Genomic DNA, 101,597 nt, shown 5'->3' with positions numbered 1-101,597 from the left:
CCTTAAAAATCAAAAATTGGAATTTTTGCTTATCTGATTCTAACGAAGCTTTTGCTATTTCTGCAAAAAGGTCATCAAACCGAAATTTTAGTGTTCTCTTGGTTTGTCATAGACGAATTTTATCACAATGAGACAATGATATTATGTATACCCCAATAGATCGTTGATGATCAGAGTCCGAAAAATCAAATCTGAAAAAGATAGTTTTACTAAGAACTGTGGGTGTGTCACTTATAAGTGAATGAATCCAATTAGCAGAACGTAGAACGCTTGAAAATCTTCTCTTATGAAATAAAATGACACTGGAGGTTGCAATGATGTGCGCAAGGATTATGTGGAAATACTCATATCAATAAATAATCCTATAGCATAAAATACTCTTATTTATAGTACTACGCTTTCGAACTTTCTTCCCCTCACTACATGATGAAGCAATAAAAAGCACATATTTGCATCATACATACTCACACTTTTTTAATCACGCATATATCTCATTTTTAATAAAGATAAAGATTTTAATAAAGTGGAGAGAAAATAAATTAAAGGGGGTGTCGATCTTACCCCTATGGGGTGTCGGTTTTACCCGCAGTGCTTACAAAAAGTCACTTTGTTTTCCAAGTTTTACAACCAATATTTTTTTATGAAATTAATTTTTTGAAGCGCTGAAAAAATTAAGTCTTGTTAAGAATTTTCTGAAGAAGAATTCTGCATAAAAATTATAATTTTATTGGTTTTGTGGCAACTTAGAAAAAGTGTTAAGCTTAAGGTGTCGGTTTTAACCATAATTCCCCTACCGAAATCGTTACTGATACTTTTTGCATGTATCAGGCAACTAGCAGTTGGGAAAATGGATTCTGAGATGATTATGACTTTCATTGGTTTAGTTTTCGATAAAAATACACTGAAAAAAAATCAGTTTGGACAAAGAAAAGTTTTTTTCAAATAACTTTTTTTTCTTGAAAGAACATAATTATCTATCTTGGAACAAAATTTCATCCAAATCAAAAATGGGGTTTTTTTGTAAACAGACTTTAAATTTTTAAAATTGATTTTTTTCAGTGTAGGAGTCGATGAAGAATTTTTTCAATATTTTTATTCAAAAACTTGACTAATTTTGTGAAAATCACTTCTACAACATTTTTTGTAGGATTTGTCATTTTTAGACTAGACAGCCATTTGAAAAAAATTGGTAAAAAAAGTTTGGCCCTTTTCCAAAGGCAGTCTAGATCATTTTTGGAATAACAAAGCATGCAAAGTGGCTTTTTGTGACAAAGTTCTCATGTACAGGTGTTTCATTAAAATCTGAGAGGGTGCTGCCAACATTTGTTCGAGTTGGCGCTAAATTCGTCCAATGTTGTGCTAATTTTATAAATAACTATTCCAATATTCCGATTAATGTAGAATCATTTCACTATTCCATATGGATTAACATGGTATATGAGATCTATAAAAAAAACCTTACTCTAGTAGAGTTGTCCATACAAAGTTTGATAACAAATTACATCATTTAACAAAATTCATGAATTACGGTATATTTTCTATGAGGAAATAATTTTTAACTCCACAAACTTTCAAAATTACTTTACGAAATAGAAACAAGTATGAAAATATTTAAAAAAATATTTAAGAACCAAATAGAAAACGTTATTGATAATTCCATATTAAATTTGCAAAAGGGCGAATAAGATTTGTAAACAAACTTTTATTTTGATGGTTTCTCTTAATTTACTATAATTTCGAAGCAGAAAACAATTGAAATTACTTCTACGAAGGGTAAAAATTTACATTTACGCATATTTTTCATGAAATTCCACTCTGCAGCAGACTAATGAGCGAAACAAGTTTGTTTACAAAAAACACTTTCGCCCTTTTGACGAATTAATATTGAATTGTTGAATCTCGCGCTTGGTCAAATCCCCCCATGTTCCCCTATCCACTATATTGTACACCATGTAGTACAATATAGTAGATAAATAAGAGCTCTGCTCGAAAATGCTGAATTGTTTTGATAATTGCCGATAAACAGATGTGCTATGAAGAGCCAATTATCTTACCTCTCGCCGGGTGTCGTTCACATCCGCCCAAGATTTAATTCTACTCGACGCACCATGAACCACTTCACTCGATAAATACAGAGCTGCAATCACATTCGCCCTCCGCATAATTTGTTTAGTTCTGGATGGGAGACACTCGGCGCAACATTCTTTCCACGAACAAGGAGGGTGTGGCGATGATGCCCTTCAACATAAACAGCAGGCAGGTACCCACTCGGTCGGAATTCAAACGATGTTTGCTGATCATTATTGGCAATGCTAACAAATAATGCTATCAAGGATTCATGACAATCATGACCGGATCGGAGGGGTGCCAACCGAAAACGTGTGATTAGCCCTTGATGACATTGTTTTGGTTGATCGTTAGTGCCCTTCCCGTATGGCTATGGATGTGAACCAAAGGTGTTGATTTCGGCGTTAAAGCGTAAGAAATTGATTTCGTAGAACTCATTATTGGGCCATGGCATCGATTCCACCGCGTGCCGTGTGGCATGCCGACATGCACTGTTAGCTCTTGTGGGGATAATAAACTCAGTACGATACGACCGGGATTCGATTGATGATGGAAAGTGATGAAAATGTAATTCAATTGTTATGCGATTGTTTTCGAATCTGCACTTTATTGGCCTCTACAGGCTTACTGATGGTACGTGAGACTGAATCCTGATTATTTATTCAGTGCGTGCTATTGGAAATTATTCGTGGAATGCAATAAAATCAAAGCTCGCTCCAATCGATATGGCAGAGGTGAGCCACGTTCGAGGGCGCGAAAGAAATTGTTGTGAAATGCAATTATTTCAGCATGGATTTTTCTGCTTTCAATCATCCAGAACCACACACAGACAGCATGTTTGCATTTGTCAATCGGTAAGCTTGTCGGGAATGTGATTTTATTGTTTTAGTTGGTTTTTTCAATTGTTTGCTTTCTGGGAAAACAATTAATAGACCGCAGGCATCGTCATTGTTAGACAAGAAAACTGTTGGTTCGACGTCGATGAAGTATTGCAGAGGCTGCTAAAAATTGTTTGTTTGTCATAGTCTTCAATTGGCCGTCTAATCGCAATAAAAATGATATTTAAAATGGTTTGAGAATGGCGAGTCGAGGTTTCACTTCGTTTTAACACTCTAATCTCAATCCACTAGAAACTATTTTTTAACTAGTGATAATTGGTCCGTATTATTCGACGGAACGTGCGAGAATTACCGGGGCTGCCCTTTTGTTATCAAATTAACAGCGACACACGTAGGCATAAAGAATAGCTCATAAGAGAAATGCGTTTCTTGCAAACTCCATTTATGTAGTGGCACGATATTCCAGGCTGCCGAAAAGTATACGGGTGCTCCGGCACCGATTCGCTCGGCGTGGAGGCCATTTCTAAACAAACGATGGATTCGGCTCACAGGGAACTGGAGACCAACACAAACCGAGCGGCATTTTGACTTTTGCTTTACTTTTCCTTCTTTACCCTATATCATTTGTGTGGCGTTTGGTGTAGCATGACAAAAATCAATAATCAAATAAATAAATGTTAAAGAATAAGTTTGCACTATTGCCAAGACGTCTTGAACCATCAGGTCGCTCTCGCCGATCGAACCCAATCCGCCTCTCAGACATACCCGACGTTCCCAGTCAAGCAACCATTTGCCCATCACCATAAAAAGCAGTGCTAAGTGGGTGGTTTACGAAAGCATAATTTTACTGCTTCCCGAATTAGCTCCAAATACTTGCGGTACTGGGGATGATGAGCCATCTCTGCTCTTCCGCTGCTCGGAACAAGGAGCTAACGGTAAAGTTAGACCATGACGCTAATTAATTATTCAGTATGCACAATATTGATAATTTAAACAACATCAAATTACACTTTAACAAGATGATTATATGCACGAAATAAGCCGAGAGTTTGAGTCTTGGGTACCCCGCCCCGACCTGGCAGATCTCGTAGCTCCAAACTGCTGATGGTCTCTGGTACGTCGTTCGAAGCAGCATCACCGGAAAATTCAATAAAGCTGAAGCAAGAGCAACGAAGTGCACCTGCGGATCACTCGGACGATGTTTGTACACTGGAAGCAAAATTCGCTCCCTACCGTTCTGGGGAGCTAAGAATTAAGATGGAAGTGTCTTAACCGCGTACCTTTCGGAAGCGCCAGAGATGCAAAAACATTGCTGGTAGCACCACCCACTGCTGCCATCGGGGAGCTGGCATGCAAAGGGTGAAGATTAGTTTAGTTGATTGAAATGCATCGCTCCCGTCGTGGCATCCGATCCGACGAAGCGGCCACAGCGTTTTCCTTCAAAGAGTAGTGCATCAATTATTCACAACGTAAAACTTGGCATTTGTAAATAGGTATAGTATAGAAAACTGTTAGTTCCGCGTTCCATTCCTTCCCGGTCGGTGTTCAGCTGCAGTTGGCGTTGTTGGAGAAATTTCGTTGAGCAAAACCACTTCAATTTCGTAAGGTGTCTTCTGGCGACAGCGGAAGGAATCTGAAAACTGATTTTCTGTAATCAATCAATCACACTTGAGAGGAAGGATAAATTTCGCTTCACAGAATTTTCTATCGACTAATACATTTCCCTGAAAAATTAGGTTACGCAGCTGATGCTCCAAAGATGTATTTGATACGAAAATATTACACTTTATCAAAAAGGTTATATCTGATCAGAAACGGTACAAAAGCTGCGTTAGCTGAAAAAGGGATTCCAGGAGAAAATAGCTAACAATAAAACATGACCATCATGAATTTAAACCAAACTTTACGGTTTTGTTCGATTTATGAATCTAGACGTATTAGTTTTGCATGGAGCAATTTCCAAAAACACATTGTTCGATAACCGTATTTTGTACAGCAAAACCATCAGAGAACCAGTTGCAGGGAGTTAATCCTTGTTCGAAAGAAATATTAACTGAAAAAATAGGTTTTTTAAATCAAAAATTTATGTTATGAAATAAAAATATAAAAACCTATCTGTTCATAAATTTTAAAGGGGTAAGGTTTGCTATTGTAAAATGACCACACTCCCGAATCAGTCGGGACAGTCCAAGATTTCAAGGTCTTGTCCGGCATGATAAAACGTCCAGGAAAGTGTCCCGCATTTACCGAAATGTTGGCTTTTAGTTAAAATTAGCCATACTATACATTCATATTGTACAAAATAGGGGAGAGGGGGTAACCCATCTTTTCTATGATTTTGATTTGATAATAATATATGTTATTTGTGTAGCCAAAAGTTGTACATAGTGTCAGTCTGTTATTAATTAATTCATAGGGGAACTGGGCCAATTCGGACCTAGTAAGGTTTAATGAGCTAAAGAATACTGTAGAATGGAATGTGTGAACCGATTGACAAATAAATATTTTTTTCCTGAAAGCCTGATCAATTGCGCACATTTTTTTCTAAGGCGATTTTTTCCGATCTTTTACCGTATTGTGCATAAACGGTTCTGCAAAAAGTACATGAAAGGTCCGAATTACCCCAACTCTGTTCCAATTCGGACCACCCATTTCTTATCGATTTTTTGCAATAGAAATGAATTCCTATTTTAACCTTCCGGAAGTTGCGCTAGTGCACTGAGTGCAGGCTGCTCTGAAAATCTAGCGAAATCGTTTTAGAGCACCAGCGGCTCAGTGGGCCAAAAGCGCGACTTCCGGAGGGTTAACCTAAGTTATTCCCGTTTTATTTTCATTAAATTTAGAATTGTAAAATGAAAAGTTCTCTTTGATACATAAAACTTTGTAGTAAATATAAAATAAAAAAGTAAGAGCTGGGTCAAATAACCTAAAAATAGGTTATGAGTTATAACGTTGAAATCTGTCAACCGATTTGCGAAAACTTATGTTTTCCTGAAAGCTCCCCCGAATGCGCACACTTTCCTCTGATCCAAAATCACGATAATGTACTTGATTTAATTTGTTTTGCCAACAAAAATCATGTTTTCCGGCTTACACATTTTTCAAAAAATGTGTTCCGAAACAACATTTGCCCCTAGCGCACGCACACGTAAACCGCAAGAACCGCTAAATTTTGTGAGACAGAAGAGAGCTACATGACAGCCATGAAAATGATATATACGCTTTTCATAATGTAACCATATCTGAGAAATAGCTGGGGTCCGAATTGGCCCACCTTCCCCTATATTTTTTCCAGCTGGTAAAATTCACGGGAAACAAGTTTTTAAACAGTCGGTGGTTTATATAAAATTTCGTCTAAATGATATTACCACTGTGACTCAACTATTGACCCTGGATTCTACGTGAAAATCATCCGGAACATCCGCGCAGCTGGTCAGTTAATGAACCTTGTCAAAGAGCTCTGAGATATTTTCGAAAACATATAAGGGTATAACATTCGCATAAATTCGTATTTGTGACTGGGGCAGAGACCCGTTGACTTTTCGGATGATCAGGCGTAGAATTGGCAAGTTCACAAATATGGTCTTTGTTCCGGTCACAAATACAATTTCTTTGCAATACTAATACTAAAAAAAAACTTTCGAGGAAACTATAAACATCCAGAATCAGTTCCGGATCTTCTTCGAATAGGGTCTATATCCCAGTCACAAGTACACTCAAAAAAATTTAAACGTTATCCCTTTTGATTTTACACATGGATTTTTGCAATTAGTGAAGGCAGATAGGCACTATTTGCTGGCACATAAACCTAATGTGTGTATTTACAAGACATAATAATCTTACATTCACATTGTGTAACCATAAGGCACATAAAACCTGATTCTATAACAATAGACACATATAACTTATGTGTGCGCATACCTAGTTTATACAGTTGACACATAGAAGGTATGTGTGCACGTAATAACATTAGCATTTCTTCTTCATATGGATTTTAAGTGGTTTGAAGCAAATAGAATTAACGTTTGAATTTTTTTCAGTGTACGAAGTTATGCGAATAATAATCCCGATTTAATGCGAATAATATTCAAAAAAAAATGGCGTTCTAGGACAAGGTTCATAAATTGGACAGTACCACTGATGTTCCAGATCTCCCGGAAGGTCATTATGTAGCCAAAAAAGAACATGTGTAAGTCATAAGTACGAACTCGTTCAAATGAGAATTCAAGAAACACTAAAAACCCATGGTTCTAAGATCTGCTTTATTAATTGATCAGTTCAGCGAATGTTCCAGATCTTCCGGATTTTCTTTATGTGACCAATACGGTCAATTTTGCACTCGAACTAGAAATTTATGCCAATGCAACGTGAAAAAATGTTTTCAAAAAAAACTGCAGAATTCTAGAAATAGATTCACGAATTAGACAGTTCTACGGGATTTTATATAGGCTCTCAAGAATATTACAAAACATTGGGATCAGTTTCATTGATTGACCACATTGCCACTTGTTCAGTATTATGAGAAATACTATGGTATCACCGGAATCAGCATCGGAAGCGTAATGCGGAACATCCAAGGTCGGTCCAATCATGTACAAAACTGATATGTACATTCTCATTTTTGAGTTGGTTGTGCTTATTATTAGTATTTTGTCAATAAACTTGTGATTTATGATGACGGTTCTGCATGCCAAACAGGACCCACTTCGGCACCGATTCCCGCTGGCCAACCTGGTCAAAAACGATAATATTTACCAGAAACTATAACAATTTGGGTACAAGTTCATATAGATTTGACTGAAAATGTGTCTCAAAATAGAATTTGAAATCTGGGTCAATATAACCCACCTTATTCGTAACTTTTTTGTAGTGCCCTTCATGAATGTCCTAATAAAATCGCCCTTTTAGGTGGATAGATGTGAAAAAATTATCGGTCAATGTTTCTAATTGTTAGTTTGATATCTCATCTACATTTTGGCGCCATAAAAGTTCATTTACATCACTCCATGGCAGCGCTAGGCGACGATTTGCAAAACTCCACATTTTCCCACCCTTGTACAATTTAGGAGTAATTCGGACCTCCCTACGGGGCAATTCAGGCCGTCAATTTTATTACAGTCTAATTATGTTTGGCTATGAAACTTCTTAACCAATAAAAAATGAACTGCGCTACATAAACTTAATCTGGTTAGACACAGAGATCGATTGGCGCATTATGTATTTTTTTGCTGTGGCGATCGCAATGGTGTGCGCAGCCGCAAGCCGCTGAACGGTGGTTGATGGGATAGGAGGTCACTTATTTCGCACAAAAGTCGTGAGCGTCTTGAAAAGATCTGTGTTTTCACCCAAACAAAAATCATTCCATAAAATTGGAGCCTTAAGCTATTCAAAACTCTTACCTTTTATTTTTTCAACAAATCAATTTAATCACGGCTTTACGGTTATAATGGTTTTTGTTTTGAGGATGGCAAAAAATGAAACATGTTGTATGTCCTTTCTAAGAAAACAAAAAATGAGATTCATCTGTCAAAATTAATGTTTTATGATAACGAATCTGTACGACAGCCAGAAAGTCTTACAATTTCCTAAATAAAACGAGGGGGTTCGAATTACCCCCCACGGTCTTAATATTCGAAAAGGGAGTTCTAAGAGTTATAATAAATGTCTCATCACACTGATAGGTAGATTAAACGTGTTCTTACATTTAATCTTCGTTGACATATAAAAACAAAAATTGCTTTACAAAAAATCTTCAAAAATGTGATTTTTTTACCATTGTATTACTTCTTAGGAATGAAGCAAAGATGTTGAAAGTAATTTAAGCGCAATCCAGTGATAGTTGGCCGAATTATCAATGAAATAGTGTGACGTGCTGACTAATGATATGAATAAGGGGTCGTCTACCCTATGTTCTCAAAATTAAGCAAAACGAGATACCAAGAATTGTTATTCTAAGAACATTATTCTTGTACAGACATAACATAGGGGAACATGGGGAGACTTGACTAAGCGCAGAATTCTTTTGTTTCGGACCCTTAAGGTAATTTTAAAAGTTTGGAATGAATAGGGGAACCCGGGGCTATTCGGACCTACTTAAGCAAATCGCCCTTTTGGGTGGATAGATGTGAAAAAACTTACCGGTCAAAAGTCCCAATTGTTAGTTTGAAACCTCAACTACATTTTGGTGCCATAAAAGGTTCATTGGCACCACTCAATGGCAGCGCTAAGCAAGGATTTGCAAACTTCTGCGTTTTTCCATTCTTTTACAATGTAGGGGTAATTCGGACCTCCCTACGGGGCAATTCAGACCGTCATTTTTCTTTCACTGTTTTACAATGTAGTTATGTTTATCTATGAAATATTTATAAGAAATACTCCTTAAGAATAAAAAAAAATAATTGGTTTACAAAAACTTAATCTGGTAAGTCACAGCTGTCGATTAGCGGCCCATGTATTTGCTTTGCTGTGGTGCGTGCAATGGTGTGCGCAGCCGCAAGCCGCTGAACGGCGGATGACGGAATAGGGGGACCGAATTGCCCCGTACGCTCATTTCGCACAAAAGTGGTGAGCGTCTCGAAAATATCTGTGTTTTCACCCAAACAAAAATCATTCCATAAAACAGGAGCCTTAAGCTTTCCAAAGCACTTACCTTTTATTTTTTCACTTTTATTTGTTGCTTTAATCATGGTTTCTCCATTATAATGATTTTTGTTTTGAGAATGGCAAAACAACGATACACGTTGTATATCCTTTCTACAAAGAACAAAGAATCAAATTCAGCTCTCAAAATAGTTGTTTCAGAATAGCGGTTCCACGAATATGTACGATAGTCAGAAAGTTTTGCTATTTTCTGAGAAATTGAGGGGGTCCGAATTATCCCCACTGCCTTAATAGCCCCGGGTTCCCCTAATCCTTCCCTTATAGAAAATATTCCGTAATTAATAAATTTGCGTTAAATGATGTAATTTTTATCAAGCTTTGTATGGACATATCTACTCAACTAATAATTACTTTTAAAGTACTCATACATTATTTAATTCTTTATGAACTAGTGAAATGATTTTACATAAATCGGAACATTTTGATGAAGTTATTCAGCAATTCCATGAAAAAAAGTTATGCGATCTCTCAGAATTCTGTAATATTTGATAGAATCGTTCCTTACCGAAAAATATTAGATACGAATTTTTTTAGTTATTAGGGTATCTCTTTCCATGTTAGACTGCTGCAAAAAATCGTGAAAATGATTTTTTTAAATTCATAACTTTTGAACCGCTGCACCGCTTTTTATCGGTTGTAGGTCAATTGAAAAGTGTTTAAGTGTAGTTTCAAGAAAAAATGGCAAACTTTGAAAAATATTGTGTTTTGCATGAACAAAATATGCATTAATTGATTTTACTTGATTTTCACTGCGAGGGGCCTTAACTCCTCCAGACTTTTATATTTCTATTTGAAAGACCATTCAATTCCACATAACATATTCAAACATATCAGACCGCTAGATCTAGAGGTTTCGGAGATACAATTTTTTTAAATAAAAAATCTATGTATACACCGCACATGCATGGAAACGATTAAACCGCATTGTTGACTACGCCCCGTCAGCAACTAACGCTTCGTTGCCCCCATTAAATTTTGAGCCACTACACGCCGCACCCGACCTGATGAAAGGATCAGGAACAACCTGAAGGACCTAAACATAAACATATCGTCATAGTAAAACCTACTCGATGCTATATCCTACTGCTATACAAAATCAAAAGTGAACTAAGCTAAAACTTAAACTAATTATTTATAAATCTACTACTATGGCTAATGTTAAATCTACCTAGTGAATAACCTAGTAAATAGCAACATAAGCTAGGTAAGACTTAGTGTTAGATGAAAACAATCTATTCTAATTTCTGCTCATTTATGCTACCTTATTCTAGACGAAAAGGGTGAAGTTGAGATCATAACCGCGTTCGATTGACTAATAGCTATTATTGGCATAGGTCAGTGTAAGCATTGAGGTAACACTTTATACCTAAATTCGACTGGAATCACAACATAAATCATATACAATGTATAGGGTACGATCGCTCGGAATAGACAGTGTTGCCAGAGAATTTAGCCGAAGCTAGATCGCTAAAAGTATGTAGAAAAGTTGATGAATTATTGAACACTGAATTAGAAGTAACATTTTACAGGAATTTTATAATTGAATTCTACCACGGAATAAATTGTTTTATTTAGATCCAGTTTCGTTGTCTCCGCAACACGCATGATAGTTCACCAGGCATTGTAATTCTCTCTCACTCACGCGAGAAGAAGCTTATCCGATGTCCAACTTTTCCGAGATGAGTCGCAAAATTCTCCGTCTCCACAAATAGCGTGAGAATGATTTTCCGGATAAAATTTATTTGACTTTTTCCTTCTCACCGGAGAAGGTGATAAAATTATAATTTCGTGGAAATCAATAAAAACTTCAAAAAATACACTTAATTACAAAGAAAAGCGGCAAAGAAATATGATAGACTTGTTTTGTCGTGTTTTGGAATAACGACAGGAAAGCAGCGAGCGAAAAAAGAATACCGTGATAAACTCATTCAATCATTCTCCGGCTGTTTTATTTATCCGGAGAAATAACACGTTGTATTTATCCAGAGAAGTTGTGTGAGTGCCAATAACTTTTCGTGTGAAAATGTGAGTTTTTATTGTCGCAGTAGCAAACTATCCGGGAGCATTTACTCATATGAGCGATAAATGCAATGCCTGTACTGCCCATAACAGCATAAGAGTCCCATGTTGAAAAACAGCAAGCCGAGAAAAACGCTGTTCAAGATTGTCCCATCCATTGAGCCAAATGGATGGGACAACCATGTTTTGGTATTTTTTTTATATTTTCTGAACAAACCCGGTAATCTTATTTGTGCAGCGGGATTCAGTGGTGATACAGAATACAATCCAACGGATAACTCATTTTCGACAAAAATCCACATGGGACTCTTATGCGTTTATGGGCAGTGTAGTTCACCATTTATCTCCAGCGAGTCACAGCAGCTGTGAATAAAGAAACCCATCAGTTACTTACAAGCTGGGTGCAACAGAAAAAATTTCAGACATTGCAGATCCTGTCCTCGCGTTCAAAATAGCTGATCGTCATCTTTGGTTAGAAATTCCACTTCAATAAAAATTCAGGTGGTTTTGAAAGGATCATATTTCGGCATTATTTATTTTTGCATCAAAAATCCAGAGGAAGCATGAGGAGAAATAAGTAAAACACTTTTTTAACTTTATTCGTTCTATTTTTCACAAGGCTTTTCTTTTCTCTAGCTACAATTTAACACATATTTCTTTCGTCGAAAATGAATACCGTTAGACAATAATATAGTTTTCATTTTGAGGCTTCAGACTATGGAATCACTGTGTTCCCGAAATTTGCTTTACACGTGTATAACGATTTTATTTAGCTTTTTTCCATTTTATTGTATTCGGATTCCGAAAAAAAACTGATAGTGGATTTTTGAATCAGGCTTGGAAATAGTTCTTCGGTTGTTGTTATACGGTGGCCTTGTCAACTCGCTTTATCTGCGTTTCGTTTCAATACTCCAACATCACAAGGACCCTTTTCATGACAAGTTGCGAAAAATTCCGTATCAATGCCAAAATCTCACGTCTTTTTGCATGTTGCACAAATTAAATGCCGTCATTTTATTTTTGTATTACTTTCCTGATTTATCTGAGAAAAAGTAAATCTGTTGTTACCCTGGCAATTTACCTTTTATGAACGCTAAACAATGAGTCAAAAATGACTACGTTTAGTGAAGTAAGCAATTGGAATAAAACTAGTACAGACACCCAGGGGTCGAACAAACAAGTTTAAAATACTTTGCTATATAGACTGGTTTTTACCAACAAATTTTCACCCTAGTGAGAAATTTTGGTTTTTACCAAATTTTCCTCCTTAGGGTGAAATATAGCGTAGTGCTTTCGCATAGGCCTGCTAAGCCAAGACAAGTTTCGGCTTCACTTGTGTCTCATCGGCATAAACAGAACTTCTGCTCGCACGGGACATCACGTTTGATCAGTCGTTTGATTGAAACACATAGTGTGTTTTAGTTTTAAGGGATTTGCGTCAAGCCGGCGCTAATCTATTCCGACAATGTGTTAGTGTCGGTTTCTGATGAGGCGAAGCCGAAACGCAACATAGTATTAAAATACCTGTTTTTCTATTTGAACGAATCTCCGCTAGACCACTACGGTTATCATATTGGTATAATCCAGTATAATTGTGATAGTCACGGGCATCAATTGTGTGGTCCCTTGTCCATTCAGTAACACTCACGCACTAAATGAAACAACGGTAAAATCCATCACAATTTTCTTTGGATGGACCGTTAATTTTACAGTATGTTTTATGTTATTATTTTTTGCACTGATTTTTTCAAATTCTCTTGCCGTGTGATCGTTTTTTATGACCCCCCCCCCAGGCATAAAAAACGATCACAGAAAAATCCTAATTTTTTTGAAAAAATGAATTAAAAATTCTGCAAAAAATCATTAACACGCACACACAATACCTTTGTACATTATATCTTAATGACTTTGGAAGGATTGAAAACTTTTTAGAGATTTGTGCAGGTTTTACCGAAAGTTTCATGTTCCCTTACAATCTGATTTGACGTACATTTTTAACCGAAAATTTCCTATACTACCCCTCTACGCATAATTGTCCCATATTAATAGGGACTCCCATAGCACATGGGACAGTTATGCGTATAGCGGCAGTATATTGCATATATTACTACCGCACAACAGTCATAAAACGTGTTAACATTACCACGTATAGAAACAGCTCAATTACACGCTAACGCCAGTCAACTGAGTCAACGCCCATTTACACAATGCCGTAAAAAGAATAGAACAACTTTTTTACCGCCTCAACTTTTACACATTGACACCTGTGCATATCCCACAGCCTCGGTTAGTTTCAACATCGCCAAGTGCCATTCCGGTGGAAAATTTGTTTTAATTTTTACTCAATTTAGTCCCCCGACACACATACACCACACGACAGCACTTCCGGCAATCTTGTAACGATTCACTTTTATCTCTGACGAAATGTTCCTTCATGCTACTGCTACCGCTACTCGCCGTATTTCCCATCTACTTCAGTACAGAACAAAGTTCTCCAGTAGCAAAAACCTGCTGCCGTAGCAGAGCTCTACCAGAATATGCCGCTGAATTACCTTTCCTCGGAGAAAGCTTTCCATTCAGGATCTTTCGGCATCCTTTACTGTTTTCGTTGATCACATTCGATTAAATTTTAATAAGATGAGCAAAAGTTTAGGTAATTGCTTAAATAAATTGGGTTAAATAAAATTAAGCGGATTAAATGGGAGGCCGTTGGTTGTAGCTCGGCGAGAGAACACTTTCTATAGCTGGAGCGCCCGAAAAGGAGCGAGAGAAACAGTGGTTTCGATGCGACGTAAAAAGCCTGTAAAAGTGGATGGTTTTCGGCTGGAAACTTTGATGCTTTGATGTGGGTAGGTGCACTAGTGGCCCAACAGATTGGCAGTTATCGGATAAGTTTCCCTTGATTAGGGTAGTGCGGGAAAATTTAAAGAGTAACCGTACCGGGTGGTGTTGGAAGATTGTCTGGAAACTTAGCTTTTGAACTTGATTATGTGTGGCAATGTAGCTAGTATTAGATTAGCAACAAATTATTATTTTATTCGTGCTTACCAACTATTACTTGGTGAAGTGAATTTGTAGATAATTTATCTGTTTCTTCCGGTATACTTTATGAGCGTAATATATCGAATTTCTAACCCGATGGATTGCTTCTATTGAAAAGTATTCACCACATGTTGCCACCAGATAAATATTTATTGCTAATAATATTTCAGAGTATGTATGAAGAAACTGACAAACACAGTTACATCAAATCCTGTAAAGTTACATCCTTCCGCACAGCGTTGTTGTAGCCTTCCTTGTAGCGATACCAGATAGGGCTTTTAACAATTGTGTCCGTTCCACCTAATTTAAAAGAAAATACATTAGGATAAACCAAAAACAATATGAGATTTGAGATGAATGATTTGAAAAATTGTAAACCAATTAATTGTAACATACCTTCTTGAACAGATATAGTTGTTTCCCTTGTTGTAATTCTTCCAAAGAAATCCTTGCAGACCTGAAAAAAGAAATTATTTTTGTTATCCAAAACTTATTTTTATATATTAATCGAATGAGAGCAAAGGTCACGTAAAAATTCTCTCTCTTATTGGAGACTTAACAGCTATCTTCATAATTTATAGCTGATCCCCATCTCAAAGTGCAAAATTGCCGAACACATTCCATTTCTTTGTATAAGTCGCTCAATTTCCTCGATAATAAAACAGAAAAGATGAGTAAGCAGACTTGATTTAAAATATCAATTTTAGTTACAAAACCAATCCTATCAAACCAATCAAAAGTAAGATTGGATCTATCTTTTCGATCCACCGAAAAGAAATAGGAACCAGGAAGTTCTGTATCTCGAACGAGCAGGCAGACAAGCAAGCACACCAAATGCTCACAGAGTGGAGTGGATAGAGTTTTTCTATCAACTGTTCAATCAAACTTAGTCCTGTAGTATTTCAATTTTGTTCCGACGAAAAGCAGCACACATCTTTCGCGAGCACGACGTTACCTCTCCGCACGATGCAATCAATCTGAATAATAAAAATATTTCCAAAATTGATCCTTGATGGCATGAAACTGGTGTGGTTTGATTAGTTTCGCTTCTTTATTGATAGGGTGGGTTAATAGCGAAGATATGATGATGCTACTCGGTACCTACTAGTGAATTTTATTCTGAGTTTCTGTTAAGGGAAGCAGGGGTAAATGTATGTCCATTTTTGGATGTGCATTAATTAGTAACTATTTATCATAATAAAATTTGCATAAAATAATAACTTAAGGACATAAAGTGTACATCTGACAATAACTTTGTTCGAAAATAAAGTACCTTATGGAAACCATATCGTTGTTTCTGATATCTTTTCTCTTAAACGGATTCATAAAAATGCCGAACGAATATTTTTTTAATAAAATAACAACATTACTGAAACAGTGGTGTCGAATCGGTTAAAATGGTCTTATTTTGACGTTAGAATATAAAAATTCAGTTCATCGTGCGAAACGTCATTTTGGCTAAGATTATTATTTTACTGCATTAGCCGCATAATGAAAAATTTGTTTAAGTAACTTTCGTTTAAAAAACGCTTTTAATCCATCTAACAGTGTGATGAGACATTTCTTATAACTTTTTCCTCGGACATTATATCAATTGAAAACATTTAGAGCATGAAGTTTCGCGATGTTTTTGATAACGAATACTAAATTGGCAGAGCTCAGAGAAACGATTAAATCAACATGGGACAACATCAGTGTGAAAAATCTAGAAAGTCAAATTAAATCAGCGATAAAGGGAATTTAAAATAGATTGACAATCAAATTATTACTAATTCTTTGTTTTTTTCGAGAATTGTCCTACTGGAGCTGTAGAGCTAGGTTCTCGGAAGGGCTCCCCGTCAGAATCACATACTACAATTTGCAGACGAGACAGGCAATGTCGCCCACTAAAACACTGCTTTAGGCCAATTGTAGCGGGCCGTGATTCTGAATGTGATATTCATTGTACGGTTCAGGTATGTGCGGGCGTAGGGACTCGCGATCGTGTGTATCATCGCGAAGAGCTCGAGCATTTGTACGTTAACGTGTTCGATCGCGTGTGCGTTAGTATGTCGCGTGTGCTAACATGTATGTAACTTCGCGTGTATGAATTCTATTTTATAACCGTGTGCCTTTCGCATATTCGTGTGTGTTCTTGGATAATCGCGCGCGGACCGTGAATCTAATACTTATTTTTTGGTGTACTGCTAAAATGCTAAAAGAGTGTGAGATCTTCCATATCACTAGAGTGCCCGGTGATGTCGCCATGGAACGTGTTGTCTAGTGGATACGTGCTTTATTCTTTGTGAATAAAATATCTTTATTCTTTGTGAATAAAATATCTCAATATTCCTTAATGGGCTATATATGTTGTGTTGGGCCCACAAATCGAGGAAAAAATTATTACGTACTTATATTTGAGGTACATATCTCCAACAGCGTGTATTTGAATTTTCAAATGGCATTCTAAGAACTAGAACTGAAATTGCACATTTTAATAACACACTACAGTCATACCTTGTTATATAATAACACAAATACAAAGTAACTCAATATAACGTGTTTTTACCTCGATAAAACGCGATTTTTAAAAAATTTAAAATGTATCATAATAATATTTATTCAGTTCGTTTATTTGATAGGCACAAATGCGTTAGCTTGGCGGTGCCGAATTCTTTTGTTTTTAGGTTTGTTAGGTAATCATCGAATTCGCAAAATTTTTATTTATCTGGGGATTTTTTTATTGGTAGACAAATTGTCACGGAATTCGGGCTTCACCATACTAATTCATGTGTCAAACCGTAGCTGAATTTTAGTTATGATGGCTCCCAAAAAACGTATGCTGTACCATCTGGAACAACTATACAAAGTCGTGGATAGTGTGACGAAAGGTAGTTATGTCCGTGCTGCGTCTCGTTTGTATGAAGTTCTGCGATAAAATGAAACAGCGATATTCGACTTCTACACGAGGAGCACCGCCCATAATCAGACTTGAAGATAAAGATCGTATGGCCGGATGGTTGATTGGCATTGGCGAATCAAAGCGTGATTGACTCACAGATGGCGTATGTAAAAATGATTATGGTAAATTTGACATTCGTCAAACTACGGTGATTTTTTTGATATTTACGAAAGCTTCATATCTTCAACACGGAATCCAAAACGGCAAGAAAAACGATAGGTAAGTTGTAGAAATCTATCAAAGATATAACTGCAAAAATCTGACGTTACTTAAATATTTTTTTGTTTTAATAACCGCTGACATTGGTTATTTTTCAGAAAAGAAGAAATGTGTTGTTCACGCGTGCCTGAACTATTTTGGTGCATCCGGAAATTTTACCACCTTTTTCAAAATTCCCTATCCAGTGTTTCATAAATGAAAGCAGCTCTTGCACTTCTCCGGTAAGCGCCGAAATTATATGTTGAGCTCATTTTACTTCGGCAGATATTATTGCAAGTAAGAAAAGCTGCGAAAACCGCATATAATAAAATTTCAAAAGATGATCAAATGATTATTAACTCACAATTCTGGGAATTGGACGATACAGATCGGGCAAGCTATATACGGGAAAGAGTTGAGAGAGTCTCTGTGAAAAAGCGTCGTTCAATGAAAAGTCGTTTAGAACTAAAGAAACTTAACAGCTACAGCTGTACTTTAAAGGTAGGAAACGATGAGGTAATAACCGTGTGTCGAAAGTTTTTTCTCAACACGATTGGCTATGGAGAGCATTGCGGGTAAAGTATTCTTGAAAACACTATTAAGTCTTGGTTAACCTTTTCAAATATTTCTCTAGAAACATGTTGTACCGTTGCACTGATGGAGACGTGGAGTTCAAGAGATCTACCTCAAGACGTGGAAAGCATAAACGCGGCACTGCCAAACGTGAAGCTGTGAAAGCTCACATTTTGTCGCATAATCCTACTTGTTGTTTCTACAACGTGCAGGGAAATTCCGTGATTGTAACGCTTTATTCGGGTCGTTATAAATCTCCTAGAAAATACAGTAGGTTAGCTCATATACAAATTAGTTCATAAAGATTACGTTTAGTGGCGTCCTACTATCCAAGTTCTCGTTCATCAGCCAGATTCTAACCTACTTTCCTAGTACCTAAGGTTATGTTAAATTGTAAATATATTTTATAGAGCAATATTAATTTTTCCTACCAGAATTTCAATATCCTTCAAAATTCAATAATACGCAGTACAGCGTACATCGGCGATAAATCTTTTAAATAAATTCAATAGCAAATAAACAATAATTCAATCGTGATAATTTTCAGTGCACTAGTAGCGCGATCTTTTCTTCTGTCTTCTTTGCGTCGACCAGTTATTCCTCCTCCTCGTTTCACAGCTTCCGCTTATCTGACGATCGTTGCCCAGTAGGGTTGTGTTTTGCAGTATCTTGACGAGGGGCTTGCGAAGGATCGCAATACTCCCCCTTAGTAAGACGATCCTCACTCAACGGGTTACTATCATTTGTAACGATGTCAAGAACTGCTAACTTGATCGCAGGACGTTCGTATATACCGTGTACAGTTTGCACGGTTGCAGATCTCACCTGACCATCGTTCGCCACTCTTGTATCGATTACTCGTCCCTTTGGCCAGCAGTTCCTCGGCAAATTTGGATCCACAACGATCACCACATCTCCGACAGCTATCGGCTTAGTTTTAACGAACCACTTTTTTCTTCGTGTAATTTCTGGTAGGTAAGATTTAACCCAGTGCCTCCAGAATTCATTAGCGCATACTTGGGACATCTTCCACCCATTGAGTACTCCCTTAGCACTGTCGTCGAATTTTGTTAAAGGCTTGCATCCACTCGACGAGCCCAGAAGAAGATGGTTGGGCGTCAAGGCAACGCCGTTCTCGAGCATAGGTACGTGGGTAAGTGGGCGGCTGTTGATAACGTTTTCGATCTCCGTCAAAGCGTTTTGTAATAATTCGTCGGTAAGCTTCTTACTCGCCACCACCTGCATCAAATTTCGTTTAACCGATTGCACAAGGCGCTCCCAACAACCCCCCATGTGTGGGGAGGCCGGAGGTAGGAAAGTCCAACGGGTGTTAGTGCTAATGAATTCTCGCATTATTAGCTCGTGATCTACATTCTGGTACGCAATTTGTAGCTCCTTACTTGCGCCCTTAAAATTAGTGCCCTGGTCGCTGTAGATTTCGACTGGCACGCCCCGCCTTGCCATGAAATTGCGTAAAGCTATTATGCATGAGCTGGTAGTTAAAGAATGAGCGACTTCAAGGTGCACCGCTCGCAAGGTAAGACACGTCACTAATACCCCCCAACGTTTCTCCGTTCTCCGACCAATAGATACTACGAAGGGACCAAAATAATCTATGCCCACGAATGAAAATGGGCGTGAAAAGGCTGCCAATCTTGCTGGTGGCAAATCTGCCATCGCAGGAGGCTTTGGCGTTGCACTCCGAATTTTGCAAGCATTGCACTTTCGTTTGACTTTTCCGTACGCGACTCTGATTTTTGGAACATAGAAAAGCTGTTGCACTTCATTAATCACCGTCTCATGGTTTTGATGATGAAAACGTTCGTGAAAATCTCGCAGGATTAATGCGGTAAGTATGTGATTCTTGGGTAACAGAACCGGGTTCGTCGATTGTACGGTAGCAAATTTGCATTTAGCGGTTCTTCCATGAACTCTCATTACTCGTTGCAAATCTAGGAAGGGCGACAAACTGTAGAGTGAACTTGTCTTTGGCAGCTCTACTTCGTGAAGCGGCTCTACGCTAGAGAGTATGGAAAATTCTCTAGGAAAGGCCTGTTGCTGAGCTGCCCGGATCATGTAATTCTGGCCCTGTAATAGTTCGTCTTGCGTCAGCGGTCCTACAGTGCCTTGCTGGATTTTAGAGCGGGTGTTGGCAATGAATCGGAAGACCCAGCAAATCACGTTGATCAGCCGTCTCCATTTGGAAAAATGTTCAACATTCAAGATTGGTTCCATGGCAACTTCGTGAATCAAGAGGTATGGGCGACTTTCTTCTTGTGTGGAGTGTTTGTCGTAATCATGTTGTGGCCAATTTTCCTCTTTACTCCAGATGAAATTTGAGCCGCGAAACCATCGGCTTGAAGCACTCATGTCGGGCTCACGTTGCCACTTAGTTCCATCATCGGCGACATTGTCTTTTGAGGGTGTCCATCTCCATTCATCAGTGTCCGTTAACTCCAGAATTTCGTAAACACGATGAGCCACATATTGTGAGTACCGTCGCGAGTCGGAACAGAGCCAGCTCAGTACGTTTTTAGAATCTGTCCAGTACACCCGACGAGAGATACGAAAGGTGAGAGAATTTTCGATCGTTCTTGCAAGCCGTGCTCCGATTAGAGCAGCTTGCAGCTCTAGGCGTGGAATTGAGACAAATCTTAGTGGGGCTACTCTAGTTTTCGATCCTACGAGTGAACATTCAATTGTGTCACCGTCCTCAAATCTGAGATATACAGCAGCCGCATATCCCGTCTCGCTTGCGTCCACAAATGTGTGTAGGTGGATAGTTGTTGTTTGTGCAAGAGTAGTGCGTATGCGATAACAACGTGGCACTCGAATGCTTTCTAATTTCGGTAATACGTTCAGCCAACGATGCCATTTTAGTTGCTGAGCCTCCAATATTGGTGTGTCCCACCCAACTGCTGTTCTCCAAACTTCCTGAAGAAGAACCTTTAAAAACATTAGAAAGTGCCCAATTATTCCAAGTGGATCGAAAATTGACATGAGCACTCTCAGCATTTCACGCTTTGTGGGTGGACGTATACCTGATATGAGCTCTTGATTGCAATTTGGCGAAATCTTGTAAGTGATGGTATCCGTTGACGTATCCCACCACATCCCAAGAACTTTTTCGGTTGAATTCACAGCACCTATATTGAGGTCTTTTTCTGTAGATGAGACATCCTGCAGTGCAGAGAGTACTTGGGGAGAATTGGATATCCAATGATGCATCTGGAATCCTGCTTGTTGGTGTATTAACTGGATTTCTTTGGCTATGCGAACGGCTTCGTCTGGAGTTTCTACGCTTATCAACAGGTCGTCTACATAGTGGCCTTTCACTATAGCGGCAGCAGCATCGGGGTATCGTTCAGAAAATTCGAGAGCGTTGTGATTTTTCACGAACTGCGCACAGCTCGGAGAACAACTGGCACCGAAGGTCATAACGTTCATTACGAAAACATTTGGCTTTTCATCTTCCTTATCCCGCCACAAAAAACGCTGGCTGTTCCGATCATCTTCTCTCACCAGTACTTGGTGAAACATTTCACACACATCGCCCCCCACGGCCACTCGGCGTTCGCGGAACTGGAACAAAACTGATGCCAGCGATGTTAGTTGGTCAGGGCCCGTCAAGAGCATTGAATTTAGCGAAACTCCTTGAGCTGTAGCGGCGGCGTCCCAAACGATTCGTAATTTGCCAGGCTTATTTGGGTTAAAAACAGGAAATATTGGCAAATACCACGTACGCGGATGTTTACACGAAACTTCTTCAGGCGTTAGCATACGGATATAACCTTTCTGAAGGTATTCTCGAATTTTTTGGCGCATCATCTCGGCGAGCACAGTATTTTTGCGCATTCGTTTTTCCAGGCAGGTTAGGCGTTGCATGGCAACCGACTTGTTATCGGGGAGGCGAACATCATCATATCGCCAAAGAAGGCCAGTTTCGTAACGGTTTCCTGTACGATGAGTGTTGTTACGCAATAAGGATAGAGATCGTTGGTCAGCATTCGATAATATAGGATTTTTTGGTTTGGTTATACCGATCCCTTCAAGAGAAAAGTAATCCTTCATTAGTCGGTGGAGATCGGTTTCATCTGGATGTTCGCAAAGAGACACGTGCAGGCTATGATGCAGTAGATTGTTATGCTCCTTAGCAGTATCGTCGTTACAGTTTCCAAAAATTACCCAGCCGAGTCGCGTTCTGGAAGCGACTAGACCACCACTTCCCTCCATGCTCTTCAATGAGTTTCCTAGACGACAATTGTTCATGCCGATTAGTAACCGAGGACGAGCGTTTTTGAAGGACTCGATTGGTAGCCCTCGCAGGTGTTGATGCTTTTCCACAAGCTTTTCAAAATCCACCGATTGACTAGGTAGATTCAATCCTTTTACCGTATGCACATTTTGCATATAATACCGCTTAGATGAAGCTCCTACTCCAGACACTTCAAGATCTACAAGATTCGAGTTTTCTTCATACCGGCACGTGTCTCCTGTCCATTTTAACCAGAGTGGGTGTGGTTCACCGTGCAGTTGCAGACTTTCTGATATTTCCTCATCCATTAAGGTAAGGGACGATCCATCATCGAAAAGGGCGAATGTTTGAATTTTCTTATTTGGACCATATAACGTGACAGGAAGAATTCGAAACATCACCGCATCGGCCTTCCCGCTATGGGTGTTACATTGTTCGATTCGATCGTTACTACTAGGCGTATTTTTGAGTGCCGGTGGAGATAAATTTGTGTTTTTCTTATAGCTGTGCAACAAGGTGTGGTGCTTGTACGAGCAACTGTCCACCTCGCATTCTTTCCGGGAACGACATAACCCTCTATGACTGCGTAAACATCGGCGGCAAAGCCCACCTTCTCGCACTACCGCCCATCTAGAGTCTATATCCAGGTTGTTGAATTTTATGCATTGCTCCGCGGATGAACAAGTTCCTTTGCAAATGAAGCACGGTTTCACATGACTGGAAGAAGGTGCTTCATTGCATTCATGATCGAACTCAGCACTTCCAGAATGTGCATAAACAAATCCGTCGTTTTTTCTATCCTTGCGATTAGATGACGAGTCGGTCATCACTCCTACGGGGAGAACAGAAACGGAGCTAGCGGCTTCAACCAACGTGTACAGCCAGGAGCTAAACTCGCTTAGACTAACATTGTTAAGGCATCTTCGATGTGTAGCCCAATTCAGTTTCACCATTGGCGGGAGCTTCTCAACCAATTCGTTGAGCAGGGAGATATTGTAGAGGTAGTCGTTCAACTGACACGCTTCGATTGTGGCTGTCAAATTTGATACTGCAATTCCGTAATCAATCAATGTGCCCAGCCGGTCTGCCCTTGGCGCTGGCAGGGATTGGACTTTTGCAATTAGCGATTGTACAATAATTTCAGGTCTACCGAAAAGCATTTTCAATGTATCAACTACACCATTTACGTTATTGGGGTGCATAAGCCGACTTCTGACCGCATCCAGGGCCTTTCCGCGGAGGCATCTTTGCAGTCGAACCGTGTTTTCTGAAGCGGAAAACCCACACATTTTCGTTGTACTCATGAGTGTAGCGTAAAACATGGGCCATTCTTCGGGATAGCCGCTAAAGAGCGGTAGTTCTTTTGATACTGCTTGTCTTGCTGCAATTTGAGCGCTTGTCAACACACCTTCATTATTCACTTCGTTCCCAGGTTGCTTTGACTCAACGCCCATCGGAGGGGCAGTGGGGATTTCCAATGTCCTTTCTCCATTTATCTTACTCAGCCATTCATTCAATGCAGAATTAGTGTATCCAGATACCGAAGTCGCTTCGCTTTCACCTGCCTCTGATTTTGCCATGTCATTCAGTAATTTTTTCTTCTTCTCGAGGAATTCACGGCGTTTGGCGCGCGCAATCGTGGCTGCGCGCTCCTCTTCCTGACGTAATTTTTCCTCCTCCTCCAGCTGTTCTAATTCCATTTTGATTTTTGATGTATTGGAGCGTCGAGTTGAGCTCTCCGGATTCGGTGCTTCCTTTTTGCTTAGAAACTTAAGTTTTTCCAACATCGTTTTGGTACACCTTTTGCAGCACCAGTCCATATTTTCAATTGCCTGAGTGACGGCTGCACAAGTGAAATGGGACCATTTTTGACAACTGTCGCATTGGACCATCTCCTGATTGTCCGGTTCGTCACATTCTTGGCAGCTTGTCCCAGCTGCTCCCAGTGTGATTCCCGTATCGTCTTCGATAGCACCTTTATTCGATTTTCTCGGCATCTTGTGGTCGAATCTGGGCGTAAACGAGATTTATAATTTGTTGTTTCTACAACGTGCAGGGAAATTCCGTGATTGTAACGCTTTATTCGGGTCGTTATAAATCTCCTAGAAAATACAGTAGGTTAGCTCATATACAAATTAGTTCATAAAGATTACGTTTAGTGGCGTCCTACTATCCAAGTTCTCGTTCATCAGCCAGATTCTAACCTACTTTCCTAGTACCTAAGGTTATGTTAAATTGTAAATATATTTTATAGAGCAATATTAATTTTTCCTACCAGAAGTTCAATATCCTTCAAAATTCAATAATACGCAGTACAGCGTACATCGGCGATAAATCTTTTAAATAAATTCAATAGCAAATAAACAATAATTCAATCGTGATAATTTTCAGTGCACTAGTAGCGCGATCTTTTCTTCTGTCTTCTTTGCGTCGACCAGTTATTCCTCCTCCTCGTTTCACAGCTTCCGCTTATCTGACGATCGTTGCCCAGTAGGGTTGTGTTTTGCAGTATCTTGACGAGGGGCTTGCGAAGGATCGCAATACTACTATATCGCACTACCGGCGAGAACAGGCGCCCAGCCGTTTGTATCTGCCATCCGATCTTTGCGAGAAACGAATGCACCAAGAGTTTTCAGAAACGTGTAACATGAAGGTCAGCTATGCTTTCTACTGTCGAGTTATGAAAAACATGAATATATCACTAATTAAACTAGGACATGAGCAATGTGAATGTTGTGTAGCTGCTATCCAACATCGCAAGCAATCCGGTCATCAGGAGCAGTTGACAGAACAAAAATTTTCATGTGCGCTATGTGTAGCATTTACACAACATATACGTGCGGCCGGCGAATCACGATCAGCATACCGGGAGGATGGTGAAATCGTTTCACCGAAAACAGTAGTACTAGCTGTGGATTTACAGAAGGTTTTAAACATGCTGAGCTGTTATATCATAGTTTAATAATCATGCATTACAGGTCATTCAGATACCTCGATTGGAAGGGCTTAAATCCGTTGTTTTTTCACAACGACTACTTGCTTTCAACGAGGCATTTGCTCCGGTTGGAAAGTATTCACAGAAGTATCCCGTCATTGCGTGTGTTTGGGATGAAGCAATTAGCGGTTGGTCGGCAAACGATATACTTAGTTGTTTTCATCAAGTCCTATTAAGATTCAAAGATCTGGACAAGGTTACACTGTGGTTGGACAATTGCTCCGCTCAAAATAAGAATTGGAACTTTTTCATTCATCTCACTCTATTGATTAATTCATCTTTAGTCCAGTTGAAAGAAGTTGTTCTTAAATATTTTGAGTCGGGTCATACATTCATGGCTGCTGACAGCTTTCACGCAGCAGTTAAAAAAGGAATGCACCACGGCGGGCTTGTTATTACCACACCCGATTTCATCTCTGTCGTCGGTAAAGCCAAAAAAAAATGTTGAGGTGATCAGTTTGTACCCAAACGATTTTTTTCAAAGCTCAATAACAGCTTCGCAGTACACACTGAATTTATGCAGACCTCGTCCTTACGTAGAAGCCATAAAAAAGTCGTCTTGAAGAAAGGAAACTACGAGTTTGAATACAGCAGCAGCCTTGGTACAACAGCTCAAATGAATCGTTGCAATCTTTTTTCGAAGAAGCAGCAAAAGCTGGTGATTGATAATTTCGTAAAACGGCATTGCTGAATACATTACGTCAGCTATTAGACGAGACAAAAGCAGAGTTTTGGACTAACCTTCCAAAATCGAAATAACATGTAATAATCGAATTACTGTCTCTCACTACTTTTTAAATAAACAAAAATATGTTGGAATATCTTATTTCCTTTGTTCGTTTTGTTCTTACATATATTTTTTTTTGTAAAAAAATATCTTACCAACATTTTGTTGCGCATGTAAAATGGGACTGTTTTGCGGTTATTTTCAACATGGGACAAACTTACTTGTGATTTTTTTTAATGTTTTTTTCAGAACAATTCTCTTCTCTTGTATGTTTTTTCTGAAACTAGATGTAAAAATGTATGGCTTCCAAAGAATATCTCAAAACGAACGAAAGTCACATGGGACTGACTTGCGATTATGGGCAGTGCAGGACGTTCATGGTCGCAATATGACAAAAATAATATAACCTTTTATAATTCAGAGTAGGTTTTGCAATACTTCAAAACTTCATAAACTATAACATTACCAAATTGCGCAATAAAGTAAAAGTAATTTCTTACCATCACTTTTATATTACATATCAAAATAATTTGTATTTACCTGTAAGAATATAGTTTAGAAATTGATGATATAGGATAGATGTTCTATTTTAATTGTTTTAAGATAAACATTACATAATTTCACAAAAAGTTTAATTATAGGCGAAAAGAAAACACAAATTCTTTCGCTTGACACCAAAACATTCAGTCGAACTCTATATTTTATTGCGAATTATTGAGATCCGGAATTATTTTTTTATTGTTGAGGTTAGGTTGGTTGTTTTAGATACAGAAAATGTTTACCCAAAAATCAGTTTATAACCTCGACTGTGAACACCTGCACTCTTTAATCCAGTGATTTTTGCCCATCATCGTGTTTTTTTTATAAGATTTTGGTCTCTCAATTTCATTTTAGTATAAACTGAAACCGGAAGCACGAATTATTAGTGATGTAACAAGAAATTTACCATCTAGATATTTTTCAGAAGTAGGAAACACATTATCTTCATCAATATTACTTTTCATTAGAAGAAATGATATTTAATTATAATATTGAGTGCGTTTATAAAATTCAAAATTTACTTATAGATGCGTTCTGACAGATGAAAATAAAAACATCATCATTGCACGTTCGTGCCACCTTGCGGTCTACATCCAGCTTTAGATCACGAATAGGCTCCCCATAAATATACTCCAGCTATGGCAGATTATGCACGAGTACGGATTCCCGGACAAACTGACGCGATTAGTGAAGGCGACGATGGATCGGGTGATGTGCGTAGTACGTGTCTCAGGGACGCTCTCGAGTCCCTTCGAATCGCGCAGAGGGTTACGGCAAGGTGATGGTCTCTCGTGTCTGTTATTCAACATCGCGCTGGAAGGTGTAATAAGAAGAGCAGGGATCGACACGAGTGGTACGATTTTCACAAAGTCCGTTCAGCTACTTGGCTTCGCCGATGACGTTGATATTATTGCACGAAACTTTGAGAAGATGGAGGAAGCCTACATCAGACTGAAAAGAGAAGCCAAGCGCGTCGGACTTGCCATCAACACGTCGAAGACAAAGTACATGATAAGAAGAGGTTCACGAGAAGAGAATGAGAACCGTCCGCATCGAGTTTGCATCGGTGGCGACGAAATCGAGGTGGTTGAAGAGTTCGTGTACTTGGGCTCACTGGTGACCGCCGACAATGATACCAGCAGAGAGATTCGTAGACGCATCGTGGCAGGAAATCGCGCTTACTTTGGCCTCCGCAAGACACTTCGGTCGAACAGAGTTCGCCGTCGTACGAAGTTGACCATCTACAAGACGCTGATTAGACCGGTAGTTCTCTACGGGCACGAGACCTGGACCATGCTCGTGGAGGACCAACGCGCACTTGGTGTCTTCGAACGGAAAGTGCTGCGTACCATCTACGGTGGAGTGCAGATGGAAGACGGCACATGGAGACGGCGATTGAACCATGAGTTGCATCAGCTGTTGGGGGAGCCGCCCATCTGTCATACCGCGAAAATCGGACGACTACGGTGGGCCGGGCACGTAGCCAGAATGTCGGACAATAGCCCGGTGAAAACGGTTCTCAATTGCAATCCGACCGGTACAAGAAGACGTGGCGCGCAGCGAGCACGATGGATCGACCAGGTGGAAGACGATTTGCGGACCCTTCGCAGACTGCGTGGCTGGCGACGCGCGGCCATGGACCGAGTGGAATGGAGGAATCTTTTGTATACGGCACAGGCCACTTCGGCCTTAATCTGTTAATAAATAAATAAAAAAATATACTACGTCCTCGAACTTTTGTTGTGAGATACATCAAATTAGCCAATATTAAAAATCCATTCAAAGATGGAGTTCCTAAACCGCGATGGGTCACTGGTTTTTTGAAACGTCACCCAAATATTTCGCGTAGGGTTGCGAGCTCATTGTCGGAAAGTAGAACCAATGCAAGCCCGAGCAAATCAAGATATGATTTGGAGAAATAACATCTTTTATAAAGGACAATCAGTTAGATTATAAAACCTCCAAAGCAAATTTTTAACATGGATGAAACTGCAGTCGCCACGATTCAAACTTGAGACGTAGTGCTAGCAGAATCAGATGGAAGATAAGTTCATACTCGGGTCGGAAATTCAGATAAAGAATCCTACACGGCACTTTTCTCTGGCAACGATGCTGGCATGCTTGCACCAACTATGATGCTACTCCGTTATAAACAAAGAGTCCCTAGTGAAATATTTCGAATACCTTCAAAAGAATGAACAGCTGGGAAAATTGATTCTGATACATTTTACATTACAAAATTTCGTGCACGCGTTCAACCTCAAACTTTCTTTCCGTTTGTGTACAGGTTCGCCTCGAACACCGAACCCAAGCGAACGATGTGCAAACTTAGGTTTAAACACCGTGTACGTACACCGTGTGCGTACACAAGAAGTACGTACACCGTGTGCGTACACAAGAAAGGCATACACAAAACAGACTGAGTCAACACTAGTGATGATGAGTGATAGAAAGAGAAAACTAGTTTCAAGAACCTGTGTGTACGAACACCGCGTACGTACATGGGGTTCGGTTGTGCAGACGAACACGTGTACGTGTTTTAGTACGCATTAGCGCGTTCGAGTTTGCACACGAAGTGTGGGTTTTAAGATGAGCACAGAACTAGAGCGAACATGTGTTCGATGTTCATTTGGGAAGTCTGACTTGTCGAAACGACACCATTAGATCTGTCTCAACGTACCGCCGAGCATCTGATTCTGAACGCAATGGGTGAAAAATGTTGCCCTCCTAAAACGTTACAGAAAGCTAAATCAAAACCAAGATCGAAGTCACATTCACCCTCGGCCGCAACTAGTGTTGCTTATGATGACTACCTGGAAAATATCGAGAACATTAAAATGACTAGGTTGAAGGAAAGGGAAAGAAAGAAAACTGAACAAATCCAGAGAAAACTTCTAGGCTCAGCTAAAAACTAAGCGCCTAAAACTAAAGAAAATGTATGATAAGAAATCAATTCTGCAAAAATTCTGTTGGTTTTCACTCAAATTTACACAAGTATTTAGTTCATTTTACGGTACACGGTATTAGGAATTATTTTGCGCGGTATTCGGAATCATCCCCCTGAGGTGCAGAGTATTAGGCATATTGGCATGTCGTTCGTCAATGATTTCTTCCACGGGTTTATAGACAGCAATGAGCAGTTTATTTTTTATTTTTTCATAACAAATATAGTCGCAACCATCTATCGAAAATTTGAATTTTTAGACTCACTTTTTACTTGAAACGTTCCTAACCTCACGGCGTTGGGGCATGTCACGGTACCAAAAGGTTACAATCGTATGGTAATTTTGACGTAGGACTTACGTCTTTCTTTACTATACTGGGTGTCATTTCAAAATTTTCAAAACGGATGCGTTACGTACACTTTGAACCTTAATAACGTTTCTCCTACTAAAGGAATTACTAATATTGTTTCATAAATCGAAAGGAAAACGTTCAACGCTTGCTATTGATACCTTGTTTTCTATGTAAAACTTGTTTAAAAAGTTCAAAAACTACTTTTAATGCGAATCAACATTAATGCTAGAACCTATAAATATGGGTGTCACAGTTTTACTTTAAGCCAGACGTGTGTAAGCCACAGAGCAGAACGCACGTACGTGTGCTGCTCAACGAGAAGCTGCATTTTGACCACCAACCAAATCATACACCCAAAACAAATCATCTGGAGCGAAAAAGGCTGAAATTCGCAGAGAGACCACTCACAATTTCAAATCGTTTGACCGTAATTTCAGAAATTTTCGCCATAATGCTAACTAAGGGCCTAAGGATGTTCACAATGTTGTGATGTAAATCTGTGATAAATTGACGAGCAGGTGTATAACTCATAACTGTCAAAAATAGAACTAGAACACGGCGATCTCTATGCGACGATTTACCTATCTGTTCTAAATATTGTTTTCCCGATTTCATTTATCATTTTTGTTGAACTTTTCGTTTTTTCAGCTGTCAGTCGTCACATACACCAATGAAAATTTTTTTTAATCAGGGTTCTATTCGTTTCGAGCTGTTCTAAATATGTTTCAAAATAATAGTTAGTCAGTGATTTGTGGAATTGTGATTTGCAGAGATAATAGGAAGAGAGATAGAGAGTGTAAATAATCGTCGCGTCTCCTTCGGAAAAGCACGGAGCAAAAAGAATAATAAGAGACGATTGCAGAAATAAACCAAAACGTAATCACTTCCGTTATTGTTATTGCAACATATAATTTATGCAACCGCTTCTGTAGGTATCACTTTAAATTACTACAACTATATTTTAGAATCGAGAAACTTGTTTTTTAATAATAAATGCAGGCTAGAATGCACCTGATAACTACGACTTGTCAAAATACGCAGAAAAATTGAAGTACAACGTACAATACTTTTTCTCGTTCAATGAGATACAGTCATGATTCGCTGGTTGGACACTTTTTAACTGGACCGCTTTTCAGTTGGACCTCCGCTAGTTGGACATTGTCCAACTAAAAAACATCTGACCGTCAAAATCTCATGTCAAATTGACTTTTACAATCTATCTAACAATCTTTTATCTTATTCTTTCTGACACATACCCGGTCAAGAAGTAATATCTGGTGGATAATGGGGGCCTACTTGCCCTTCAATTTGCTGGCAAATTGGGGGCTGTTTCAAATGCAACATTTTGGCGGTTTGCCACCATTATTTTTTAAACACCCTTAGTACCATTTAATCGCCCAAAACGCCACCCCCACCAAAACTGCAAACAATAACTATTTCTGGATTCACCATGTACCAGAATATCACATAATTTTTGCAATCATGTTTACAGAGCAGCTAATTAAAAAAAACTCGCTTTATCGTTTTTTATCAAAACATTCAATCGAGGTCAATATTTTGGGACAAAATATGGAAACCAGAGAATAGTGATGTCTTTTTTATGTCTTTTAACGCAAATAATCGATTAATTTCTAAAATAATCGAAAAATCAATAATCGATTACAAGCTTTCGGTATAATCGAGCAAATCGAGTAGCTACTATCAATTAATCGAGAGCATAATTAATGAAGGGTGGCATTGAAAATGAAAGTCGCAGAGCAAAAAAATTAGACCAGACTTCTCCAATTTTTTCAAAATGTGTTGAGTGGCCTTTTTTTTTGGTTGACAAACTAGGATTTACTAAGTAATCGATTATTGATTTTATTCGATTATCTTGGTCGATTAATCGAATGAATCAATCAAGTTCTCAAAAAATATTCGATTAACGGATAATTGATTATTTGAAAAAATCAGACATCACTACCAGAGAACATTTTCTATTTTTTATGTTAGGTGTATGTTTTAGATATGGAAAAAGTTCACCTAGCTTTTGGATTTATTAATGAAAACTTCGACTAACGACACCTCCTATCTCTAATATACCGATTTCCACCCACTATTGTGTTTTCTTATAAATTTTAACCTGGATAACAACCTAGGGGCTGATCACTCTAGGAATGTATAACAAATTTGCATCAAATTAGCAAAAATGCATTTAATTTCCATTTTTGTATCAACTTTGCACTCCCTCGCAGAAAAATTTGTTCAACAAGCATCCTACGTTGATCCACGTTGTTCGACGTTTTGTTGAATGTAGGGCAAGTTTTTTGATAGGGTTTTGTCGTCTTACACGCAACGCAAAATACATTGCACGCAACACAAAATACATTGTGAATTTCTATTTTGATGAAAACAAATGCATTTAATTTCGCTGGTTTTTATAAAAGCATCACAAGTGATCTGCCCTAGATAACAACCTAGTATTTCTAGTTAGTTTAAGCTGACACCGAAAGGACAAATTATTCGTGATCAAACTATCTTGCCATCTGGTGGTCGACATCCAGTGGTAGATCGCGAATAGTAATGCTCGATTTTGGCAAATAAACGATTATCCGCTAACAAAAGAGATTATAACTACTAGAGGATGTCGCTGTTAACACTGATAATTTATCATCTCGCTCTTACATATGCTAGGCCCATTAGTTTGACGCATATTGCCCCGGGAACACACATGTCAAAGTAATGGGATACAGTATGCTAGAGCGAGACCCCATGTTTCAGTTCATGAATACATCAAGACAGTAGCGCTTTGCTCCCTCTAGTAGTTATAACCTCTTTTCCGCTAACCAAATAATTTTCGAGAGCTAGTATCAATAGTTTTGTTCCAGTATCAAGAGAATTATTAAAACTAGGTAGTAAAGATTAGGTTTGTTCCAGTACACGGAAGTCACTTCGGAGTAAACAGGAGCAAAAAATCTTTGCTTATTTTTACTCCGGTTTGCTACCAGAAGAAGAAAAAAGAGAAGAAGAGAGTACAGGAACGATTTTCTCCGGAGTACTTCCAATTTCTCCTGGTACTGGAACAGACCTATTAGTTACCCAATCAAAAGTGAAAGAAGTCGCTTGGTATTTTTGTAGTACTTGTTCATTTTGTGGAGCGTTTTTGTTATCTTTCACTGACAACTCTTTCTTGAATTTAGTGGTCGAATAATATAGATTATAAATAACAGTTAATGAATTTATTCGATTTACCGGAAACGTTTTAATCGATTAGTGATTTATCGATTCTTTTGGGGATTAATCGATTATTTGCGTCTGTCGAGTAAAAAATACATCGCTAAATGGGTATAGTTATTTTGCCGTGTGTGAACTTGATATCTGACGTTTACAACAAAGGCGATTGTATAAAATATAGAATCTATAGAATCATCATCTTTGGTTAAAATACACGTTGAGAGCTCGCATTTTTATTATAACAATACTATATTTACTATAATGCAGCAGGATTAGTCTCTAGCCACCTCCCTTCATTTTGATTAAGTGGTTTATCAAATTACAAGCTGGCTGTAATACGAAAATTATCGATATTAATCCCAATGGAAAACGCAAAATTGCACCTGCCTTCGACAAGGTAAGTTTCTTTGATTTGATTCAGAAATTAAGATTGATTAAAAATCATCCTGCCTTCAGCACTGTCTGGTATACAGGAGTCTATCTGCACTGAACCGATGAACGAATTACGTCACAATCGGACCCACAATGTTTATTCATTGAAACAACATACTGTCATGATGTCACTGTCGTTCAAACTTGAAAATAAAAGTGATTTCGTGACCAAGACGGACAAAATGCTACATCTGACAGGTAGATTATAATACATTGGAAAAATCAATGTACTGTAACCAGTAGGATTACCAGCAAAGCATCGCTAAAATATTAACTTACGGATGTTTTATCCGATCGAGTGATTAAGCTAAGCATGGCTTACGTGCAACTCACGAATGGTCCGTTGATGACGGGCAAAAGTGTGCAAAGCATTCTATGTCATATCTGCAGTAGGTAGATCGTGATTTTGCTCTAATTATGGGCGCTATGTTGTATGTGAAAGCTTGGAACAGCAAAATCTGCAAGAGATCGAGGCTGTGACCTTTCCATTTATGAATATTTTAATGTAACACTATAACTTACGTTCGAAACATCATGCTCCCATGTGCACAGGCGAGATTCCATAGAATAAGGCACAATTATGCGAACGGAAGTAAAAAGCTATCTACATTTGAACATTTTGTCAGAGAACATACAATAGGCTAAATCGACATTTATTCACTTCTATGCTGAATACTAAAAGCCAAAGTTGTCAAATATTTGCTGCTTTCCAAATATTCGTTTGTTTTTCCTATGGTCTTTCTAATTGTTGAAAAGAAAGTAAAATCAGACATTTCTTGAGCGTTTTTTCAAAACGTCATATCTACAATGAGTTACTCTCTTTGTTTACTTTCTCTTCTGTTAATAATTCGGTCACTTTAACATTTATCCCTCAACTCTTTGCATAATATGCTAGTTAAAACCACCGCCTTTCGATCTGTACTGTAAAATAAGTGTTATAGTGACAAAGAGAGTAACTCATTGCAGATATGACGTTTTGAAAAAACGCTCAAGATTTGATATTTCATGTGGAATATAAAAAACAGTTTCGGGTCAAGAGAAGGTAAACTCTCATAGTCGTTCGGGATTTCTTTAAAACTCAAAGATATTTCAAACATATTTTTAAATAACTGGATGTTTATCATTGGGCTATTCCGTCTAACTTTAAAGACAAAATTGAGGATTGATAGTGAATTATTCGTACATTCATATTCCGTGTTTGCTCGATCTCAATACTACAGTTGGGGTTGGAAACTGACTCAGTTTTGCGTTACACAAAAATGACACCAGTGCATCAGTGATGCTGAATATGACGTCATGAACAACTGACAGTATAATAGGTATTAATGATGTCATTCTAGTTTGACAGCGTATCCAAAAAGTATGTTGTAATCCATCTTCATATTGATCACAGAGTTGCTACCTATTGAAACGATGAATATTTTGAAAATATTTTTTTTATTTAGAATAGGCTTACTAAGTCTGTTATGCATTTTATGGCATTGTGCTGAAAATTTCCAGCAAATGGTGAGGGAGGAACTTAAAAACAATGCTATCGCTGCCTAAATAAACTTCTCCGGGTATGAATTCTTGCTCAAATACAGCAACCAATTGAAATGAACATGGTTGTGACAATTTAGTGGGAATCCATACATAATCCGTTCAGGCATCCGAAGGTTTTCTGAATGGTTTGATCGGATATATGATGATAATCATGTGAAAAGGGACCATCGTACACTATGCCCTTTTGATATTTTTCAAGGAGATTTACTTTGTTATTGATTCTTTTCATCATATAATTTGTAGAACGCGGTAATCAACAGAAATATATTCATCAAACATTTTAATGCAAAATGCAATCTTGGGTACTAGTTAATATATGAAGTTTCATGTAAATCGAAAAAATTTCAAATCTGTGCTCGTTTTGAAAGGAGACCTCTAGAGAACTTGATCTATTTTGTTTTATTAGTTACGGATAAATTACCAATGAATAAATCAGAAGACATTCTGGAAAAAGTTCAACAGTTATGTTAATCGTTGCTAATTTAATTTCAAATAATAATTTAAACAATGAATTATGATTTCAGCTGCCAAATTACGACTTAATAGTATTGGTTACAACAATACTAAAGAAATAATTAATGCTTGGGCTGGTTGTTACTCACTTCGTCGGTATGAAATTATTTCTGGTAATTTTAAACTAGACGATTACTCTGTACTTCGTAATTTTAACGGTGTAAACGAACTGGTAAGTCAATGCCATGGACTCAACAGTCGAAACTGAACCGATTCAATATTTCAGATTTTTCGTGATTTTCGTACTATAAACAAAAACTTCAACGATCTTCAGTCAAAACTGCCCACATTTTTGAAAAAATTTAAATCTGTGTTCAATGATTATCGATCGCTTGTGGAAGAAGACAAATTACTGACAGACGAAATAATCGTGACGTTTCGTGAAACAGTGGATATTAACGGTATGTTCTCTATATATTTGATTTCTATATTCATAAATCATTAATATAGTGTAAGAGTTTATTTTAGTTGGATTATTTAATTTGTAATTCATATATTACTTTGATGATACATTACAATTCACATATTACTTTAATTGCAGATCGATCAGTATTTCTTGCTTTCTATGCGTTACCTTTAATTCTGCGTCAAAATTTCGTTTACAAGGGCGCGAAACGTACAAAACTGCCGCTGTTGATGTGTCGGCAGTCTTATATTACAATTTTGGCGGTAATTTTATCGAAGGCAAACAAATTTTGTAAACAAACTTGTTTTTTGGTTTTATTACAATTTTATCAAAAATTTAGTATTGAATATTCATTGAATATTATGAATAGAAGAGTTTCATGAAAAGATTTCATTCAGGTGTGAAATGCAGACCAAAATATGTTTGTTTGCAAATACCTGTGTTGTTTGCTTTACAAAGTAGTAGCAAAGTTTGCTTAATAATAGTATACAACATTTCTTTTATTTTTAGACTGAAGCAACGCTCTCAGAAAAACTGGCTGAAAGGAGAAAATTTGCGATTGAGTATAAAACCACAATCCAACCGTTCATTTTCGCCGTAGGTGCGATTAATACATCAATTGAATCGTTTTTTGTGGCCTATGATGATATACTTTTCAAATGTCAATCAGCAGTAGAAGCAATCGATCTTCATTTTAAAATTCATGAGACTTTTCATCTGGAGTACGCAGCGGAATGTGAAATGGTGCTCAAATTCATTCAAATTTATTTTTATGGTATACACTATGATGGGCAGAGAGATAGTTCATCCGTTGCAGCTTTGATAACCGATTTAGATCGATTGTAAATGTAATCGGTGACGTCACAAATGAACTGAGTGTTCATTTTTGACAGTTTGCTTGTACTGTTTACGTGAACTTAGAAAAAATTTTTACGATTTGCTTCGAGCGAATCTAGTCGTCCACAAATTTTTCTAAGTCCATGTAAACAGTACAAGCGAACTGTCAAGGTTAACTGTGTCAATAAAGAACCTAATACAGCACTGGAATGCAAGTCCTTTATTAAAAAAAATTAAAATATGAAAAATAAGGTTATTGTAGTAATTTTTTGTTGAGAATTGGCCCAATAGTTATATTAAAATATTAAAAAGTCGTAGTAGCCCACCTTCTGTTATCCTGTTATGTTAAAAAACAGCGATTCATATACAATTTTCGGTTGGAATGCGCTGAAACCGTGAAGTGCACTGGTTTTGCATTATTAAGCAGAAGTGTCAATTGAATACGTTTGTATTTTTCCGTTTTGTTAAGAGTGTAAAACCAGTGAACTTCGTCACTCCGAAGCACATCTATCAAAATCCTTGTACATCTGGATTAAACAAGCTTACAATATAACTAATGTTTGAAATTGTGAGATTATTCTAGAAGCTTTTGTTTGCTTTCGGGAAGACACATTCAACACTAAAAATATGTTTTAATATTTGGTAAGGAATATGCTGCACTAACACGTACGCATGGACGATTTTTCTTACTTTTACTCACACATATGCCATATCATTACACTTATACATCTACAATCTATTTGCATGTAGTGGTTATGAAAAATCCCAATACTAAGCCATGAATAATTAAAGGCACCAATACTAGCCAACCAACGTGTATGTGGGGGTGAGATGGCGAAAAATTATGTGGGAGCGTTGCGCCCAGTTGAATTGTGAGCGAATCTCTCTATGTTCAAAAAGGATTACTTTTGGGCATGAGAAAGTGAGCTAGAAAACAGAAAATCTGAGCGGGCCGTTTTGGGTGTAGCTACTGCCTTATCGCTGCCAACCAAGAACTGTCGTCGCCCTGCGTGAAATTCATCGCTCTCAGAAGTGGACAGAGTTACTAATTCGCAAGCTGCTCTTCCAGTGCCTGGTCTGTGAGATTGCACAGCATTCCAAAACCGATCTACTCTTCCGGAGCTCAGCCGTAATGGCCCTCTAAGAAGCCAGCGAGGCCTGCCTGGTTAGTTTGTTGGAAGATACCAATCTGTGCGCTATCCATACCAAGCGAATAATCATCATGCCGAGCGGGAAACGGCGAAATAATATTCACAACAAACGGTTCTTATTAGGACCACAAAATCGAAGAATTACAATTGAAATTTCCATTTCGTGCTTTGGAAAATAACTTCCCTCTTATCGGGTTAGTTATTTTCTATAATAATATCCGAAAAATGTACGATAAAAATAATAAACTGACCAATTGGACGGAAGCAAAAAAATACCTACAAAAATTTGAGTCAGAAAAGTGACATTGACGGAAAAATGCTTCGATCGTGTCTAAGTGTTTGGCAGCTGAAGTTGCAGATTTGTTTTCCAACGTCAATTATTTGCGCTGTGCTGTACGGAACAAACAGATATTTGCGCGATTCGTTGGGAAATAATCAAAACAATTGTGTAGTAGATTCCGTAGATTTTACCGTAAATTTTGATAGATTTTGTAAAAGCATTAATTAGCCTGCTTTGATTGGTGTTTTTTGCAATTTTTTCAAGAACATTAGTGAATGTGGCAACCCTGCTACTAAGCGAAAGCCACACCAAAAAGAATGATGAAAATATTTCCATTTGTCGCACAAAAGGATGGACTTCCATTTGCACTAAGAAGTTTATAAAAGAGATCGCATTGCGATATACAATGCTCATTCGATGTGAGCTGCGAAAAGGGAATGTTCGTGTATGTACGCAGCAGAAACGAATTCGGGCAAGGTTCGAATCGTTAGAAAGAATTCTCGTCTGGTATCACCAAAAATAGTTATCTGAAAACCGTTCTTATTAGGATGAAAACATAATAGAGAAAGAATTGAATTAGAAAGTTCCGTTTAATAACTTGGATTGAGCTTGCCGCTGTTAATTCTTCTGTACATGTACCAGTGATTCATATAAGCAAATGTTTATCAAATTAATCTACAAACCCGAAGGTTTTTGCAAGTCCTAGAAAATCAGTGAATGTGGCAATCTCATTCGACATGAAATTTCCAGTAAACATTCATTCAAAATTGGCATTGGCTCAAATTATCCATGAATGTCATGATATGCCCAAGTTTAGTCCTACGTCAACACCGCGGTTATGTCCCGGACATTACCCACTCCTAGTTTTTGGTAAAACTATACTATTGTACTTGTTTTATCTTGATCTATAACATTGCATGACTGTAAAGGTAGAATAAATAAGGTAAAAAGAAGTGCGACAAAAAACACTTCATATCCTCTGATTTGGTTAATTAAAAAAAAACTAACAAAATGTGTAAAAACGACTTGAGTGTACATACAAAGCTATCTCGGATTTAAACATATGGTGACAACATGCTGCTAGAAGGGAGGCGATTGTTGAAATTTTTAAGTCCTGCGATGAAACTTTATACTTTATTCTTTTGCAACAAAGCATTTGGAAATGACTATTTTGCTCCCGCCCTACCTTTTTACGAAAACAAAATATTGTAATGCAATCCATGTAATCTATACCAGCCTTTTCAACTACACACACGACCATTTAAATTTTCCTATCTTTCATGCTTAAATGAAAACACAAACGCAATCAATCGAAGGGTATTGATAATCCTTCAACGCAAAAAACTAAATTGCCTCATTTTTTCATGGATACGGTAATCAACAAGAGCAAACGATAGATTTCATCATCGCTACCAGGTAACGTAACAATACAGGGAAATTCCCGGGTTAAAAAAATGAGAAGCACTTGATTATATTTTCATTGTTTTTCATACAAATTGGAATTTGATAGCAAAATTCGCGCATCCGGTTATCTCCCTCTTTTCAATCGTGCTGCTGTTGCATACCAAACGAGCTCCGAGCATAGCAAAATGAAGCAATCAAAATTGAAAATGAAAAGCACACTTACCACCTGCTTCACTTTCTGGATGACGGGTTTCGGTTTGAGGGTTTGCAGATGATTCGGTAGCTCCGACGATGGCGTTTCATTTTTTTTCGACCCCTGTTTAGTTTTGCTCCGAGACCCACTGGCTCGTTCGCTGATCTCGGTAAGTTTAGCACTGGGAGCTCTCGCGATGGCCGCTTTCGGTTGAGCTCGTCGCATCTGTTCCAATTCCACTTCTCTCGCGACAATTTGTTTTCCAAAATAACTTAGATTTTGAATCGAAGCACCCTGAAACTGACCTAGCTGATCAATATCTGGATTCATCTGATATTGATAGGCTCCGTCGGCTGATTTTAACTGGATATAGTTCAAACCGAAGTCAGCCATCACTTCAACGGTATGTGTCAGGTCTGATTTTTCCCTTTGGATATAAACATCGTAATGAGACTAGTGGACAGATAAGGTAAAGGAAAAACTTACTTGGGCGTCAATAACTGTAGCGATACTGATCGTAGCGCGGGATTAATTACGCGCTTCAAAAGCGGCACAGTGTCCAGCAGAACCGTGGGTCCCTCACCAATACCTTTTAGCTGCGCTGAAAGGCCCTTCCGCAGCCCGGTGAGTATAAGCTTACAAGTAGCCAGCTTCTGAGAAGTCTGTGGAAAAGGATAAGTAACGGAGGAGATAGGAAAAAGTGAATAAAAGATTTTATTCCATACCGGAGATCAAAAAGAAAATTACAACGAGAAAAATTTAAATCTCGAACGAGTGGATAAAAAAGGGTAGAGGGTAAAAAAGTAAATGAATATTGAATAATTAATGGAATCATTTCATGAATCATTTTTTCGGCTGGGTTATCTTAATAATCATCAGATTTTCGTTTTCCCAGGCTTAGAGAAAAAATGTTATAATTTCCTTTATGGGTTAAGCTCAAAAAAGTGTAGTAGCCAAAGTACAAAAGATTTAGCAACGCCCGGTATCAATCCTATCAGAGATTCAACAAACACCATTTATGCCGAAAAAAACAGAAGCGTGCTAAAATCAGAAAACCTATTATACTTAGTTGAACACGGGAGAACACTCCTTCGGGATGTGGCACACACGGCGAACGAGAGCACTGTTATGCAGCTTTATAATTGCTGCATAAATTATGCATGTACTACAGAAAGAAACCACATTAAGAGGCCGTTATTTACTAATGCACGAGCGAGGCCGCCGACCACGCTTTCTGAGCTGGAAGGAACAGGCGCCGATTTGTTTGACATAAAAACGTTTGACATAAAAGAAATGAGAATTGTGTTAGTAATTTGACCTGTTGTAAATCGGATTGCATTTATTTTCCAAGGTTGTTGAAAATAGTTCAACTAAACATTTTGGCCAATTTAAATTGACTATTGTTTGAGGTCAAATTACGGGTAGGTTAATTTTTTCAAAAATATACCTTTCAACTGTTAGGGCCATTCACACATGACCAGAGCCGTAGCGTGGTCTTCTGACGAACTTGGCAGAATGTCACTTTTGCGCCCCTTTGGTATTTACTTTGGCTTTATTTTTCAGTTCGACCTTCAAAAAATAATTTGTGTACATGGGGATGGCTTACCTACTCCCTACTTAATTCATGTTTGACTGTCGTTCATGTCACGCAAATTCCAGCCATAGATCTTTTACTGTATAAATTTTGAAATCAGTTGACGCTAAGCGTTTGAAGGCTACGGAGGCAGCATCTATTCAGAAGACTGTATATTACACACCAAAAAAATCTGAATTTTATTGTTGACGTAATTGCAAACATGACACAATTCAACAAACCGTAATTTATGAAATGACGCAACATTACCGTGTTCCGTTTAATTTTACATGAAATATATACTTTACATGCGCAATAACATAAAATTACACATCCTACCGTTCAGAACAAATGCTGTATGTGGAGTAAAATTACATGATTTACGAAATTAAACGTCATGTAAAATTAAAATCAAGCGTAAAACTAAGTCATTTTTGATGCTCGTATATGTCAGGGTCAGGAGACGTAAATTTACACTATTTTTTCTAGGTGTGTAGGGTATGAATGGCATGTATGGAAAATAAGTGATCATCGAATTTAATAATTAGACGCACCTCTACAGCATTAGCACCTACCAAAAAGTCTTTTTGCAATATTTCAGCTCAATCAGACACGGGGTTACGCAAAACGGCCAAAGTATAATAATTTTGACCCATGAAAAAACACAAATGGAGCCTGCCTTAGAATAATTCAAACTTTTAATGCTAAATGGCTTAGGATGTAATAAAACGTCGAGATCTACTGCCCCCAGATTTTTTAAGATAACCTTTATGAAACTTGGGAAATTCTATTTTTCGATTACAAACCCGAAATGATTTCACTATAAAAACCTTTTCCACAAAATCTACCAACTTCTAGGACAGTCATTACCTGGCCTATAGATATATTCATTGTCACTCCAATAATATTTGCAAAATTTCTCCAGTTATGGGGCTCATGAATTATTAGGCAAAATATCAATATCATTTTATTTGGGTAAAATCTCATGTTCAAAAATTATGATTTGAGTTGGGAATCGTTGCTCAACATAACAGAAGAAAAGACAAAAAATTATTGATGTGTACGCCCTTAGCGTAACATCTTTCCAATACCGTAACGCACGTTACGCTCAGCAGTCATACCTGCTCCGATCATCCGATCTCCTCCTTTAATTCTTCCAGGCGGTCACGGTAGAGTCGTTGGTGGTAGATGTGTGCGCCGACGCATTTTTAATCGGCGGCGGCGTAAGCGACATATTTGGCCGGCGGCGTCACACCGTTGGACCCTATAGGCGGCGGCGTGCCAGCGTATGTCGGCATGACGAATATTGACGCCTATGTAACTAAAAAAAATTCTTGGCAGTACAATTCCTTTCCCAAATTTTCGGTTTCTATTGTATCAGGTACATATAAACAGACGTTACAGCTTGAAGAAGATTCTAAAAAAAAACTATCGACCACAATGTACTAGCGACATCTGTTGAACACATTGCACAAAATGTAATCCTCGTAACCGCATCAAATTTTTTTAACTGAAGCTCCAATAGTGTCCACCCAGCTTGCGAAATGCAAGATAATAAATGAAAGGTGGAACTATTTTTACAGCTGTAAAATTTGAACAACGAAATAGAAAAATTGTCGATGTCGCATACTACGACTTCACATGAAATAATGATTGCAATGGAGAAATTTAAAGAATGCAGAGTAACGACTGTATTTCAATGACCCATAATAATTATTTATTGTTCTATATTTGAAAAAAAAATAAGCAACGGTAAAACTGTTGTCGTTTCATTGTTTTTTGTTTCTATTTAGTATTCTTTACCGTCGCTCTTTTAGAATCCCGCAGATATCAGGTACCTTGGGCACTTCGACAAGAATGAATTCCATATTTCCAGCCCATTTTGTTTGTTTTGGTTTGAATGAGATTAAAAAAAGGTAACATATTCGGGTGGGTGCAGAAACTAAGTAACGCATTTAGTTCTGTGTCAAAACCCTTTCACTAACGTTCGCTAATATGGCGCATTTTTGTAATTTAAATCGACCGTTTTTCCTACGAGTGATGAAAATTTATCTCGTGTTACGTCCTGTTTGTCTGTGATACCGGGCTGATGCAACTGACACTGAAAATCATTCCTGAGTGGGGCTAGATCACGCGATGAATAATTTATGAGACCAGAAATCTTACCCTCTGCATCGCCACATCAGTGCACCAACGTCGCGAAAAGTCAAGATCACTCTGCCTAACTATTCTTCAAGAAAAAAAAATTCAAAATGAGTCACGATTCAATCAATGATAAATAAACCTCGTATTGAAAATAATTTTTGTGTTTTTACAAAACTAGTTCACGCAAAAAAAAAGATTCCATTATACTCAAATGTTTAGTAGGTGGTTGTATCTGAATATGTTTAATATTTTTATGATTCTAGTTCATAACTTGATGATACATTGATTTATATTAACTTTATTGACTAAAAAAGTCAAGAATTGTACGATGTGCACTAGGAGCAGATCACTTGTGAAGCATTTTTAAAAATCAGCTAAATTAAATGCATTTCTTTCCATCAAAATAGAAATTCATAATGTATTTTGCGTTGCGTGCAATATATTTTGCGTTGCGTATAAGACGTCAAAACCCTACAAAAATTAGCTTTACATTCAACAAAACGTCGAATAAAGTGAATCAGCGTAGGACGTTTGTTAAACAAACTTTTTTGCGAGAGAGTGCAAAGTTGATGCAAAAATGGAAATTAAATTATTTTTTTCTAATTTGATGCAAATTTGTTATACATTTCTGGAGTGATCTGCCCCTAGGATGCGCAACGATTTTCGCAAATTCTCGTCGTGTTATCGTGATATTTTAGTCTTGAGCTTACCGTCGGATTTTTTACACAGAGTCACGTGTCTTATAGTTTTCTTAATTATTTCACGGACATTTTTTTTAATTATAGAGTTTTTAACCTTAGGGTCATTCGCCTCTATTCGGGTTAGAGAAATCTCTTTTGGAAAAATCTAACCCTATGTGCGGGGTTGGGAATCGAACCCAGGTGAGCTGCATACAAGGAAATCAATTTACCAACTACGCTATGCCCGTCCCCTTTTCACGGACATGAATTGTGGTTAGGTAATGTATTTTTGGTGCTCAGCACAGTTTCATTTAATTTCGAAAATTACACTGAATCTTAACAAAAGAATAACAGCCCAAGTAGCATTTCTAGTTTTATAGCATACAACAAGTGCAATTTAAGTTTTAAGAAAGTCTTCAAGAGTGCCATAAAACCTTAATTGTTACTAGGGAGGGTTCCCGATCAGAAACACATAACAAAAAGATTGTTGACGAAGCAAGAATGGATACATGAATTATACTCCGAGTGTCGTGTAATGATTTTCGAGAAAATATCAAGACTTTGTTAATTTTGTGATCTAATTCACAACCACTAATACCAAATAAAGATCAATATGTGACAAAATGAATCAGTTAACGTCGTATATTCGGACCATAGACATGTTCATGATTTTCGAGTTTGCGAATTGTCGGGGCGAGAAAAAAACGCCGGCGGCGCGCCGCCGGTCTATCTTTCGGCATCGGCGTTTGTTGAAATTTATCGGCGGCGCACAGGTCTAGTTGGTGGTTTCTAGGTGAGTTCCAGATATCGAGGGGATTGTTAATAGTCTCCGTATAGAGACGGACCGAAAGGAGTTTCTTTTTGGATATGAAAACTGGCGACGAGGACAAAGTGAAGTGCATATAATTAATACCGCCGTCAAACGGCATTTTCTTTTCGCATATTCATTTAGATGTCGGGCAGTGTAAGTGTGGCCGAAATCACCTTTAATATTTTTTTTTATGGTGAATTTATTTTCTCTGGAGAAAGTGCAACGGCCTTAATTGCCGTGTGAAGGTACTAAAAAGAACGGTATAATTGACTCCCGGCAGTTTGCGAGTGGCGTGGTCTAGACACATCGTAAGGAGGCGCCATTTTGCTTTTCCTGTTCATTTCCAAACTGCGTGTACGCTTAATAAAAAAGGGTAAACTTACCAATTGTGGCCAATATTAACAAAAATTACGAGGAAAAAGTTTTTTAAAGGTTATACTGGTGATACATTTAGAGATAAAGGATTTTTTTTCCTTTTGTTGGACTAAATGCCCTTTTGTGGTACGGCGTTGTAGTTTTGTTTATGTAACAAAAGGTGTTTGGTTTCACTAACAATAGTAATTTAGGCATTGTTAGCTTGAATTACTTGCATTATTTAATTGTTACCGAATACATCGTCTTATGCCGGAATAATTAATTGTTCTTTTTTCTCAATCCGGTATAGCTACAAAACCGACTGGTTCCAGTGAACAGACCGAAATCGGTTCCGGTATACAGGACGGTGAAAAGATACCAGTCAGAAGTGACGTGGAAAGATACGCCGCAAGAAGAGGCAAAGGCACTCGCAAGGATTTAGGATAAAACCGGCAAAGGTCGTCCGTGATAAGTCAGCTGAATAGCTTCCTGGGAGACTGTTTAATTGGATTTGTAGGGTGAGTCAATCTGTTTTCCTATTAATTTTTTATTCATTTTTTTGTGCAATATTGTTTTTCCCAAAATTTGGTTTTAATTTTCTATTCCATTTTATTTTCGAATTGAAATAGAAAATATGTCTCAAATGAGCATGGCTTCGCTTATCGAGCCTTACAGAAAGAGCACTTCCTTCTGTGATTGGATAGATCGATTGGAATATTTTTTCGTGGCTAATAAAATGGCCGATAATCTAAAGAAGGCCCTTTTTATTACATTGGGTGGCCCGCTTACATATGCGGAGTTAAAACTTCAGTACCCTACTGGAAATTTAAACGAGGTGTCGTATGACGACATGATAAAAAAAATTAAAAACTCGACTTGACAAAAAGCCATCTGGTTTAGTTCAACGTCTAAGATTTTTCAATAGAACTAAGCACCCTGATGAATCCCTGGAGGACTATGTTCTCGCGGTCAAGCTCCAAACGGAGTTTTGTTCCTTCGGGACATTCAAGGGCCAAGCTGTGAGGGATAGGATAAATTCGGGTATAGCGAATACCGCATTGCAGCAGAAAATTTTGAATGAAGACGAGGATTTAAGTTCGGATGCTGCTGAAAAAATTATTATAACGTGGGAGATGGCCAAATCAAATGCACAATCCCTGGGTATTGGGAGTAAACCTGAACCAATTGCATCAATAAATCCTATTAATAACCAACCGGGAGTAGCGTTGAAAAAAAATTTTGAACGTCCTTGAAACTGCCCAAGCTAATAACTGCGAAAATACGCCGAGTCCCTCGAGAGGCCCAGTCAAGTCTAGACTAGGATATAATCCATACAACCGAGCGGATACCTCTAAACCTACACTCAAACCGGCTATTTGGCCACGTGGGCCCGAGCGACAGAAGGCAGATTATTTTAGATTAGCATGCGATTTTTGCGGGATTAAGGGGCATATAAAAAAGAAGTGTTTCAGATTAAAGAATCTTAAGAGGGATACAGTAAAATTTGTTGATAATTACGGGAAACCTGGAAGCAGCAAGGACAAGTCACTGAACGAGCTTTTCACCAGGATGTCAACAGAGGCTGACAGCGACGATGAACCCGAGGCAGAAGAAACGCAATGTATGTTGGTAACTTATGTAAACAAAATTAATAATCCTTGTTTGATCAATGTTTTTATGGAGGGCAAAACACTCCAAATGGAGGTTGATTGTGGTTTATCGGTAACCGTTATGAGTAAATATCAATACGATTTAACCTTTTCGATGCCACTGAAGCAATCAGAGAAGAAATTAGTGGTGGTAAACGGTAACAGCTTAAAAATAGTTGGTGAAATAAATGTTTCAGCAATGTTCAATGGAAGACAGGCACATTTGACTTAGGTTGTTTTGAATTGCAGCAACAATTTTATTCCGTTATTAGGACGCGATGGTTTAGATGTTTTTACTCTAATTGGAGACAATTGTTTACAAATTCTATTAACGAAATCAAACAGGAAGGACAAGGAACCGAATTGATTCGGGAAATTAAACAAAAGTTTAAGGAAGTCTTTATCAAGGATTTTTCTGCACCTATTAAAGGATATGAAGCAGAATTGGTTTTAAAAGAAGACAAGACAATTTGTTATTTGGATGATGTGCTAATCGCGGGTAAGGATTTGCAAGATTGTTTGAAGAAATTGGAGCTAGTTCTAGATCGATTGAGAATAGCTAACATCAAAGTAAACTAAGAGAAATGTAAATTTTCGTAAACGAACTACCGTATTTAGGACACATCATCAGCAAGCAAGGTTTATTGCCATGTTCAAGCAAAAATGCAACCATCCAAGAGGCAAAGCGGTCAGAAAATTTGGCGGAATTAAAATCGTTTCTGGGCCTGATAAATTATTATCACAAATTCATACCGCATGTGTCCGTTAAGCTTTATCATTTGTATAATCTTCAAAAGAGTGAAGCAAAATTTATTTGGGATGCGAATTGCGACAAGGCATTCAGGGAGAGTAAAGACTCGTTATTAAATGCAAATATTTTAGAATTTTATGATCCAAAAAAGCCCATTGTTGTTGTATCTGATGCCTCTGCCTACGGCCTTGGAGGGGTAATTGCCCATATCGTGGACGGTGTTGTTTTCGCTGAACACAGCACAAAAATTACCCCATTCTTTTTGGATATGGAAACTCTAACATCCAGGTTGATTGCATATTGAAAGTCCATTTTTACCCTGCACTTAAATAAGGTTAAACTACAAAGTATCAACTCTCTTACGATTATATAGTACAAATAAGGGATCCGTTTTTTTGAAAAAAATCTACCGTTCTATTCGGTTTTCTTTATTACCTATAGGTTCGTCTTTTAAATGTTTTGCGCTGTCCTTTTACCAACGTCGATTTTTTAGCAATATTGTGCCACTGAAAGCGTCTTGTTTATATTTATTTATTTATCATCTGACCTAGTTGGTCTTAATGAATATGGGGATGGGGGAAGTCAATTTGAGTGAAACATTAACTCTTCACAAATTGGCATAAAAACCTCATATCTTTTCAATCGAATACACAACACAGAACTTAACAGTAATCAATAATAATTTAACAATAAAAAGAAATATTTTTCTATTGAGAAAGGCAAAAAGTAACAAAACAGGCTAATACAATAGAGTAAACAAAGGTAAAAAATATAATAAAGCAGCAAATAAAAATACAGATTAAAATAATCGGTAAATATCTGTCGTCAGCCGGTTCTTGAAGGTAGTGGATGACATATGAAAATCGAAATCCGCAAACACATCGTTGAATGTGGCAGACATTTAGCGAATCGGATCATGACCACCATATAGGAAGTTCCTATGTTCAAACAGCAAAAAGCTTCGTTGACGGAGCACACGTTCCGGTGCATAGATGTGGAATTGACACAATAATTCAGACGTATCTAACTCTCCTAGAAGAATTTGGGCGACGAAAACAGCTTGGGCTACTGTTCTTTTCGTTTCAAGCGTGTGAAGACCTAATAATCTACAGCGGTCTTCGTATGGCGGAAGATTAATAGGGCCCTGCCACGGAAAGCGTCTTAATGCATAACGGACGAATTTTCTTTGAATTGATTCAATTCTTACTATCTATGTTGCTTGATACGGACACCTTATTATGGAGATAGATTCCAATATCGACCGTAGCAATACGCAGTACAGTGAGCGAAGACAAAGAGGGTCGTTAAATTCATTCCAAATTTTAAACATGAATCCCATCTGGCGGTTTGCCTTGTTAATAATATAGTCGAAGTGAGGTCGGAAAGTGGGTGCAGAATCCAAAGTGACTCCAATGTTACTTGCCCAAGAAACCAATAAGAATTATAACGTAGCCTAATATCTGCTTTAGATCCACATATAAAGCAGTCTTATAGAGCTGTGAAGCCTTATATTGGCACTACTAATGCTATTAAAAAGCTTCAGCTGGCTGTCATTGTCCGCCATGGTTTTAAAACCATTTCTTATGTTTCCTTTCGGTATGATGAGCAAAAAAGAAGAAAAAAAAATGTTCTGTTTAAACCGTGATTGGCATTTAATTAGCAAGTGACTGGAAAGTGAAGTATATTTTTCAATATTAAGAGCCATAGTACTCAAGGGAGAGCAAGGAGTTGAAGGGAGAAAGTTTGGAAAAGCCTGAGTCTACATGTCCGGACAAACGTGAACTAACAAGTTACTTTATGCTTGTCCGGACATGCCGTAGGCTAAGGTGATTCGCATTTCTAATGCCAAAAGATCTTGACTCCTACGGTAGCAGACAAAAGGTTAAGTCGCCGGTAAACTCTAAGCTTGCACATATGACCCTTCCACGCTTTTCTAAACTTTCTCCCTTCAACTCCTTGCTCTCCCTTGAGTACTATGGCTCTTAATATTGAAAAATATACTTCACTTTCCAGTCACTTGCTAATTAAATGCCGTAACAATAGTTGACAAATTGACTCAATAGATCGTTAAGAAAAAATGGTTAACAAAAAATAGTAAAAATACTATACAATTATTATTTTAATTGGATGAAACTGACTTGATAAATTTCCAACCATTTTTTGTTAGTTTACAGTTGCAGTTGCTTAATTTCGTCATGCGTATTTTTTAATCTTTGGAATCTTATTCATGACACCAATATCTGGATATGAAACACCCGGTGTGCGTCAATAAATGGAGAAGAACAGTTATGCATCAAAAATTGCTCTCCAAAAAGAGAGCGGGCTTTACACTGGGATAATCTAGGCACGCATAAAGTCACTCCAAAATCCAACAGAGCCGTAGGATGATTGTGGTCATAATCACTCTTCATGCCTGCCTTATGTCTAATGTATATTATGCCATACGGCCGCACCCCACCAGACCATCTATACTAATTACTTTTTCGCTCAGTACAAAATGTGTCATCCACTTTCGCGCTTTCAAAGGATTCAACGCCTTTATCCACAAGGACGCAATTGCAGCGCGGCTTGTCACCGTACATCCGGATATGCCAAGCTTCCATTCGCTGACACAAAAAGAATTATTTAAAATGGTGTAAATTATGTTTAAACTGTGTGTATTCCATTAACAACATCATCATCGTCGTCCTCCTCATGGAATAGGATGGACTCGTGTGTCACAAGCAAAGGATTTCTGCCTTGTTTCGCCCTTATACCCGAAGGCGTGGTTGAAAAGTGCGGTTTGACTCTGATGCACACATGCGACGTACGTGACGATGATACATCCCCATTGACAGTAAACGAGATACCGTCACAAGTTCGCCCCTTCAAACCACTGCAGAACGATGAAAGACTAAATGTTGCCTTTTCCCCTAAATGTTATGGTGCAAAATGGAATACTAAATTAGAGATTGCACAGATTGAAGAATGAAAAGGAAAAATAATTGGAAGCTTCCATGGAAGAAAGACACTTTCAACGAGTTGAATGCATGGGGTACTTACTCTATTCACCACTAATAGCCACCAATAAAGTTTTCTATACGTCTTTTAGAAGACGTTCATTCATTATTGTAAACCACATAATATGTTGCAATAATCTTTGTAATTGATTTCATTCAACACCTTCACATCGTCTATTAGACACAGAACGGAACTCACCTCGAATCCCTTGGTAGGGAAATTGATTTTTGGCCAGGCCAGACCGGCAAACAGATAGTGCCACACGACGAACCCGTACGCCAAATACGGATAGATGGAATAAATTTGCAGATGGTTGATCTGCTGCTGGATACGATCGTTGAAACAGAACCAATCACCTGCATCGGCCACACCGACCATGTTTGGATCGGGCATTTTCTGGTGCAGATAATTTTCGAACACCCCTTGCATCAACCGGTCGTAGTCATGGCCCATGTGAATCGCGTCCAGAATGTTCAGCATCCGGGTTGCGGGGGACATATCCGTTAGGGAGACGATGGCTTCTGCATTGGAGTTTTGATCTTCTATAAGCGTTTTTCTCGGTCGCTGGATCTGAAAGGAAGCAGAAAGGTGCCATTAATTTATAATTTTACTGATACAAATATTATTAAAAAAAATATGTCCAAGCGCAATTTTGTTTCTTGATGGGAGGGGTTGGGGGTGTAAATAAAATATAAATATATTTTTTCATTAAAGCAAAACAATTCTTTTTATTTTACATTTCCCTTTAATTTTTTTTATTCATTTCGTTTATTTGATAGGCACAAATGCGTTAGCTTGGCGGTGCCAAATTCTTTTGTTTTTACATTTTGGATATTTTAAAACTAGGAGGTTACAATGGTGAGATATTTTTTTTTTTCATTTTGGATATTTTAAAACTAGGAGGTTACAATGGTGAAATATTTTTTTTTTAAAGAAAAATTTTACAGCTATCTTAAGACTAGAAATAAGATTCTATATACAAGAGAGGGAGCAAAAGATTTTTTTTTTATGAAAAATTTTAAAACAAGGAATTCAATAGTAATAGTTTTTTAGGAAATATTTACAGTTATCTTAAAACTAACAATATAGTTTGGTACACAAAAGGGGGAACAAATGTTTATGAGAAAATTCACCGGTGTTTTAAAACTAGGGATACAATTCTATTTACAAGATGGGGGACAATAGTTTTAACAAAGAGGTAAAATTACAACTATCTTAAAACTAGGAATACAGAATACAAATTTGAACTTTTTTAGCGAAGACTTATGCTTGGTCAAGATATTCAGAGGGGGCTGTAGAAGCAGTTGTATCAAGGACAGGGGAGAGAAAGCGTAGATGGTGACCGGGAGAGAAGAGCAAAACTTGCAACTTTCGGGCAAACGGGAGATCAGCGAGACAAATTAGCGCCTCAGTCTAGTAGGTCGGATTGGCGGATGGTATTCTTCGGACCCGCGGGGAATCCTTCAAAAGTCATCGGACCTCGAGTCGCTCTCGCTTCAGTTTCCGTAGTGGTAAGTGCGACGGCGGTTACATAGTTGCAGTCTGGAGCTGATCGGTCCCAAAAGGCAGGAGAAAACTTCTAAAACGAGAAATAAAAAGAGAGGGGCATTTCCCTTTAATTGTTCTCGTGGATGTTTCCGCAGGGCCATTTCCGATAGCGGAGTGGAGCCGTTTGTTTTACTTAAGCAGTTCAAGCAAACATTACTTTCTAAATCAATCAAAAGTTCATATAAGATAGGAATGCTTAAGTTGAAACTCCCAAAAGCGGGTTAATCTTTTTTTCGTGATTTGTCGTACTGGAGCTGTAGAGCTAGGTTCTCGGAAGGGCTCCCCGTCATAATCGCATACTGACATTACAGACGAGACGGGAAATGTCACCCACTAAAACACTGCTTAAGGCCAATTGCAGCGGGCCGTGATTCTGAATGTGATATTCATTGTACAGTTCAGATATGTGCGGACGTAGGGACTTCGCGATTGTGTGTATAATCGCGAAGGACTTGATCGTTTGTACGTTAATGGGTTCGATCGCGTGTGCGTATGTATGTCGCATGTGCTAACGTGTACGTAGCTTCGCGTGCATAATTTCTATTTTATAACCGTGTGCCTTACGCATATTCGCGTGTGTTTTCGGATGATCGCGCGCGGACCATGAAGCTGATACTTAATTTTCGGAGTACGGTTTAGACCCTCGAAGAAAGTGAGATCATTCATATCACTAGACTTCCCGGTCATGTAACGTGTTGTTTAGTGGCTATGAACATTTTTTTGATTGGTCGAACTGAATGTAAGTAGCCTAAGTAGCTAGGCCGAAGGGTTAATATTTCCGGACGTGATCGATACATTATCCCACGAACACGAGCGTTTGTGGATTCGCTTTTGAGATAGCGTTTGTAACTTCGTAAGTACTAAAGCGTAACCTTATTGCCGATTCTAGCAGCGCGGGTTTTCCCGTAACAAGAGGCCATTTTCGTAGGTTCCCACTTGAGACCGCGTTTTAGAATTTATGAAAGCTCAGACGTTCACTTTATCACTGAGGTGTAACCTTGTTTGCGAGATCGCATGCGCAGGTGAGCGTGGGTGATCGCGGGGAGCTCAAGCGTTTGTTTGCTAACGTGGTTTTCGCGTGTGCTAGCGTGTATGTGACTTCGCGTGTACACATTCGACTTGGTGACCGTGGTATATTCGCGTGTGTTCTTAAATGATTCGCGTGTGTTCTTAAATGATCGCACGGGCCGTGGATCTGATACTAAATTTTTAGTGTGTGGTTCAGGTGCTAGGAGGAAGTTCCCTCGTATCAACTAGAGCTCCCGGTCGTGTCGCCATGAAACGTGTTAACTGGTGGATATGGGCGTTTTTTGACTGGTCCAGCTAAAGGCGTGTGTGGACTCGAAAAGAAGAGATAAAAGGCAGTAGACGAGAGATGTAATAGATTAGACAGGTACAAGATACAGCTAAAATTACGATCATCACATGACAAATATACATCAGTACTTCAAACACTACTAATTCTTGAATAGCAAACCACCACACATACAATATATTTTCTCATTTACCTATTTCATTCTTGGTTGATTGTTGGTTGTAAGTTGGTAAAGAGAGGAAAAGTATAGAACGGAGGAGCCTCCCGACCTCCTCGAAAAAACCACTATCGAGGCGAATTGTAATCAACATCTCGAAGCGGGCTTGTTATACAAAATAAATCTTGAATAGTCATAATGATTGGTGGATTATTAACATGAGAACTAATTAACCTCTAGTAATAGAACTTGGTGAAAATGGAAACTAGCAAGAGCCGAGGTTCTTATATTTAAATAACTATTAAATCTATTGTGGCTTTATTATGTTTACAATACCGTCAATCCCATCAACCTGCGAGAGGGATATTACTTGGCACCCAATATTAGGGCATCGCAAAAAATATCGTGACAAATGTCAAAGTAAGCTCAGATGCCAAATTTCACAACATGTGGACAATTCTAGACCCCCGCCCACCTCGCTTGAATTTTTTTTTTAGATTATTCAAAAATTTCTAAACAAAACTCGCAAACCCTATGTACGGGGTTGGGATTCGAACCCAGGTGAGCTGCGTTCAAGGCAATCGATTTAACAACTGCGCTATGCCCGTCCCCTTCGCTTGAAATTTTTGAATTTGTGCTATGGGAAAATATGTAGGAAAAATATATTAAATGCTATAACCTTAGAAGTAGCACTGCAATTCATACCTCTTTTTGAAGGAAATAAACTTAGTATTTGAATTGAGATATTTCTATTTCTTGAAAAATACGGGAAAGTTGGGTACTGGGTCATTTTGCCCCCAAAATCCCCTCTTTTTAATATTTTTTCTGCTCCGTGATGCTAATCATACATATTTTGCTGTTTTTTTTATTGTAAAATAATCTCAGAAATCGAATGGAACCATTTTTACTTTTCTCCGAACACGAGAAGTTAGGGTTATAGGGCCTCTTGTTGATCGTGGAAAATCCTTGAGATCAAAATTAAAACAGATTCGTTAGCAGTTTTAATTTAAAAACATCAAATTTTCTGACATTTAGTCTCGATTCCTGCATCCATTTTTTTCGCATTTTTTGGGGAAACAGAAATAGCTCCATTCAAATACTAAAGTTATTTCCTTTGAAAAGAGGTATGAATTGTATTTTTCTGAGTGCTACTTCAAAAGTTATAGCATTTAATATATTTTTCCTCCACATTTTCCCATAGCATTAAATTCAAAAATTTCAAGCGATGTGGGCGGGGTCTAGAATTATCCAAATGATGTGAAATGTGGCATCTGAGCTTTCTTTGACATTTGTCACAATATGAGAAAAAAAAATTTTGCAGGGCCCTACCAAATATATAGAATCAAAAATGGAATGAAAACTAAAATATAAAATTAAAAGACCGTTTTAATCCACCTAGTGAGATGAGACATTTCTTACGCATGTCATTGTTGGATCATTCATTAGTTTGCAGATCTCAAGCGAAGTAAGTACCCAACTACAGGTGGCATGAATACAGCTTCGAGTCCTGCACTAATAATGCCTCCAACTAAATAAATTATAGAAAATCCATAAAATAAATCAAATTAAAAAATAGTAAGGCAAAAAACTGAAAATAGTTTCCAAGTTCAAAGCATGATTAATATAAATCGAATTCAAAAAAGAAAAATCAAAAATATAATTCGAGTACAAAAAAATCAAATTAGTTCAGCCCGCTAAATGCAAAATTAGACAATATTAAAAAAGGTTATAAATTAATAGAATAAACTTTGTTTTAAACTAACAAAATGGTTGAAATAAATAAAAGGAATCAGTTAACAGAAATAATAAAATTAATAAAATGAAGAAACTGAATCAAATGTATGAACTGGGAAAAAATCACAATATCAATAAATAAAAAAGAAATAATAAAATAAACAAAATAAATTTAATGAAAAGAAAAGAACGAATAAAAAAAATAAACGGAATTAAACGATTGAAATTAAAAATAAACCTCGAACCTTGAAATTAAAAATAAATAATGTTTTTAAATATAAATGAAATTGTGTCGAATTAATTATTTGAATCAAATAAATAAGTTGAATGACTGAAAAAATACTTAGATTATTTAAATAAAATTGAAAATTGAAGAATATGTAAAAAATAAAGAAATGCTTAAAATGAAAACAGTGCGCAAAACAATTTAAATGAATGATATGAAAAAAATGCATACAATGAACAAACTGATCAAAATGCATCAAAAGATTGAAACGAATAAAATAGATAAAATGAAGTCAAAAGAACAAAAAAATGCGGAATTAAATAAATGATTAAAACAAAATGATCATATATTTAAAATTAGTCAAATATCCGAAATGACAAAAATAAACAGTGATTAAAATAAATGGAATGAATAAGCAGATAAATTGAGAATATAGAATGAAATTAAAAAAAACCCTGTTTTAATCCACCTAGTGGTGCAATTGTGCCTTTCTCATTTGTCCAAATTACAATTCCATGGCTGGTTATGTTCAAAACAATGATCGAAATCTATATTACATATTCAGTACGACTTGCACATACATACAATAGATCGATAGCCATGATCTTGAGATACTTTGTGTCGACACTGAAACATCGCTTGAAACCAGCGGCGGATTAAGGAGGAAGATCCGGGGGGGTCCGCACCCTGCCGAAAATTTTCAACTTGTGAAGAAGTTTTAAACTAGTTTTAATTTTAAAGTAGCAACCCCCTTTAAGTAGCCTTTATAGGTCAAAAAATTAGGTTGACGATTTTTAGAGCGATTGCATAACCTTTCTATATGAGAAAGGCAAAAATGTGCCAAAGTCCAAAAAAGTCAATTTTCGTAAAAAAAATTTTTTTTTAAGATTTCATCAAATCTCAACGTTTTATGCATTTTAAAGTCATTTGGCATCAAAAATGCAAATTCGATTTTGAAATTTTCCCTTACTCCCCCCTTTGAGAATTTTTCATTTCAGTTTATAAGGGAATTTGCTGTGTGGTCGCACTCTTCAACCCGTAACTCCGGAACCTGCAAGTCCAATCAATGAATAATCGGTCCAGCCATCTCTGAGAAACAGAGTTGAAATTTTTTTCCACACACACATACATACATACACACAGACATTTTCCGATCTCGACGAACTGAGTCGAAAGGCACATGACATTCGGCCCTCCGTGCCGGGATTAGGTTGACGATTTTTAGAGCGATTGCATAACCTTTCTATATGAGCAAGGCAAAAAAAGATTTAAATGACGTAAATGAATAAAACGAATTCTACCAATTCGAAAACCATCGTTTCAGAAAGTTCTGTAATATTCGTGAAAAATGTTTTTATTATAAAAATGGCTTATAAGGATACAAATACATTGTTCATTCTAATGTTTCATTCTTTTTCGTTTTTTTTTTTTTTTTTGCGGCGTTTTTAGAATTCTATGATGTCTTTTTAGTCACAGATTTCTGAAAAAAGACAAAAAGTGGAACGGAGACATTCACGCTTCGTGAATGTGGCAGGTAGGTATTTCAAAATAGTAATTTGCATTGAAGGAAGTGTGAGGTTGTTGATTATTTTATTGACAACAGCCTAAAAGCCGTGCATTTAGTCGATTACAATGCAGTCTCTTTCCACTTTCCTTATAGCCTACAAATTGTTTCGTTCGGAATTCTCGTTCTGGGAGATATGAATTATAAAATCCTACGCAAACCAATACCAAGAAAAAGAAATGGTTCAAACTATCAGAATAAGTATTTAATATATTGGAAAAGCAAGAGACCACTGAAAGTGCCCCTGAACATATAAACTGTTTTTGAGACATGTACATTCCTGAACTTGATTTTTTACTTCACGGCTAAACGCAACGCTTAATCCAAATGGTAAATACATAAACTCTGTAAAAAATTAACTTTGAGGTGCACTTTCATAGTAATTTTCGAGTAAATTCACAAAATGTGTTCGGAATCGAATTCCCTGAATCACGTAGATGTTTTTTCATACCCCGATATTCAAAATCGGTTTAGCTTTGCCCCTAATACTACGTTCACACTACGAGTTAAAACGTGTTTTAACGCTATCTTGATGACATTTTTCTTGTTACTAATTATTATAACGTGTTTTAATTCTGTAGTGTGAACATGATGCCCCTAAACCACCAATAAATCAATACTCTGTATGTAGTCTCAATGGAAATTGGTAAAGCAGGAATAGAAATATAAAATGTTTAATATTTCCACCGTTCTTGCACAGATTTTGGCTATCTATAGTTATAGAAAGGTATTTTTATAAGCTTCCTAACTATGTGCACACATCGCTGTGTTCGAAAGTTATGTGCTTAAAACATGGGCTGTTTTGACAAAATTACCCATTTCAGAATGTAAACAACATGTAATAGTGTCACGTTAGGCATTTCATCTGAAACTAGTTTTGTTAAGATCGGTTCAGTCATTGCTGAGATAATTACATGACATTCATGCACATACATACGCTCACACATACATACAGACACTGTCTCAATTTGTCCCCTCCGGGCCAAGGAAAAAGTTTTTAAAGTTTAAGCAAATTCTATACAGTTCTTTTGTAAGAAATCGTTTTCAAAAACTGGATACAAATTTTGTCTTCCCAAATACTGGAACCATAATGTAATACTGCGTGCTGACCAAAAAGCTTATGCCACCATCATTATTATCATTTGTATCGTACTTATCGGCCATTAATTTTTTTTGAAATTAAATGAATAATTCCAACAGATTATTCAACAAAAAATTATTATTATTGATATTATTGAATTCATTCGTTTCGTACCGCGTGGCCGCCGCCCCGTTCAAGCGTCCAGACATATTAAATGATTGAAACATATATTCCTCCTATGCAAATGCACGAGAAATCCTGACTTTCTTCATGAGTGTGTAAATAACATACATGTTTTCAGTTGCTTGGATAATAGGTGGAACATAGCAACCGCAAAAACAACCAGCTGGAAAATAGCGGAAGCCAAGTTCACCGCCGATCATTCTAGTGCCTTTTGCCGGGTGGTGGAGTCGTTCCGCGGTACAAAAAAAGTGCAATTAAACATGATATCTAATCACCTGAAAAGCTATTTGCTGGAATCGAACACCAATCTGAAACCGCTTCTTTATGAGATCGTGAAACAATGCGAAAGGAAAAACATTCGCTACGACAAACATCTGATTACGTTCGTCATGAATCTGGTCAGTTTGGATCCAAAGTTTGAGATTTACATGGAAACGCTGAGTGCCGATCGACAGAATCACGATGACTTTGTGGAGGCATGTGTTGAAATAATTTCTGGTATGGCGGATTAGTCACAATAGATGAGTTTAAATTAATACATGTATGTTTAATTTTTTCAGACGATCGTTCACCTGGGTTAATCACACTTAAGATGCAGCATTATTTTCTGCAAAATTTCTTCAACAGAGATGAGGTAGTCGAAAAACATACCAAAAATTTGCATAAGAAAACTGCTCATTTGCTAAAGGAAATTACTGAAAACGATGTCATAACAAAGGATGAGCAGGATGATATTTTCAACAAAGTAATTGTGGATATTATTTTAAACATGGGCTTGGGAAATCCAGAAAACAGAGAGGTGTTTTCCGAAACCACAAAAGCGTTGAATTCGGTTATGTCTAGAAGTGATAAAGCCAAATTTGTCACGCTGGACAAGAAAGATAGGCTCCTGGCGCTTAAGGATATCAGGGAGATTGTATGTGGTATACGAATCTTTAACAAACATGCTGGAAATTCTGCCAATGGAATGTCGGATCGTAAGTATGTGTTGTTTAGAGACATTCTAGTATAAATAGGGATGTGAATTTTACAGTTCCACGAATTTTGGAGCAGTCTCACGAATCCACAAAATCAATTCTACAAATCACACTGTGCGAAATTATGGACAAGGTTAATCTACTAACCAGTGCACTCAACTCTTCAATCGCATATGATCTTCGAAATCGAGCTATCGTTACCCTATTACCGGAGAACATATCCGCTGATGATTTGGATATGTTAAAAGATCTCCTAATAATGTATCGTCAGCATGAGGTCTATACTCGAAAGATGATTGACGAGTTGGCTTTAATCAAATTCAACATCGACACCTGCAATCAGGAGTATAAACAAAAATTGATCAAGCTACATGAAGCCGTGCAATATCGTACCGCAATCCCGACTGATCGAGTGTTTGTAAGCCTGAAATATGAATGATTCTATTGCTCAATACTGGAAGCGTTTTATTATAATTTTGCAGCCAAAATTCTCCGAATTGACACACATTTGGTTGCAGTACCAAAACCAAATCTATCTGCTGTCGGAAATCAATCAGATAAACAATACTCTCATCAATTTAACGGAAAGGTGTCTCAGTTTTGACGATTTAGCCTATCGTTTGCTGGGCGAATGCCAGGTTCAAACTGACCAGGATAGACTGAACAAAACGAACGAAAAGCGACTTATCGTCGATACCGAGGAAAGCTGCGAAATCATACCCTACACGTCATCAATGAAGGTATATTGCTTTGATTAAAATCAGTTATCAATTTTTATTAAAATCTGAGTTTGAGCATATTCATGCACCAGGGTTTGAAATTATCTCTTTTGAACAGAAATAGAAGATATTTCACCTGTTTGAATCTGAGTATTTCGAATCATGATGAAATGTGTTTTAGACTTCCTGATCGTAAGTCTGTTAGTACGCCCACTGCTCTGGCATCGATTGCACAAAACGAGATTAGTCGTTTGTTGGTTCGTAGGTATTTTTGAAAAAGGCCCTTTGTCCTGTGACGCAGCTATGGTTACTCATCAATCAATGACCCGTCACTACTACTTACCATGCCCTAAAAACCCAAACCTACTATTTACCATGCCCTAAAAATCCAAGCCATGCTTTGCCTTCTCGCCACCACTGTAGTAGATGCGGTACTTGCATTTGGGTTTACTCATTCTCCCAGATGGCAGCAATGTGGTTTTTTGTTATTTACTTTGTCGTTGGTGGAACTGGCTGTTGACTTGGAGATAGTAGACGCATTACAACGCACTACTGTCCTAGAGCAGTATTTAGGAAGACAAAACTGTATGCACCAAAACCGTTGGAACGGTTCAAACAAAAGAGACAAAAACTTAGTTGTTTCTGAAAAAATATGCGATAATTAAAGTTCTAAAAATCTCCAAAGCAAAGAATTTACGAGAAATTAACACACAAAATGAAAATATAAGAAAACCGATTTTGGAAGAGCCACCCTACCCTATATATTCAAAAACTCATAACACATTGACCATTAGAGATAAGTTTATGGAGCAAAGTTGGTTCAATTCGATTATTTTACAACTTTGTAGAACGCGTAGCTTCATTTTACATATGAAAACAGTTGATACCGTCGCACAGAGGAGTAACTGGGGTCGAATCCTGGCCAAAACTATTTTTTGCGGCTTTTGCTGTAATATGAACCAAATATAGAAAATAGCTAGTTTTTGGGACAGTTTGGCATCTCAATTTTCTAGATCCTTCCAAATACTAGTATTTTCGAGGTGATCTTTGTGAATACATTGGTTTTTCCCGATACATGAACAGTTGGTCAGTGGAAAAGGGAGAAGATAAGGGATACCTCTGCACATATTCATACACTGCTGGTCAATAAAATAGGTGTGAGATAAAAATACATGAAATTTTGAGTTTTCTCTAAAAATATTTTTATATTCAAATATTTTATAGTTAGGCGCAGTCGTAAATATGAAAAAGAACACTTTTATTTGTAAATTAAATGTAATGCTTTATCGTAACTCTTTCTTCTCCATGAAATTCAAAAAAGTACCTGGTCAATGAAATAGGTGTATTGTAATCCATTGCATTAAAAAATTTCATATCCAATGATTTTAAGACTTCAACATTTTTAACAACTAGTAACCTGTGTAAACTCCTTAATTCAACCAAATTTTATCCCTTTGTGTTGGCATTGAGTCATTCAAACGCTAATAAGTTTCCGTTGGTATAGAGTAGCATTCCTTTTAAGCTGCTTCCCACAAACGATCCTTATTTGTGAAATTTCGATCAAATAACTTCTTGTAAAAAAAATTACTCAAATTTTCTACGGGATTGATGACAGGAGATTGGCATGGTCCGAAATTATAATGAATTTATTATCCCGAAATCATTTCTGTACATACTTCGATGTGTCTGTTTGGTCAATATCTTGCTGAAACTGACATGTAAAGACACGTTATCTTTGGCAGAGGACTGCATGACATCCTTTAGGATGTCCATCCTTTAGCCTTGCATTCGAATCATGCCATTATAGTGGTGTTGCGAAGAATAGGACCTGCGCCATTCCACGAAAAGCAAGCCCCAAACCTCATTGTTCTCGCCTCCGTGCTTTACCATATTTTGCGTGTGTCGCAGATCAAACTGTTTGCACTTTGGACGTTTAACGTTTCGTTGTGCATTAGAGGAAAACAGGTTTACCTTTGATTCGTCCCTCCGAAGGATAGGGTGATGAGCCTATTTTGGCACCATTAGGGAGAGGGTCGCACTATTTTTTGAACAACTTTAAAAGAAGCCATATTATCTATAACCTTTCTCAGAATAAAGTATCAGTGTACTGTTTCTTAAACATCTATATAATGCTTATTTAGCAGAATTGCCTCAATTTTCAGCATAAATGAAAATAAATGTTCCATTCTATGCATCTATTCCCACCCCAATGATTCAATTATCGCCTCATGGGTGTGCCAATTTTCACCTCATCGAAAAACAATCTAGTTGAAACGCAATGCCTCATATTCCATTTGCGTCGATTCTAACTAGATGTCCAGATCATGGACGCCAACGTGTGATTTGTAAAACGAATCATTCTGCTTTTTTCAGCCGATCAAAACAAACGTAAACATCACGCACATCAATGAAATTCATCAGCTGTTAGTAGAAGAGCGCCCAGAATTGCGCACGCAGAAAAAAACCATTCGAAGGTTAGCAACTGGAATGACAAGTTTCACATCACACATTGCTTTCTTTCGATCCGAATTGTATGTGCAGATGAAAATAAAATATCTGCAATCAACAATTAGTTGAATAACTTGAAATAATTGATTACTTATACCTGAAATTGCATTACATCATATTTACAAGTTCATGTTTTGGTTTGGCCGCACTGGTGATTCTTTTCTGTATGATGGATGCAAAAAGTTGGTTTTGATTGTGGTAGTGTATCAGCAAAACATGCCAATAATAGGAACCCCCGTATTTAGTTTTATCCTATTATAACACTAGGCCTATTCTAGTGTTTGACGAGTGATTTTAAAGTGAAATTATCGTAAAAAGGTTTTCCAGCTAAAATAAAGGTATGTATCAATGCAATGTTTAGTATATTTGTGCAGGAATAACGACATATGAGGCGGTAAATGCTGGCTCGTAAGTGTTTATTTTGCTAAGCGCCGTTGCATCCAGTTTCGGTTCACTACGGGAGTGAGGCGGATTAGTAGATATTTCAATAAGGTGATTTTGTTTTAATTAAAAGTTGGATTTAGAGGATAGTTCTAAATACATATGTGCACAACAAATAAAGAATATAACTATAGCTTATTTTTTCACACCTGTTTTAGCCAAATCGATAGTGTCATTATCTCATATGCTTGGTTCGAAACCAAGGGGTACGAAATAGGGTCACAATAGGCTCTACTGCCATAATAGGCACATCACCCTATGTAGCCATTTTTTTATTCCTTCTGAACTAGGTCCATTAACGCTGTTGAAAAGCAAATTTCATTTTTCTTCAAAGGCTTTGGCTTCGAAATAGTGGAACCTTCATAGCAATTCTTTCTGGAAGATTGAAATTTTACGGCCTACAGCGAACTATTCTCGGACCTACTACTTTTTCAATTTGTGCTGAATTGGTCGGTGTTAAGTCATACCGGACTAAGTCGCGAAACATCAAAAAATGAGATAATTATAGCAATGGATACAGAATTTCGTCAGCTACATTCGACTCTTGCCAGATTTGAAATATGTAACAATAAACAAGAATTACGGCAAAAATTAATTTCCAATCATAATGTAAAGGATGCTGCGATTCAAACTCTAAACTCGTTTTTCTCGAAATCAATATTTTGTCACTTAGTCCGGTCTGACTTAACACCGACCAATTGGTCTTGGATGACGCGAATGGATCAGATTTCGCCAAAAATTGCAATACGATGGTCAGCTGCTGTAGATGTTTTCTTGGGTTTTTTGCTTGTTTCCTTTTTTAAAGGTTTTAAGGCATTTGTAACGAAGTTTTCGGAACGCCACAGTGTATTCGCGATTTATTTATACGTCTTATCTTCTTGAACAAAATTTCTTAGCAAAACTCGTTCCACTTGAGTACAGCGAGATGCTTGACCCATTCTATAACAAATCTTTGACTTATTCAACATTTAAATACATTTATTAACACGCAGAATTCAAACTTCACCAAATAAAACGTATAATGTAATTATGTAAAATAATAACACGTTCATATATTTGACACACCTATTATATTGACCACACAAAAAAGCCTGCGGTAGTCTTGTTAAGCTGCTATCTTGACAAAGATAGCAAATATAATCAGCGCCAACAACCCAGATCCCAAGACTTCTGTGTGCGGTAGGTGTGATTGAGACTGCTGCAACTTGGTATGCGTAATTGAGAGAAAAACAAAATAATCTATCACACACCTATTTTATTGGCCAACAGTGTAGATATACATTATGCCAAACATAGTGGAAATACCAATACTTTCAAATCGCTTGGAATTTGTGGATCGGAAAAGATCGGAAAAGATAGAATGTTTTTCGGATAGCCGGAATCTTGTTTTGTAATGTTGATTCAGCAACTTTGCCGGATCTTGCCGTATAGTGTAACTTTTTTATCGTTAAGCTGAGGTTACACTAATAGTTGTGTTCAATTACGTTTGTTATATTATTGTCTTATTTAATATAATCATCATCATTAGAAAGCGATTTTGCTGGATATATAAAAAAAATTATTAAAAGCCCCTTGAAATATTACCATTTTGAATCCATGCAAAAATTTTTTAGCAATTTTTGGCATACTCTTTATTTTGCCACAATATGCAGTATGCTTTTAGGTATCTAGAAAAAATATAACTAAATAAAAAATCGAAAAAAAAAATTTGGCCAAGAATTTGTTCTAGTTACTCCTCTGTGCGTCGTGCGGGGTATTTTTGCGCTTTTTTACCAATTTTTCAACTTTGACAAATTATAACTCCTTCAATAATCGATGGATTTGTATCATATCAGCACAGATTTATCGTCATCGTGTATGTATCATCTATGCCAAATATGAGCAGAATTAGTTCACACATAGAAAAGTTGCTCATATAGCGTTTAAAAATATTTTATGTGGACTAGCTGGGGGCTACTTTGCACACTTATTGAATTCCATATAAAATAAAAATTAACCTGTTTTATTTACTTTTATTGAAATATCATTAATTTATACTGATATCAGAGGTTTTTTCAACAATAAAACAGCACCCATTTATCACATATTCTAAAATGAGGGATTCATTTTAATTTAACATTTACAACGTTACTTGTCAAAAAAAAACTTGAGTGGGTTGAGACTGCATATTGTTTTTCGTAGAGAGAAAAAAGGAAAATGATGAAAAATGGCGATATCAGTAGTATGTCAAAATAGGTTTTTATGAGCATTTAAAGATTTTTGGTCAGGTCAGGCAAGGGGGTTTTGGGGGTACTTTTAAAAAATTTTAACTTTCTGTTCAGGAAAAAAATATACTGCAAACCGTTTTGACACATAAACTGTCATTTGAGTTCGGTCACTCTAGAAACAAGTCAATGAAGAAACCAATGACGAAACTTTTCGAGGGTGGCTTCTCTGAAGGATCGGTTCACGTTTCGACAATCTTCGATATTAGCAGCAATAGTGTGTAGACAGCAGATGTCGGTCAGCGGACTAGCAATCGGCAACTAAGGAGAAAAAACACGAAGTTGGAGAAAATCGGGATATCGTTGTCTAGAGAAATTTTACCGCCGATGATTATTCCGTTGGAGTGGCAGCAAAATAGATCGCGAAAATAGGCATCGGTATAGGGTGTAATACCACCGCCGAGAAGTTCTCAGCACCAGCTAGCAGATAAATAGGAACGACTAGCACCAACAAGGATAAGAAGCTCGGCGAAGGTGGTTGTAAACAGATGTAAATTCTTATGGTCGACACCTCCAGATCGGTTCATGTGTCAACAGGTGACGATATTTGCAGAAGACCTTAGCAGGTCAGATATATCGCGAAGGTTGGACAGCAAGTAAGGAAAAGTAGCTATGGATAAAAACATGACGATTAACACAAAACAAGCAAGCAAATAAGCAAGAATACAACCCCTACTAAAGCAGTACCTAACGGTTACCCCGGATGGATGAGGATTGCGAGATAAAAGAGGTTTAGGTTTGGTCGGTTGGCTTAACAACTACTACAAACCAATCCGAATCCACCACGAGCCAGCAGGCAGCGCACAGTGGTCGTAATGCCAAAAACGTCACTAGAGGCCAAACCATTGAATATATTCATAGGGTATCTTTGGAGGAAATGTTCGTATGAACATTCCCCACAATCTGATAAAAATTAAATGGAGTCGTGGCTTACTATACTGAACTAGAAAAATTAACTTTTTATACTGACGAGTTAGAAAGTTGGTATCTTCGACAAAGTTTTAGGAATGCTCATAATGAAGAAGTTTATTGAACAACTTGAGCTTGTAGGACTTAGTGTTATCGATTTATAAAGCGTTTTCTAAGGCAAACCACTTAAATTTAGCTTTATAATATAGCTTTTTACGCTGTGACTTTTCGTGCAAACGATGTTCCAGACAAATGTTGAGGTATTAAAACCACATAATATTGTTGAAGACTGCATGTAAAAATTAAATTATTGTTGAAGACTGTATGTAAAAATATTGTTGAACACTGCATATAAAAATTTCACCTGAAATCGGCGGCGCGGCACACACCTCTTGTAAAAATACTCATTCGTTTTAGAGTTATTGAAGAATTTTAATTTTTTTTACACCAAGTTCAACTGCGTATAAGAGAGAAAGGTGCAAACCAAGATGGACGAGCAGCACTATTTTCAATGTCCGGACTACGCATAATAAAGGTAAGAAAGTTATAAGCTCAATTTGTAATGTTTTTTTACTTGGGTATTTTTACTTACAGTCTTCAACAAGATTATGTGGCTTTAATGCCTCCACATTTGTCTGGAGCACGGTTTGCATGAAAAGTCACAGTGGAAAAAGTTATATTTAAAAAACTAAATTTGAGGGTGTTGCCATTGAAAACACTTTACAAATTGATAACATTAAATCCTACAAGTTCAACTAGTTCAACAAAATTCTTTATTACGCGCATTTCTAAAACTTTGTCGAACCTCGTCAGCATAAAAAGTTTTTTTTTAATTTGATCGTAGTAAGCAATGCCTAATTTTAATTTTTATCAGGTTGTGGGGAATATTCATACGACCAATTCGTCCAAAGATACCTTGTGAATATATTCGATGGTTTGGCCTCTATTGAATTAAGTTCTCGTTTTTGGGTCTTTTGATGACTCCTTCTCGATAACAAACATTTACCCAATTTGTTGAGCAGAATTGTCTGGTTCACAAAACTAGGTCTAGGCCTCTGAAAAAATCTTCAAAGTTTGGGGGTTTCTGTACGATTCTTTTACAATAAACGTTAAAAAATCAACCTCCCCCCCTTGAGAATTTTCTGCGCACGGGCCTGGAATAATCACTAAACTCCTCGAAACTCGCTAATTTTGAGATATTATGCTAGTAAACAGTCATTTAGTACTTCGAACCCTCTGCTGTTCAAATTTTTATTGTAGATTATTTTTGTAATGAAAAAAACCGAAAAATATATTTATTTCTGCATCGTTTACAACATAATTTCACAGCTACAGAGTAGTACTATAAGCTTAGCAACTCAACAATATTTTTATATTTTCCAAAAAATTGAAAAAACATTTCTCCAAAAATTTGAAAAAGCATAATAATTTTTTAACTAAATTACACTGCCATACACAAAATAGCTTTTTTCGTTTTCCATAAATTATCCCAACTTTAAACGTTGAATATGTTGGCAACGCTGGGCAGTAGTGACTGGCCCTTTTTAGAAAAACGATACATGACAGTGTGTCATAGCGGTATGACAGCGAGTACAATTGTGTAATCGAATGATAGTTTTTTGGCGGCAAATAATAAGATCGAGGTGAAGTATCAAAATTATATGTGCCTAAAATTTAAACCTAAAATTAACAATATCTATATCTAGTTAATACAACTACTTCCTTAATTGAACTTAAAATTAGCTAAGGCTATTTATGCATTATATACATTATATTTAAAGGATTTATGTGAGCTATTGAGCGGCTGGAAGTGCCCACTACTGAACTTAAGGAAAGATTTATAAAAAATCAGCAAAATTTTACCATTTACAGTGGAACCTTTGAAAAAATGAGTTTAAACAATTAATTGAATTGAAAAATATTATTGTATTTTACGACTCAAGTTAGGATCACGTGCAGGATAAGCAGCAACTAAAAGATGTTTGAACATATATCACTAGGAAATTTTCTCAACTGCCCAATGGAACCTTGGTAATAACGATATAAAGCATATTTTTTTAGACTAGAGTCTTTTAAGTACTTGCAAGTCGACTACAGAAAAGGTCTAATAATGAAATTACAAAGAAACGAGAAGAGATAGCTATATTACGTTGAAGAACAAATTATGGATCGTTTGTAAACACAACTTTTGGATGATAGATATTGCTATCATCATAATTCATTTTGAGAAAATAAACAAAAACTTCATCAAAAACACTAATTTTCAAATATTTTGCAACTAAAAAGAACTTAAACTAATTAACTGAAAGATATGAGAACATCATTCAATAGAAAATTTTCTCACCTTTCCAATGAAACTAAAATATTTAAAATACAAACTATACTTTTTGAGTTAGAGGTATTTTAAGGCAAACAAGTGGTTAACATAGACAGTTCAATAACTCTGTAACGGTTGAGACTTGATGGCATGTGTAGAACGATTTTCCTCTCCAAATATGATAGTCTATGACCCCTCAACCTTGAACCAACAACACCATGTATATCTAAAATTAGCAGTTTGAGCACAAATAGTTTCGTTTTCCTAAATACGGCTTTGGTATCCTAGTGCAACGGTCGGTGAGCATAACGTAGGCTCTGTTGTTCTGGCATTCGTTTGTGCCTGAATAGCAACTACGATTGTTTGTGATTTAGTTGATGTTGATAAGGGCTGTGTGCTTGTTTGCTTGTTGCTGGTTTTGTGCAGGGTTTCCCATAGTATGTCTTCTTGTTACGCAGACTGTCAGGTAAGAAGCAATAGGTTTCGTCACTCGCAACTTCACAACCAGGGTTGTTAATACGATACATTTTTCACGATAATTTATCGGCGTTACTCGTTAACGATAATGTATCGTCGCATTTAATGTCATCGTCGATAATTGTATCGTCGTATGCAGTCATCGTTGATAATTCATCGGTTGTCGCGATACTTTCCCGTTTATTGGAGTTTAAGTTGATGCGGTTAACTTTCAATTGTTTAGAAATAAATGCCTATTGAAGGACATGTTGTTGGCAGTTAAAAATCAATAGAGTGATGTGGACAGACGTGGGCCACAGGTTGGAGTGGGCCACCCGAATAACTGTAAGATTAGTGACATCTATGTCAAACCGCGAACATCAGTTATCGTATTTTGACACTAGCTCATTTTTTATAAACATTCAGAGGTTATAAACCTATTCTCGCACTGTCAAGAGAAACGTGCTGAGAATTTCGGCAAGAAAGTTTTCGCGATCGTACGCTTTAATGCGAATCACCATCGCATTTTAACGAGAAAAACTAAGGTAAATATTCAATATGTTAGTGAAACGTATAATTTACGAAATGCAAAGTGATTTTTGCCTATTATTCACATTGAGTTTCTGTTCGATCCATATGCAAAAAACGGCGCTTGTAGATAGAAGTGGGCCACTTTTTGTGGACAGACATGGGCATTATTATTGGACATTATTGGACCGCTTAATTACGTCACACCAAAGCAGAAATCTAACCGTGGCCGCAAACCGCTGAGAAGCAGCATAATTACATCCCCTGAAAATCGAGAGATCGCAGAAGAAGCGGCACTGTGTAGAAAAGCGCAGATACTAATAAAGGTCTCAAAAAAGTCCAATACCTCACAAGCAGCCTTAAAAAAAAGGCAAGAAAAGAAAGGCGTCTTTTTCTTCGGACGAATACGTTGATTTTTGCATGATTTGCAACAAATTAATGCCGGCAAAGCTGACTAGAAAGAACTCTATCGAGTGCGATATCTGCGACCGACCCTTCCACTTAAAGTGCGTCGGTATGACCAACCGTTCACATATGTCACGTTAATAAAAATTAAAAAAAAAATAAAAAAAAAAGCATCACTTTCACATGCGTCTATTGCGAGTAGGATCCGTGCTTGAACACTTAAAATGTTTTTTTCACTTTTTCGCAACAGTTTTATTAATTTTTCTGCATTACTCATTTTTTTCAGATAATAAACTAACATTATTACTAAAGTTAATGTTTTTTTCAATTTTTAACCCTCTTTTAGCATCAACTAATTTTTATTTCACGAATTGGACAACGGATTCGTGTTCAGCGCCTTTGAAAACCCCCAGGACAAGAACTCACATCAATCAGATCATTTCTTCAAATAAAAATTTAGGTGGCCCACTTCTCCCTACAATTTCGGAAAACGCGGAAAATGCACTTTTTTTGCAAATGAAAATAAATTTTTTTGGAAACTTAATTTCACAAATCTGCTTTAACGAGAATTTGCGTCTTAGAATATTCTTGCGATCAAAAAAAAAAACAAAAAAATTTTAATTTTTCACTATTTTACAACCAAAAATAAAAACGTGGCCCACTTCTGTCTACAGCACTCTAGTTTTGGTCGTTTTCAATGCACAGGGCAGGAGAGCGACGATGTGTCAAAATAGATTTTTTCAACTTTTCTGGAAAGTGTTTTAAATTGGCACATACATATAGTAAGTAACAAAATCATTGAAGCGGCCAGGTCAACTGTGCAGCGTACAATATGTAACAGATGATTCAAAATTGTACGGTTATCAAATTATTTATTGAATGAAGAATTTAAGCAACAAATCATTTTGAATCTTAAAGAATGAAAAAGCGTATATAACCGTACCGACCGTTTTAGTTTGAAGGGGATTTGATAAATCGTTGGGAGGGTTTTGGCTAAGGAGGTTATTGTCACTCCTTTGTTTCCTGGGATGGGACAAATGTAAAACCTGTACAGGGTAATGAGCCTAGGTTATAGCGCCTTTATTCACTCTTTGAAATTGAAGAAAGGAAAACGCACAAGGAATAGGTTAAGAATTAAACATAGGAGAAAGTGAGGCAACATGAGCACCATAAGATTGAAGGCAAATATATCTGCAGCAAAACATACAAATAATCCCAAATTTCCCTCTATTGGTAGAATACAACATATTCGTCACATGCAGTTATTATACGTGCTGCAGAAAATTAAAAATATTTGAAAATAATCGTCGTTTGTAATGATCGATTTTTGACTTGGTAAAAACCTTGTGGGGCAATATGAGCAATCTTATGGGGCAATATGGTCTTGTCGCAGAAGATTATATTTTATTACAAAATTTAAAATGTATTTCACTTGTAATTAATAACAATCATATTTTTCATTGATTTAGTGACGATTAGTTGCCAATGAAATTCATCTTATAGTTTTTAGCAGCATTTTCGGAACTATTAGATATAAATTTACATTTTGTTTTAAAAATATTTTTTTGAGTAAGTTTCTCGAGAAAATATTATTATCGTTCGTAGTAGCTTCGGATATAAAATGTTTACATAGGGATAACTTTTCGGAATTTAATGCATAAACTCATATGAGATTTAGGCTGTGCTCATTTTTCCCCATGCTGTAGAGCTATTTTCGCTGATTTTTTCTGGAAACTAGAAAGTCTTGTTAAATTATGTTTACGTTTAAAATAGAAGACGTTAAATATTCCGAAGATGCATGCATTTTTCAATTACCGCCCACATAGGTCATGCGAATGCTTATTTCATATAGTTTGAATCTTATAACATTTTCAGTTCTTTGACATCCCGTCAAATTTTTGTATTTTTTGTGATTTAAGATTTGTTTTATATCGCAATTGAAATGTTAATCATCTAATGGAGATTGACGGAGTATTCGTTTATAGATTCTTGGAAAACTAGGATGCTCAACTCGCCCCACATGGCGATATTGCCTCACTTTCCCCTATCACAAATCAATTTCTCCGAAGCTTAAGCTTTTTTGCTATTGAAAATTAAAACAAATAGATAATTTTTTTTCGCACCCGATAGCTACTATTAAAAATGTTCAGAACATCAGCTCCATTATTCTTGATATCTACTATTTTCCAAATGGTTATTGATATACTTAAATTACGCAATTTGTAAATATTTTGCTAAGAAATAAATAAATATAGTAAAAGACGATAATTTCTTGTATGCCGCACCTTCTCGAAAATGAAAAGTTAATTTTCCACTTCATATTGGCTCACTGTCATTCAAATGCATTGGACATTGGCGTGCACAATTTTCCCGTTCTTCATCTCCGCCACTAACAGTCAAACGGAAGGAAAGCGCAGCTGCGATCCAGTATGACACTGGAACAGTTTCGGGAACCAACACTTGCTTTTTTAATTCGTTTATTTGGCACAGCTCAAGGCGTTAGCTTCACGGAGCCGTGGGTCTTTTATATATTTACATGAAGTGATGGGTTCCTGAGTCTTCGGCTTACCAGTGTCTTCGATAGCGATAGCGTGGACCAAACTCAGCATCCCAACATCGAATAAATATGTTTCCCCGAAACAGTGGAATCCAACCGGCTTCACAGTTACGCCAGCACACGCCAAGACTTCTCCGATTGTAAATCACAAAACTTTAATACGCACCATAGTTTATTGCACATCAACAATTATAATTTAGCTTATCCGAAAAAGAATATTTATTCTTAAAATAACACAATCGAACATTTATTGTAAACTACATGTCTTAATCCTAATGATAATTTAATGCCCACGAGCGGGCCGCACGGTGTTACTTCGGCGCGATTTAGCTGGACACTAACTCACAGCATCGCAAGACCGATCTTTATCAGTCCGTTCGGGATCGAAGCGGCAGCATGTGGTAGTGTAATCAGCAGAATTCTCCTTATCTTGCTAATCTCTCGGAGAGTCCGACAGATTATTGATGACATCACCGCTTCTCATCACTGGTTCGTTCTGTATCAAGGGCACCGGACGATCGATGCGGTATTGTTTAGGATGTCTAGACGGGTAAGGCAGAACAATGCACTGTTTTAAAACTGTCTGCACCAGGGATGTAGTTGAAGGCAGGTCGCAGACATCCTCACCCACCCTGAAATATTCGCTATTTCTGAAATAAAGAAAAGAAACTCCTCTCGACTAGGATGGGATAGGCAAGGCTACTGCTGCTGGCGGCTACTAGGTTGTTCGTTGAATTCTGTTGTAGGCAGCAAACACAGCTTCTCCACCGGACGCTTCAATGTTCCAGAAGCGGTCTTAAGAGTGACCACTCTAACGATACCGTCTGGTCCTGGATGTAACTCCTGTATTCTACCCATTTTCCAGCGAGTTGGAGGTAGGTTTTCTTCGAAAATGACGACTAGCCTACCGATTTCGATTTCTATTGGTGGTCGCCAGCGCTTCGTTCGACCCTGCAACTGACACAAGTACTCCCTCTGCCATCTTCTCCAAAAATCCTGGAGCATCCTTTGCATACGTTGCCAATAGTTTAAACAGTTTATGGGAACTGCTTGCAACTGTTGTTCTGGAAGTGACTGCAATGACGATCCAACCAAGAAATGCGCAGGAGTTAACGGTTCAAGATCATTCGGGTCGTCTGATGTAGGTGTAAGTGGTCGAGAATTTAAACAGCCTTCCACTTGCACAAGAAGCGTGTTCATATCTTCGGGCGACACGACGCTGTCCCCAATCACGCGCAAGAGGTGATGTTTGGCCGATCTCACAGCCGCCTCCCACAAGCCTCCGAAATGAGGTGCACTCGGAGGACTAAAATGCCAGCGAATGTCCTCTTCTGCACACTTCTTGGATACCTTCTCCTGATGCTGTTTATCCCGCAACAAACGTAGTACTTCTTCCAGTTTGTTCCGAGCTCCAACGAAGTTAGTACCGTTGTCGGAATAAATATCGGTTGGCCTTCCTCGACGGGCAACGAATCGACGCAAAGCCTGCAAGAATCGATCCGTAGATAAATCCCCGACAAGCTCTAGATGAATCGCCTTCGTGCAAAGGCACACGAAAATTGCCGCGTACGCTTTTACTGCTGCGCGTCGTGGTACAGGGCGCACGTAGATAGGTCCGAAATAGTCCACTCCCGACCTTGAGAAAGGACGAGAAATAGTTACTCGCGCTGCTGGCAAATCTCCCATAAATTGCTGCAACGGAGTGGGCTTTGATCGGAAGCATTTTTGACAACGATGAACAGTTTCCCTGGCTACATTGCGTCCTCCTAACGGCCAGTAGCGAAGTCTGACCACACTCAGCAACAATTGCGGCCCCGCGTGGAGCAAACGTTCGTGGTAGTGCTTAAGAATCATGCGTGTCAAGCGATGTCGAGCTGGGAGCACAATGGGATGTTTAGCATCTTCTGCTTCATTTGAATGAATCAACCGCCCGCCAACTCTTATAAGCTCTTCCGTTTCTGACACAAATGAATTGAACCATCGCAGAGGAGATTTCCTTGGAACCATATCCCCTTTTAGCAGTGCTTTTCGTTCATCAGGAAAGGCTTCCCGTTGCACCCGTTGTATAAGTATATATTCGGCTGTTTTCAGCTCCTCTGTAGTAATCCAACCGGATCGTCGATCCTTCTTCGGGGTACGAAGTAACGAAATCAATCGGAGCCATATTGCTGTACGGCGAATTAAATTGGAGTATGTAGCGAATTTGGATAAATACCATTCATTGAATTCCGCCACCACCGAGGCCGTATTAGCAACAACTGTGCGTCTCCTCTCTTCCTCAACCCCCTCACTCGATGAATTATCGAAACTATTTGGCCATTCCTCATGGTCGTGCGTTAACCAGCTTGGGCCATTCCACCAGAAATTATTATGAATTATTTCTTCTGGAGAGATACCCCTCGAGATAAGATCGGCTGGATTGTCAATTCCTGGAACATGCCTCCATTCATGCCCCTCTGTTATAGTTTGGATTGTTGCCACTCTATTTGCGACGAATATAGTCCATGTGGCCGAACAAGCTTGCAACCATCGAAGCACACACGTTGAATCTGTCCAAAAATATGCACGTACGATCGAACGAGTTGCCTGTTGCACCTTTTGGAATAGTTGAGCGGCTAAGACCGCTCCGCAAAGCTCCAACCTCGGGATCGTCATACATTTAACCGGAGCCACCTTTGACTTCGATGTGAGCAATTGAACCTTCACCCTTCCTGCTGTATCGATGCTTCGAACATATAGGCACGCACCGTAGGCCTTCAGTGACGCGTCTGAGAAGCAATGGAATTCCATCACGACTGCCCTGGGGATGATTACACAGCGATACACGTGTATTTGATTAAGTAGATGAAGCTGCTGATGGTACTTCCGCCACGTCTCACCCACCATCGAAGGTAACGGCTGGTCCCAGCCAAATCTCTGATCGTGTTCGTCACGCAGCATCCAAGATTGCTGCATGAAAAGCTTGGCCATTGTAATGGTTGCACCAACCAGACCCAGAGGATCAGAGTCGCAATGATCGACAAAAGTTGCCTCCTGGTAATAAGCAGACTATCGTCAATGGAAGGTATGCTGAATTGAAATTTGAAGACGTCTGTTCTAGGCTGCCACACTAATCCTAGTGTCTTGATCGATGGGTCTGGATCTAATTCGATTTCTGAGCCACGGATCGCCAGATTTTCTTCAGGAATACCACGTAAAACCTCGACACAATTGGATGCCCACTTCCTGAGCTGGAATCCCCCACTAGCCATCAACTTGTCCAATTGTATCCTCATCGTAAGTGCCTCCGCTGCATCATCGGAACCCGTGAGTACATCATCCATGTATGTGTCTTCCGCTTGGTTCCGTAAGTAACGGTGTTCAGCTCATAGGTAACTACTTCATCCCTTGGTGATGAGCGCCATAGAATCGATTGAAGATGTCGTTCGTCGGGGTTCACATTAATTTGACGAAACATTTTCTCGACATCAGCAACCAGCATTATCTGCCTTGTTCGGCAACGGAGAATAATCGACCTCAAGTCCTCTTGTATTACTGGCCCTACCAGCAATGTATCGTTCAGCGACACTCCTGAGGCCGTTTTGCAGGAGGCGTCGAATACTACCCTAACCTTGGTGGTGGTACTCGCCTCTTTAACCACCGGATGATGTGGTAAATAACACCGTTTATCCGTGTTGGGAATGGTAGTATCGACTCGCTGCATATGACCCAGACGCACATATTCGGTCATGAATGCCTTGTACTGCTCCCGTAATGCAGCATCCCTTTCCAATCTCCGCTCCGTGCCTTGGAGACGTCGGAATGCGATCCCCCTAGAATCGCCCAATTGTTTTAGTTTGTCCTCATCCTTTGGCAATGATACAGTGTAGCGGCCGCTTTCCCCACGCTGAATCGAACGCACAAACAGCTCTTCACAGCGTGCTTCTTCCGGTGAATTGTTCCTGGTTGATCCCATATCTTCGCAGGTCCAAAATCGAGCCATCAGCTCTTCCAAGCCTTCCGTAGTAGAAACATTGCAGCTAATATTCAATGTCTTATCGGGCACAGATGAACCGCCACACACAACCCATCCAAATACGGATTCATTTAATGAGGGTAATCGTTCTCCCAAAGGAATCTTGCGTCCGGTTTGGAAAAACTCGAAGAATGACTCGATTCCTAGTACGATGTCAATACTCTGAGAAACACCGAAAGCAGGATCTGCTAACTCAACATCTCGTGGAATCGGCCAACCGATTGTGTCGATGTTAACCGTTGGTAAATTTACCGTCACCTTCGGAAGCACCAAAAAACTCATCGCCCGAGAGAAATCAGTAACTCGTGACAACACTGTGGCCTGTATACGCTGCTTTACCTTGCTAGTCCGTTGACCAATCCCTAATATCGAGATGTCCACCTTATCTCGATCCACCTTTAGACGTTGACTCAATCGCTCCGAAATGAAATTGCTCTCTGAACCTGAGTCGAGTAGAGCCCGTGCTGGGTACTGAGTGCCACCATCATCCTCGATGATGACCACCGCTGTAGCCAACAAAACCTGCGACGAGTGTCGATGTACTGATCCAACTAACGAAACTTCAGTGGCTGCCATGTTAGCCACTTGCGAGGAGGAGGAGGGTGTAGCGATAGAACTACTTGAATTGTCTTGTGAAACGGAAGTATTGGAACCTTGACTACCAGCTGTATCCTTGGGCTTTTCATTCCTCCCAGCACGGAAGCAAACCAATGTATGGTGACGTCCTTTACAATGGCGACAGGAATATTTTGATTGGCAATCCTTCGCATGATGCCCATGGCGGAAACAGTTGCGACAGAGTGAGTTGTTGCGCAACAACACATCTCTCTCTGAAACCGGCATTTCTTGGAATTTACCGCACTGATATAGTGGATGGCTACTCTTGCACGCTACGCAGTTTGCTTGAACCGTGTTGAAACTATTTTTAACTGCAAAGGGTTTCGGCTTCAACGGAGGTTGTGATTGCTGGACACCCCTAGTGTCCACGGCCCTTGAAGGTAACGCCTCCAAAATTTGAATCCTCCGATGAAGAAAATCCGTCAAATCATTTAGCGAATCTTGATCCTTATTCGATGAGTGCTCCTCCCAGCCTCTTCGCGTGATCGGGTCGAGACGTGCAGAAAGTAAATTTACCAATAGAAGATCCTTATAATCATGCGGCTGCACAATTTGATCCAGTGTTTGAACTACCCTTTGGAAGCCTTCCAATAGGGAGTGGAGATCAGCAACGGATTCCCTTGTTAGTGCTGGTAGTTTGAAGAGCGATTGGACCTGACGCTTCTTCAATTGTTTACTGTTATTATAGCGTTTTAACAGCATTTCCCAAGCCACCTGGTAATTAGCTCGAGTGATTTGTAGCGGTTCGATCAAGCTTTTAGGTTCACCCTGAAGGCATCCTTTTAGGTAGTGAAATTTCTCCACCTCTGGTAAATCCGCCTTCCAGTGTATAAGTGAGGTGAAGAGATCCCGGAATCCTAGCCATTCGTCAATGTCGCCGTTGAACGTCTGCAGCTTTATTTGAGGCAGCCGCACATGGTCCATTGTGCTATGCACCGACGTATCACCGACCCGTATCGATTGTTCCATGGCTGGTGCCTCTTGTCTTTCTTTGGCCATATCCACAAGAAACGATTTTGCCCTGTAGTATCGATCGCTGAAGTCCAACCTTTCATCCTCGTAGTCATCACCCTTTGCTGCATAGTCGTCGTGAGATTTCAACTCTATAAGGGTGTCGCTGAATTTTTCCCACAGTTCGTCGAGTTTTTCCAGTCGCACTTCAATCTGGGTAGTAGTTGTATTTTCCTTGAAGTCTTCGACGAAACGATAAATATCGTCAAAGGAAGATTGGACATCCTTCAGCTTGGTAACGAGCAACTTCAACGATGGAGACTTCTTCGTGCTGGATGCGGCAGGAGGCATGGTCCTTATTTCACTCAGGAAACCGGTAAATGAGAGATGATTTCAGTGCAATACCCTGTGAACGGCCCTAGCTTCGCTAGGCATATACTATCTGCAGCACTGACCTTACAGGAACTATAGATGCGCCCCAGAGCGTTAAAATGCCAAACTACAAGCAATGCAATGACGTCACACTAACTCCATGCAGATGTAACACTTGGTGCACGATGTATAACCAGCCAATGTGCGAGGACAGAGGAGAGGAAGCGAGTATGTAGTATCAAAGAGAATGCCAGCGACGGCTGGACATATACTGTGGTCACTCACCACGAAAAACAATAGAAGATTCGAAGTTCCAAAATATTCCGATGAAAGATGACAACCAATAATTGTGAATGCACAACCGTGCTGCAGTTATGCTCAGGGATCAGTATGGTACAGTCGAAAGTACGAAAATTCAATCACCAAATGTGTATTTATCTGATGCCTAGACAACGGTGGGCATATACTGTGCATTTACTAACCTGGAGAAAAATATGTTGGGGCTCCCAGGTCTTAGCATGCATAAACGTCTTCAGGATGCCGATGAAACCAGCAACAATACTCTCAGCATATATCGACGAACCGATATGGGACACGCGCCCATCAAACTCCAGATGTAGTAATAAAGTTGTAATCCACATGCAGCCTTCCTTCCGTTGTTGCAGACCGGAGCATCCCCCGTGATGAGATTAGGTTGCAGTGGTCCAGATATCGAAAGATGGCATTAGTTTTGTAACAAGAAAGCTTCGACCGGATATACACCTGAACATGTAATATTTACCTGGAAGAACAGGTTGATTCTCCTGTTCAGGGTCCAATCGGCGTAGAAAATCCAATCGAATATCCGAAATCCACCGCAACGAAGGAGTTTTCACTAGCAGCTACCGTCCGTCACTACTTTCCAAATTTTAATGTTCACCGACGTCAAATTGCAGCAGCACTATGATGTGTTGTTCCTCCAAAATTGATCATGCACTATCTCCATCCAATAGATGCCAAGCCGTAAAAGGACGCCAAGCCGCAAAATGACGCCAAGCGCGCGGTGTAATTGAAGTCCAATTGTCCGAAGGTACAATGTCCGTAATAATGGGCGCTATTTAATTGTTCGGCGTGTCGATGGCTCCATATACCCGGATACAATAGCGGTACGAGATGAATAGGACAAAGTATCCACGCGTCCAATGCCCCTAGCATCGACGGCGTCTTTCCAAGGTCCGACCGAATTGGATCCGGTTCGAAGGACCAGAATGATGGGTTCCTGAGTCTTCGGCTTACCAGTGTCTTCGATAGCGATAGCGTGGACCAAACTCAGCATCCCAACATCGAATAAATATGTTTCCCCGAAACAGTGGAATCCAACCGGCTTCACAGTTACGCCAGCACACGCCAAGACTTCTCCGATTGTAAATCACAAAACTTTAATACGCACCATAGTTTATTGCACATCAACAATTATAATTTAGCTTATCCGAAAAAGAATATTTATTCTTAAAATAACACAATCGAACATTTATTGTAAACTACATGTCTTAATCCTAATGATAATTTAATGCCCACGAGCGGGCCGCACGGTGTTACTTCGGCGCGATTTAGCTGGACACTAACTCACAGCATCGCAAGACCGATCTTTATCAGTCCGTTCGGGATCGAAGCGGCAGCATGTGTTAGTGTAATCAGCAGAATTCTCCTTATCTTGCTAATCTCTCGGAGAGTCCGACAGATTATTGATGACATCGCCGCTTCTCATCACTGGTTCGTTCTGTATCAAGGGCACCGGACGATCGATGCCGTATTGTTTAGGATGTCTAGACGGGTAAGGCAGAACAATGCACTGTTTTAAAACTGTCTGCACCAGGGATGTAGTTGAAGGCAGGTCGCAGACATGAAGTAAACAATAAAAATAATAAACAATTAATACTAAGATCGATCCCGTATGCGCGACTTGCCATTGCGCATGGAGATCCGTTTTCGTGTCGGGGAAATATTTGTATCCACGTTAACTGTATCATGATGTCATTCATTTCTCTGTCGTCACCGCTGACCAACACTTGCTTGTTACATGTAGAACACTTAATGCACTCACAATTTGTTTTTGTTTCTCACTCTCGAAAGGGTTTCAAATTTTTCCATCGCGCATGGCTACTACGATGCATCTCCCAACTGCCAATAACTTTCCCTCATTATGAAACCTTTTCCCGAAAAGTTGACGCATCGTCGGCTCCCCTGGGCATTGAAAATGTCCAAAAATTATTAATTTTCAACTGCCAACAATGGGTCATTCAATAGGTATTTATTTCTAAATAATTGAAAGTTAACCGCTTCAACTTAAACTCCAATAAACGGGAAAGTAACGCAAAATGTATCGCGATAACCGCCGATGAATTATCGACGATGACGATAAATTATCGTTAACGGAGTTTCCGATGACGTTGACGGGTGGTTAACGTTATCGAGGATGACGATGAATTATCGATGAACAACCCTGCTCACAACACGAAGACCGTTGCAAATACCAAACCAACGGCGTACACGCAAACAAAGCGAAAAGCAAGCATGACTGTATTTAAATGCTAAGATGTGTACCGATTCCGAGTTAAATACAGGCAACAGGTGCTTACCACGCAAGCAATTTAGCGGTTGCGGTTTTATGACGTATTCTGTAGTTAGCTTAGGTTAAACCCAGATACGACCGATTATACCTGGACCAACGGTTTTTAGTGATGGCACAACCTTTCTATATGAAAATGGTCAAAAATGACAATATGGGCCCTTTTTACCCACCAAAAATGTATCATAATTGTTGGTTGAAAATAAAATTATTGAACTTACAACCCTACGTGTATCTTTCCTACGTCTCTTCGATTAAGTCCCCGTCATTACATTTGCACTTTTCTTTCATTGCAGATTGAATTCCTGAAATTTTGCGTATGGCATTTGGCGACAGCGAATGGATTGTTGATGCCGGGAAACGTAAATATGGGAGTGTGCCAGTATCAGAAAGAGTTGTACGCTTTCAACATACCCGAACCTGCGGTATTTTTCAACGAGGATCCAGATATGTAAGTTATACTGCGCTTTATCGATCCTAGATTTAGACGTTGCAATTCCATGAGACATGCATTATATGTAGGTATCTCATTAACAAAAACAAATACATTTGTCAATGGTAAGGTGCCCGATCATTCGAACGAATTCTAATTGGTTCCATAGATTTTTTATTGTATTTTTTATGCCAAAATGCATTTTTCGATAATTGAAAATTAACACTTGCTTCCGATTTCTATTTGAGTTTTACAAAATAAATAGATGTGTGTGTGTTTCTGGTGATACAATAGTGGTTTTAGAGTAGGTATGTCAAAATAGCGCATGGTATTTGGCTTAACCAAAGACTGCATATCAAGAAGACTGGCAACTCTGTCCACAATCTGGAGACAGTAACAGCAATGCCACTTGCGGGTAAAGGTGGTACTTCCCATACTGATGCGCACACACATATACACTTTTACATAAAGCTTCCTACCTTCCTCCAATAGAGGCGCTGTAACCTGTGTCGCTTCTCGTTTGTATGGGGGAAGGAAAGAGGTATCAGTCTTCTTAATATGTAGTCTTCGGCTTGACACAAGTGAATTGAACGAACGTTATTTGGGCATCGCTCAATTTTTGTACTCGTATGTACGAACACCTCTATTTGCTTATTCGAAAATTACTGAACAGTTACCGATTCTACGACATAGATCCTCGATTACTGCCCGATACAATGATATTCAACTTGCCTGGCTTGACGTGGTGTGCGGCAAGTAATTGATTTCAAGAATTGGATACCGAACAATGTGCACTTATCATTATCGCCAGCTGTATATTAGAAGTCTACAGTAGCGCCCCTCTTCGACATACATTGGAGCCGACAGCATACACTGATAAAAATCCGAACGTTAATAGAATTAACATTCACTGCTTTATTTTTTCGATATTTTGATTTTACGCGAAACGCTGAAAATATTGTTAAAATCGACACCAAATCGTTTATTTTCAAAAACTACCATAAAATATTATTATTATTATTATATAAAACTGCGAATATCTCAAAATAACCAATACAAGGTCGGTTCAAGTTAATTTCAAGCAAGCTCGAAAAAATAGTTTCGAGAAAAACGTGTTTAAAGTATTTAGTAAATTTGCGATAGAATTGAAAATTTAAACATTTAGATATTTTGATAGCATCCAAATTGTTTGGTTTCATCTGCGAGGAATGTGGTTTTTTGATATTCCGGGAAATGGTTTTCCGGGAAATTATACATTCCGGGAAACGGTTTTCGGGAAATAGTACATTCCGGGAAGTGGTTTTCCGGGAACTGGTGCATTCCGCGAAAAAGATTTCCGGGAAGTGGTATTCCGGGAAATGACATACAACCGTCCACCGCAGTTGGATTATTACTCGTGATTTGGATTTTTACTAGTTTTTCACAACATTTTGCTTGGGTAGTACGCTGTTGAATATAAACTGGGACGAAAATCTTAACAACAATGACGTGAACGATGCAGCAATGTCGTTTTCTAATATTCTTCATTATGCTAGGGTTGCCACCCCTCCGGGTTTGATCCGGAGACTCCGGTTTTCGGGAGCGATCTCCGGGTCTCCGGGTTTCACATCAATTTCTCCGGGTTTGGTAGGAAGAAAAATAATTTCATTTTTTTGGAATTAATTGATTCTTTACAAAATATTTAAAAAGTCTAAGTTAACTATTACTCGTTCAGTTTTTTTCGACTATCCTTCGTTTCAAGGTGGCGACGATAAGTTTCACAAATATTGCTGATTTCTTTCACAAAGCAATGAATATGAAAAACAAATCAAATTTACTACAAATTAAGGAAAGTAATATTTCGCTATATGTAAATGTAGCATCCTACTAAGTCGCTCAAAATGATGCAAAAAAGTCATTTTGCTGCAATTTTACCAAATCACTTCACTGTTAGTAGTGCTTATCACCCGCTGCACCAAGGTATGGTAGATTTATCCAACTGACTAGGTCAACAACAAACGAGTTCTTCTCGTGTTGTTGCTACTCCTGCAGCAACCCTTAACTGTTGGCTAGGGAGGTGAGTTTTGCCCCTTTGTGGTGACCTCTGGTGATGAATAACCGACACCACATAGTGATTCCCATATGATGCCGCAGCCTCCTTTGCTCTCCTTTTCCTGTTAGTTATGGAGGAGAGCAATGCTCGTTCCACTTATCCTCCACAGCGAAAGTAGCAGATGTTTTTGTATTCTTGGCACTTAGTCGGGGAAGTGAAATACTACAGATTAAACCGACAAACCGTTCATATTTGTGAAATTTATTACTACGTTACAGTAAAGCTATAAATTTACTGTAACGTAGTAATAAAAAGCGATTTAAGTGCTCTAAAATGCAGAGCAATCGCTTTGACTCCAATTTATGCATAGTTCCACTCAAAATCCACCACCCTACAGGTCTGTGAAAATCTCCGGGTCAAAGCCTCTCCAGAGGTGGTAACCCTATCATTACCTAATCGATCGGCATGTACCAAAACGAACAATTAGCGCCAATACACATTCTCCCTGGCAATCAACTGTCACAAAGCAATTAAAACATTGTCAAACAACAGCATTTGAAAAATTCTCGAAACATAAGACACTAGGATTATGAAACCATTACTTTCAACTCAATCACGAGTACAACAGTAAAGCAGACATGCCTTCTCCAGACACCTGCGAAGAAGCGTCAACGAAAATCTAAGTATGTGAAAGAGCGGCGAAAAAATTGTATGTCATTGAATGGAGTTTGCAGCACCGCCACTAAGCAACTCTGCCAAAAGCTTTCAGACGAATTTTCCAGCGTTTTTTTCGTCGAGCGTCTTACAGCACAAAAAGTCGCTGGTGCTGTGAATCTCACTCCTTCTTTCGGACCCATCAACCGGATTTGCGTCGATACTACACCTATTCTTGCAGCAAACTCCAAGCTGAACGTATATAGTTCTCCGAGCCCAGATAGTACATGCTCGATTTTTGTGGGCTTCTTGAATCACTTCAACGAGTTTTCAAGTTTTCTCTCGCTACTGGAATATGTACTTCCTGTAGAAAAGGGCCCACATGTTTCCAGTCCACAACAAGGGAAACAAATCGAAAATCGATAATTGCACTACATCGCAGATGATCAATGAGATGGTTTTATGCCTAAACGATCGATAACGACCCACCTGCACTCCCTCACAACGTATGTACTCGATGGATTTGGCGATGCAATTTACAAGATCTATCCGCGACCTTCGACGAAATCAACCATGATATCTCAATAGCCAAGCTATACAAACTCGGTATTCTCGAACAACTTATTTACTGTTTTCGTTCCTATCTAGATGAAAGGCAACTCCAAATCACCATTGACGAATATTTGCACACTTTCTCGCTACATCTCGAAAAAAAACGCGAATATCAAACTACAAGGCTTTTCCTTAGCTGACAATATGAAGATTTTTCGACGAGTACGCCTTTCAATCGATTCCGAATCTCTTCAAAGTGAACGTAATATGATCTAAACAAAATGGTTCACAACCCGAGCAAATGCTTCATCGTCAGGTTCGCGCGGAAACGCCATCCGATCCAGTTTAACTGCCGTTTGTTTCATTCGAGCATATCTAGACACTCTCACAACGATCTCGGAGTCATCTTGGATTCGACAGTAACGCCCCAACCACATACTTCATACATTGGCATGAAGACAGTTGCGGTTCATTTTCCGGATAGCATAAACTTTAGGGACTTATACTGTCTTAAAACATGGAATGCGTAACACCAGAACGGAATTTAAAAAACCAAGGCTGACCAATGTCGGCTTGGCTTTTCGACATTCCCCATGACGAAACAGATTCCAACTGCCGAGCGACGAAAACCATTGTCATTGAACACACCTCTATACACTCAGCATCCGAGTGGACTGCTCCCGAGCCCTATTCGTTTTGAACTTATTGTCTGTCAGAGTACATTACTCTAAAATTTTCGAACGCCAGGATCTTCAAACCCACATTTGAACTCTACGTAATAATTCTGTTCTACGACTACCTTTCAAAAGAGCCAAACTTGGTAGCAAGAGTGCTGTTACTGGATTTCAGCGAGTTTTCAACAGATTTGCCACCGCACTTAACCTTGACGAGAAATACGATAAAAGTTAAGTTTTTGTCTGTCCTTAAATGCAACAAGTCTATGTAACCATCTGTGGGGTTAAGGGGTCTGTTGATGTAGATAAAACAGATAAACAAATAGGAATTCAATAGCTGGAAGTGAAAACAGTACTCCCAAAATATTCCAGAAAATATCAATATCGTTTCCACATGCAAAAAAAAACTGAACATCTTCTAGCAAAGTTCCAAAACCTTCAATTTACTAGGGACATGGTAGATCGCTAAAAATCAACAAACAACCAACTCGTACAGACTCAAACAAACTGAACAACCTACTATGAAAGCGAGAACCCCGAAGATCACTACATCTAACAAAAACCATACAGCCATAAAACATACACCACACCCTTACAACCGGTGGGTTGACCGGAAAAAATAGGTGAGTCGATACAACACGTGGAAACGAATAAAATGACGGGTTCGATGTTGAGTGCCAAAGAACGACGGATAAGGGAAACCAGGCCGATATGAGCGATACGATGAGCTGAGAGCGGCCGAGAAAAATTACATTGACGTTTAGAAGCTTAAGCACGATAAGGCACTCGCTGGTGCAGAGAAAAATTTTGCCAGGAACTAGACCTTCATACGAAACTCTATGTAAAGAATGATCTAGTTTTTTTATGAAAATTGTATTGAAAGTGGATTCTTTTAGTCATCCAACATGAAACATGAATTCAGTGGCCTAAATTAACTGTAAAACATCCAACAAAAACTTGCCCGTAAAAAATACTCAAAGCCAATATTCATAAAGCATGTAACTATAATAAATTAACTTGTTGTTATTGCTATTGTTATTTGTCAGTGTGTAATCGGGCTGTCTCAATAACCAATTTCTGCAACCTACATACATTAACTTACACCATTGCAGCTGTTTGTTATGTGCAATACTTTATGACCACAACTATGACCGCGCACCCGACTTTTCGTGAGCGTTATGGCGGCTCAGAGGTTGTCCTTCCATGTTTCTCAGGAATACATTGCTCGTATACACATCCACACATACAGGCATACATTCATACATACGAATTCAGACAGACATACATGACCGTACGAATCGTGAGCGCGAACAGACTAATATTGTTGTAGGCAGTATTCGTCATCGCTGTGAGAATCGATTCTTAGGCAGCAGGAATGGGACAATACGGAGAAGGGATGCTGGACCTACCTACTCATATCACACCCGTCGATGTGGGTCAATAGAAATCATGGAAAAGTGAGCTTTATCGGTTCGAATATGCAACGTCACCGTTGTGCCGGAGTGTGACGTCGTCGAGAAGAGCATATGGTCTCCGAATGTCCGGAACGACACACAGTGGCTGGATGCCGGACAAAACTTCAATAAGCTATGTTTGAAATATCGATATTTCATATTTTTCTTAAATTACTCGTGTATTAAATAATATATATTCAAAATTTTATTATCATAGAAATGTTTGAAAACAATTTTTCAACAGCAGTTTAAACGTAGCAAAGTCCGAACTTTTTAATGATTTTTAATTCCGAAACCACAATTTCTATACTCACTTCAAATTTATGTTGCTCTTTTGATTTTGGTCCGATTTTCTCACAACTATAGTTTCATTTTATAGAGAAACGAGAGAACTTTGTTTGCGATTATTTTATATTACCTAAGGTTGCTGGTAACTATGACTATTTCATTTAATTATGTTTGAGGTGGTCAGATCAAAAATACTGTTTTCACTAATGTATTCTTTACAATCCGTCGAAACACTTCGCAACGGTCACATATTATACATTCTATGGGAAATGTGGTGACGCAGATCATGACCGACTTAGGGGAAACTCGGCTAAGACGGACACCTTGCGTTTCTCAAACTAAAACTCAACTACAAAATTAAATAAAAAGGTATTGATACGGGATAGATTTCAAATGCGTCTGAAAGCAAAACAATTTGTTTTTTCGACCGCATAGTAATGGATATATATTTTTTTTAGTAGCAGAAAATAACGATTAAAACCTTAAATCGTTGAGCTCGGAAAATATATCTAAGTGGGCATAAGGTGCAGTGTATTTAACGCCTGATTGGCGAAAAATACAGAAACTTTACATAATCATACTAAGTACAAACACATTTTTTTTTAAATTTGCATCATGTTGGGTACGACGGACACAGTACGATAGGAAAGATGGACATATTTCTTACGCCAATACAAAGGAGAAACCTGTCAAATTGCATACCCTTGGGCTAGTTTTGTTATCGCAACATTGTGGTGTACTGACAGAAAACAAAATTTATTAGTTGAGAAGCGTCTCACTCTGCCCTTATCCTATGTCCATCTTTACCACTGCTGCATGTTTATCTTACCCACTCCAGGTGTCCATCTTTCCCATGTTTGAAATTTTATTGGCATAAGTTCTTATATTGATGCAACATGATCTCAAATCACGATTTACGTGCAATTTGCGAGCAAAGCATCCATGGATGAGTCGAATTTGCTATTTAATCTTAAGGTGTCCGTCGTATGCACCGTTCCCCTACAACAGAAATGGCATGTTGAACAGCGAGCAACGCACAGTGGTCTCAAAGAGCAAAAACTCAAGACGTGCTTACAAAAGTAAGAAACGCTAATTATTGCGACTTTCAACCTTCATTTCAGAATTAATAGTAATATATTATATTAGTATAATACTAATGTATTTTATGACGGAATGAGAATATGTTTATATGAGAATGAGTATATAAGACGTTCAAAGAGCTGGCGTTAATACCAACTGCTTGAAGCGAAAAAGGCATCATATATCTAACAAGAAGGATATCAAGAATACGTCAGACAGCCTTAAGACTCCCATCGACATCAGTTTGATCTCCCAAACCGCAACGCGGTTAGTGGCGTGAAAACTGCCGAATAGGACTTGAGAGCAGCTTGAAGCAACATCTTATGTTGCTCCAAATATGTGTGATCCATGACTGACTTGGATAGTTCCGTCGAGGCTAGTTTGCATACATTACATAAGAAGACTCACTGTTCTCCATTCACCCACCATAACAAATTAACTTATTTACAAGAAATCCTGTCCTATGAGCTAGTTTATTAAAGTATGAACACAATTCACAATTGTCCATTCCATTTTCAGGTACTTGTTCAAAATTGTTAAACTCGCCCGCAAGAAAGTACAATTGGTCGCATTTTTGGATATTTTCTACAAGGTACAAAATGCCTACAACTCCAAAAGTATGGACGTTTTCCGTATCAAAGGACCGGTCACGTGCGAACAGGAAGTTCAGACCGAGCTGCACCCGGTCCCGTCGAATATAAACCATCAATATCGTTGGAACATTTGGGATCTGCGCCGGGAAGCAATCGGTCTAACCAATCTCCGAATGAAGCAAACCAGTTCATCGCAAACGACAAAAACTAAGCAGACGCAGGTGTATTTGCCGAAAAACCAAACCACTCAAACAAGAGTCAGCCGCACCACGGAAACCGACCAGCGGCGAATGAGAACCAAAAAAGTAGAAACGACACCATCGCCGTTACAGATTTATTCATTAACTATCGAAGAGCTAAGTACGGCCCCAAGAAGAATTTTTCAAATCAAATAGGATTATGATGATCGAGAGTTGCTTAATATAATAAATTTTTTGCTGATTCTGACATGGTAAAATCAACTCACCTGAAAGATGGCCGACCATATTCCGAACAGTCCCTTATGCCGATCTTTCTGGCCTACATTGCACTTTAGAACATCGGTTAGTCGCAATGGTTTCTTCAGTGAACTGTGGAACTGTAACATGGATAGGCAGGATCTGACATCATTACCAGTTTTATCTGCCAGTGCCAGCATTGAAGTTAAATCAGTTTGAATTTTCTCTTGCTTGGCAATCAAAAGCAACCTACAAAAAATAATTATTTTTAACCAGTAACCATTTAAATTAATACTCGTTTACCTTTCTGCCAATCTCGCCGATTCCGTCGGGGGAAAGTTAACAACAAAAGCCATCTGTCTCAATTGTCTAAGGGCAGGCACATACATATCGTTACAAATGCAAATTATTGGCCTCTTCAATATAAACTTGTCGGTTTTATCTGACTTCCCTTTCTTGGCCACTGTACCGGAGACAAACCGTAGTAGAAAATCTATGGTCGCTATCGGCGCACCGTCAATCTCATCCAGCACAATGCAGTTTGGCCGCTTATCCTTGTTTAGCACTGACTTCATCTGAGTTCCACTTTCCAGTGCAAGTCGAAACGCCTCCGGACTTCGATCATCAGACGCGTTAACCTCTCGCACCACATAACCAGCATGACGTGCGATGGTATGCGCCAAAGTAGTTTTACCTAAACCGGGAGGACCGCAGAGCAAAGCCACCTTCTGCATCGGACGACCGTGCTCGTCTAAATCGGTGTTCAATGCTGATCGATTCTTCCGTTTCCAGCCTCCATTCGATTCGAACCGACCGGTTTTCTTATTGAAACTGTTCAACTGTTTTGAGTCCGTTTTCTGTTTCGGTTCGCGACCAAAGACCACTTTATCCCACAGTTTCAGCCACTGAAGCAAACTACGGTTGGTGGTTTCGTCGGAGAGCAGATCTACGTAGCGATTGGGACGATATTTCTCTACCCATAGGTCGGTGCCCTGATCGGGAACTACTACTCGCACATCGGGATCGGCTTCAATCGCACGAACCGGGGCATCGAGACGCTTGGAAATCTGGAAAGTGATGATAGCGGTCAGCAATGGGTGCTGTATGTATATATCAACACGGAAAACTTGAAAAATGGAATAAGTAGTTACGAAAATAAATCGTGCCTTTCTCCGTTACTCACAATTTCGTTTGCTTCATTCCAAATCCTTTCCTTGGCATCACCCAGTAATCCGTTGTAACCATCCTTGAAGCAGTTTATCTCGGCGATCTCTTTCGACTCGTACTCTTCAGAATGAAATCGAACGTAAACTCGCTCTTTGTCACCACGCACAACAGTCGCGAAAGGCCACCTAAAATAAGCGTTCAAAGGTCAGTAAATTTAGAGCTACGACGAGAACCTCAGATCATACTTGGGATATGAATACGACAGATTCTGCATCTTAAATCGGTGAAGGGCTTCCGCACGGTCCAGACCAGTGGATTTTATCGGATTAACAACTGCCTGAAATCGTTTCCTAGCATCGAGAATTTTTTCAATCAGCTCCAAATCTTTTTCTTCGTCTGTTTTCGTTTTCTTTGTAAGAGCCGGCTGGCAGTAAATGAGCTCATTTCCTTCATCCTCAATATCTTGAATGTCTCCAAAGAGTGCATCTAAACGTCTTTTCCGTGGATTCAGGCCTAGATTTTGAATTTCAACCAATGGATCAACTGCTGCGGTTGCTAGGCTAGGAAATGGAGTAGAAGCAATTTGTGAGAACGCGGGACTTCTTAAGGGACTATCCTCATTAATTTGTGAAAGATGGGGGCTATCCAGTTGGCCACGGCTGTACTGGGAGAAGGAAGTTGATGCACGTGGAGGATCCGTATTATTTTCCTTCGCTTGAGATGCAGCTGGAGTGGCTTCGGTCACTGAAAGACGCGTAGGCTTAGTTAATCGAAAAATGCATAACAAAATACTAGGTATTTACTTTCGAAGCCCATATCATCCATAGCATCGAGCTCATCTCCGTACATCAACTCATATTCTTCCTCTTCCGTTGGATACTGGTCCATTTTTGAAGATAACACTAGACACTGTAGAAACTTATTACAATTAACTAAAACTACTAGTTTATCGTTAATTTTCTATTGGAATAGATTTAAATCAAACAACCGGTCACGAACAACAAAACAGATAACAAACCAATCACACAATCAACGAAAACATTTAGCTGTCATTTTTTCGCGCTTTTTCGTTTGGAATACCAGATTTCGGCATGAACTGAAAACCGCAGGTTGCGACATCTTTCGGAATTCAATTCAAACCTGCGCAATGCAGTATGTGTATATGAATTATCTACTCAAAGGAGGATTCCAATATACATTAACCCTTAAATGCGCAATGTTGTTTTAAAACAACATTGCGAAAACCATCTCAAAATTATCATAGTAACGTATTAAATCTGTCAGACAATTTTCAGAAAATTTGAAAAAAATTGCTTTGCGCCTTTAAGGGTTAATAGAAGTCTAATATTCCTATGAATCGTATGGAAGAACACATTTATCATAAATGTTACTATTTTTAATTCTTAAGGGTAATTTCCACTTTGTTGGGCCATTAAACCAACATTGTTTAAAAAAGATACTTTAAGAAAAGTACATAACATACGCTATTGAAAGTCTGTGTACTGTGTGTAAACGGATTGGCGTAAATAAAAACTATTTTGAATGGGTTATAGTTAAGAGTGATGCAAAGGGCTTGTTTCTCGAAATCACATTCTTCAAGTCTATGGAAGTCCTCCAAAGCGCTATAGTTGAGTGATCGTTGCACATGATCTGAGATGTGCATCTAGAAACAATTTTCAGGTAAGTATAATCTGAGCAAAGCTCAGACAATTTTCTAATAGGGCAAATGATATCAAGTGGGACTATAGAGAAACTGGTCGAGATTGGGACTATTTGAAAAATATAGAACAAGACATTAAAATTAAGTTTTTTTTTAAATTGAATCGCGCTACAAATAATCGTGATTAAGGCCACTAGTTTCAGCTATTCACTCCTACAGGAGCTACTTTTTGTTATTAAGAAAATCTAAATTCGGGGGTTATAGATGCTGCGTTGGAAAAAACTCTAATTTGCTTTTGGCATGCTTTGATAGAATATAGGGTAAATGATATTAAGTGGGACTGTTCAGAATACAACGAAGAAGAGAACACTCTTTGAATCAGCTTGTTAGCAGATCAAAGCTAAAATAATATTTATTGAATTCAATTGTTGTTCAATTATACTAATTTGCACTTACATTACTTGGTGTTCCACTTATTTTCCTTCAGTAACAGATTACTACAGAGTCTGACTTGTCTGTGATAGCTATCTGTGATAATAGGTTAAGTTTTAGCCACATTAGTTTTATATATAATTCGCCGTACCTGTGACTTCTAACCGTACTAACTGCTTGCTTCGAAGTATCAGTAGCAATATCAATTCACTGGATTACTAGGTTAGGTTTTATCTGTAATAACTACCTGTGGCGGAAAGTAATGTGTTAGATACAAATTCACCGTACTTAAATTTACTGCCGTACTACTTATTTGATTTTAACCGTATTAACTCCTTACACTATTGAACCACTTAAACCTTCACTATCCTTTTGATTTAAACTCACTATCCTTTTGATCCAAATTCATTAAATTCACTATCCTTTCGCTACTATCGCTTTAAATCTTTTATCTCCTTTGTTTTTATTTTCTTCCTTCGCCTAGGTGCCAGTTATGACAGATTAGCCTGAGTCTGTTTACTGGCGTGTTGCAAGACGCATCGTTATGGCTGTAGTGGCCAACAACCCAGTGGGGCTGTTCACAACATTTCCCCGGCCCGTAATCCTGGTTCGATGACCGCATCCGGATCAGTGTTACTGTCTCTTATCTCCAGTACAGCCAACTTAGCAGTAGCCCGTTTATACGTTCCCGATCTCGTACGAATCCAAGCTTGCCGTATTCGTCCGTCGCTAGACCCAATAAGTTCCTCGACCACTCCACGTACCCATTGCTTCCGTTTATCTCCTTCAACGACGTAAACAAGATCTCCGACTTCCAATTGTTTCGTCTCATTGAACCACTTCGTTCGTTGATTAAGGGTCGGCAGATATTCCTTAATCCAGCGATTCCACAGCTGTGTTGCCAGCTGCTGCGATCGCTGATAAGCATTCCGCAGCGCTTCTGCCGAATGAGGAGGAGGAGGAGTTAGTTGAGGTTCATTCGGGGACACTCCCCGAAGAAAATGGTTTGGTGTTAACATCTCAGCATCATTTGCCAGCGATACATACGTTAGCGGCCGCGAATTAATCATATCCTCCGCTTCGTTCATTGATGTAAGAAGGATTTCATCGGTCAGTTTCCTTCCATCATCCATCACCTCCAACGCTTCTTTTACCGATCGAACCAGTCTCTCCCAAACGCCCCCCATGTGTGGAGCGGCTGGAGGATTAAAACTCCACTTTACACGAGCGCTGGTAAATTCGTTGGCACACTCCTCACTAATGTTTCTGACCATCTCCTCAAGCTCTCTGCTCGCACCTCTAAAATTAGTTCCATTATCGGAGATGAACTCCAAAGGCGGCCCTCGACGACAAACAAATCTTCGAATAGCCATCAAACATGCTTGCGTGGTGAGGCTGCAGGCCACCTCCAAATGGATTGCCCGTATCACCAGGCAAGTAAACAACACAATCCAGCGTTTTTCCTTACGGCGACCTACCACCACTTCGAATGGACCTAAATAGTCTACACCGACGTAGCTGAATGGACGTTGATATGGGATTAGCCGTTGGATAGGCAAAGGCGCCATCCTTGGAGTATGTGGACGACTACGATTAACTCGACACCAAACACAAGCCTTCGCCACCTTTTGAACGACTCCTCCAATACCGTGAACATAGAATCGCTGTTTTAGTTCATTCTTTACAGTTTCCCGATATCCGTGACCAAATTTCTCATGATAGTGTTGCACAAGCTTTGCTGTCAGAGGATGCTCCTTTGGTAAAATAATCGGAAAACGAAGATCGAAGGGCAGAAATTCTGCGTTTTTCGTCCTGCCTTCCATACGCACCATCCCTTTATCGTCTACAAGAGGAGCTAGTTTATATAACGGACTAGACGTCTCTACAGTTAACCATCTGTCCACCGGATGTTCCCGATTGTGTAACAACACTTTTAGTTCGTCCTCGTACACTTCCGACTGCGCAGCCTTAAAAAGATAGTATTCCGCTTTCTCGTACTCTTCCTGCTTCAAAGGCTTACGCTCCATCATCCAATCTACTTTCTTCAAGTACTTCGCCTGGCTCTTTGTTGCCTTCAGTGTTTCAATTGGACGGCCTTCGATTTTCCGCCGACAGTTGGACACGAATCTATAAACACACGCCATCGTACGCACTAGAATTCGCCACTTTGAGATACGAGATATGTCTAAAAGTGCACACGATAGTGTGACATCATGGACAAGCAAATGCGCTTTCAGTTCTTCGTTGATGTTGGCCGGTATCACGGGCTGCTCTGGCCATTCCATTTCCTTGCGGAACAGAATGTCCGCTCCCTTAAACCAAGAGCTATTTGAATGTAAGCTCGCTCCGCGCTTCCATTTCGTTACTCGATCCGCTTCATTATTTAGCGTCGGAACCCATCGCCAGTCCGATACGCTAGTGTGACTGAGGATATCACCTATGCGAAAGCCCACATACTGTCGGTATCGCCGTTGGTCGGATTTGATCCAAGAAAGGACATTCCGCGAATCTGTCCAGATGAACTGTTGGTTAATTTTCAAGCTATGATTGCGCCGAATAGATTCCGCCAATCGGGCACCTAGCACAGCAGCCTGCAGTTCAAGCCGCGGGATGGTAAGTTGTTTGAGTGGAGCCACCTTGCTTCGACTCATTACTAACGCACAGCAAACCTCCCCATCAATTTCGATCCGAAAGTATGCTACGCAGCCATATGCATTTTCACTCGCATCGGTGAAGACATGCAACTGAAGATTCTCGTACTGATCAGATCGTGCCTCTCCAAAATAACTTCTCGGTACTTGAATTTTGGCGATCTCTGGCAACATTTTAGTCCACTTGGTCCATTTTTCGAACGACAGATCATCAATCAGTTCATCCCATCCACAACCCGTCCTCCACAAGTCCTGCACCAGTATTCTTCCAATTATCGTGAACGGCGATAGGAAACCTAGTGGGTCGAACATGGCCATGACACAACTGAGAACGGCCCTTTTCGTTGGGCGCTCAGCACCAAAGAGCATTGACTGAAAATCCACCCGCGGTGTTGTAGAAAAGGATAAAACGTCTCTATTGGGGTCCCACACAATTCCCAAAACTCTCTCCATTTCTGTTTCCTTATCTTGATGAAAATGTATGGAGTGGTTACAGCATTGCTCGCCCATTGCTTGTAAAAACTCTTTGGAATTGGAAACCCAATTTCGAATTTCAAATCCCCCTTGTAAGTGGATCAGTCTTACCTCGCTTGCTCGCTTAATCGCCTCCTCGACGGTATCCACACTGTCGAAATAGTCATCAACATAGTGTTTTTCGATGATTGCTGCTGCTGCGTCCGGATATTGTTTTTCAAAATTTTCGGCATTCAGATTTTTCACGAACTGCGCAGAACAGGGTGAACAGGTCGAACCAAACGTTGCCACATCCATCACATAAGTCTGCACAGGCTGCGCTGAATCAAACCGGTATAGGAACCGTTGGGCTTGCTTGTCCTTAACCCGGATTCGAAGCTGGTGGTACATTTCTTTGATATCACCACCGAACCCGAAACGTCGTTCTCGAAAACGTTGAATTACGCCAGGAAGACATGTCAGCATATCAGGACCTTTCAACAATTCGGAATTCAGTGAAACTCCATTTACCGACGCAGCCGCATCCCACACCAAACGTAATTTTCCCGGTTTTCGTGGATTCAGTACAACATTTAGCGGGAGATACCAGACACTCGCTGGATCCGTTTCAGAGAGCTCCTTTGCGGTAATTTTGTGTGCGTAGCCCTTTGTCTCGTAGTCTTGTATTTGCTGGTTTACCCTGCGGTGTAGTTCCGGATCTCTCTCCAGTTTTCTTTCTAGCGCCTTCATTCGCCTTTCGGCCATTGGATAACTGTTCGGAAATCGTCGTTGATCCGCCCGCCAAATCAGCCCTGTTTCAAAACGACCATCCACTCGAATCGTTGTTGCTTTCAAGATAGCTCGAGCTCGTTCGTCTTCAACCGACTCTGGTACTACAGCCGAAATACCCGCCTCCTCCAGTACAAACTGGTTTCGCAAGATATCATGTAAATCCTGATTCGTAACAGGTATTACATCGTGCAGATTCATATACGCATCTTGCATTGATGGTTGTTGTTTCACTGGTCCATATACCGTCCAGCCTAGCAGCGACTTCACGCCAATTGGGTCACCCGGTTGCCCTATCCTCGATTCAATGGGAGCAAATAGATGCACATTATCCAGTCCAATCATTAATTTTGGCTCCTCCAGGGTGTAATCCTTCACTGGTATGTCACGCAGATGAGGATAATGCTCAGCGATTTCCTGGAACTTTATACGTTGCTTTGGCAAATCAAGCTGCGTTACTGTACGCACGTTGAGCAATGGCAATTTTTCGGCCGCATCTCTCGCGGACACCGTTAAGTTCACCTTCTTCGATTGATTTTCGTAGCGTTTCACGTTTCCAGTCCAAGTTACAACCAGTGGTTCGGCCTCCCCGCTTATTTTCAGTTGGGTGACTATATCGTCCTCGATTAGAGTCACTGACGAACCTTCATCCAGAAACGCCAGGACGTCCAACATAGTGCTTCCAGCATGTATGGTCACGGGCACCATTCGGAAAATAACGGAACGACTCAAGCGAGAGTGAGTATTGCATTTAGCTTCTACCACCGGCACTGTATTGCTTGCGCGGTGGAGAAGCGGATGATGATTGCCTTGACAATTCATCACATTACAGCGAAGCTTGAAGTTGCAGCGGTTTTTTCCGTGGTTGTTCAAGCATAGAACGCACAAACCGAATCGTTCTGCGACTTTGAAGCGTTCCGAAACACTGAGCTGTTTAAACTCCTCACAAAACCTGATTTTATGTTCTGCTCCTCTGCACAGCCAACAGAGCAATTTGGACTTCCTGTCCGGTGACAACTCCCTTCCATTCGACGTGGAGGTGTGTACATGCATGAACTCCTTCTTTGGTCGCATTTTACTAAAGCGGGGCGGATCTTCCGAATCCACGATTGAAAACTCGCTTACTTCGGACACGTCGGAAACTATACCGGTCATGAAATCCGTAAAGACTCTGAGAGGAGTGCCAATTTTGCTCCGCTTGAAGCGAACCCATTCCAATTTATAGGTTGGAGGAAGTTTGTCTACGATTTCCTGCACCAGCATAGGATTGTTGAGGTGATCAGTCATCTTTGCTGCCTCTAAATGATCACAGAGTTGTTTAACCGTTATACCGAAGTGTATGAACGAGTTTAGCTGGTCTACTCGTGGTGGTTGTGCTCTCCGTACCTTCACAAGCAGACTTTTCAAGAGCTTCTCAGGCTTACCGAATAAATCTCTCAAATCTTTTATGACATCGGGAACTGAATCCGGAAAAATCAGCCGACTTCTCACGGCCTCCAGCGCATCTCCCTGTAGAGAATCCTGCAACCGTTTTAAGTTGTCCAAGTTAGTGAATCCGCACGCCTTTGTGGTGTACTCTAAACTGCTAATGAAGATTGGCCAGACTTCTGGCTCTCCTTTGAATATCGGCAGATGTTTGGATACCGCCTGGCGAGCCGCCAGCTGTGCATTCGTAGGCCCGACCAGTTCGTGCCCCGACCCGTTTCGCCTACGGTTTTTTAGTAGATTCGCGACACGTTCTAGTTCCTCTCTGCTGAAATCACTATCATTTTCCTCAACTTCCTCCGTTTCTTGATTCGCGATTTCTTCCAGTTCCTCCATCAATCTTCCCATTTTAGATAGAGTGCTCGTATGCTTCTTCGAACCGATTTGTTTTCTGGATCCTTTGGGAACGACTCCCTGTGTACCGACCATTGCATCTTCTTGATTTTCCTGAGATTTGCCGTGATCAAACAACCAGTTCTGAATTTTCCTTTCGTACCTTCCTGGCTCTCCTTCGACTGTAGGCAGAAGTTTGGATTCAGTCTGGCGAGCCTTCGTAGACCTGACCGGTTCATGCCCCGACCCGTTTCGCCTAAGACCTCTTATTAGATTCACGAAACGCTCAAGCTCCCCTTTGCTGAAATGATTTTCATCTTCATCCTCCGTTTCTTGGTTGGCGGTTTCTTCTCGTTCCTCCACCGTTCTTCCCTCTATGGATAGAGTGCTCGTAGGCTTCCTTTCAATGACTTGCCCTCTTGATTCTTTGGGATAAGCTCCCCGTGGATCGACTATCGTATCCTCTTGTTTTCCATGTGTTCTGCCTTGTTCGAACAACCAGTTCTGAACTTTCTTTTTGCTCGAAAGCCCTTTCGCCTGACTTCTTTCTTCAAAATCATCACCACCTACAGCTCCATCGTCATCTGCAAATTCCTTGACTGATTCCATTTGCTCCTGAAACTGTTGACGCAACGCCTGTCGTCTTTTTTGAAAAGCTACCTCATCAGCCAAACGCTTTCCCAGCATTTCTCGCTCTTGTTCTAACAGACGGTTTTGGAGCTCCCGCTCCTGCTGTTGTTCCTTATCTAAAAGCTCTTTTTCTTGCTGTAGCCTTTTTTCCTTGAGCACGCGTTCCATCTCCAAGCGTTTCATCCGTAATACGCGATCTTCTGCTAAAGCTCTTTCCTGTAACAACTGCTCTTCTTCCAGCTGCCGTAGCGAAGCATCCAGTGCCGATACTGCACTCCTCACCGATCCTCCTTCACTTCTGGCCCCTGCCCTTTTGGCCGTCTTTTTCGACTGCTTTGGTATGCGCAACTGGTTGCAGCATTTTGCGCAGCTCCAAGGGCTGTCCTTAATATCATCCGAAACTCCAGCACAACGGAAATGAGCCCACATTTGGCAAATATCACACTGCACCATATCATCTACGTCATCTGGGTCCTGGCAGTGCATGCAGTGGTTATTGGTCGAGAAGTCTTCCATCCTTTGAGGGTATCCGAATCGAACAAGTAATCTTTGATTTTGTTCAGAATACAACGAAGAAGAGAACACTCTTTGAATCAGCTTGTTAGCAGATCAAAGCTAAAATAATATTTATTGAATTCAATTGTTGTTCAATTATACTAATTTGCACTTACATTACTTGGTGTTCCACTTATTTTCCTTCAGTAACAGATTACTACAGAGTCTGACTTGTCTGTGATAGCTATCTGTGATAATAGGTTAAGTTTTAGCCACATTAGTTTTATATATAATTCGCCGTACCTGTGACTTCTAACCGTACTAACTGCTTGCTTCGAAGTATCAGTAGCAATATCAATTCACTGGATTACTAGGTTAGGTTTTATCTGTAATAACTACCTGTGGCGGAAAGTAATGTGTTAGATACAAATTCACCGTACTTAAATTTACTGCCGTACTACTTATTTGATTTTAACCGTATTAACTCCTTACACTATTGAACCACTTAAACCTTCACTATCCTTTTGATTTAAACTCACTATCCTTTTGATCCAAATTCATTAAATTCACTATCCTTTCGCTACTATCGCTTTAAATCTTTTATCTCCTTTGTTTTTATTTTCTTCCTTCGCCTAGGTGCCAGTTATGACAGATTAGCCTGAGTCTGTTTACTGGCGTGTTGCAAGACGCATCGTTATGGCTGTAGTGGCCAACAACCCAGTGGGGCTGTTCACAACAGGGACTATAGAAAAATTGATCAAGATTAAGATTATTTGAAAAATATGCGACGCGAGCTATTACAATAAAGTAATGCGCCAAAAACACCACATACTGCAAAATTTACCATATTTCAATCAATCATGATTACATACAGCTAGAAATATTTCTAAAACACCAAATTTTCCTAAATAAAATTACTTCTTTTTCTGATGCATTATGTCGTCTCGAGTGAGCTATGTTAAACAAGTTTGCTTATGATAAAACGCTCGAAAATTGGAGTTTTATATATTGTAATGTTAGCAAACACCAGTACATTTTCATTTAAATAGATTAAAAATACTACGGAAAATGTAATGAATTTTATTTTAGATAAAGTATAATTCAGTTTTTTTTATATTAAATTCATTCCTAGATGACGTATTTTTGGTAGCATTTTGTTATGAAGAAAATCCAAATTCGGGGTTATAGAAGCTGTGTTGGGAAAAAATTCTAAGTTGCTTTTGCCATGTTTTGATAGAATATACTCTCGATATATTTAATAGAAATTTTAGCTTTAAAACGAATTAAATTATTTTCAAATATAGTTTCAGCCGTTTAGGATACCAGGAATTCATTTGAAACATGTTGGAGCTTTTAAAGAGGGCAGAAATTGTAGTCCGGATCAAAATTATTTTAAGTTCCATTCAAGATAAGCACATTCTCACTCATGATCAATATTCTTCAGTCAGTAAATCCGTTATCCTGGCTCCAATCACAGTTTAATTTAAATTTCAACCCACAAAATATCAAAATTATTAGTTTTACCTATCATCTAATACTCCTGGTCACGGCACCAGTGTTGATACTGCAGAAAAAACTACGAATTATCCCACTCAAGATCGTTTACCCTATTTATTGGTCGACCCATAGGCAACAACCGATTCTGATTCAATCGGTTTCGGACAGTATTGAACCAGGGCCTTGCCTCTAACGTTAATTTTTTGGTTCATTGTGGATTCGCCAATAAGTAACTCACGGTCCCTCGAAATGACATTTCGCTGGCGTC

General features: G+C 38.8%; 3 protein-coding genes across 3 annotated transcripts; 1 reads left to right on the top strand and 2 right to left on the bottom strand.

Annotated features, from left to right (window-relative positions):
- Positions 1–13,679: 13,679 nt before the first annotated feature.
- LOC131682005 (chromosome transmission fidelity protein 18 homolog) lies at positions 13,680–91,921 on the bottom strand. Its single transcript, XM_058963134.1, has 10 exons — positions 91,708–91,921; positions 91,150–91,648; positions 90,921–91,089; positions 90,041–90,804; positions 89,767–89,986; positions 51,286–51,657; positions 40,611–40,786; positions 40,155–40,551; positions 15,024–15,084; positions 13,680–14,927 (listed from the first exon to the last, which is right to left on the bottom strand). The coding sequence occupies exons 1-10, from the start codon at positions 91,790–91,792 to the stop codon at positions 14,827–14,829; spliced, it is 2,844 nt and encodes a 947-aa protein (XP_058819117.1). The 5' UTR covers positions 91,793–91,921; the 3' UTR covers positions 13,680–14,826.
- Positions 58,956–89,746, top strand: LOC131682006 (cilia- and flagella-associated protein 206). The gene is made up of 6 exons (XM_058963135.1): positions 58,956–59,393; positions 59,456–59,872; positions 59,929–60,290; positions 60,355–60,612; positions 81,837–81,991; positions 89,227–89,746. The coding sequence occupies exons 1-6, from the start codon at positions 59,156–59,158 to the stop codon at positions 89,693–89,695; spliced, it is 1,899 nt and encodes a 632-aa protein (XP_058819118.1). The 5' UTR covers positions 58,956–59,155; the 3' UTR covers positions 89,696–89,746.
- A 1,653-nt stretch (positions 91,922–93,574) lies between the features above and the next one.
- On the bottom strand, positions 93,575–99,853 carry LOC131679873 (uncharacterized). Its single transcript, XM_058960623.1, has one exon. The coding sequence runs from the start codon at positions 99,851–99,853 to the stop codon at positions 93,575–93,577; it is 6,279 nt and encodes a 2,092-aa protein (XP_058816606.1).
- Positions 99,854–101,597: the final 1,744 nt, after the last annotated feature.

The sequence above is a fragment of the Topomyia yanbarensis genome, chromosome 2 (genome assembly GCF_030247195.1).
Source record: "Topomyia yanbarensis strain Yona2022 chromosome 2, ASM3024719v1, whole genome shotgun sequence".
Taxonomy (NCBI): Eukaryota; Metazoa; Arthropoda; class Insecta; order Diptera; family Culicidae; genus Topomyia; species Topomyia yanbarensis.
The sequence above is the reverse complement of the archived record's forward strand: the minus strand, read 5'-3'. Positions and strand labels throughout refer to the sequence as shown.

Excerpts from the sequence above, each read along its gene's own strand:
- LOC131682005 (XM_058963134.1), bottom strand. The coding sequence starts at position 91,792 with ATGGACCAGTATCCAACGGAAGAGGAAGAATATGAGTTGATGTACGGA. Across the intron at positions 51,658-89,766 it reads TATGGTCGGCCATCTTTCAG|ATCCAGCGACCGAGAAAAAC; the intron begins GTGAGTTGATTT and ends GCTTCCTTTCAG. Across the intron at positions 40,552-40,610 it reads CTACAGTTATTGACGCCCAA|GGAAAAATCAGACCTGACAC; the intron begins GTAAGTTTTTCC and ends TTATATCCAAAG.
- LOC131682006 (XM_058963135.1), top strand. The coding sequence starts at position 59,156 with ATGATATCTAATCACCTGAAAAGCTATTTGCTGGAATCGAACACCAAT. Across the intron at positions 59,394-59,455 it reads ATGTGTTGAAATAATTTCTG|ACGATCGTTCACCTGGGTTA; the intron begins GTATGGCGGATT and ends TAATTTTTTCAG. Across the intron at positions 81,992-89,226 it reads TTCAACGAGGATCCAGATAT|GTACTTGTTCAAAATTGTTA; the intron begins GTAAGTTATACT and ends TTCCATTTTCAG.
- LOC131679873 (XM_058960623.1), bottom strand. The coding sequence starts at position 99,853 with ATGGAAGACTTCTCGACCAATAACCACTGCATGCACTGCCAGGACCCA.